This window comes from Lissotriton vulgaris, chromosome 3_1 (genome assembly GCF_964263255.1).
Source record: "Lissotriton vulgaris chromosome 3_1, aLisVul1.2, whole genome shotgun sequence".
NCBI classification, from domain to species: Eukaryota; Metazoa; Chordata; class Amphibia; order Caudata; family Salamandridae; genus Lissotriton; species Lissotriton vulgaris.
Genome location: NC_141689.1, coordinates 1909214076 through 1909358254, shown reverse-complemented (window position 1 = coordinate 1909358254; position 144179 = coordinate 1909214076).

Sequence of the window (144179 nt, the reverse complement as noted above, 5' to 3'; positions counted from 1 at the left end):
AAGATGTGCGTGTAATACTTCCCACCCCAAAATACATATTGCATTCGAAATGGCGTATTTGACATACATGAAAATATAGGTACTGTACGTCTTTAAGCATAGAAATCATTAAAAAATTATAGCATATGTAATCAGTTGAACAATTTTTGCGAAAAAATTACACATGAAATGTCTCTTAATACAGAAAGGAAGGGCGAGACTATTTCATCACATATAAATGCATTTGCAGTAAAACGTGCTAGAGGCTGAGGTAAAGTTATTTTGTCTCTAGATTTACTAAAAATAGAAGTTCTGTTCTTTATGAATAGTTCTACTTTAAGCAAAGGTATTTGTGCCTGGAAAAAAAGGTAAATATTTTGGAAAATGTTCAATTTAAAAAATGTTCATGGTGAACGGGGGAATAGAGTTCCAACGCTTTTCAGTAGTTTTTGTTGATCAAAACTGAAGGCCGAATTCAGAGTTCATGGGAACGCTGTGCGCTGGAATGCTTTTCCAATAAATCATTGTTGTTGTTCAGGGGAGAACATCATATCGGACAGGCTCCTAAAGAATAGGTCTACATATTCAGGTGACAGTTCGACCAAATTTGATAATGCTGTAATTTGGCAGGTGTGAGAATGATTGCTATCATCGATGTCTGGATCAGCAATGCTCACAGAAGGCCGTACCTGGGTGATGTTGCTTTCATGTATCGCTTCACTGCCGACACCTAGTCGTAGCACAGGAGTCTCAACGAATGCCGTCATCAGGATTGGTAGCCGCTGGGGACAACACGATGCGTGAGCCTTTACCGGACTTAGAAAAGTATCGATATCCATTGGTACTGCTGATGGTAGTGCAAGACAGGTGTCTAACACGCATTCTTCTCCGCATAGCATACTTCGAAGCACAGGTAAGATGCAGGTCTGCCATATAGGTGTGAATGAAAGAAACCAGGTCATGTTCAGATCTCTCAGCCTGGCCAATCCAAGGACTCTAGTTATGCGGTCCCGGTAGCGTACTGCTAGGATCGTTTCTTCCATCCTTGCCGGAGTCATGTCTGTGTTTTGGCTTGCCATATCGGAGCAGGAGGGTCAAAAATAAAATGCCGCTACAAGTCCCAAAGTTAGGGGTATGCCGCCAAAGACTGAATGGACAAAATTGGGAATATTGCCCAGAATTGCTTTGAATGGTGTTAACAGTCCCGAAAAAAGCGTCCTAAATATGTTTGAGATACCTTCGGCATCCAACATATTTAGAATTTGGCTAAGCATTTCTGTGAAATGCACAGGGCAATTTGTTGATAAAAGGTCATGTATCTCCGATGCTGTCCTTGCAACTTGGAGATCATAAGTCTCTTTTGATGACGTGATGGGCACTGTTATCTGTAAAAGCACAGACTTCATTCTGCTTAAAGTATCAACTCGTATAGAAGAGACATTCAAAGGAGGCCAAATCGGCGTCTCGGAATCTCCAGGGCTGTTTGGAAACAATGCTTTCATACAGCAAGTGACCATGGAAGTTACGCTTACGAGATATGCTTTCCCTGGTACCAAGCCACAACAGCTGTGATCCGTTATTAGAATGTAAGTCCCGTTAGAAACCTGCCTAAAGAGGGGCTCTATCTGCGTTGCAGGTGTGACATGTTGGTGGCATGAAAGGTTGTTTGAAGTTCCTTCACAGGCCCCGTATAAATTAATACCCTGGCACAAAAGTATACCGCTTAGTCAATGTTTGCAATTTTCACCACTAAGAAATACATTTTTGTTGCTGTCACTTTAGCATGTGTGTGTATATGGTAATTTCCATGCTGACTTAATGTACCCTTTACCCAATCGTTCATACTGGCCAGTCGGTATATACTCAAGGCAATTTTTAAATTGGAAAGTTGTTATCGGAATTGTGATAATCCCGTGTATTATCCATTCAATGACAGGTCTTTCTGACATTGTCAATGATAATCTCTCAAGTTTTTCGATGCTCAGGATTGTATAGTCTGCTCCTTTCTGTGCCAAGCTGATTTGTTTATCAGTAAGGTTAAAGATGGAAAACAATGACGTTGTGTTGATTAAACGCCATGGCATATAGCCTGAACGAAGATTTTGCAGCGTCCAGCCTAGCTGTACAATAGAACGCAATTGCGACTGGCCATGCTGTAACATTAGCAAGTCTTTATCTATTATATCGATGGCAGATGATACAATACTGTCCAGTGAGTATATTCTGGAGGACAGAGTCATTAACCCATTGTCTGCAACATAAAGTGATTTTTCCAAATTAATACGATTAATTTCTCGTATTTTTTCTGCTGTTTCAATTTGTGTTACTTTCCATGCCTCGTTGTATGCCGCATATAACCTTGCCGCTATGAAACGTTTCTGACGCTCTTTGCGTGGTCCCATAATGAAATCGCGCAAATCAGCACCATCTTTAAGTAAAGATAAGTGTTGCTTAATTTCTGCCAGTGTGGATGATTCTAGCCATTCAAGGCACAGTTTCCCTACACTGTATGTTGTTACTATCTCTGGATGTTGTCTCTGGGAGTATCTAGGGTCTGGTCTGGTCATTTTTAACCCCTGTGTTTTATTCAGGAATCTATCTTGACTGTTATTTGTGTCAGTAGGCCAGATTAACCACTTTTTCCAATCAGGATGTGTTCTGTTTAGATGTAAAATTTTAGATACGTCTATTTCAACTTCTGTTGTTGCATTATCAGGTATTGGCTTTGGAATAGACGGTTTGTTAAGGTCTTTAATCTTAGCTAGGCCAAGACAGGTTGTTTGGTGAATTGTGTCATTTAAGAACATTATTTGTTCTGGGATCATGCAGGCTCTAAATAATGCTTCTAGGTCTTGTACCTGCCAATCTTTCGTACCCCAGATGGTTTTTGTTTCAATGCTGTTTTTCCAGAAATCAAAACTAAGCATGGGCGAATTTTGCGAATCTCGCGTTCGCGAATTTTGCGGATTTGCGAACTCGCAATCCGCAAAATTCGCGAATTCTCGCGAATTTGCGGATTTTTTTTTTTGTGTTTGCGCGGGTTTCTGCCAGTTCGCGAGGGTTTTGTACAATGTCGCAAATTGCGAACTTACCTGTCGGGTCGCAAGTTTCGCGAACTTGTTGTTTCTACGTGACCAGCCTGTTTGGGACACTCTTCTTCATCACTGCCACTCTCTGTCACCACTGCCACTCTCTGACTACTCATGCCACCCTCTGGCCCACCCATGCCACCCTCTGTTTCATCACAGCACCCTCTGGTTGTCCAGTCAGTGTACATTATTGTGGCAACGCAAGCACACCTTCCCTGCCTCAAGTGACCTGAATTAATTTGGGGCTGATTAATGTGTCACAGAATATTTTTTTAGCTGGCACCTGCTTCCTTAGTGCTTCCTGATTAGTGATCTTTTGCACTTGCTAAGTGCTTTCATTGTTGCAAAATTAGTTACAACACCTGCCCTGCCCCAACTGACAATAATGAATTAGGGGCTGATTAATGGATTTGAACTTCCAGCCTGGCTCCTGCTTGTCTCCCTTAGCTGTAATTCAGGACCTTTGTGGCATATGTGTAACTATTCTGAGGTTCAGAGCAGGGTCACATAATAGTTTCAACTGGCAACTGAACTCTGGAGGGGCCCCTCAGGAAGCACTACAGGAAATGGCTACTAATGATGAGCCTGAACTTTTGAACCTGGTAAGTAGTTTCAGTTTTGCTAAGATCGTATTTCTGCAATTTTGCACTTATTCGCGGGGCGCGAACTCACGCCAACAGTGCGAGCAAAATCCGCTGCTCGCGGATTTGCGGATTTTGCGGGAGATTCGCAAATCTCGCGGATTGCGAATTTACCGAAAATCCGCAAAATCCGCGAGCGAAACGGATTTTCCGCCCATGCTTAATCAAAACCAAATGTCATCATTTTTTCATAAAATGCTTCTGAATATATCAATTTAGTACTTGTCAGCATTGTTTTCAACTCTGTTTTATCCAACAGTTTATAATAAAACGTTTCTGCATCACTTGTGTTAAACCCTGAGAAGTACTGGAATTTCTCATAGAATGTTTTTGAACTACTTTTAGGAGGAGTAGCACAATGTTCCCATTGGTTATATTTAAAAATATTTCTAGGTTGTGCAGATTTATGTAAGTAGTGGTCTGCGTAATGTGAAAAGCAGTACATCTGTTCATAATTAGACGAACCTTGTAAATAATCATGTTCTGTAAATCTTGCTGACAACACTAAATCCGACATCATATTATTTATAGTTTCAAAATCCCAATCATCAGAGAATGTACTCTGTTTTACAAAGTCACTTAATGAAACCTTGAACTGGTGAGGATATTTCAAGATCTCGACCGGGCCATATACTTCATAGTCAGTCTTGTCCCACACTACCCCGCCGGGTATTGGAATGGCTGTGACATTTACTGATGATAGTCCTCTTTTCTTGACGTGAGATGATTTGTGTGGTTTCAGGACTAAGTTGATGTTCTGACTTACTGTGTCCATTGAACTGTAATAAACTTTCCTAAAATTGAAACCAATATTAGGCCTAGTAGGAGTATAAGTACCCCTGATATAATCCAATGCTCAAACAGTGGTGCATTCAGAAATGCTTCCTTTAGTTGATGAAAGAGTTCTGTTGCCTTTTCTTTAAGAGTCTTTGTTTCTGGCGTCACTTCAGGGTCGTTTTGATTTTCAGAAAAGGTATCGAAGTTGATGAAGTAGCCAGAGGCAGTTCTGTCAATTGTTGGAATTGTTTTCTAAATTTGTCTTTCGTTAGCACATTCTGATGCCACATCATTGTAGACTGGTGTTATATGATGAACTGTTTCAATCTGTGTTTCAAGAGGCACGAGTTCCATGGCATTATTGCATAGTCCCTCTCTGTGCACTGCAGGTTTATCAAATGTGATTAGTCTTTCAGTTTGAACCTCTTGGATTGTTGCAAATTTGGGTATTCTGTTATTTCTTGGGAGTCCACTTGGCCTACTGTTGATTATAGGCCACATGATTGTGGTTTTACCAGGTCGATTGATACAACTCGGTTCTCCTTTTTACCAGCAAGAGGCGGTAGCACTACTGATCTTGTTCCGTTGATTGCCAAGACAGGTACTGCTTTTCTGTAACAAGTCCCAAATTCCTTCTTCACCGCTATTTTCTCTCTGACTAGATCCCCAATCTTTGGAATCCAGACAGGTCTTGCTGGGACTGGTGGTGTGTCTTCAGTGGTAGTTGGCTGTTGCTTTATTTTTATGTTGCTTAAGGATTTTCTTGTTTCATTCAAGTCCTGTAAAACAGCCAAACGATCTTTGATGTCAAAGTCTTTATTCTTATCTTTTACCACTGAAGCCTGACTATCAAGATCCTGAATATGCATTCTAGTTCCTGAACAATAGTTCGTACGGGCTGAAACCTTTTAGAGAATTTCTTGGCAAATTATTTAGACTAAGTTGGACACTTATTAAATGTTTGACCCACCCATCACCCAAACCTAATACCTTCGCCGTTATCGATTGTTTTATGTGTCGGTTTTTTCTTTCCACTACACTGTTCCCCTCAGGGTGAAATGGACAAGAGAATCGCATCCCAACGCCCATACTGGCCATGGCCTCCTTATAAGCTCAAGAGCTGAAAGCAGGACCCTGGTCAGAATGGAACATGGCAATTGCGTATGTGCCGATAAAGACTCGCAGATCTTTTATAACAGTTTTGGCGTCAGCCGAGCGCTGGGGCCACATTTTTTAAGTGAATGTAGTCTTAAACAATTAATAGGACCGTGGATTGCATATAGACAGCATTACGCTACCTACATACCAGGCCATGGCATTACTCCGCTTGACTCGCTGCTGCGATCTCTGTCGCAGTCCGGACAGTGCTTTACATATTTATAGTGGTGCAGGCTCATCTCTGGCCACCAGTATACTGATTGTAACTCAGTCAGCGATTCCTTCATCTGTTTGTGCCTTGGACCTTCACCCATGTGTGCGTCTGCTATTAATAACTTTCTCCGGTTCGTGTTTGGAATTACCCTATCCCCCACTCCAGGGATTCGAGCAAAAGGAACGGAGTTTGCATCAATTACGTATGCATAATTGAGTGGATAGTTCACGGGTAGTGCTGCACAGTCGCTTTTTAAGGACGTTTTTACTGCCAGCATGGTTTCCCCGTCTATATATTTTTCTGAACGCTTTTTTGTGGCTACGGAAGCCGGTTTAGTTGCTTCCGCTGTGGCTGTAATAGCCAATGAATTCCCTGCAACGTGAACGCCATCACGTTGATGACTCAGAGTGTGTATCACGTGAGTCTTTTGTAGTTCTTTCTGTGAAAGAACTACCTGTTTCCAAAGCATTTTATGCTTGATTGTGGCACCTGTGTCATCTTTGTAATCATCTTGAATCCAGCTCCGCAACTCATTATTGTGAGAGTTAATGCAAAAATGCGAATCGCACACGATTAATGTTGGGAATTCACGTTCTGCATTTTCCAGCGCCATCTTTAAAGATCTGATTTCAGCTCGCTGAGCCGAACATTTTCTCAGTGATTCAGTTTTTGTTATTTTCGGTCTGAATTTACCGCAGAGGCAGCGACCTTTAACAATCGCACAGGCTGCATCGTAGGATGTTTTTTCTACAGTGTAGTGCTGTACAAATCTGTCTGTGTAGATTATACAGGAGTGTTGTTGTAGAGTAAGAATTTCGATTGGCAGAGGATATTCTTTTTCATAAGTTAAATCATTCAGTTTTTTCATGTGCGGGGCGAAATAGTATTTCACGTCTTCCGCAGCAAGAGAATTTTCCCACTGTATCCATTTCGGATCCAGTGACACTGTAGGCAGGTTTACTGGGCTGAATAGTGCCTCGAAGGTGGATTCTGCTGTGAGAACAGTGATCCTTTTGCCTTGTGCTAGTTCTCGTTCGTTAGCTATTGCAGTTTGCACTACTTTCACAGTATTTTCTGTGAGACTGAATGTTTTTTCTGCTTGTGTGTACAAGTGAGATTTGTAAGCTATTGGTACAGTTTCTCCCTCATTAGAGGTCAGGTACTTGAATCCGCATCTTCCTGGGATGACTCGGATTACAAGGTTGCGTGTATAGTCACGTGTATCTAATTTTATTTTTGCTAACATGTCTGTTTGCAATGATCTCAAAATTTCTATGTGTTTTTGAGTCCAGTTGATTGGTTTAAAATCAGGTTTAATTAGTTCGTAGAGAGGTTTAACCCTCTTCGCATAATTTAGAATGTAAGTTCTTCCGAAATTCAGGAAGCCTAGAATTGATTGTAAGTTCTTCAGCGTTTTTGGTGCTTGGAGTACAGCGCACTTCTCTAAGAAGTTGTCTGCTAGGCTTTTTCCTTCACTTGATAATTCGTATCCTAAAAATAAGACTGTCAGATAGGCAATTCTTGACTTTTTAAAGTTGAATTTGTAACCCTCTGCAGCGAACCCAAGTATTATGGTGTTCACCCTTTTCAAGTGAGTCTCCAAGTCGTCGTCTGTTAGATAGATGTCATCGACGTAAGATAATGCCTCATCATCATATATTTGTAGTAACTCTGTTACTCTGGCTGAGAATAGTCCTGGGCTGTTCTTGAATCCCTGTGGCAGCCTACAGAAATTTTTCTGTGACCCTATTACTGAGAAAGCGGTCAAGTACCTGCTTTCTGGTGCAATATTTTGACAAAAGAACCCATTAGATATGTCTAATGTCGTTTTATATTTTTTGCAAACTATTTTATTTGTTAGTGCAGCACTATGCGAATTTTGTACTGCAAATGTTTTGCAACATGAGTTAAGGTGTCTGTAGTCTAAGACTAGACGATATGAATCGTCCGGTTTGGGGACAGGAAACAAAGGATTGTTCATTTGAGAGGTGCATGTTTCAATCACCCCCTGGTATTCAAGTTAATCTAAAATCTCCCTGACCTGTTTTTTAGCTTCTTGCTTAATTGGATACTGCCTTTGTGCAGTCGGTTGATTTTTTAACTGGATTTTGTGAGGAGGAGAGTCCTCATCCCATCCTACATGATTTTTATATAATGCTGGTGCCTGGGCTACTGCCCATTTCCTTGCATATATATATTTAGTGTGAATCGGAATGTGATTCGAGAAGGCAGGCATAATCATTTCTTCGCCACGAGGGCACTCCCTGACAAACTCCGGGGGCCAATCTTTTTCAGCTAACAGGATGTCATAGCCTTTTGAGAGTTTATCCCAAAATAGACCCCTTATTTTCCTAGTCTTATCTCCCTCTATATGCAATGTTATTTCGTATATCTTATGAGGCTCGCTAACTCTGGTGTCGGCAGTTTCTACTTGAATGTATTCATTCGTATCCACTGTCTCCAGATGACTCATCAGGATCTTGTGAGCTATGGTGATTTCTGCTGTACTGTCTAGCATTGTCTGTGCCTACTCCCCATTTTTCAGCGGTGTTATCAGTATTCTCGGCATGTACGATTACTCTAATACTGGCTACCTTCTTTCTTGGAAACTGTGATTTATTACTTTGAGCAGGTTCCTTGTCTTTGGACTTGGTGTGCTCTCCTGGGTCTGACCGTCCTCTTCTTTCCGATTTCTGTGAAAAAGATCGAGAGGGACGTGTATCAATACTTTGATATCTATCAGGCTTCTTCAAGTTATCCCTATTTCTAAGGTTATATCTTTTCTCAGAGGGCTCCCACTGGGGAGATTGGTGTTCTCGAGTCGGAGTTCTTTCCCTCCGTCGAGGAGACCTTCCTCTGGACTGGAAAACTTTTTCCTTGGGAGTGGATTGTTTATTTCCATCCCAGTTCTTTTTAGGAGTGTTTGAATTATTTTTAATAAATCATTTTTCAGGATTTTTGAGTAGTTGGGGTTTTACTGGTTTCCCACCCAAGCTGTCTCTACCTAATTCTTCATAACATTTTTCTATAATTCTGGCAAGCTCAATTGGTTGATCTGTTATATCTGTTTCCTTCAATTTCTGGCGGATCGCCACAGATGCTGCTTCTCCTTTTATATTGGCTAGTAATATAGCCGAGACCTGCTTGAAGTCTTTCAGTAATTTCATACCAAGAGTTAAAGCAGGTTCTGGACCGTATTCATTCTGAATCTGTTTTAGCACATCTGGTATTACCGCATTGACGGAACACCATGTGTTTTTGTGTAAATGGAAGCAAAAACTGTACCCCAAGTGTCACAGTCCTCCACATGTGGTGCGACCCCCATTGGAAGGCAGATGGTCAGAATATTGTGTTTCTCAATAGGGGTAGTATTCGGAAATACTGCCTCTATTTGAGTAATTTTCTGCGCTGATCAGAAAGGAATATGTTCCCGTTTTATAGGTGTTTTACCAAGACATGATTGTATGCTCTGTGGTGTAATTTTATTTGTGTTCCCCTGATGAGGGGTCAGCCGTGGGGCATTAACAGCTGTTTGGACTGTTGCAGTCCGCATTACATATTGGACTAATTGTCTATGTATTTTAATTAATGTTTTTAGCTGTGCCAAAATTTCTGCTTTAGACATTTTTTCAATGTCCAGGTGTGGTGTGTAGCTGGCTAGAACCGGCCACGTTGCTCCTGGTCTACCTAGTGGACCGAGCCTGGTAATATGATCATTGTGTTTTAGGCCGCCTTTAAACCAGAGCAGATGCTCTTGGTATTTTAATGGGATTTCAATTTCCTCGAAAGGAGCGTACTCATCCGGTGGATCCTCTATTTTGTAATAGTGGAACTCGTGTGTTGCAGCGTTTGCCGCTGGAAATTTTATCCAAGAATAGAATACCTCTGTCTGCCGATATTCGTGTGCCTCTATCACGAAGACGACTGTGCCACCTTGTGTGGTCAGTCCATTTTCTAGAAGTTTTAACGTTATAGTTTTTCTTATGTTGACCGGGATGATAATCGCAAACGGTTCATTAATTCCTGTTTCATCGGGACCCTGCTGAGTCGCATTTACTGCGGCATCAGCGGTTCCGTTGTTCCTGCCTTCTCCTGGCATTTTACTGTCAGGAAGGTCTTTTGTTGCAGATCAGGTTTCAAGGAGGACAAAGATTAGGTGCACAATATTTTGGAACACTGTATCCTTCAACGTTGAATAAACCAGAGCTTTACATAGGAATCTCTTCCTACTAAGTTCGGGCCCATTTTAGCCTTTCACCCACTCCAGACGTCTATTGGAGTATTTACGGGAGAAAGGGTCTGTGTGAAAAAGCACGACTGAGTTACTCTAACGTCTTGCGTTAGTTTTATCGCCTTACCAAATGTTGGGCGCCATATAGTGTAGTTCCTATTTTCCCTATAGGCCCTGCGCATTGGAATAACATAAACAGCAGTGTAGACGTAAAAGTGCGGTCTTCCAGGTCTCTACTGACTATGTTACACTTAATTGGGTTTGTACCAACTAGCTCAGAGGTCACTGGAAACTTTCTTGACTGAATAGGAAGTGATCAGCTTCCCTGGCTCAGACAAGAAGGGATTCAGTTTTCCAACAACCGCATAAACATGACAACTTTGCACCTTAGAATAAGAGTCAATCTCTAGAGTCGTGTGAAACAATAGACAGCTATTTCACTCAGTCAGTTGTGCAAGAATTACTTTCACCAGGATGCAGAGAATAGAGAGACGGGCGTTTTCAATAAAAAGGTATTATTTATAGAACAGTCTTTCTTCTCATGCAAGAGAAATGATTTGCCACAATTGCAAGACTTGTTATTATAAAAAGTGCGTACAGTAAAAGGAGTATTGCGAAATAATACTGTAAAAGCATTGATATGGTTTCTTAGCCATATGATAGTTAAAATTAGTAAAATATATACATTCATATATACATTTAGCTAACGTGCTCAACTGGTGCTTCTAACTACGCCTACCCCAGTGTACCTGACCTAAGCCTAATACTTGGGAGGGAGTAAGTAAGTAGCAATTTAAGTTAAGTTGGTTTTGCCAAGGGTTTGCTTCAAGAATTCTCTCTAAGGGTTTAGTCAACACTGTACCTCTGGAATAGAATGTTGGAGGTCTGGTATCTCCCCTCAGGACTCGATATTCCAGTCACCCGCAAGGGTAGGCTGGAAACGCCGGAGCTGGATTTTCTCGGCAGGAGAAAAGAAAGCGTCTCTCTCAGCGTGTGAAGGAGGAGGAGGGGCAGCGTCCGTGGGCTTCTCGCATCTGCTGGGCTCTGCAAGGGACAGCTGTTCTGCTCCTGTATTCACCACCACTGCTGTGTTTGCTTAAGGCAACGTTGGTATTATTTATACCTGAAAGGTGCTGAGTTTGACGTAAGTTTTTGGACATAAGACGTCAATAAAGATGTCACTAAGAACTGGTCGTTCTTACAGTGCTCATTAGAGTTCTATTACTAATGAAAACAAAGCAGGCGGGGCTTTCCCAGGTTGCTGGGGGTTTTATCTGTTGAAAGAACTTGGTGTGTAATCTAGGAATCTAAGATAGTGGCTTCTGCTGTGTCATATACTGTAATGAGCTGCAGAGACGAGTTTCTGAAATATGGCTCTGATCGTTTATGCCATTATAGGGGTATGGATTGATTATAGCCGTATAGGGGCATAAGGTCACAATATTGATCGGGGTCCTAGATAGAACACGACAACAGAATCCCACCTCGGGATACAGCTATAACTAAGTGGTAATCCTGCCCTATCTGTGTTACACTAACAGGTTATTGTGTTTTACTTTCTCATATTCCTCTTCCATACATGTACGTTGCTTTGTCCCTACAACTAGGGCTCAATTTGTAAAAATTAAGGGCCCAAACAAAACTTTGAGAACCCTTCTAATTACTGGGACTGCTGAATATCAAGGCCGCCTAGACTTCATTCCACCTAATGCCTCTGAATACTGATACAGCGCGGGCTCACCAGCTCATTTTACCATACTCCCCTGGGCCCATATAAACATACACACGTTGAATAGGTAATCCTGCGCTGATCAGGATTTAATTAACCTTTTAGGACCTATAACACTGACTTACCAATCCTAGTCACTGGTACCTAGAGTCCTAAGGGATCAAGGGAGTTAGCAAATAGGCAGTAAATAAAAATTTGCATTCATAAAAAAATTACAGACTCTGGAAAGGTTTAAACACTTTATCTATGTAAATTCTTAAATGTCATAGTCCATACCAATTCAATTATAGCTCATTAAATTAGGAAGAAAATAATCAAAGCATTATGGCGTGAAAATATTTCGAGACTTTCTTTAAGCATTGAAACACAGGAAGGGTAAGAAAAAGAAACAGACATACCCACACAAATTTATATTGACCTAGAATGGTGTGAAAACCAACCCTGGCCACGGGCTGGCACAAACAGGTGCCAACAGGACAGGACGGGTGCAGACCAGAATCCGGACAAGCACGGAACAAATTGGATCAGGACAGGACCACCGCAGATCAGGACCGGCACCCACAGCTAAAGTGCAACACTAGCGTCACACCCCCCTCTGCAGCTAACAGTCGGACCACGATTGGGTTATCAAACTCCTTCCCAGAACCCCGATTGGGTTATCGAATCTTCTGACAGAGTGCTCCCCCAGCACCTCTGCTCTCGATCGCCTATTGAGTGCTTTGGGTCAGTGACAGGTCAGCTATTCGGACAAGTCAGACAAACTAACTGGCTAAGCCTACCTTAGTTATACTATTTTTCAGAGTAGTGTACCACCCCCTAATGTTGCAATTCATGTATTCCCTCAATGTTATTGGTCAAAAGGCGAGGAGAGGTCATCAGACCATACTAGTTATGACATCATTTCATTCAAATATTCAAATCAATGTTCCCTCCCATATTTTATTTTCCCATGCACTTTTATTCCACCCAACAATGGATGTTTCAATAACAAATACAATGTATACGAAGATTTGTAAGTTGTCTTCCTTTCTGAGGGTCAATAGTTCATTTTCCCAGGTGCATCGCAGGCAAGACTGTCACTGGCATGGATTCAATGCCATGGCTTGTGGACTCGGGAGAATTCAGCACATGTGCGTTGGGAGTCTCAAAATGGAGTTCAGCAATGACACATCAGGCCCAAATATGAACTGGTAGCAAAGTCAAAGAGAAACAGTTTTAGAACAAAGAATAAATGAATGCACTGTATACCACTTATCTCTACTCTATTCTCATTACTTTATTTTAACTATAGCGGTAGTGATTAGGCAGAACAAACAAGGTTTAGTACAAGCAGCAGTGCAAGCATCAGCATGTGAAACATAGAGCAGCCATCTTTAATTCTAGTGCGCAGAAGCAACGTTTTCCCACTAAAGCAGAGAGTACGTCATGTCATGTGAGTGTGACAGACTCATGTGCAGAAAGGTTCCCACATTTCGGCGGCCATATTAGATCACTCGAGTTAATGTTAGTAAAAGCACATTGACAAGCTGCCCCAGCTTACTAGAAATGTCGTGTAGTGCATTATTAATAAGACAAAACATGTTTATTAATGCCATATATATCACTTCGAGAGGATTGAATCTGAGCAAGTCTCTTTACGTGCGAAACCTTGCTCCATCAATTCCACCACCCTTCTTGTCCTGTTTCTTTATCTTACACTTGCAGGGTTTTTCCTCCCTTCATTCTCCCGTTGTCGCTGTTGTCCTATCTTTCTCTGTCCCTTTCTGCCCTTCTCGTTTTGCCCTTCTTATTCTTGGCGTGGGCCAAAGTGTGGTGATGACCAATACGTATCTTTCACCAAAAATTAATGCTATTAACAAGCAGCCACACCCACCAGCACAAATTGAACAAGCTGTAAAAAAATGTGAACAAAGACGTTCCGAAAATGACTGATACCATATTTCAGGTCATATCCAAAAGCATCCTAGTTAAAATTGCCTGGTAAAGCACGTATTTTTTTCCACTTTCAGATAAAGTGTAATATCCAACTGCTGAAGGAAGTGCCGTTCGCATACTGATGGTACTGGCTGAGTGAGTATAAACCCCTCAAATCGCAAACTATGTTTTTCCTCACGGAGAGTAATTAAGATTCTTAAATTCCCGTAGGATGTTAAACGTCAATTAATCAGAATTCATAGAAACATACAAAAACAGAAAGCACACGTGCTTAGGAGAGCTAAAACGATAAAGAACCATGTTATCATTCGTTGAAATGAAGGTGAGCTAGAAGTGAACCACAGAAAGTATACTGGTAGGAGAAACGACATTGTCATTATGTTTACAGTTCTTCCCCTGCCTGCAGGGAGGCAGATGGAAAACGTAGTTAATTATATATAAACTACACGAAGTGCTTGAGGATAATTGTGATGGATGGAAACATAAAAGAAATCGTGATTTTGAATGGTAAATAAGGAATCATTTGCTGAAACCTCAAAACATGTTATTGAAGAATTGGAATTTTTTTGAGGGATCGGTTTCAAGTGATGCACACAGAAGGAGATTCAAGCAATAGAGAAAACATATATATGAAACATAATTTAATGATGACATCACATAAATACAAAAGAAGCGTTATTGAAATTGTGGTACACAGTTACATTAACATTGTAATTTGTCTGCAAAACAGTGTGCATTGACTAGTGAAAGAATTCCGGTAAAAATACAACTACAAACTCACTTGAAGAATGTTATTAAATTTGGTAAGGAGGTCTCAACAACAGTCATCTTTTTAACCACAGCTTGATGCACCAGAGGAGCATCCCAATGATGTTTCATAATAAGAAGGGAAAATGAACATGAACATTTGGACTACTGGGAGAAAATGTTTAATAAGTAGCAAACACACACAGCTATATAAATACTTTCAAATACTTGCTCCCGAAACTCGGAGAGAACTGTTTCATGTGTACTTGATGGTGCACAGGCATGTTACTAGGAGGGAGTGACTAGTCAGGAGAAGCAACAAGGGTAATTTTTAATATGATATGCCACACATGGCAAATAGTACATGACTGGAAAATCAGCCCTTTCAAAACTGTGCAAATTAGCCCCACAGTGCAGGAGGCCGTAACTAGAATTTGGTCCAACCAGGCATGTTTCAGGCTACCAGTTAAATGCTATAGTGGAATGATGATACTCATCTTTATTGGGCAAGCAAATATTATGGTAGACTATGCAATTATTGCTCCTTACACAAAATTTGACCATCACTCATCTTAATGTAAGTTCATTGTATCCAAGATCGTCTTCACAGTCATTCTTATCCAGTTTTAGCGCAGTGTATTCTAAATGAAAGAGAAACAACGTAAGAACAATAAAGAAAGTGCCAAATTAAAGACTGTGGGGCTTATTTATCAGCCCTTGCGTCACTTTTGCGCCACCGGTGCGTCACTTTTTGTGACGTCCCAGCAGGGTAAAAAATGCGCCATGTTACATTATACTTACAAAGTGACGCATCTAGGTAGATGCGTCACTTTGCAAACCCCTGCGCCACATTATACCTGCGCCGGGTATAATATATGCAGGGGGGGCATTCTGACGCATGTTAGCCTCATAGAAGTGACGCAGTGAAATCTATGAGGTTTCACTGTGTTACTTCTAGGAAGAAAATGCGTCAATATCTTACGCCTGCCTCACAGCAGGCTGAAGACTGATGCAGGCACATTTCACATGGGACTTGCCCATGTATAATGACCCATTGCTGGAGTTGTGTCACTTTTATGACACACTCCAGCAATGCGCCATTTTTGTGCCTACAGATACGTCAGAAATACTGACGAATCTGTAACTCTTTGCGACATGATGCGTCATACTGTAAATTTGATGCATCCAGGATGTCGCAAGGAGGGCGCAATGAAAAGTGAAGCATCACCGTTTCACTCAACGATGTGTTACTTTTCATAAATGAGGCCCTGTATGTTTTTAACAGGCACCTTTTAGATTAACGACTATCAAGTGACAATATATGCCTGTACCTGTCTCAAATCCAGGACTCCCGTAGTTATCAATGTAACTAATACTATATAATACTATGGTCTGACCAGGAATTTGGTGGTGCAGGGGCTTTCTTAAAAAAGAGTAGACCCATCATTTAGAATGTAAACAGTGTGGTGAAGATGAACAGAACGTATACAGGGAATCAATTAACGTTTTGGAGGCCAGCATCCAGTATGTGGGATAAAGGTTTTGTCTTATAGTGATTGCTGATAGTACACAAAGTGAAAAAAATATATAATTAAATATTCTCAATCAGGAATATCAGTAACCTGCGATTCAGTAAGTTAAAACAAAGCATTATTTTCAAATTCAATTAATTATAGAGGTCATAATTATTAGAACTCGATCTGGGGGTTGCCTACCCCCGAGTAGTGTAGCCTTCGACACTATGATGAGGGATATCCAGGTGACGGTGACCTACTGGTCGGGTGCCGTTGTATTTGTTAGTCAAGATTGCTTAATATTAAAGCGCCAACAAGACACCCTCTAGGCTGTAACCGCGTGGCCCCAATTTCCGTAAGTTGTAAACCTCTCGACAGTCAGAGAGGTAGTGTGGTGTGGATGACATATACTATCCAGAATGGGAAGTGAGTGTGAAGGCGTTTATTGACTTTTTGGCTCTGCAATTCCTCAAATATGAGGCTTGGAATGCAGCATGTAGCTCATCATATATATTTAACTTTGATGAATATTTAGAAAACCCTTACACTCACTGGATGACGTCATCAATAATGTCATTTGAGATGTCATCAGTGATGTCACTGTACATGTCATGAGTTATGTAATATGTGAGGTCATACGCAGTGTATTGAAGGAGTGTAAGTTATAGTTAGCTTAGGTAACTATAAATGCTGCGTTTCCTTTTTTTACATTTTTTTATTGAGATCCTTCAAACTTTCAAATTCATCCGTTTAACACAGTGCCATTTAGTAGTTTCGCACCACTACTCAATAAATACGGCATACATATTCAGTAATAAAAGGAATATACAAACAGAGTAAAAGCCAGACTAGCGTTGCGTTAAGAATCTTAAGAGACCAGATTCAGTACAAATGTTCTCATTAAGAGCGATTAAAGTGTCTATAATGCTTAAAGTGCAGACCGGGATAGAATGTACAAATATGCAAACAGGTCGAACCTTAAATTATATCTCATCGTAACAGCAATGCGTTCAAATAGACAATAGGAGCCTTCCTAAATTAGAAAAATCATAAATAATGTGAAATAAAAATTTGGTCTAACCTTAGTATTTAATCGAAGTATCATTCCCATTCATTTTTCAAATTTCTTAATCCCATCGTTTTGCAGTGCATATAACCGTTCACTGTTTCTGACCTGCTTCATTTTCTGAGCCCATTCACACATTGTTGGAACCTGACGTGATTGCCATTTTTGAAGCAGCAGAAACCTGGCAATGTCATTGCAAAATATATTAATTTCACCCATTTATCAGATAGACGAAGAGAAGAATCATATCCCAAAAGTTTCAGCCAGCTATATGGCCGGGATGCCCGTCACCCCCTCCCAACACAATCCCCAAGGATAGGAAGTCGGACGCAGTTCTGAACTTTTGGAAGGCGGGAGGGAGTCACCCTCCCGGCCGTATTTATTAAAATATGAAACAAAATTTAAAACATTAAATAAAAAGTTTCATAATCATGTACAATTTTCATTTATTACATTTCGATGAAGACATGTTCTTTGGCTAACCTTAACAAATCTCTAATACAAAGGTTTCCTAGCCGAGTCTAACATCCTGCAAATGCATACATTCTAAATTAAAATTGTACATCCTAGCATTAAGGGCCAAGGGCAAGGTCTTAACCGGTGTCAGATCCCTACTACCAAAAACTCTCGCCCTCATGGTGTGAGTGGCGGCCGCGCAGAGGACTGAACCCCCCTTGCCAACTCTAATTTCACTTGTCTTGTCGGGGGCCCCCCTTTCCGCTCGACGCCATCTTAAAGGTTGTCCGAGCACCCGTGTGAGGTATCTGTATGAAGGACAGCGTGGACTCCCCCCCCACCCCCACACTCTCTATCACATCCGCCGTCACGGATATCCGGGCCCCGGGAAATTCGTAGGAGGGGCATATAGCCGCCTCCTCCCCTGGAAGGGGCCTATGGCCGTCTCCCCTTAGGCGACCCATCCTTAGTGGGTGCCGCCTCCCAGTGGGAGGGGCCAATGGCCGCCTCCCCCCGGGCGCTCCCATCCATAGTGGGTGGCGCCCCCCTCTAGGGACCTTAAAATTACTGCTCACCGATCATGACCTTACCGCCCAACCAAAAAATAAATACGACATTTGTTCACCTACTAAGGAAGAAAATATCAGCCTGTCCAATTGTATCCTGCTGTTTACTCCTAGAAGAAAAAACAGTATCCTACAGACAGAAATCACATCCTTAATCTAGACGTTCATTTTTCTTCTATACGGAGGGAAAAAGATGTTATCAGAGCAAAACTTTATTGCAAAACCAAACATTGCCATAAGGGGCTGGTGGGTGGGTCAAAATCGCTCCTTGTTCCGTCGAGGGCTCACGAGCAATGAGTGGGTGCAGCCTTCCAAGCACAGGAACAAGAGGACGCTTCTTCGGATTCCCGCTCTATTTATTCTTCTTCGGGAGGGCGTGTACCCTCCCCCGGTACGCCTACTGGGCGTGGCCATCAGTGTAGGTGTCTAGGACAACCCCTCTTGGGCGGGAAAAAGGCGTGCCCCGGCTACGCCGCTTCGGGCATACCAGCCGAGAAACGCCTCCCGCTCAAAATGGTTTCCCGGGAGGATCGGGGCACCCAACCATACGTTCGGGGGGACCGAGTGGTCGCCCCTTTCCATATGGCCGGGATGCCCGTCACCCCCTCCCAACACAATCCCCAAGGATGGGAAGTCGGACGCAGTTCTGAACTTTTGGAAGGCGGGAGGGAGTCACCCTCCCGGCCGTATTTATTAAAATATGAAACAAAATTTAAAACATTAAATAAAAAGTTTCATAATCATGTACAATTTTCATTTATTACATTTCGATGAAGACATGTTCTTTGGCTAACCTTAACAAATCTCTAATACAAAGGTTTCCTAGCCGAGTCTAACATCCTGCAAATGCATACATTCTAAATTAAAATTGTACATCCTAGCATTAAGGGCCAACGGCAAGGTCTTAACCGGTGTCAGATCCCTACTACCAAAAACTCTCGCCCTCACGGTGTGAGTGGCGGCCACGCAGAGCACTGTACCCCCCTTGCCAACTCTAATTTCCCTTGTCTTGTCGGGGCCCCCCTTTCCGCTCGACGCCATCTTAAAGGTCGTCCGAGCACCTGTGTGAGGTATCTGTAGGAAGGACAGCGTGGACTCCCCCCCCACCCCCACACTCTCTATCACATCTGCCGTCGCGGATATCCGGGCCCCGGGAAATTCGTAGGAGGGGCATATAGCCGCCTCCTCCCCTGGAAGGGGCCTATGGCCGTCTCCCCTTAGGTGACCCATCCTTAGTGAGTGCCGCCTCCCAGTGGGAGGGGCCAATGGCCGCCTCCCCCCGGGCGCTCCCATCCATAGTGGGTGGCGCCCCCCTCTAGGGACCTTGAAATTACTGCTCACCGATCATGACCTTACCGCCACAGGCCGGATAGTTGACCGGCTATCCGGCCCCCCCCAACTCCTCCTAAAGGTCATGCTTCCTCAAACCCCTTAGCCATGCTATGAAGTCTCCTATGAGTAAAACATTCCCCTCCCGGGACAGGTGAACCCCATCATTCAGATACATGTGATCACCCCGAATACACCCATGAGGAATGCTATGCAACTGCGCAGAGCGAAACAATCTACCAATTTTGTTGTTAACCTTCTTCACCGAATGGTTCAGTGCTGCCACTGAAAGGCCCCCCCGCCATACCTTTCTGGGAATCATGTGGGACCAGGCAATCGTGCACCCCGGGATTCTTTTTGCCAACCAGCTAACGGCAGACAAAACTTGCTCGAGTAATACTCGTCTACCCAGTGTCACCAAGTCATTGCCCCCTAGGTGTACTATGACTACAGATGGCGGTGACCTCTGCCGCCCTAAGAGACCCTCAACAAAAGATTCGAATTGGTCAATACAGAGCCCGCCCCTTCCGTGGAAGGCCACTCTGTACCCGTATTCCCCAGCTACGCGAGTCGCGTCACCTGCTTTGAATACGTCCCCGGCCCGCCTCACGTATGAGTGGCCCACGACCCAAACCACTCTCTCCTCAGACGGTGATCCATGACCGCTGATCCCCTGGTACTGGGTCGACTGCAAATTCCGCCCCGCATGACATGCTCGCGAAACTGTAAATCAAACAGAAGACAAGAAGCGTGAGTGCATGTCACTTGACTTCACAACATGTGCAATCGCACATACCTTTTAAAACAATTCGATGACCATCGTCCCAACTGTTTCACTTCTTCTGCACTCTGACCCCTGGCTGTAGCCTCAGTAGCAGCCCCTATCCTAAAGGAGTGGGTCCCGAAATCGCACGGGTCCATGCCCGCCGCAGCGATTGTCAGTGCTAGCACCCTCTGGAACTGAAACCTCGTCAGTGGGGTGCCATCGATGTGCCTCAGCAAACTTCCCCCCCATGTATCCGCCATCCGTGCCAAGTATTCCTCTATACACATTATCGGGCACGTGGGGGACCCTCGCATGCGCTGGACAACAACACTGTTTCCCATAGCTCCCTGGTCAGTCTTGGACCTAGCTATCGTGACTACCATCGAATCACCCCTAATTAGGATGTGATCCCTGCACAAGCCTCCCTCCACATCTTTCTTATTCCTTGCGACCAGTTCGCTCACCCGCATAGCCCCATGGAACGCTAATGCGAAAGCTGCCCGGAACAGAACTGCTTCGAATTGGGAGGAGCATGTCGTGACTAGTTTCGCCATGAGTAGGGACAACCTTTCTAAGCCAATCAGGCGCCTCTCGTCTTGCTTACGACCCTCGAGGCGCTGCCACCCGCAAAGGGCTTTTTTCGCCAAAAAGGAACCTGTTGGGTCTTTGATGCCATGCACCTGCGCCATGAATGAGATGTCCGCCCTGTGTCTATTGGCCGTTGCCGCTGATCAGCCTTCCCTGTGCAGTGCTACCAGGAACCCTAGGAAGGAATCCTCCTGACCCCAGTTCTGATTCCCTGTCGGACCCAAAAATGCACAATAGGAATGAAACGCTCCTTCGTATGCCTTCCTCGTCCTGGGGGCTAAGCTTGCTGCCACGAGGTCTTGTAATCCGGGGCACCGATTAGCCAGAGTGCTTCGGGGAATGGTGCCGCCGCTAGGTCCGCTGTAGGTAGATAACCCCTGAACGCCTGCATATGTGAACAAGAGAGTGCATCAGCCGCATGATTCAGTACACCCGGCACATGTTTCGCCCTGAACTGTACATTCAGTCTCATGCAAAGCAGCACAACTTCCTTCAACAATCTCAAGATCCATTTGCAGCGTGCTGCCTGATTGTTAATGCATTCAACAACAGTCATATTATCAGACCAAAATACCACAGAGCGGTCTCTGAACTCGTCCAGCCATGCCATCAGAGCAACAAAAATAGGGAATAGCTCAAGGAACCCTATGTTACCTGTGAGACCGCTGGTGTGCCACCACGTCGGCCATGTTTGCGCCGACCATCGATTACCAAAGATGGCGCCAAATCCTTCGCTCCCCGCTGAGTCAGTCCACAAACCCAGCTCGTCCGAAGACGCTGGCCGCTTGTTCCATACTACTCGATCGTTGAAGTCCGCCAGAAATGCCAACCAAATGCGCATATCCTGGCGAACCTCTGCAGACAGTCTCGTGCGGTGGTGTCCTTCCTTGAGACCAACCATAGCTTGTGCAATAGAGCGTGAAAAAGGGCGGGCCATTGGTATCACTCTCAAGGCAAAGTTAAGCTGACCCACTGCTTGCTGTAACTGGTGCAGGGTCACTTTCTCCTTACTAAGGCAAAGTTCCAGGGAAGCCCTAAATTTAGCTACCTTTCCCACTGGCAAACGGAAACATCCCTCCGCAGAATCGAGCTCAATTCCCAGAAACTCCAGTGAAGTAGATGGTCCAACCGTCTTACCTGGTGCCAATGGCACTCCAAACTCCCTCATGAGGATGCAAAAGTCCTGTAGCGCCTGCGCACATTTCGTGTCGCCGGCTGCTCCCAAGAACAGAAAGTCATCTAGGTAATGCATAACATGCCTATGCCCTGTGGCCTCGGTGAATGCCCACTCTAAAAAACAGCTGAATTTTTCAAAATAGGCACAGGAAATGGAGCAACCCATCGGCATGCATTTATCCATGTAATAACGTCCTTGGAACGCAAAGCCTAGCAAATGCTGATCCTGTGGGTGTACCGGGAGCAACCGGAACGCTGATTCGATATCTGATTTCGCCATCAGCGCCCCGGGGCCCAGGCGGTTTAACATGGTGTCGGCATCATCGAATGATGCGCACCGCACCGAACAAACTTCTGGGTCAATAGCATCGTTTACCGAGAAACCCCTTGGAGCAGACAGATTATGGATCAGCCTAAACTCCCCCGGGTCCTTCTTGGGGACCACCCCTAATGGGGAACAGATGAAATCCGCCACTGGCGGGCGCTGAAAAGGCCCAGCCACTCGGCCTAGGCTCACTTCTTTAGCAATTTTCCTCTCTACCACACCTGGATTATGCTGTGCCGAAAGCTGGTTTTTACAAAAAGGTTCCCCACGAAAATCCCCCACCGGGATGTGGAAGCCATATAAGAATCCCTTCCGCAACACCCCAGCAGAGACATAATCAGGGTATTTGTTTAACCAAGGAGTCATAGCCATGAGATCAACAGGAGTAGGCAATTGTACACAACAATCAACATCAGTCTTGCTTGGACCCTCCTTTACCTCCCGCCCCGCTATTTTTCGATCTGCATGAACTCTCCGGGTGTGAGGAATTCCCGCAACCCGCACACACATGCTTGAACCTACATGTACCTTGCGGTCTGTTACAGTTGCCTCTATTGAAGCCCCAACAGACCCCCCGCTTTCCACCATTCCCGCCGGTTTTCGGCTGGTGATCACCACCGGTGCCTGCTCGAAAGGGCACCGCGGGCTTTTGGCGGGAAACCCCGACCCATTCCCACCTGGCGAGGATGTCCCTGCCGTCCCAGGCAGGAGCTGCTTATGCCAAGAAATTGAGTCGAGGCAATCCCATGTCAGAGAGGAATCATTCTCTTTCGCTTTACGGAATTTCATGTCGTAACCTTTCCATTCGTCCCCCTCATACATTTCGTAAAAATCCATTATACGTGCCAGATAACAAGACAGTTCGGTCAATACCTCGGGCTTACGTTCACCAATAATCGCAGTAAACATTGCAAAGGCCTTCGCCCAATTCGTTATCGTCTCCTCCACCCTGAACTCCGCCATCTTGGCGCGCCAGACGCTCGGGTGCCACAAATCTTTCTGTGTTATAGCATATTCCATCTCGCGATGGTCAGTCAACAACAAAAACATATTGACATACTTGCCTGCCCATATCAATTCTTTCGTGGCCATCGGGATATGCTGAACCACCCTCTCCCGCCTTGAGGGTAATGAGCCTTCCCCCGCCACTGGCAAAGCGAGCTTACCCGGTTCGGTCGTTGTTCCCGCCGTTTTCTCGAGACCAGCTGCCGGTTATTCTGGTGTCACCTGTGGGGAAACAAGAGGGAGATTCGCATTCGCGGCATCTCGCGACTGCCGCAACTGCTGGATTAGTAATTTGGCCTCCTCGGCCGTGTCTCCGGGCGACGTAGCACCCCCTGCCTTCTTATTGAGCCATGTGGCCAACTGGGTGGCCAATTCAGGAGGCATATCCTCATCGTTAGCGGGCGTAATCACAACCGGAATCGGTTGACCCGCATCTGGGGTTGGTACTGGGTCATCAGCTGGTGTGACCGGGGGCACCTCAGGGACTGGAACCTCCCCTGCAACCGCCCTCCTCTTGACCCGTTTCCCTCTACCCTCGGGGACGACTCCCGGCAATGCCGGGCCTATTACCTTCTTCGGGTTACCAGGCTTGTTCATCGCGGCCAGTTGCTTTTTGACGCCTGCCAAATCACGACCAAGCGCTGGGACTTGTCCGATGTTTCGTTCCATTCTCGCCATTCTGTTCACCAACATGCAAAGCATCTGGTCTGTCTCGGAACCCTTTCCTGCCTTCTTGCCAGACATGGTTTCGATTATCCACTCCGAGTCGATCAACACGGTCCTGGATCCTTCGCTGTAAAGTCACTGAAAGAGAAACACAAGAATTACAAGTTCTCAAAATCGCTCCTTGTTCCGTCGAGGGCTCACGAGCAACGAGTGGGTGCGGCCTTCCAAGCACAGGAACAAGAGGACGCTTCTTCGGATTCCCGCTCTATTTTTTCTTCTTCGGGAGGGCATGTACCCTCACCCGGTACGCCTACTGGGCGTGGCCATCGGTGTAGGTGTCTAGGACAACCCCTCTTGGGCGGGAAAAAGGCGCGCCCCGGCTACGCCGCTTCGGGCATACCAGACGAGACACGCCTCCCGCCCAAAATGGTTTCCCGGGAGGATCGGGGCACCCAACCATACGTTCGGGGGGACCGAGTGGTCGCCCCTTTCCATTGGAGTCCAGTTTAATTAGACATTCGGTCTCCAAGTGCCAGAAAATATAATTCCAAAATCCGTAGACCAGTGGACACTGAGTGATAATATGCGTCCTGTTAGCTGTCGACTTATTTAAGCAGCGGAAGCACTGGCTAAACTGATTAGGGTAAATCTGGGATAGGAACTAAGGGGTTCTGCATAGCAGTCATTTGCTAAAAAATAACACCCGCGCCAATTAGCTACGCGTAGCACACTAAATTTGAGTTTATTAACCTCGGTCCGCATTCTCGCTGTTAACTCCAACCCTTCATGTTTTTCCCATTTTGTCATTGCTTTCTGAGGGAGGTCCGGGTCTTTTGTGGAAGCAAACGTTTTTTCAATTCCCTGGGTCTCCTATCCACCCCCGTTTCAAACAGCACGAGCACCAGATGTTTACACCCGTTAATCAGCAACAGTTCCAAATTACTAAGAAATGTATATAATGTTCTGTAGGACCCAAGAAGGAGGAAATCAATTTGAATGAAATCATGCATTTCAGAGATATTGTGCCACCTATCCATCACAATAAAGTCAGAATTTTCCCAAAATCCAGCCTTGGCCCATTTTGAAATTATTTCAAATGAATCTTTAGGTTTAAATCTGTTTTATTGATGTTATCAACAAAAAAATTATCTCGCTTAAAAAGAAGTGCCAGGTCATGGGCTACACAGAGCACGGGCAGTTAACTTACTAGAGAGTCAAACCAGGAATGAAGAAGAACAAAAGAAGGACATTTTCATCCCCACCTCCCTCTGCCCCCACCCCCACCCCCGTTCACTGCAATTCAGAAGTCGTATTTTGGGTTCATGGTGGTTCATTGTTGCTTTGTGTCTTGGTGAACAGTAGTGTCGGTTGTAGGGAGGCGCAGGAGACGCAGATACCTGGGGCATGTAAGTTCTCGCTACTCTGGAGTGAGTAGGGTTAAGAATGGTTGCCAGAGGTCTCCAAAGGTCGAGCCCTTCCCTGCCAGTGTAAAGGTTATCTTCTCCATCCCCAGTATGGGCCATAAGCATTGGAGTTAGCCCGTGTGGGGGGGGGAATACAGGAATTTTCCATTGGATTAAAATGTTTTGAGTAGCTATTCCTAAGGCTATTGTTATCTGGTGACCTCTTCAGGACTTGAGGGGATATGTGAGGGGATTTGGTACCCCAAGAAGTGTGTATGCTGGTAATCTTGGTAGTTCAGTGTTGAGGTATTTGTCAACTTTGTCTAAAAGCTGAGACCAATACTGTTGTATGTGTTCACAATCCCACAGAAGGTGGACCAATGTTCCGGTTTTCCCAGACCCTCTCCAACAATCTGGACTTTGTTTGGGGTCGGCTCTGTGGATGCGCTCTGGAGTGTAGTACCTGTAGGTAACTATTTTGGTTAGTGTTTCAGTCAGTCCCATGTTACTTGCCATGTGTCTTTCCCTGTAGTACACACCCTCCCATTCTTTACTACTAAGTTCACAACCCAAATCTTTCTACCAGTATGTACGGCTTGCATTGTATGCATGCGTATGTCAAGTGAGCAACATCTTATATAGGTCCGAGATTAATTTCTCATCTGATGACCTTGTTAAAAGCCATCTCTCAAAAGGTGTGAGGTGTCTCTGTGCTTGCAGCCTATTGTTGGTATATAATGCCCAATGTCTAAGTTGCAGGTAATGCAGCCTTTCTGACTCAGGGATTCCATAGTCAGATCTAATCTGCAGGAAAGTAAGCACTCCCTGTTCGTCAAAGAGATGTCGCAAGGCGCAACACTCCGTAGCACGCCAATGTGTGAAGGCAGTCTCACCCATCCCTGGACTAAATTCTGGGTTTTCGAAGAGCGGGGTGAGGGAAGATGGGAGATGGGAAAATAGTTAGCTCATATTTTGTGTTAGTCTGATCCCACGTTGTTAGTGTTGTTCATGTTTTATGGGAAGCGTATAGATTGGGGGGGTCTATGTGGTTTCTTCAAGAAGGGGATCTTCCTAAGTGACGTGCTCGCCACAGCCCGGTCCTGGAATAGTCAGTGTTTCTTTGACTCGGTGCAGTTCCATTCCACCAGATGCGGTAATTGCGCAGCGTTGTAATAGAGTTGGAGTTCGGGGATCCCCAGCCCACCTTTACTGGGTGAGAGAGTGCTAATGAGTTTCTTCTTTTGTGGTTTGCGGCCCTGCCATATAAAGAGGGAGAGCTCTGACTGTACTTGGTTCAACCATCATGCTGGGGGTTGCAAAGGGAGCGTCTGAAATACGTATTAGATCTTTAGTAAAATGGTCATTTTGATAGCGGCTGTCCTCCCTAGCCATGAAATAGGGTAATGCTTCCACCGCTGCAGGTCTGTGAGAATTTGGGTGTACAGCTTTGCATAATTGACTGACGCTGTGGTTTGTAGAGTGGGTGCTAATTGAATTCCCAGGTATGGGACCATGCATGTGGTGACAATGAAAGGTTAAGTGCGACTTTTTTCTCAATATTAACCATGAACCCCGAGGCTTTTGCCAAAGAGTCTAGCTCTGCCAGAGAAGCTCCCAAGGCCGTAGCAGGCTCTGAGAAAGTCACCAGTACATGGTCCGCGTATAGGCTTATGGTGTGTACATCTCCCTGGAATCGGATTCTAGTGATATGTGGGTGCTCTCTAACTCTCTGGGCCATCGGCTCCATGTACAGTGCACGGAGCAGAGGTGACAGGAGGCAGCCCTACCTTGTGCCTCTTCCTATGGGGGATGGGGTTGATGTATGCCCATTAACTATAAGCAATGCCGTCAGAGAATAATAGCAGTTTAAAAACTGCGTCCTCATTTTCCCACACAGTCCAACGCTAGTCAGTACCTGCTCTAGGTAAGTCCAGTAGACCCCATTGAAGACCTTTTCTGCATCAATGGTGAGAAGCATGAAGTCTCCCGGAATACGTGACGCTTTCTCTATAATGTGTAAGACCCTCCTGGTGTTGTCGCTGGTCTGTCGTTGGGGGATAAATCCCACCTGATCAGGGTCAATCATTCCTGGCATGTACATAGCCAGCCTACGTGCTAAGATCCCCATGTATATGTATAGTTTCAATTCAATGTTCAGGAGAGATATGGGGCGGTATGCACCGCAGCTGGCCTTATCTTTCTCTGGCTTCGGGATAACCTATATTGCGACCTCAAGAATGGACTTTGGGATCCCCCTGCTGTCGCAAAAGTATTATAGAGCCTAGTTAATAGTATTGTCAGTACAGGACAGAATTGTTTATAAAAGGCCGCTGTGTAGCCATGCGCCCCAAGAGATATGGCTAATTTAAGTATTGATATGGCCGCTATAACTTCTTCTACTCTTATGTCTCCCTCTAGTTGCTCCGATTGTTCCGGGGTTAGTGTGGGAAAGTGTGTCTCAGTTAGGTAAGCATCTCCATCTGTGTCCTCCAACCTCTGCCCCGCATATAGTTGGGTATAAAAGTCCCGAAAGGTCTTGGCTATTGTTGCGTCTTCTGTTACTAGTCTTCCCGTTGGGTCTCGTATCTCCTGTACCCCCTGCAATTGTCACATCTTGCGTAATGTGGGTACTAACAGACGCCAAATGTAGTGTTTGATTTGTGCACAACCTTGTTTTTTACGGCAAAATTTGCTACTTTTAATACATTTACGGGTGCTGCTGAGGTGACGCCTCAGTTGTATTCGTTCATCTACTTTGTTCAACTGATTGAGCTCTGCTTCTAGTTTATCTTTGGTATTACACCAGATAATGAAAATGTCATCGATAAATCTTACTATCATTTTAGTACTGGATTGCCAAATAGGTTTACTTAGTATGTTCTCTTCCTCATATGCCTTCTTAAAGATATTAGCATATATGGGTGCTGCCGAATTGCCCATAGAAGTTCCCACCAGCTGTTGTTACCAATCTAGTTTGGATTTGAAGTAGCTGTGGTACAGTGTAAAAATCAAGAGTTCCATCAAGAACATTTGCATAGATCTATCCAATAGTGTTCCAAGTATAGCCTGTTCCATGGCTTCAATGCCTGCTGCATGAGGTATTGATGTATATAACGATTTTTTATCTGCTGTACATAGTATTAGATGTTCTTCCGGATTCACTGCAATAGCTTGGAGTTTGTTTAAAAAGTCTGTAGTATCCTTAATGTATGTATACATCTCCTTCACTGTAGGCTGCATGTATTTATCTAAGAATTGGCGTATGGGTTTGTGTAAACTTCCTATAGTTGAAACAATAGGTCTTAATGGTGGATCATGTAAATTCTTATGCACTTTAGGTGTCATATAGAAATTCGGGCTTTTCGGATGCTTTTTTATGTGAAATTGCTTGGTTTTGTCTTTGATTACTCCGTTGTCATGGGCAATTTTTATAATGTTTTCAAGTGTTTTCTGATATTCGTTAGTAGGATTTCCATCCAATTTCAGATACGTGGTTGAATCAGACAGGTGTTCCATTATTTTCTTTTCGTACATGTTAGTGTTCATTATCACCAAACCTCCACCCTTATCAGCCTTCATGCAAATTATTTGATCATTATTGGCCAGTTTTTTCAGTATTCCTAGATCTTTTTGTGTCACGTTCTTTATGCCTGTTTTATTGCAGTTGATTTTATACAAATCTTGTTACCAGATTTTCAAATAGATCCAGTGTTTTGTGGCTTATGGGAGCTTGGTATGCACTGCTAGTTTTTAATCCCATAAGTTCATCTTCTTGTTTAGTTTCTTGCTGTGGTAGTATATTATCAAAAAAGTTTCTCAAACGTAATTTTCTCATGAATATGAAGAAACTGGTTTCCAATTCAAGTGTGTTAGTATTTGTTGTGGGGACTAACGATGTCCCTTTTTGTAGTACCTCCAACTCTTTATCAGATAGCTTATAGTCAGAAATGTTAATAACTAGTTTGGTTAGGTTTTCTTTTTCAATTTCCCTGCAACGCTCCTTGTACTGGGTCCTTCTTTTTCTTTGTCCCCTCCTCGGTCTCCTACTGGTTGGTATCCTACTTCTAAAAAAGGCACATTGGTTGTAGTTGTTTCTGTGGAAGTTGATGTATGATCACTGACCGGAGTTTCGCGCTGAATTTGAGTTTTGCTCATTTGCGTTCTGTTTGATTGATCACTTCCTGATGATGATGTATCAGTGTGACTGGTATAAGGTCGGTTCCTTCGTCGTTGGGCATACATCTCAGCCCATGTGTACACCTCTCCTAACTTGTAGTCAAGCGTGTCATGCTTGAATTTCCTGATTTTTTCTTCATTAATCTCTTGAGTGTGTTTTTGTATTTGTTCTTTAAGTTATTCCAATCTTTTAGTTAATTCCTCCTCTGATAACATGGCAGATAATTCTTCTGTGGTGTCCTCGATTTCTTTGTTAAGTTCACTTAAGATATTTGATAACTCTTCTATTATTAATAGAATCAAGTCTAGCGAACATTTATTTAAGATCGCGTACCATTTATCTTAACATTTTCTTGAGTTTTTACATAGTGACGGCTTTAAGGCAATGCGTAGACCCCATGGTATTCATGGAGCTTTATGGTATTTAATAAGTGTAGATGCATGAAGTTTCTGATTTACTTGCCTTTTAGTTAGGTATAGCAATTGTTTAATGTTTTGTTCCTTTATGCTGGTTATTGTAGATTGTGCTAGTTCTTCTTGTATTAAAGAATAGATTGTTGATGCCTCCTGATCTTCATATGTAAAAGTATCAGCTTTAGCTGATGTACTCCTACTTATTTCCTCGTATTGCATGTTGAATCCTTTTTGGTGCTGTTTTCAAATGGCGTGCATCTAAATACTTGGACCGATATTGTATATCAAATGTAGTGTTTGATTTGTGCACAACCTTGTTTTTTACGGCAAAATTTGCTACTTTTAATAAATTTACGGGTGCTGCTGAGGTGACGCCTCGTGTCCAGGGCGTCTCATGAACTTAATTAGATATGTGGTTCCAGCTAACAGTTGGTCCCATCCCTCCGCGCACACCTCCTTGTACCTGGGTGTGATTCCCAAGGACTCCACAACGAATGTTATTTCAATTTAGTTCAATTTTTATTTAATCAAATATATTCTTAGGATTTTATGTTTGTTTCACATAATTTTATCCATATTGATACATCGGGCGTTAATTTCTCCTATACATTTCGGGCATAGTGCCCTTCTTCAGGGAACATTACTAGGGGAGAAGACAAAATAAAGGTCTATTATAATCTCAAGGGTAGCGTGTGTGACGTTCTACAACATATATACATTTTCAGCAGGTAATGACCAGTATTATTCCTATGGTACTAAAGTCGGTTCGTTAATGCTATGATTAACATCATAACTAAGATAGAAGTTTAGAAAACTTACATGCCAGACTTCTAGATGTTACGGGTATGTAGGTAGTAACATAACTGCAAATAGAAAATATGACGAGCGTATCAGACAATTGCTGACATTCTTAGAAATGGATATCAAACTGGCTAATAAATATATTCATGGAACACTTACTCGTGAGACGTACGAGTCTCTTCTGTAGTTTCTCTGCCTGAGTACACGCTGGTAGTTGTTACCTCGGGAGCTACTCGCTCATGTTTATGAGTATAAGTCACAATGTTAGGCGCCGTGGTTGGGCGTCCACATTAGACGTAATTAGTAACAAAAATAGAAGACGGACTGTTGTCATGTTTCAACGGAAGTGGATTCCGTGAAGATAAACAAAGAAGTAAATTAGACAGTCGAACTGTAACAAAAAATGGTTTTCGGGAAATACAATCCTTTTATCTAAAAGCTGAAAAAATCTCTATATAAACATCTTTATCAGGGACAAGCACATTAAATCTTGCTATACTTCAGTGCATGTTATTTCATTCACAAGTAACACAAAAATGCAATCCTTTCATTCAGCCCATGGGGCTTTATCGAGTTCATTCTGTATATCCAGAAGTTTTTTCTTCTCAACAAGTGTTTATTTATGTCTAGTCCTTCTTTTTGGATCGCTGTTTCCAAAATGATGAATTTAAGTTGGGGGATATTATGGTGTGCTTCTGCAAAATGAACTGCTACGGTAGATTTTAAATTCTTAGTTCGTATATTTGACTTATGTTCGTTCAGTCTTGTTTTGATTTTCCTTTTGGTTTTTCCAATATATACTTTCCCACATGGGCATTTCAATAAGTATATCACATGAGTGGAGTCACAGGTTGCATTTACTTTCAGTTTTATGTCTTGGCCTTTCATGGGATGAGAAATCACTGTTTCCCTAATGATATTATTGCAATTTCCACAGTGCATGCAGGGGCGAGTTCCTTTATAAGTAACCATTTCATCTGTAGTTGTTTTGAGTATCTCACCCAAATTTTTTCCTCTTGTGTAGGCAAACAATGGTGGCTTGATGAAAGATGTTTTAAAATCAGGTTCTATTTCAATGATTGGCCAGTGTTTTGTTATGATTTTTTTTAATTATGTACTGGCAGTTGAACATTTTTATACTAGTACCATTCTATTTTCTTCAGATTTTTTGGCTTTAGTTAACAGGTCAGTTCTCGGGATGAGATTCACTCGTTCCTTAGCTTTTTTGATAATCGTTTCTGGATATCCCTGTTCTGGAAATGTCTTTGCCATTTCTTCTATTCTTAATGTGGTCTTTTCACAGTTGGGAGTGATCCTTTTAACTCTCATCATTTGCGATGTAGGGAGGTTTTGTTTGAGGGCCAACTGATGGAAGCTATTATAATGCAGTGTGTTATTTTTATCCGTGTTTTTCCTGTAAATATCAGTTTCTAGACCTTTCTCTGTCCGTGTAATTTCCACATCAAGGAATGTAATTTTATGATCAGAGATCTCCCATGTTAGTTGTATTCGTTCATCTACTTTGTTCAACTGATTGAGTTCTGCTTCTAGTTTATCTTTGGTATTACACCAGATAATGAAAATGTCATCAATAAATCTTACTATCATTTTGGCATTGGATTGCCAAATAGGTTTACTTAGTATGTTCTCTTCCTCATATGCCTTCATAAAGATATTAGCATATATGGGTGCTGCCGAATTGCCCATAGAAGTTCCCACCAGCTGTTGGTACCAATCTAGTTTGTATTTGAAGTAGCTGTGGTACAGTGTAAACATCAAGACTTCCATAAATAACATTTGCATAGATCTATCCAATTGTCTTCCAAGTATAGCCTGTTCCATGGCTTCAATGCCTGCTGCATGAGGTATTGATGTATATAAAGATTTTACATCTGCTGTACATAGTATTAGCTGTTCTTCCGGATTCACTGTAATAGTTTGGAGTTTGTTTAAAAAGTCTGTAGTATCCTTAATGTATGTATACATCTCCTTCACTGTAGGCTGCATGTATTTATCTAAGAATTGGCCTATGGGTTCGTGTAAACTTCCTATAGTTGAAACAATAGGTCTTAATGGTGGATAATGTAAATTCTTATGCACTTTAGGTGTCATATAGAAATTCTGGCTTTTTGGATTTTTTTATGAGAAATTGCTTGGTTTTGTCTTTGATTACTCCGTTGTCATGGGCAATCTTTATAATGTTTTCAAGAGTTTTCTGATATTCGTTAGTAGGATTTCCATCCAATTTCAGATACGTGGTTGAATCAGACAGGTGTTCCATTACTTTCTTTTCGTACATGTTAGTGTTCATTATCACCAAACCTCCACCCTTATCAGCCTTCATGCAAATTATTTGATCATTGTTGGCCAGTTTTTTCAGTATTCCTAGATCTTTTTGTGTCATGTTCTTTATGCCTGTTTTATTGCAGTTGATTTTATACAAATCTTGTTTCACCAGATTTTCAAATAGATCCAGTGTTTTGTGGTTTATGGGAGCTTGGTGTGCACTGCTAGTTTTTAATCCCATAAGTTCATCTTCTTGTTTAGTTTCTTGCTGTGGTAGTATATTATCAAAAAAGTTTCTCAAACATAATTTTCTCATGAATTTGAAGAAACTGGTTTCCAATTCAAGTGTGTGAATATTTGTTGTGGGGACAAACAATGTCCCTTTTTGTAGTACCTCCAATTCTTTATCAGATAGCTCATAGTCAGAAATGTTAATAACTAGTTTGGTTGGGTTTTCTTTTTCAATTTCCCTGCAACGCTCTTTGTACTGGGTCCTTCTTTTTCTTTGTCCCCTCCTGGGTCTTCTATTGGTTGGTCTCCAACTTCTAAAAAAGGCACATTGGTTGTAGTTGTTTCTGTGGAAGTTGATGCATGATCACTGATCGGAGTTTTGCGCTGAATTTGAGTTTTGCTCATTTGCGTTCTGTTTGATTGATCACTTCCTGATGATGATGTATCAGGGTGACTGGTATAAGGTCGGTTCCTTCGTCATTGGGCATACATCTCAGCCCATGTGTACACCTCTCCTAACTTGTAGTCAAGCGAGTCACACTTGAATTTCCTGATTTTTCTTTCGTTAATCTCTCGAGTGTGTTTTTGTATTTGTTCTTTAAGTTCTTCCAATGTTTTAGTTAATTCCTCCTCTGATAACATGGTAGATAATTCTTCTGTGGTGTCCTCGATTTCTTTGTTAAGTTCACTTAAGATATTTGATAACTCTTCTATTATTAATAGAATCAAGTGTAGCGAACATTTATTTAAGATCGCGTACCATTTATCTTGAAATTTTCTTAAGTTTTTACATAGTGACGGCTTTAAGGCAATGCGTAGACCCCTTGGTATTCGTTGAGCTTTATGGTATTTAATAAGTGTAGATGCATGAAGTTTCTGATTTACTTGCCTTTTAGTTAGGTATAGCAATTGTTTAATGTCTTGTTCCTTTGTGCGGGTTGTTGTAGATCATGCTAGTTCTTCTTGTATTAAAGAATAGATTTTTGATGCCTCCTGATCCCCATATGTAAAAGTATCAGCTTTAGCTTCTGTACTCCTACCTATTTCCTCGTATTGCATGTTTAATCCTTTCTGGTGCTGTTTTCAAATGGCGTGCAACTAAATACTTGGACCGATATTGTATATCAAATGTAGTGTTTGATTTGTGCACAACCTTGTTTTTTACGGCAAAATTTGCTACTTTTAATAAATTTACGGGTGCTGCTGATGTGACGCCACGCGTCCAGGACGTCTCATGAACTTAATTAGATATGTGGTTCCCGCTAACAGTTCCTCCCATCCCTCCGCCCACACCTCCTTGTACCTGGGTGTGATTCCCAAGGACCCCACAACGAATGTTATTTCAATTTAGTTCAATTTTTATTTCATCAATTATATTCTTAGGATTTTATGTTTGTTTCACACAATTTTATCAATATTGATACATCTGGCATTAATTTCTCCTATGCATTTCAGGCATAGTGCCCTTCTTTAGGGAACACTACTAGGGGAGAAGAAGAAATAAAGGTCTAATATAATCTCAAGGGTAGCGTGTGTGACGTTCTACAACATATATACATTTTCAGCAGGTAATGACCAGTATTATTCCTATGGTGCTAAAGTCGGTTCGTTAATGCTATGATTAACATCATAACTAAAATAGAAGTTTAGAAAACTTACATGCCAGACTTCTAGATGTTACGGGTATGTAGGTAGTAACATAACTGCAAATAGAAAATATGACGAGCGTATCAGATAATTGCTGACGTTCTTAGAAATGAATATCAAACTGGCTATTAAATATATTCATGGAACACTTACTCGTGAGACATTTGAGTCTCTTCTGTAGTTTCTCTGCCTGAGTACACGCTGGTAGTTGTTACCTCGCGAGCTACTCGCTCATGTTTATGAGTATAAGTCGCAATGTTAGGCGCCATGGTTGGGCGTCCCCATTAGACGTAATTAGTAACAAAAATAGAAGACGGACTATTGTCATGTTTCAACGGACTAACAGACGCCCACATCTATCCCTCAACATAAAATGAGTGGCGCAGGTGCAGCGCTGTGTACTCTGCCCTGTCTCGGTCTGTAGCCGCTAATTGTGTTCGGACTGCTGTCAAATGGCGCTAGATTCCGGATGCCCCTGTCCACTGGTGCATTTGTTCTAGTTCCCTTGTTTTCTGTGTAAAATCGTCTCTCTTTCATCTATGCTCAGGATTATCTGCCGCCGGCTATTAGTTTGCCCCTGACCACAGACTTAAGGGTTTCCATATGGGTGGCATGAGTGTGTCCGGGATGTCATTGTGTGATAGAAAGTCATCAATAGCACGATGTACTTGCTCAACCACGTTAGGGCACTGCAAGAGGGTGTCTCAGAGACGCCACTGCCAGGTGGGCCGTTGAGTAGGAGGAAGGCCTAGTGTGGCCCCTACTGATAGGGGTAGAGGAAAAGGCCACAAAAAAGGAAAGGGAACAAAGACAATTACAGAATAACAAAAAGAAGAGTTGGAAGAATTAACAGAACATTTGTATCTGAGACTTTGCAGCCCATGGAGAACAAATCAATTGTAAATTTGTCATCAAGTACTTTTACACCTGAAAAGGAATTGCTATTGAAACTGGGCTTCTCATTTTCCCCCCCGCACATATGAAGTATGTGGGCATGAGAGTATATTTATTTCTCGACATAAGAAAGTTGAAGTTAATGAAACTATATAAAATATCAAAGATTCTATCCTAATGATGCATGAATTGGAATAGAATGATTCTGAGGTTGTCCCCAGGGACATCGGCGAGACATTATTGCCTAGATGCATCATTGAAAATTTGCATTTGCAAACGGTGCGAATCGCAAAATTCGTCCGTTTGCGAACGCAATTTTTGCTTTTGGAATGCATCATTCAATTAAATTTTTTGCATTTTTAGGAATCGCAATATTAATTGCGATTTCTTAAAAAAATCGCAAAAATTGCGATTCTGTTGAAAATTGCGAAAAAATGCAATGCATCAAAAATCGCAATTAGCGATTTTTTAAAAAATCGCAAATAGGAATTCCTAAATTTAGAAGAAGTTCAACCTGGTGCTAATTTTACTAAGTACTTGCACTGCAGCTGTCAATCATCTGTGCTGCATATAAGGACCTCATAGACCTTGAGTTAGCCTTTCAGGAGGGCAGCACTTTTCTTTTTGGCTCGCAGGCAGAGGCTGAGAGTAGCTGTAGGATGGAGGAGAAGGCTAATACAGGAGAGAATCTTTAGAGTGAGCATAACCTTACTGGGCCAGACTAAAGCAGAGATATTTACTAAGTATAGGCTGAATGGCACTTTAATATTAGATTTAATTCAGGAATTGGACCCAATTTTGCAGAGGCAAACACGGAGGACACAAGCCATACCAACCCATGTGCAGGTATTGTGTTCATTGCACCTCCTTGCATCCGGGTCATTTCAGGGGGTAATAGCCATTGCTGGTGGTGTCTCCCAGAGTTCACTTTCCAGATTTTTTTATGCCTTTCTAAATGCCATGTTACAAAGAATAAGGTATCATATAAAATTCCCTACCACACAACAGGAGTTAATGAAGACCAAGCTGGATTTCTACAACATGGCTCAATTTCCGCATGTCATTGGCTGTGTAGATGGCACACATGTCCCCATTTGCCCACCCTCTGAAAATGGGTATATTCTCCGCAACAGAAAATTCTTCCATTCCCTTAATATACAAGCAGTCTGTAATTCAAAAACCATTATCACAGACCTAGTTGCAAGTTAACCAGGAAGTGCCCATGACTCCTACATTTTTAGGCATAGTGCCATTCATGCTAGACTGCTTGCTGGTCAATTTGGAGATGGATACCTGCTAGGTAAATGTCTCATTCTACTAAACATAGTTTCCCTTTATCTTCACAAATTTGTTATTCACAATTTACATTTTACATTGTTTTATATTGCAGGAGATAGTGCCTATGCAGTAAGGTCTTATATCTTAACACCATACCTAAATCCAACTACAAGGAAAGAGCAGCACTACAAACAGGCTCACATATCAACCAGGAATGTGATAGAGAGGACCTTTGGAGTAATGAAATCACACTTTAGAATACTTCATAAAACTGGTGGAGCATTGCAATATTAACCAGACTTTTGCTGTAAAATAGTAGCAGCATGTGCAATGCTGCACAATCTAGTAACTGAGAGAGGCATAGAACTTGATGAGGAAGATGTTTTACCGCCAAATGACAATCAGCCTCCTCAACCACAAGCAAGAGCACATGGACCAGAGGCAGCAGAGGGGAGAAGGAGAAGGGCAGAGATCACACAGCATTACTTCTAAATGAGGTAAGAAAGACTGTGATAAAATCTTGTTCTTGCAAGCAATGTAAATTTTATTTCAAAATGAAACTGAAATGGATTTACTTCATGGTGTTTCACTGTATCCAAAACTTAAATGTGGTCTTTAAATCAGACATGTACAAATTATAAGTATTGAACCTTAAACAACTTTGACTGTATGAATACCATTTAAGTGGCATCACAGACAATATCATTTCTTATGGCCACGCACTCCTAATGCCTTCCCTGTACTTTTCCCACTGAGCATGGTGATATTACTGGCATCATTTAGCTTCCTATTACTTCGCCGTGTGCCACTTAAATAATGCTGTGATGTGCCACTCACAGCACTGCCGGTACCACTATCCCCATTGGTATTTGTTTTTTTGGGGATGCATTAGACTGGGAAATTCCTGATGGCTCAAAGGTAGTCCCCACTCCCTTTTGAATATGTTGAAATGTTTTCATCAAGAGTACCCGGGTTGAAAGGGTCTGTTTGCTGAGGGTACGTGTACAATTTGAAAGGTGAGTCATTTCCCTGTTATGAGCCTGCATGTTGGTCTGTAGTCGTACATGCCTTTTTCCACTTATATTTTGCTGTTTTTGCATCATTGTGCACATGGTCTCCAAGGAATTGGCAATGCGGTCAAGCTTCAATGCAGATGTTTCATGGCCTTTCCTCATTACATTGATCATTTTATTCATACTGGTAGATAATGTACCCATTTGTTTGCTGATATGTCCCAGTTTCCCTTTAATAATTCGAATGTCTTTGCCTTGCAGGTGCTGTACCTTTAGTATTTTGTCCTCAACAAGATTGCCAGTGATGTGACCCTCTCCAAAATGACTGCTTTCTCTCACATTCTCTCGGCGCAAAGAAAACTGCTGAAGTCTCCTTCGCCTACTCAGCCTTGTATTTGTGACTGTAGGAGTGCTTTGAGGTTGACTTTCTGGGACATTGCCATTCTGCTCAGTTTCAGAATCTGTTTGGAGCAGTTGTCACACTCTCTGTCTTTCCCCTGGTTGTGAATTGGCTGCTGATGTACTGGGCGCATTTCCCAACTGTGTTTCTTAAACTTCTTGGTTGTGGAAATCCCTCAAATCCTGCTCAATTATGTCTTGCAGTGCCTCTATGGTTTAAAAAATGCAAACATGATGTTAATTAAACTTTGCACTTTCCTTTCATTATGTAATAAAATGTAATGATGTTCTGAATCAATTGATTGCAGTCTCATTCATAATAGTTCATCATAGCAATGAAGTTACAATTATAAATTATTGTTTGTGTGCATGATGCACTCCTACAAACTACAACTCCCATAATGCACTGCTTTCAGTTAACTAACATTACATGGCTGTTGCTGGTAACACACACAGATCATTTCATACACAACATAATTACAATGCTGATAAATCCTTCAACTTTCACATCAGTCTTTAAATTAATGGGCTTCATTCTGACATTCAAAAGCACATACAATTCACTTACCTTCAGAAGGAGTGGGAATTTCTGATGTATCAATGTCTATTACTCCGATTACAGCCTCAGTCAACAGTGTGCCTTCCACCAAGTCTTCTAGGGGAGTGTTGGGTTTATCCCTGGGTGTGCCACCTCCAGTAAGCTTTGCTGATTTGATCCTCTTTGCTAGCTTATCTTTTGCACGGCTGCGCAGGTCATACCATCTTTTTTGTAAATTGTTTATGTCGCGATGTGCCACTCCAACTGCATTGACCTTTGCTTGTATGGCAATCCATAGGTTCCTTTTCACAGCCTCAGGGACCTTCAGAGAAAGCTTACCAAAAAAGCTGTTCCTGTCTTGCAGTCACCTCCTCAATGAGTATTTCCAACTTTTGATCAGAAAACTTAATTTTCCTTTTCCTGGCAGGCCCCTCTTCAACAGGATTCTCATTTTCCAATTTTGAGACAAATTGTCAGGCACAGACTGCAGCAGCAACCTCCAGGGAAAGCTCACTCAACAAACTGCCAAACCACACCTTCAAAAAAGGGAGCAGCTGCGCCTAATTGCTGTACTGGCTTTCAGGCAGTTGAATCAATGAGATTCATCTTGTGTGTAAATTCGCAATTTGCGAATTCGCAAACTGCGATTTCTCAATTAAGAATTCGCATTTTTAATGCGATTCGGTAAAAATTGCGATGTTTACCGAATCGCAATAAAATTGAGAAATTGATGATGCATTGCCATTTGAGAGTCCTTATTTGCGATTCCTTATTTTTCGCAAATAAGGAATCGCAAATGAAAACGTTGATGCATCTACCCATATGTATTTTCGGGTTTGTATCAGATAGATCAAGAAGTAGTGGTCTCAAACCCAGTTCTAAATTTATCTCAAATGTCCCGCATGATATATTGAGGCTTTCAAAAGAGTTATGGTGCAAGAATTGCAAAAATCACGCAGTTATTATGCTAACAATGTAAGAGATATTCTAACTAGTCAACAGAGAAAGGCTCTTATCAGTTTGACCGCTGATTCTACCATGGTCATAAAATCCTCTGATAAAGTGGATCATGTAAATTCTAATGCACTTTAGGTGTCATATAGAAATTCTGGCTTTTTGGATGTTTTTTTATGAGAAATTGCTTGGTTTTGTCTTTGATTACTCCGTTGTCATGGGCATTTTTTATAATGTTTTCAAGAGTATTCTGATATTCGTTAGTAGGATTTCCATCCAATTTCAGATATGTGGTTGAATCAGACAGGTGTTCCATTACTTTCTTTTCGTACATGTTGGTGTTCATTATCACCAAACCTCCACCCTTATCAGCCTTCATGCAAATTATTTGATCATTGTTGGCCAGTTTTTTCAGTATTCCTAGATCTTTTTGTGTCACGTTCTTTATGCCTGTTTTATTGCATTTGATTTTATACAAATCTTGTTTAACCAGATTTTCAAATAGATCCAGTGTTTTGTGGCTTATGGGAGCTTGGTATGCACTGCTAGTTTTTAATCCCATAAGTTCATCTTCTTGTTTAGTTTCTTGCTGTGGTAGTAAATTATCAAAAAAGTTTCTCAAACGTAATTTTCTCATGAATTTGAAGACACTGGTTTCCAATTCAAGTGTGTTAGTATTTGTTGTGGGGACCAACGATGTCCCTTTTTGTAGTACCTCCAATTCTTCATCAGATAGCTTATAGTCAGAAATATTAATAACTAGTTTGGTTATGTTTTCTTTTTCAATTTCCCTGCAACGCTCCTTGTACTGGGTCCTTCTTTTTCTTTGTCCCCTCCTGGGTCTCCTATTGGTTGGTCTCCTACTTCTAAAAAAGGCACATTGGTTATAGTTGTTTCTGTGGAAGTTGATGGATGATCACTGACCTGAGTTTTGCGCTGAATTTGAGTTTTGCTCATTTGCGTTCTGTTTGATTGATCACTTCCTGATGATGATGTATCAGTGTGACTGGTATAAGGTCAGTTCCTTCGTCGTTGAGCATACATCTCAGCCTATGTGTATACCTCTCCTAACTTGTAGTCAAGCGTGTCACGCTTGAATTTCCTGATTTTTCTTTCATTAGTCTCTTGAGTGTGTTTTTGTATTTGTTCTTTAAGTTCTTCCGATGTTTTAGTTAATTCCTCCTCTGAAAACATGGTAGATAATTCTTCTATGGTGTCCTCGATTTCTTTGTTAAGTTCACTTAAGATATTTGATAACTCTTCTATTATTAATAGAATCAAGTCTAGCGAACATTTACGTAAGATCGCGTACCATTTATCTTGAAGTTTTTACATAGTGACGGTTTTAAGGCAATGCGTAGACCCCTTTGTATTCATTGAGCTTTATGGTATTTGATAAGTGTAGATGCATGAAGTTTCTGATTTACTTGCCTTTTAGTTAGGTATAGCAATTGTTTTGTTACTTTGTGCGGGTTGTTGTAGATTGTGCTAGTTCTTCTTGTATTAAAGAATAGATTTTTGATACCTCCTGATCCCCATATGTAAAAATATCAGCTTTAGCTTCTGTACTCCTACTTATTTCCTCGTATTGCACGTTGAATCCTTTTTGGTGCTGTTTTCAAATGGCGTGCAACTAAAAATTCGGACCGATATTGTATATCAAATGTAGTGTTTGATTTGTGCACAACCTTGTTTTTTACGGCGAAATTTGCTACTTTTAATAAATTTATGGGTGCTGCTGAGGTGACGCCTCGCGTCCAGGGCGTCTCATGAACTTAATTAGATATGTGGTTCCAGCAAACAGTTGGTCCCATCCCTCCGCGCACCTGGGTGTGATTCCCAAGGACTCCACAACGAATGGTATTTCAATGTTGTTCAATTTTTATTTCATCAATTATATTCTTAGGATTTTATGTTTGTTTCACACAATTTTATCCATATTGATACATCTGGCGTTAATTTCTCCTATGCATTTCGGGCATAGTGCCCTTCTTCAGGGAACATTACTAGGGGAGAAGACAAAATAAAGGTCTATTATAATCTCAAGGGTAGCGTGTGTGACGTTCTACAACATATATACATTTTCAGCAGGTAATGACCAGTATTATTCCTATGGTACTAAAGTCGGTTCGGTAATGCTATGATTAACATCATAACTAAAATAGAAGTTTAGAAAACTTACATGCCAGACTTCTAGATGTTACGGGTATCTAGGTAGTAACATAACTGCAAATAGAAAATATGACGAGTGTATCAGACAATTGCTGATGTTCTTAGAAATGGATATCAAACTGGCTATTAAATATATTCATGGAACACTTACTCGTGAGACGTACAAGTCTCTTCTGTAGTTTCTCTGCCTGAGTACACGCTGGTAGTTGTTACCTCGCGAGCTACTCGCTCATGTTTATGAGTATAAGTTGCAATGTTAGACACCCACATCTATCCCCCAACATAAAATGAGTGGCGCAGGTGCGGCGCTGTGTACTCTGCCCTGTCTCGGTCTGTAGCCGCTAATTGTGTTCGGAATGCGGTCAAATTGAGCCAGATTCTGGATGCCCCTGTTCGCTGGTACATTTGTTCTAGTTCCCTTGTTTTCTGTGTAAGGTTGTCTCTCTTTCATCTATGCTCAGCATTATCTGCCGCCGGCTATTAGTTTGCCCCTAACCGCGGACTTAAGGGTTTCCATATGGGTGGCATGAGTGTGTCCGGGATGTCATTGTGTGATAGAAAGTCATCAATAGCACGATGTACTTGCTCAATCACGTTAGGGCACTGCAAGAGGCTGTCTCGGAGACGCCACTGCCACATGGCCATTGAGTAGGAGGAAGGCCTAGTGTGGCCCCTACTGGAGCATGGTCCGAAAGTTATGCTACTAGGATTTGGACATCTGAAGTGAGGTCGTGGATCGGCAGATAATCAAGTCTGGCATTGGTTTTGTGAGCGTTTGAGAAGAATGAGTATTCTCTGAGGTGGGGCTGGTGACACCGCCATAGATCCGCCAAGCCTAATTCCTTCAGTCTGTCCAGTCCGGGTGAGGAAAGTGCGCCTGTCTGCCATGTCTAGGGAGTTGTTGGTTGTTGAATACAAAGTTAAGGTCACCCCACAGGAGTATCTTGCGTTCAACGGTTGCAGTGGTCTCCGTAAGTGCGTTGTGGACGAAGCTCTCCTGGCCCTCATTTGCAGCGTACAAAGACCTGTTAACTAACATGTGTCCCCCAATCATAAACTGATAGAACAGTAGTCTCCCCTTGATTTCTGCCACCTTCTGCAACACCCTCCCCTGGAAGGCCCAGAAGACTAAGATTGCCACTCATGCTGCTTTGGAGGGACTGGACGAAAATAATTGTGTGGGGAACATACGGGATTTAAGTCAGTGACAGTTGCGTGAAAGCAGGTTTGTCTCCTATAACAGGCATATATCATCTCTGGTACTCTCCAGATATGAGAGAATCGCCCTGCACTTGTTCGGGTTGTTAAGGCCTCTCATATTCAGTGTCAGGATCTTGAGGTTAGTGAGGGGCATCTGAAGGTCTTGGAACAGAGAGTATAGTTAGGAACCCAGGATGGGCCAGTGTGTTCGGACAAGTACGTGAGCTCGAGGTGAAACCTGCATCTTTTTCCAAGGCCCTTGTGTTTTGGAAAGCAGTGATCGGGGAACCACAGTAAAAAAAAAAACCCTTATGAACTAACCTAACAAACTGCTGTCTAGGTGATGAAAGTTCAAGAAACAGTCCTTCATCCAAGGACGATCGGTTGCAAGTCTTTACAGGGTCCATAGTGTTGCCAAGGTTTGCCCCTTCGCCCCACGACCGCCCATCCCAATGCTACAAGAAAAGGAAAAAGTATACATCCCATGTTATGCTCACAACTTTTGTGTCTTTGCCAATGCCTCCAGCAGGGACTCTAGTGCTGCCTGTTGCCCCTTCGTGATCTCTGCGGGATCAGGTCACTTCAGATGTCTTCCGCGGCCCTGTTCTTGCCATCGGGGGCGAGTTCCCAGCTCCAGAGGTGGGACTGCGACTCCAGTCGTCTTCTTTGGGACGGCAACACCTAGCAGTCAGCTTGCTTCCGAGAGGGATCTCAGTTGGTGGAGCTTGCCATTCAGACGGATGATGAGCCGAAACAGATGGCCCCAGGAGTATGAGATTTTGCGCTGGTGTATATGCATAGTGATGGGCCTAAAGGCTTCACGTTTCTGCAGAGTGAGCATGGCAAGTTCCTGGTATAGCATTGGAGTCTGATCTCTGAATGTGACCCGGTGCATGAATCTGGCCTTACTGAGAATCTCTTCTTTCGTATGGAAGTCCTGTACACAGAACAGTAGGTCCGCAGGTGGTACTTTATCGGAGCAGGATGACCTCACCCTATGTGCTCTGATCCGTGTTGGGTAGATTGCCAAGAATGTGATTGAAGAGGTCTCTTGCATAGGCAAATATGTCCCCCGCTTCCTCATTGGCTCTCACCCCCCTGATCCTAATGTTATGTCTGAGGGAGCAGTTTTCTAGATCTTCGAGATGAGCCTGGAGTTCCACCTGTTGATCATGGAGGCGGATGACCTCCTGTTGTAAGGCCGCCATTTCAGTTTCACTGCTATCTCCCTTATCTACCAGTGTGACGACGCTCTCCCCTATTTCATCCACATCTCTTCTGATGTCTTTGATTTCGGACGTGAGTTCACACTTGACTGTTCGCACATCTTCATGGAGAGTCGTGAAGAGTGACACAAGGAAGGCGTGAGTCACTGGTTCCTCCTTGGTGCTTTCCACCTGCGTTTGGTTAAGGTCACCCATGTGTGGCTGTTCCAGTGTATTTTCACCCTAGGGGCATGAAAAAAGATCCTTCAATGTTTTGTCTTTCTTACCCCGGGTAGATGTCATAGTCTCGTTCCCAGCAGGTTGGAGTATCCTCAATATAGGCAGGAGCAGCGCAATCCTTAGAGGTTGAACGCCCCAGCTGAGTCAAGAGTCCCGGGAGTCCCTCAGAGTTTCTTCTAGAAGAATCCGGCGTGTGGCTATCGGCCTTTGCTCCTCTGAGGGTCAGAGGCCTCAACTCCCAACTTCCAGGGGAAGCTTAGAATCCCTGTATGTTCTACGTCAATGGTGGTTTGTGGCAGGCAGTGTTTGGGTAGGAGCTAACCCTGAAAGGTGAAGTTTTTTGCTAATTTCGTAAAGATTCATCAAGTGTCGCCAAAGTCATTGGCAAAACAAAAAATGCTTTTCCTGTAGAAACTAGGTCCTAACTATACCTACCTACTGGCGACCACTAGTAGGTAATAAACACACATACACACACACAACCACGAACACACACACACACACACACACATATATATATATATATATATATATATATATATATATATATATATATATATATATATATATATATATCGAAAGTTGCTGTTCTCTACGCCTTATGTCCTGCCTCGCTGCCTCGTGGTTCCAGTGCCAGCGATGTTGGCAGCTGCCATCTACATTTTTTTAACCGCATCGCTGCGGCGGCTTTTCCCGCTGTGTGCGGCAAAATTCAAAGAGCCATGTTACATGACGAGCTCAGCTCGTCATCAGCACACGACCACCGTGGCTGATGACGAGCTCAGCTCGTCATGAGCAGGGAAGGGGTTAACCCCTTTAGTGCTAAGGCATTATTAGTGGTCTCATATAATTTCCATTGAAATCAATGGAAAGTCCATGACGAGCTGAGCTCGTCATGAGCATGGAAGGGGTTAAACTAATTTCAGTTCCAATCCAAGAACCACGAAAAACTACAATTATTGGAGAAATTGGCCAAACGAGAACTGCATAAGTGTTGGGAAGTTACTTCCCTAACTAATTGTATAGAAGTGTGTTGGGTTCCAAGAGGTTTGAGAATTTCAATTATACCCACCTATGAAAATCCCAATCCTGAGCTCCTCAGCCAGAGAAATATGCTCAAATTGATTTAAAAGAAAATATCTAATTCTGGTGAGGCAAGAGCTGGCCAAACACAAAGGAGAAAGCACAGTGATAGAATTTCTTAAAGCCTTGAAAAGATGCTTAAAATTATATGTGGACGCATTAAAGGCCAAGCAACAACACAAATTCTTACATGATAAACAATGATTACGCAGGAGAATGGATTTTGAATTATGCCAAGCAGTTTGATTCAGCCCAGAAAGACGTACAAGTCACCAATGAACAAAAACAACAAGAGCTTTTATCACCAGGTTCCAGCTCTGATTTGAGTTTAGATGCTGAAGTACTAAATCCAACAGTCCCTTTAGGTGTACGACCCTTGAACTTTGCTTGCAAATTTCAATTACTGAAACAGAAGCGAGAACAGGCATCACAAGTTCAAATTCCTGTGAAAAGATAGGGGGAGAGGAAAAGGCCACAAAAAAGGAAAGGGAACAAAGACAAATACAGAATAACAAAAAGAAGAGTTGGAAGAATTAACAGAACATTTGTATCTGAGACTTTGCAGCCCATGGAGAACAAATCAATTGTAAATTTGTCATCAAGTACTTTTACACCTGAAAAGGAATTGCTATTGAAACTGGCTTTCTCCTTTCCCCCCCCACAGATATGAACTATGTGGACATGAGAGTATATTTACTTCTCGACATAAGAAAGTTGAAGTTAATGACTCTATATAAAATATCAATTGGACAAAAGAAACAAATTACAAATCATACACCTTTTGATGTCTCATCTGAGTTTTTCTTACAGGATATGGATTCTATCCTAATGATGCATGAATTGGAATAGAATGATTCTGAGGTTGTCCCCAGGGACATCGGCGAGACATTATGTATTTTCGGGTTTGTATCAGATAGATCAAGAAGTAGTGGTCTCAAACCCAGTTCTAAATTTATCCCAAATTTCCTGCATGATATATTGAGGCTTCCAACACAATTATGGTGCAAGAATTGCAAAAATGACGCAGTTATTATGCTAACAATGTAAGAGATAATCTAACTAGTCAACAGAGAAAGGCTCTTATCAGTTTGACCGCTGATTCTACCATGGTCATAAAATCCTCTGCTAAAGGAGATAATATAGTTCTAAAGGAAATCAGTGACTATAGAAGTGAGGCCTTAAGAAAATTGGGTGATGTTAATTGCTAGGAAGAAATTGGATGGGACATCTATAAATCCTCTATAACAAAATACCATGACATGCTAAAATGTTAATGGAGCATAAGTCTTTTGAATGAAAATGAATATGTTTTCCTTATACCAAAAATCCCCTGATAATTTGCTTGTACCTCTTACCTAAGATCCATAAGCACCCCACAAGATAACTGGGGAGGCCCATTGTATCTTCAAAGGGCAGCCTTTTAGAGAATACTCCGTTTTTTCTTGACCTTTTCCTGGCACCTTTTGTAACTAATCTAAGATCGTACTGCTGTGACAGCACTGATTTCTTATGAAGGATGCATGATGTAAAATGGGAAAACACCTATATGATGCTAGCATTGGATGTATGCTCATTGTGTACATTTACAGATCAGGCAAATGCTGTGAGTGCATTTATGCATTTCTTTCAAGGTAGACCTATTTCAATGTTAGATCATACTAATATGTTACAATCTATGATGTTATATTGTTCAGAGTAGAATATCTTTCTATTTGAAAAAAATCTATACCAACAAAAATCTGGGACAGCCATGAGTACTTGCTTCACCCCCTGGTGGGAGGAGCAGGTGGTATGGGTTGAACATAATGAAAAATTCACTGAACACATACTAATTTGGATCAGGTACATTGATGACCTGTTTTTAAGCTGGGATGGACCTGAAACTTTGGAACTCAAATTTATTGATGTACTGGCAAAAAATGACTTAAACTCAGTTTTACTCATAAAATTATTAGAACATATTGTGAATTCTTAGATGTTGCCATCAGGATAAAAGATAACAAATTGGTCACTTCACTATTCAGAAAAGAAACAGCTGGAAATACTATTCTACATTCTAGCAGCCATCATCCTACCCCATTGGTTCATAGTATCCCATCTGTCAAATCTTTAAGGGCACAAAGAAACTGCAGCAATGGGGTTGGTTATATTAAAGAGCAAGATGATATAACACACAGATTCAGACAACTAGGCTACTCTGATAAAATGCTGATACAGGCAAAACAAAAAATCCTAGGTGTAAAACAAGATGATGTTCTCTTTAACAACAATAGGTCAAAGGACAACAGACGGAACAATATTATTCCCAGATTGATCACTACCTTTAACAAAAGGTCCAATCCTTTTAAGAAAATCTTAAAATGCCACAGGGGGCCTGTTGAAAGCGGATCCAGTAATAGGTGAGATTGTGTGAAATTCTCCTCTTGTCTAATACAAAAAAACGAGGTGATCGCCCAAACGTCCTCCTGGTTAGGAAAACAAGGTTTTTTCACATGTAGTGCCTGTGAAGCATGTAAAAACAGACATAGTTGTAAGAACTATACTTGATATAATGGAAAGACCAAACAAATCTGTAAGTTCATTTTGTGTACTATGAATTTCATCATATATCTTGGAGTTTCCATGTGGCCTGAGATATGTTGGTAGTACTAAGCTACAATTGAAAATGCAAGTACTCCATCTACGTGCGATAACCTGTTGGGATTTTAATTATCCCATGGCAAGACATTTTAATTCAACACACAATAGCAACTGTAACCTGTTGCGTTTCGTTGGGAGGGAGAGAGTCATGAAACATATCAGAGGAGGGGACAGAGAAAAGCAATTGCGGATTTTAGAATCATGATATGTAATTGATCTTAATACCAGGATACCCAACAGCTTGAATAGTGGAGAAGAGTTGGCCACACATACTAGAATCTAATGAAATTGTTCTAGTGAACATCAGTCACTATCCAATATACAATTCAATTTCCCATTCCACTGTATGTATTTTAAATGATTGATTTTTCTTCACTATTGGATTGCATCGTCACAACCCCTTTTTTATTATCATTATTTTTAAAGATGTGGTACTAGATGACTACTCCTGGGTATGCTTGTCATTTCTCTAATGAGATAGTCATATGGTATACCTGTCTGGAAAGCAGTAAGCTTGAGCAGGCAGGGATAGGGGCACTGGCACAAAATCATATTTCGTATATCAACAATTATTAATCTATATATCACATATTTATTCCAATTAAATAGTATTTCTTTTGCTTTTGCGAATCAAAGTAGGGACTATGATAGATGTCCTAACTTAGGGGCTCATTAGGATGGTGGACGGACCTGCGTCCGTCCGCCATCCCCGAGGTGGAGGGACCGTCCTGAGGGGCAGCGGCGGTCCCTCCGGTGCAATTAGGATGTGTCCGCCACCCTGACGGTCCCATCCTGTATCTTTAACCTTGCGGCGGGTGCTGCTTGAAGCAGCACCCACCGCAAGGTTAAAAATGCATGTTTTACATTTACATGTACAAAGCGGCAAGCACTGCGCAGTGCCTGCCGCTTTGTGCATGTAAATGCTGGGGGTTACCATAGGTACCCCCATGTGCACCCCCAACCCCCTTCACCCTGGGGGCCCGGAAGGGGCCCCCAGAAGCAAAGTTCCACATGCTTTTCCACGGCGGAAAATCCGCTGTGGAAAAGCATGTTCCAACACACATCCTAATTTGGCTGACGGTGTCTTGCAGACACCCCCAACAAATAGCGCCCAACAACCCGTGGATCAGCGGCGGACAGACCTGCAGTCCACCGCTGTTCCCACGACCATCCCACCGCCATCCTAATCTGGCGGTGGGTGTTTCCTGTGGCCGCGGCTGTGAATCCGCATCCTCGGGGCCGGCGGTGGCTTCCGCCGGGCCGGAGGATGCGGATTCACTGCCATCCTAATGAGGCCCTTAGTTGGAAAAGCAATAATGAATACATTATGAATTCATTATGAGCATATACGTTATATTTTTTGTGATAGTTGAGAGTCATTATGCTTCTCATTGAGACAAGTAACCATCTTTCTCTTCCCTCTGTCATCTTACTTTCCCCCGTTTTTTTGTGTATAAAATCTTTACATACATTTTCACTGATATAAGTGCACAAGAGGTGTACTTTAACCACCCATTTAAAACAATTTGAAATCTATTACTCAAAATAATGGCATGGTTTTGATGATTTTGAATATCAATCTTTATTGACTACATAACAAATAAGGGATGACACAGCAACTGTTTCAGAATATACAAATATTCCTTAAATATAAAGGAGTGTAAATGTTGTCAAATTATCGAGTAGTCTGTGAAATGAACTGACATAGATAATTGTATTTTGCACAATCATGCCGATAATCCAAAATCAAAAGGAAAAAGAAAAAAAGAAAAGAAATGTCAAGTGTTTCATCTATGTCTTTTTACCCAAAAATGTATTTCTTTTGTGAGTGGATCGCATTGCTTAACTTGACAAAGGCTTTGGTAGAAACGTTTTACATAGTAACTGGAATTGCTACCATCAGGTCTGCCGCTTTCATGGTTCTTGGAATTTGCTTTAAAAACAAAAAATAACAATAATATGTAATAGTGTATACAAATGATGTAATAATGAATTAATGATTTTCAACACGACATATACTATGCGACATATGCTATGCATTCATGCAGGTATGAATTTATAACAAACAAAGAATGTAAAGCAAAAAATATATACACATACATATAGATATCTTCGTTAAGTATATCGTTTATGTTCATGACCATGTGACACATGAGGTCACTGTTTGGGGCGTGTATTTGCACAAACACTTATTTAAAGCAATGAAAATTTTAAATGGATTGACAGCGTGATCAAGGGCTCGTGTAGCCAGAAACGCGTAGCTGTTTCCCTGTGCTAAATAAAGTTTTGCACCTGATTCTGTGGTCCGTCTCCTCTCTCGCTGGTGTTGCTGTGTTACTTGCCGAAGGTGTTGTGGAGCTATTCTGTGAATATATATATATATATATATATATATATATATATATATATATATATATATATATATATATATATATATATATATATATATATATTACCTACTGGCTATCGCCAGTAGGTATATATAGTTAGGATTTTTTCCCTATGGCATTTTTGAAAATTCTATGTCTAATAACTTTGGCGTTTGTGGACGGAATCGGCTGAAATTTTCATGAAAATGGCACATTTTGTTTCTGAGCAGCCCTTGAAAATTTGGGGGGGTTTTGTCGAGGGGGGGCCGAGAAAAAAGGGGGGTCCCAAAACACGTTTTTCCCATGTTAATTTCCATAGGGCGGTTGGACTCACTTTTAGCTCGAACGGCTGAATGGATTTGCACGAAACTTGGCAAAATTGTAGGGACTGTTAGCCCGATGTGCCTTTGCTAGGTCTCAATATATGTGCTCCAGTAGTTTTTGAGAAATTAACGTTCAAAACAAGATATATATCTGTAACAGCGCTCTGGGCAGCGATCCGGTCCGCTTACTTTTCGCGAAACGGAACTTTGCGCGCAGAAAGCTGATTGGCTCTCCGGTGTCTGTCAACATTCTAAACAGTCCGGAGCGGCCGCCATCTTATCTCTCGGTAGGATCGAGAGAGAAGAAGAGGTGAAAAACGAAGGGGGAATTTATTGAAAGGGGGCAACGTATACCCCTCTTGACCCCCTAGGAATGTTGTTGGGGTTATTAAAGGGTCCCGTGGGGAAAATAAAAAAAAAATGATTTTTCACGGTAGAAGCGCTTCACGGGCCGCGAACTGGGCCGCAAACTGGTAGCGAAACGGGACTTCGCCATTTTGTGCTTCGTTAATTAAATTACTAGGTATAAGGGGGTGCGGGAGACGTATCCTAATCCCCTATGTTTCCTGAGGGTGGCTGAGGAGGCTCATATATGTTGATACATCTCTTCCAGCGGCTGTGCGTGAGCTTTTTTTTTTTTTGCTGCGTGACAGTCCGGAGCGGCCGCCATCTTATCTCTCGGTAGGATCGAGAGAGAAGAAGAGGTGAAAAACGAAGGGGGAATTTAATGAAAGGGGGCAAGGTATCCCCCTCTTGACCCCCTAGGAATGTTGTTGGGGTTATTAAAGGGTCCCGTGGGGAAAATAAAAAAAAAATGATTTTTCACGGTAGAAGCGCTTCACGGGCCGCGAACTGGGCCGCAAACTGGTAGCGAAACGGGAATTCGCCATTTTGTGCTTCGTTAATTAAATTACTAGGTATAAGGGGGTGCGGGAGACGTATCCTAATCACCTATGTTTCCTGAGGGTGGCTGAGGAGGCTCATATATGTTGATACATCTCTTCCAGCGGCTGCGCCATCTTGCCTTTTTTCCAATGCCACAATTTTGTCGTGCACGGCAGCCATTTTAGATGCCAGGCTGGTCCCAGGCTATCACCTACCCCTGCGGATGTAGTTTATGGCCCCAGCTGTAGAGAATTCAGACATGCCAACCCTCCCGATTCAGGCGTGAGACTACTGATTTCAGTGCTAGTCTCCCGCCTCCCGATTTCTGCAAGCAAAAACCCGGGGGCATATTACGAACAACTAGCGATAATTTTTGTCTCTAACTTGTTTAGAGACAAAAATTATCGCCGCACATCGGCGATTTTTATCGCAGATAAACTTTGCTATTATCGCAGAAAAGTCAGCGATATTCATGTATTATCGAGCAAATGCTCTTAGCCATGTTATCCACCTCCCATTGGATAACATGGCTAAGAACTGCTCAGGGCAGGTGTTAGATTTTGGAGATATTCGCGCTTAGCGCGAATATCTCCAAAAGTTGGTAATAGGAGATAGCGATGGTTAGGGACTGTTTCCAGTCGCTAACATCTTGGCACCCCCACTTTGCATGTCATTATATATGCATATATATATGATATGCAAAGCGGGGCCCAAGATGGTCGCTATCACCTTTTAGCTGTCACTAACTGGTGTTAGCGACAGCTTGGTAATAGGGAGATAATTTTATCTCTTTTTTTTTGGCTTTTAAAGTCCAAAAAGCGCAAATAAACCCCCTTGATAATATGCCCCATGATTTCTCGGGAGTTTCAGCTGACAGGGCTTGGTATTGTGTTACGTGCTAATTCTTCCAGGAAACGTCAGAGGGTCGATGCAGGGGTTCTAGAAGAGGTGATAAACCATTTAAGCCTCATGAACAAGCGCATGGTCTTTTAAAGATTTGTGAAGTAGTCGGGGCGGCGGTGTGTGTGTGCCCTCTTTCAGGAGCGGGCGGGGGGGCACTGCCAGCAACTTGCCAGGTCAGGTAGTGTTCAACACGTGCATCACCCTTTCTCTGCCTGCTATTGCGCTCCATGCTTCGGAAAGGTAAGAAAAAGAACGTGCATTTGAGTTTGAAATGTCCGATCCTGCAGCAGCACACTTCCAAAGCCCACACATGACAGTAACCCGATTCAAGGCCCCATTCACCCGTTTTTAAAAAAATAGATAACACTCCAACAAAGTAAGATTATAAAACTTTATTAACTTTTAACTATAATGAACGGAACAAAAACTGTAAAAACATTTAAACATTTTTCACCCAAAAAAGCAACAATGGTCAGAAGCTGTCTTTTGTGCGAATAGTCCCAAGGCAGCACAACGTGCAGAGTTCTGGACGGCACCCAGGTGATGTCGCCTGGGTGCCGCACTGGTTTTGGGATCCTACAATGCTGCTCCGAAAATTGGCGTGGGGCGTCCCGGGTGGTGCGGGGGGAGGCCTCGTCAGTAGCGGTCTGTTGTGCGAATAGTCCCAAGGCAGCAGAACGCGCTGAGATGTTGATGGCACCCAGGTGATGTCCAGTAAACTGCCGCACTGGTTTTGGTATCCTACAATGCTGCTCCGAAAATTGGCGTGCGGCGGCCCGGGGGGGGGGGGGGCGTGGGGGAGGCGGCGTGAACAGGCCTCCCCAGGTGGCGGCCATCCAGCTGAGTTGCGCCCGCTCTTGCGGCTACAGCGTCTCGCTCACCATGTTGTTGAGTTGCTCCCACTCTTGCAGTGCAGCGATAGGCGGCTGCAACATGACTCTTAAAATGGCGGACGGCTCTTCGGTTTTGGGCCTGGTCCACTGAAATGGCCCTGGGACACCTTGGAACTCGGACGCTTGCCTGCTAGGGCTTGGGCTCCATTCTCGAAAAGCGTCCCCTCAGCCGTGAAGATTCTACAAAAGTCTTGGGGGCCCCCGACTCCCGCAGGCTTCCGGTGGGGAGCGGCTGCCATGATTGCTCGTGGAATGACCACGACGGAGCCACGAGATGGTGGTGCTCTCATGCTGACGCCAGCTTCAGTCTGAATGATCCAGAAACAAGGTGGGGCTTTCATCGTTTGGGAAAAAAAATGTTCTAAACCAATGAAAAGTGTTATTTTTAGGTCATATGACCAAACCTTCCATCTTTAGGAAACCAAAAGTAAAATGAACCAAATAAAAGTTTTATAAACAAGTCACATGACCTGTTCTGCGGCATAGGGCTACAAAAAGCGTAGAAAATCCGTTGGCACGTGAGGCGGCGTCAGTAGCGGACCGATGTGCGAATAGGCCGAAGGCAGCACAACGCGTCGAGATCCGGATGGCACCGAGGTGGTGTCCAGCAAATTGCCGCACTGGTGTGGCCATCCTACAATGCTGCGCCGAAAGACGGCGTGTCCAGCTGAGTTGCGGTCACTCTTGCGGTACAGTGACTCGAACGCGCCGAGATCCGGATGGCACCGAGGTGGTGTCCAGCAAATTGCCGCACTGGTGTGGCCATCCTACAATGCTGCGCCGAAAGACGGCGTGTCCAGCTGAGTTGCGGTCACTCTTGCGGTACAGTGACTCGAACGCGCCGAGATCCGGATGGCACCGGGGTGGTGTCCAGCAAATTGCCGCACTGGTGTGGCCATCCTACAATGCTGCGCCGAAAGACGGCGTGTCCAGCTGAGTTGCGGTCACTCTTGCGGTACAGTGAGTCGAACGCGCCGAGATCCGGATGGCACCGAGGTTGTGTCCAGCATTTTGCCGCACTGGTGTGGCCATCCTACAATGCTGCGCCGAAAGTCGGCGTGGGGTGCCCCGTTGGCTTATGAGGTGATGTCAGTAGTGGACCGATGTGTGAATAGGTCGGAACCAGCACAAGGCGCCAAGATCCGAATGGCAAGTCCTGGATGTTGAGTGCCTCAGTTGAGATTTCTGAGCAGTGCTTGTAAGATTGTCTGAAGCTTATTTGCACCTGCTGCAGCTTCACTATTGCCCTTGTGTGGCCAAAGGTCGCACATGACATAGGCGGCCGTTTCCCGAGGTCCGGCGGAACTTTTTTCCTTTTCCTTTCTGCTTCTTTTCCTACAATCCGTTTCATCTGAAGACACGACCAGGTCCCTGAATGTGTGCAGGGGGACGCTATTGATTGAATGAAAATGGCGGCTTGACACAAAGCTGACTCAAGCGTTGCTGTTGATGCTATACAGACAAAAATTGGTTTTCAGTTTGTACATTCTTCAGGATTTTTTTTTCTATCCAAGTCTGATTGAGAGTTTGTAGAAAAATGGCTTCAGATTTTCCACATACTACTCTTCAACATTCTTCCTAAATGTAACAATGTGAAACTCACTAGGAGAACGGCTGTTTCTGTTTCCTTTCAAAATGCTGCCAACAATATTTTCTGAATGGAAGACACCATCTTGTAGCATAAAGGGCCGAAAGGGGTTCTGGTCTGGCCGATGGTTGGTGGAGACATTTTGACTATATCTTGGACCTGCCCGGCCTCGCACAAAATGGCGCCGGTATAAATGGGACTCGTAACTCCTTGCCCGCAAATGTATATCTAGAAAATGTTATTGTAAGTGGCCCTGTCGTATTTTAATTACAAAATGTACGTCCACCGATTCCGCAACTGTTAGACACCTTTGTTCTTGCAACCTAATGGCCCGCTCGTTACGTTCCTCTTCAGTGTAAATGTCTCCTCATCATATACGATTTCAGTTTGCTCCGTGGCCGGCCCACGTGGTTATAGGCCCGTATTTGTATACTGACATTTTCACAATAAAGGTTTTTAAAACAAAACACGGTAGTAGTATTTACATTGGTAAAGTTTTTACTTTTAGTCACTGTTTTCGAATCAGTAAAAGGCAAGTGAAATAAAGCAGTCCAATTACATGACGGATAAAAGGTATAATATGTAGGAACGCAGTAAAGATAAATGGTCAAGGGCAGTTGTGTTTTTCATTTCTGCAACATAAAGTGATCGATAAGAATCTGATAATCAGGCGTATCGGCGACTAAGACAGCAGGCCGAGTCTCTTTTACTCAACGGCTCCGTCATGGAATGAAGAAACGACCTTTTTCTCGAAAAAGGAATATATTTTACTTGCAGGACAGTTGTAACTTTTCCGGGAAAGTACATTAGCCTGGAATATTGTAACATATATGTTTTAAAAAAAATAATGTTCGAAAACAAGAAAAAGTGTAATTTTTAGGTCATATGACCAAGCTTTTCATCATTAAAATAACAAAAGTAAAAAGAACCAATGAAAAGTTTTATTAACAAGTCACATGACCTGTTATGCTTACGTTACGCGCTGCGCGCCGCGCCTCGGATCACTTCCGGGTGCGCTAACGCGGCGTGTCATATAACGCATTACGCGACAACGTAGGTCAAGAATATAGTCAAAATGTCTCCACCAACCAGCGTTCGGAACACAACCCCTTTCAGCAGTCCACAAAGTTCTGTTAAATGACAACAGAGGGGACAGGCAAGAAGAACCATCAGTCAAAGAGGGGAGGGCAAGTTCTTCTCTTCCGGGTCATGTTGGGGCGCTACCGGAACAGATCGAACTGGTAGTCTACAGTGTTTCTGGATGTTTCAGACTAAAACTGGCGTCAGCATGAGAGCACTACCATCTCGTAGCTCCGTCGTGGCTATTCCACGAGCAATTATGGCAGCCGCTCCCCACCAGAAGCCTGCGGGAGTCGGAGGCCCCCAAGACTTTTGTAGAATCTTCACGGCTGAGGGGACGCTTTTCAAGAATGGGACCCAAGCCCTATCAGGGAAGCGTCCGAGTTCAAAGGTGTCCCAGGGCCATTTTAGTGGACCAGGCCCAAAACCGAAGAGCCGTCCGCCATTTTGAGAGTCCTGTGGCAGCCGCCTATCGCTGCACCGCAAGAGCGGGAGCAACTCAACTACATGATGAGCGAGACGCTGTAGTCGCAAGAGCGGGCGGTAAACAGCTGAATGGCGGAAGAGGCACAGTGTAGCAAAAGCGGGCGGAATGGCAACTGAAACGGTAAAGGGGCGCCCCACTACAGCGTGTCTTCAGGTCAAACGGATTGTGGGACAAGGTCCAGAATTGAAGAGTCATCAAAAGGCAAAAAGTTCCGCCAGACCCCGGGAGCCGGCCGCTTATGTCGGGGGCGATCTCAGGCTACACCAGTGCTATAAGACTTGGGGAGGGTGTCGGAGCCAAGCGTCTTCTCCGAGTCCATGGCCATCTCACCGCCCCTCAGGGGCCTCCGTCAAGCTGTTTAGGAAGGTAACATATCACATTGTTTTCTAATGCAGTCAGGTCCACAAACGACACTCACTTACTTTGAGAATAGTGAAGCTGCAGTAGGTGGAAATAAGCTTCAGACAGTGTTACAAGCACTGCTCAGAACTCTTAACTATGGCACCCAACATCCAGAACTTATGCCATTTGAGAATGGCAGTGACATTGAAGAAACTCAGGGACCCAAACCATTAACGTACTTTCACGTATGAAAAACTTACTTGGGGAGGGGGCAGGAGCGAAGCGCCCCCTCCCAGTCCGCGCCACCACACCGTATGTTGAAAATCTGAAGCCATCGTTCTACAAAGTCAACCAACCTTGGATTGAAAAATCTAGAAAAATGTACAAACTGAAAACCAGTTTTGGTCTGCATAGCATCAGTAGCAACGCTTGCTATCAGAGTGCATGAGTTTCATGCTCGATCGATTGAGCTAGCCGGATCGGGCAATAAAAAGTATAAAGTAGTTATGTAAATAGTTATTTAATAAAATGTTTTACCCTGTTTCTTTGCTGGTGTGTTGTCTATATTTTTAATATTTGCATAGGGTTTGTCGTTATTTTGGGCGGGGTGGGTGACGGAGTCGAGCTGTCTTGCAGCCCTCATGGTGTGGAGCTCAGTTCATCTCACTATTTTCGTATTTCTCATGAAGGGTTGTTCCTAATATTTCTATTTTAGCGAGGTCAAAAAGAGATCCAATTAGTGGCCTACTGATTTTGCTCGATTACTTTTATTTTTTTACACGATTTTTCACTATCTGCAAAAACTAAACAGAGTATTGCGACTTTGTGCTTGTTTGTAAATAGAGAATGATCCAAAGAGAACCAATTCTAAAACAGTAAATGCTTGGATAACAATCAATCAAATGGAGAGACAAGCAGGCACGACGGATTACAACGGGGGCAAAGGCCTGCGTTAACTACTGTTCAGTATCTGCAAAGAGAGAGTACTACTAAGAGAAAAGAGGGGGGGGGGCAGCGTTCAAAGCACATCAGCGTGCATAAATACGAAAATGTTTTTATCTATCACGTACTTGACATTTTAAAGCTTTTCATATTTGCTATTAAAAAACCAATGAAATTCACAGAAAAAACCATAGGTTATAGTGGATATATAGTTAGGAATTTGCACTTACAAAACCTTGAAAATTCAATGAAAAAACCATTGGTTTTAGGCCATATATAGTTAGGGATTTGCATTTACAAAACCTTATTTTACTCGCATAAAACCATTGAAATTCCATATATAGTTATAAGCGCTAACTATATATCGCGCACCCGCAATCCACTGCTGATGATGTCACATATTACATCATTCATGACATGGTTAGTGACATCACGGATGACATCAATGATGACATCTCAAATGACATCACTGATGACATCACTGAAAACATCTCATTTGACATGACTGATAACATCACTGATGATATCATTCATGTGATAATACCATGAACCTCTTCAGACTCTAATATAACCTTAGATACAATCAGTGTAAACAGACAGTCACAGACTGTCACTCATCCATGGAGTTACTCACACACCTAGTCAGTTATGCCAAAAATCAATCACACCTCCATTTTCTCAACTATACAGTTATACACACCTTACTTATTCAAACATATACTAACACATATTTACTTTACTCTCTTATACAATCTCTGATACATGTTCTCAATGATCCATACAGCCACTCACACATTCACTGGCTCTTATGCACAGTTATTTATAGATGTCAACTCTCACATGTACCGTGTTTTACATATGTACTTAATTTGACATGTAGCACTGAGATATCCATTCACTCACTAATACACTCATGCACAGTCAACCGCCCATACAGCTGTTTCCACATACACTTTTGAATCCATACGTATAGTGAATCAACTACTCACACATCTATGTACAGTCACACACCTCCCAGCCACCCATACACACACACTCAGTTTCCCATACAAATACTTGGACAACCAATGAATAACCCATACAGTTACTCATATAGCTACTGATCAACACATGCAGCAGTTTACAGAACAACAGACATAATGATGCACAAATTAAAACAGTTTAGTCACTAACCCATGCACTCAGTGAGACACATTTAATCACTCACTCATACAGTCAGTCATGCACCTACTAAATCCTTCATCCAGACACTTATACATCCACTCATTCTTCAATATGTAAGACATATTTTAACTTTACAGAAACATACAGTCACTGGATGTTGTCATCAGTGATGTCATCAGTGATGTCATTTGAGATGTCATCAGTGATGTCATCAGTGATGTCACTAACCATGTCATGAATGATGTAATATGTGACATCATCAGCAGTGGATTGCGGGTGCGCGATATATAGTTAGCGCTTATAACTATATATGGAATTTCAATGGTTTTATGCGAGTAAAATAAGGTTTTGTAAATGCAAATCCCTAACTATATATGGCCTAAAACCAATGGTTTTTTCATTGAATTTTCAAGGTTTTGTAAGTGCAAATTCCTAACTATATATCCACTATAACCTATGGTTTTTTCTGTGAATATATATATATATATATATATATATATATATATATATATATATATATATATATATATATATATATATATATATATATTCACTAAAAAAACATAGGTTTCAAACCAGTTATAGTTAGCTGAACATTTTACTCATACAAAACCATTGAAATTCCCACGTTATAGTTAGTTGGACTCACTATAAGTCGGGCACGCAATCCCCCAAGAGATGGTGCTTCCACCTCCAACGGAGCATCTACATTGTCTGTGAGAGGAACAACAACAACTCTAATCCCCAACGTACAGCCGGTGTTTGCAGATTTGAAAATACACTGCAAGCAGTGTGATCAACTGCTCTGCTATGGGGAGCAGAGCATTGAACTAATTGCTCCACCCAGCCCTAATTTTTCCCCTTTTTTTTGCTCCTGTTGAGCAGTTTTGTATTTCCTGGTTTTGTTTTTGTCCTGAAAAAAAATCCAATTTTTTTAAATCGTTCCTAAAAAGTAGAATTTTTTTTTTTTTAAAAAGAAGAAAAAAAGTTATTTTTAGAACTACCGCCAATTCTCAAAAAAGCTCTATATTCCTTATCTATTGTGTCATTCTTTTTTTCAATGAATGTGTACTGCATAATTGAATGGATAACATGACTGAATGAAGGGGAGAAAGTGACTGAGAGAACAAATGACAGAAGGGGAGTGAGGGAAGGTGAGTTGTGAACGGGACTGAGTCGAAGTGGAGTGAACGAAGGAGAGTGACAGGGAGTGAGGGAAGGGAATGAGTAAAGGTGAAGAAAGGGGATTGATATTGAGGGAAGGAGGGGGAGGGAGGATAAAGTAATGGGAGTGAGAGTAAGGCAAGGGGAGTGAGGGAGAAGGAAGGGGGAGTGAGTGAGGGTGAGTTGATGACAGTGAGGGATGGATGGTGAGTGAGGGTGAGTGAAGGGAAGTGAGAGAGTGAGGGGACAGAGGGTGTGAGGGTAAGACAGAGGGAGTGGGGGAAGAGGAGTGAGGAAGTGAGAGGACAGAGGGAGTGAGAGAAGGAGTGAGTGAAGTGGAGTATGGTGAGAGAGGAAAGGAGAATGAGTAACAAAGCTAAAGAAGGGAAGAGAGGGGAACGGAAGTGAAGCAGGGGGATTGAAAGAAGTTGAGTGTGGAAGAGGTAAGAGAGGGGAAGGGGAGTGAACATGGGAGATGAGAATAAGTGAGGGAAGCGGAGTAAGGGAACGGGGGTGAGGGAGGGTGAGAGAAGAGCAGTGAGGTTGAGGAAAAAAATGATGAGAAACTAAATTTTGTTTGTCAAACTTACCTTATAAGTAATGTAAACTTAATTACATATTTTTACTAAATTTAATATCTGTGTAAGAGAAAAAAAAGAAGTTATGATATTTATAATATATATTTCAAAATACAAGATACAAGGCAGGAGATTAAAAGTCATAAAAGGGTACTAAGAGATAAAGTAGGAGTGAAGGAAACAGAAAGGGAAACAAAGGAACGGTGAAGGACAGATAGAGGGAAAGAGAAATAGAGGGAGAGCAAATGACTGAGAAGATAATGAGGCAGTTAGATTGAGTGACACAGAGGGAATGAGGGAGATAGAAATGAAGCGAAGGTGAGTAAGGGACTAAAGAATGTGAGTTAGCAAAACTAAATGAGGAAAGGGGAGTAAGGGAAGGGGAGTGAGTGAGAGGGAAGGGGGAGTGAGTGAGGGTGAGTTCACGCCAGTGAGGGATGGAAGGTGAGTGAGGGTGAGTGAAGGGGAGTTAGAGAGTGAGGGGACAGAGGGAGTTAATGTTAATGTTAATGTTAATATGGATTTGTTAAGTGCTCGTACGCCCGGGGGCTTCATGGCGCTGTAGGAAGGAGTGAGGGTGTGAGGGTAATAGAGAGGGAGTGAGGGAAGAGGAGTGAGGAAGTGAGAGGACAGAGAGAGTGAGAGAAGGATTGAGTAAAGTGGAGTAAGGTGAGTGAGGGAAGGGGAATTACTGAGGGAACAAAGGAAGGAAAGAAGGGGAAGGGGAGTGAAGCAGAGAGACTGGGTAAAGGTGAGTGGGGGAGGAGAGTGAGGGGAAGGGGAGTTAAGGATGGAGAATGAGGATAAGTGAGGGAAGTGGAGTAAGGGAACGGGCGTGAGGGAGGGTGAGAGAAGGCCAGTGAGGTTGAGGAAAGAGGGGTGATAGAGGGTAGTTAAAGGCGAGTGAGCGTAAGACAAGGGGAGTGAGGGAGTGAGAAGATAGAGGGAGTGAAGAAAGGAGTGACAGAAGGGGACTGAGTGAGGGAGCAAAGAAAGGTATCTCTATACCAGCATTTAATCAAAGCATGAGAAACAATATAAAAAAAGAGTACCCTATAAGCAAAGAGATGCAAACTGTGAGGACACACAGGTGACATTATAGAAAAAGGTGCAAATGTAATTCTTTAATTTACACAGACACTCAATGTGATCCTAGTTATAAATGTTAAAAACAATCATTTTACCTAAAAACATGTACCACAATAAATCAATTAAAAGACAGAGCACAGCCCATATCAATAAGCACTACATTACAGTGCAGAAACCAGACTCATTTCCAAAATACATTTCCAATATGCACCATTCATTTTTTACCAGCATTACAAAAAACGAGTCACCATGCAAGAATAAAGAAGCTCAATATGCTTGTTAATCTTCCCCATAGTGCATACAGCACTTAATCTATATTAAAGTAATCATTACTCACCTTTAAAAATGCTTTTGAAGATTTAGAACAGTGTCAGTCACACACACCAGATTTTCTTTAGCAGAATCTCTGAAATGCACCTCAGACACTGCAACCACAAATGGCCCCGATTCCCTCTTACTTTTCACACATATGCCTGTGCATAACCAATCAAATTTCTTCCCACACAAATTCAAAACCAAACTAACATTTTAATTGGTTCTACATTTCAACACTTTTAAACTCACATAATATTCACCCATCCCCCCCACTGCTCTTTCTGCCTGTTACCATGGTAACACTCCACACATCACCTAACTGAGCACACAGGTGAAAGGTTCATCATACTATGTTGCAAATGAACTCAGCAAGGGTGTTTGACTTCTCAATATACCAGCTTATCCTGTGCAAGGTTTCTTTCAATGACTTTTTCTCAACCATTAGAATTACTTCTTTCAAAAAACAGAAGCATGCACCCGAATTTTCATTGTTGAATTTTCAGAAAACACCAATCATTTCTTTTTCTTCAAGTGCACTGAATCTCATTGACATTTTTTCTAAACTCCTACTTTTCAAACTGCCCATCTGAGTACAACAAAATCTCCCTTCAAGATGCCTAAAGTCTGGATTGTGGGACACAGCTATATTTACTGGAGTGAAAGGTATGCAGCAAACAGAGGTATTCCCAACCTTGATTTACCAATGTGGATATTATGTGGATTGGCCATTGAGATGTCACCAATTGATACCATTGGTAAAACCTTTTTGCATCTCCCACACCCTGACCTCATAATTGTGCACTGTGGTGGAAATGATCTAGGCACATTGACTGGGGTAGGTCTGGAAATGCTTTTAAAGGAAACCTTTGGGCAATTGACGTCACCTTTTCCTCAAACTGCCTTTGTGTATTCCAATATATGCCAAAGACAGCAATGGAACTGGTCCATCCAATTTTGTCCGCAGATTGAGAAAGCAAGGTAACATGTCGATAAATCTGTTTCTGCTTTCCTCAAAGACTATGGTATGGGTTCCATATACCACAATAACTTGCGTTACAACATGCAAGGTATCTATAGAGGAGACGGTGTACATTTCTCAGATGAGGGTAACAGAGTCTTCCTCTTGAATTTTAGACTCTGCGTCGGTACCTACTTGTAGGTACTTAAATCACCCAGATAACACAACAGCTCTTTTCAGAGCTACCCTACCTCTAAGCACTCTAATTTCCTTTTTTACTCTTATTTTTTTCACTGTTTTCCCCGTGGTACGCTCAGGGTATGCGTACATGTAAGCGTACATGTAATCGCGCCCTGAGCATACTCCGCGAAATTTTCAAAAATAAATAAATCGTTTTTTTGCCCTTCCGGGTCCTCCTAGGCCCTCCTGAGAATAACTAGGGGGTCAGGGGATCTCTACCCTGCCCCCTTTTAAAGTTTTCTCCTTTTGTTTTTCACCTCTACCGAGACACAAGATGGCGGACTCTCCGGAACATTTGGAATGCTCACAGACAACCGAGAGCCAATTAGCTTTCCGCTCGCGCACTTCCGTGGGGCGCCGGGTGCGCTTACCGGTACACGTACCCAAAGCGCTCAAAGCGCGCATATAGATAGATACATTTTTTTGAAGATACTTTTCATAAAAACCACTGGAGCGATTTTCACCAAATATGGAAAAGGCCCTACTGCATACCAGTCCCTACCCTTTTGCCAAGTTTGGTCTACTTCTGTTCAGCGGTTCGAGCTGTAGCCATGTCTAATCGTCCTATGGAAATTAACATGGGGAAAATACGTTTTGGGACCCCCTTTTTACTCGGCCCCCGCTTCACGAATCCCCCAACACTTTCAGGGAAGGAGCAGAGCTTAACAGGCCATCTTTTTTGAGAAATTCACAAAGATTCATCAACCAGCGCCTAAGTTATTCCCAATAGAATATTGTGGATTTACTATGGAAACTAGGTCCTAACTATAACTACCTACTGGCGACCGCCAGTAGGCAATATATATATATATATATTCACTGAAAAAAACATAGGTTTCACACCAGTTAAAGTTAGGAATTAGCATTTAAAAAACCTATTAAATTCACTGAAAAAAACATAGGTTTCACACCAGTTATAGTTAGCTGGAAATTTGACTGACATAAAACCATTGAAATTCCCAAGTTATAGTTAGTTGGACTCACTATAACTTGCGCGCCTGCAATGCACTGCTGATGACGTCACATATTACATCACTCATGACATGGTCATTGACCTCACTCATGACATCATTGATGACACCATCCAGTGAATGTGTGTCTTTCTGAAAAACATATATGTTTTATACATGTATTTGTAAAGGACGATGGAAGAATAAATGGTTAAATAAGTGTGTAAATGGATGTTTGTTTTTATAAGAATTGATTGGTTAACTGCCTCATTAAGTGTATCTTAGTGAATACATATATTAGCAAGTCAATTTTAAATATTGAAATGTATGTATCAGTGTTTCACTTTGTGTATAAGTGGCTGTATGGGTTGGTGACTGACTCACTGTTTGTATGTGTTTTGAAGACAGCATATGTACAAAACTGTATGGATGGATGAGTGTGTATATGTGTATGTTAGTGAGTAAACGACTGTCTCACTATTGTCTTTTTCAGTAACGACATATGTTTTAATCTAGTATATGTGAGTATTGATTTATATAAGTGAGTATATGCAAGACCACTGACTCATTGTCAGTGAAATTGCTCTACCAGCCTCGCAGCTCCACCATTATGTGAGGTGCCCCTGCCCCTGCACTCTTCAGTGTTGGTGATCGAGGCCCTCCTCCACCCGCAGGTTTCCCTGCGCCTCATCCCTGGTGGTCCAGTGGACCTCTGTCTCCTTTCTTTCTTTCTGCTCCTTCACTCGTTTTTCTCCCCTTTCTATCTTTCACCTTTCTGCACATCTGCTCTTTTGCGCCTTATTTCTGCCCATTCTCCCTTTCTCTCCCTCTGCTCCTTCACTCGTTTTCACTCGTTTTTTCCCCTTTCTATCTTTCACCTTTCTGCACCTCTGCTCTTTTGTGCCTTATTTCTGCCCATTTTCCCTTTCTCTCCCTCTGCTCCTTCACTTGTTTTCACTCGTTTTTTTACCCTTTCAATCTTTCACCTTTCTGCTCTTTTCTGCAACTCTGCTCTTTTGTGCCTTATTTCTGCTTATTTTCCCTTTTTTCTTTATCCCTTCTTTCCTCCCTTTACCTTTCCCCGCCCCTGCTGTCCCCGCGGCCCCTCCCCCCCCAGCACGACCGGCCCAATCCAGCTCCCCTCCCCGCCTCCCAGCTGTCCAGCCCTCCCCGACCCCTACTTAATGGCGGTCACTGCGGGGACAGGCGAGCAAGACCACTTACTCATTGTCAGTAAAATTGCTCTCCCACCCTCGCAGCTCCACCATTAAGTGAGGTGCCCCTGCACTCTTCAGTGTTGGTGATCGAGGCCATCCCCCACCCGCAGGTTTCCCTGCGCCTCATCCCTGGTGGTCCAGTGGACCTCTGTCTCCTTTCTTTCTTTCTGCTCCTTCACTCGTTTTTCTCCCCTTTCTATCTTTCACCTTTCTGCACCTCTGCTCTTTTGCGCCTTATTTCTGCCCATTCTCCCTTTCTCTCCCTCTGCTCCTTCACTCGTTTTCACTCGTTTTTTCCCCTTTCTATCTTTCACCTTTCTGCACCTCTGCTCTTTTGTGCCTTATTTCTGCCCATTTTCCCTTACTCTCCCTCTGCTCCTTCACTCGTTTTCACTCGTTTTTTCCCCTTTCTATCTTTCACCTTTCTGCTCTTTTCTGCATCTCTGCTCTTTTGTGCCTTATTTCTGCTTATTTTCCCTTTTTTCTTTACCCCTTCTTTCCTGCTTTTCCTTTACCTTTCCCCGCCGCTGCTGCCCCCGCGGCCCCTCCCCCCCCAGCACGACCGGCCCAATCCAGCTCCCCTCCCCGCCTCCCAGCTGTCCAGCCCTCCCCGACACCTACTTAATGGCGGCCACTGCGCGGCCGGCTGCGGGCGCGCCGCTGGTGCACCGAAGGCGCGTCAAAGGCAAGCACGTCTGCGCCCGTCTGCGACCCGTCCGCAACCAGCACCAGGAACCCTGGACCTCCGCCCGCCAACGTTACGACCCAGCAGCACTCCACGCACTCAACCCAGGCTGCAACAACAACTGCAAGCTAGCATCACCAGCCAACACCCATGGACCCTTCAGCTGTCACCGCTGCCGGCACACCTGCAGCACCGCCAGGAACACGGATTCAGCACAACCCGCCCACAAGAACACAACCGAACCGAAGACCCTGCAATGCATCCTCCTCAACGTCCGATCCCTCCACAAACATGCAACAGAAATCTGGGACCTCCTCGACAGCACCACCCCAGACGTAGCATTCTTCACCGAAACCTGGACCAACACCACCTCGGGACCGGACATCGCCATAGCCTTCCCCCAAGGATACAAGATCTCCAGGAAGGACCGCCCCATCCACCCAGGAGGAGGAATCGCCATCGTCCACAAATCCAGCCTCCGCCTGAGCACACTCCCTGACGAGTCCACAGAACTGATGGAACACCTTCACTTCAAGATACTGGCCAGCCCCACCGCCGCCCTCCGAGGAACCCTCATCTACCGACCCCCTGGACCCCGGGGACCCTTCGCCAACTCCATCACGGACATTATCTCCCCGCAGGCCATCGCATCCACCAACTACACCCTGCTGGGAGACCTCAACTTCCACCTCGACAATCAACTGGACCCCAACACCGCATCCCTCCTGGACAACCTCCACAACATTGGACTCCGCCAGATCGTGACCGAGCCCACGCACTCAGCAGGACACACCCTCGACCCCCTCTTCACTACAGGAAACTCCATCACCTTCAGCCACATCACCAAACTCCCATGGACCGACCATCGTTGCGTCCACTTCACCTTCAGAACACCCACCATCCACAGACACCAGCACCTGCTTCCACAAAGAAACTGGACCAAAATCACCGATGACCAGCTCACCTCCTCACTCAACAACTCCACCCAAACCATCGCAGAAAACGACGACCCCAACACCGCAGCCCGAACCCTGCATAGATGGATCTCGGACAGCACCAACACCATAGCCCCCCTCAAGAAAAACAATACCCGTGCCAAGAAAGCCAGATGGTTTACCACCGAACTTCGAGAGTCCAGGCGCACATGCCGCCGCTTTGAAAAGGCCTGGAGAAACACCAAATCCACAGAAGCCCACAACTTCAGAGCCGCCACCAACGCCCACCATCAACTCATCAGAGAAACGAGGAAAAAAGCGATTGAAGACAGAATCTCCACCCACGCACACAACAGCAAGGAACTCTTCAGCATCATCAAGGAGTTCGCCCAACCCACCAGCGAGTCTACCGACATCCCTCCCTCACAAGACCTCTGCGACAAACTCAGCATCTTTTTCCACCACAAAATCAAGAGCATCTATGACAACTTCGACGAAGACAACCAACACACTGAACCCTCACCAACCACCCCCGACACCCGGAAACCAGCGATTGATGATTGGACAGCCCTCACCACCGAAGACACACTGAAGACAATGAAGTCAATCCACTCAGGGGCCCCCACGGACCCCTGCCCCTACCACATCTTCAACAGAGCCACCATCGCACCCATGCTCCGCCAAACCATCAACCGCTCCCTGGCGACCGCCTCGTTCCCCGACGACTGGAAACACGCTGAGGACAAGCCCCTCCTAAAGAAACCCTCAGCGGACCCCACCGACCTCAAAAACTACAGACCCATCTCCCTGCTCCTGTTCCCAGCGAAAGTCATCGAGAAAGCCATCAACAGCCAACTCGCCACATTCATTGAAGAACACAACATCCTCGACTCCTCCCAATCCGGCTTCAGAAAAAACCACAGTACAGAAACCGCCCTCCTCGCCGCAACAGACGACATCCGCACCTTGCTGGACAAAGGAGAAACAGTAGCCCTCATCCTCCTCGACCTATCAGCGGCGTTCGACACAGTCTCCCACCGCACCCTAATACGCAGACTCTATGATGCAGGAATCTAGGACAAGGCGCTCGACTGGATCTGCTCCTTCCTCTCCGGCAGGACGCAGTGGGTCAGACTCCCCCCTTTCCTCTCGGACCCCACACCGATTACCTGCGGAGTCCCCCAGGGCTCCTCCCTCAGCCCGATGCTCTTCAACGTCTACATGGCTCCACTTGCCCCCATCGTCAGAACCTACGGACTCAACATTGTGTCATATGCAGACGACACCCAGCTCAACCTCTCCCTATCCAACGAGCCCAACACCGCCAGACGCAACTTTCCAGAAGGCATGGAAGCCGTCGCCAAATGGATGAAAAACAGCTGCCTTCAACTAAACACCAACAAAACAGGAGTACTCATCATGGGCCCAAACCCCGACGCCTGGAGCGACACCTGGTGGCCCACCGCCCTCGGAAACCCGCCAACCCCCACAGACCACGCACGCAACCTGGGAATCATCCTGGACTCCGAGCTGAAAATGGACCGCCAGATCAACTCTGTCTCATCTTCCTGCTTCCACACCCTCCGCCTCCTTCGTAAGACCTTCAAATGGATCCCCCTCGAACACCGAAAGACAGTCACTCACGCCCTGGTCACCAGCAGACTCGACTACGGCAACGCACTCTACGCCGGAATAAACAAAAACCTCATCCGCAAGCTACAGAACATCCAGAACGCCGCCGCAAGACTGGTCCTCAACCTGCCAAAACACTGCCACATCTCCCAGCACCTGCGCACACTCCACTGGCTCCCAGTCGAGGCGAGAATCACCTTTAAGATGCTCACCCACGCACACAAGGCCCTCCACGGCACCGGACCAGCATACCTGAACAGCCGACTCAAATTCCACGCACCCCAAAGGACCCTACGATCAGCCCAGCTTTTTTACGCCGTGGTCCCCCGCACCAGAAAGACCAGATCGGGAGGCCGCTCCTTCTCCTTCCTCGCGGCCAAAGCATGGAACGCCCTTCCGCTCCACCTCAGACAGACAACATCGCTCCCCATCTTCGCAAGAAACCTCGAAACCTGGCTCTTCGACAGACCCCCTCCTTGATGGAATGGAACCTGCACCCCCCCACCCCCCCACCCCTAGCGCCTTGAGACCCTTACGGTGAGTAGTCGCGCTTTAACAAACTCCTGATTGATTGATTGGTTGAGTATATGTGAGAGTGAGAGATTGTAAGAGTTCCTGTTTAAATAAGTATGTGTTTCTATAAGTGATTGTTTAAGAGAGTAAGTATGTGTAAGTTTCCTTAGAAGTAAAGTGGTAGTGTGTGTATTGCTGTATATGCAAATAAATGGATGTTCAATAGTTTTTTTGCATGTGTGAATATGTGTATGAGTAACTTTTGGATGACTGTCGGTGTGTAACAGGATGTATAGGTGTATCACTACATATAATGAGTGAGTCTATGTATGAGTGACTATATAGAACTGTTGGTGAATGAGTGGATGTGTATATAGATGGTGGAATTACTGAATTGTGTGTTGTAACTGGTATGGGTATCTCCATTTTTTTTGAAAATGTTAAATACTATTTTTGAATATGTGTTTCAAGGCTTACATTACACTGAAAGGAGGTCTGTCACTCTGTCACAAGGATGGTGATGTCATGAGTGATGTCACTGACCATGTCATGAGTGATGTAATATGTGACATCATCAGCAGTGCATTGCAGGCGCGCAAGTTATAGTGAGTCCAACTAACTATAACGTGGGAATTTCAATGGTTTTATGTCAGTAAAATTTCCAGCTAACTATAACTGGTGTGAAACCTATGGTTTTTTCAGTGAATTTAATAGGATTTTTAAACGCTAATTCCTAACTATAACTAGTGTGAAACCTATGGTTTTTTCAGTGAATTTCATAGGTTTTTTAAATGCTAATTCCTTTCTATATCGAGTTTCTAACCTATTTTTTTTTTTTAATTTGCTGTTTTGTGTAAGTATTAATTTTTAAGTTTTTTTTTTTTTATCATTTTTTCCTGGGGCGCTCTGGGTGCGCGCTCCGGTAAGCTCTCCGGAAAGCGCACTCAGAGCGCTACTTTCATTCATGAAAAAAATATGAATGAAAAGTTAATAATAACGCAAAACATTTCGTACCATACAAATAAAAGCAGTTTTTTTTATAAGGAAAGGAAAATGATTTTGCATTTCCGTGAAACTATCAAGACGCCACTTCGGCGCGCCGCGTAAGCGCCCCCGGAAGCGCCTATGTTCGCGCCGCGTATGCGCCCCGGAAGCGCCTACGTTCGCGCCGCGTATGCGCCGCGGAAGCGCCTACTTTCGCGCCGCGTATGCGCCCCGGAAGCGCCTACTTTCGTGCCGCGTGTGCGCACCCGGAAGCGCTCCGGTGCGCGCAGCGTCAGCGCGTCAAGTCATGTGACCTTAAAATAACACTTTTCATTGGTTGCTAACAGTTTTTTTTACAAAGAATGAAATCTCCACCCATTTCCTTCACTTCTTCTTTCACTTTTGTGACTGAAAGACCTGTTTTTTGCTCCTGGATCTTTCTTGGTTTACCATGGCTGCCAGAGAATCCAGCAGTGATGAAGAGCCTGAATTCATCAATGAAGAGCCTCCTCAGCCAAAGGTGAAGGAGCATTTTATTTGGAAATATTTTAAAATACCACCTAACCAAAAAAAGGTGAATGCTCCAAAAGTGGAGTGCAGGATCTGCAAACAAGTCCTGTCATGGGGTGACCCCAAAAAACAAATACTCTTTTGGGAACTTCACAATGATACGTCATGTGGAGAGGAGGCACCCCCAGAATTTTGCCCGGGAAAGTGTCAGGGCTCTGGCACAAGAGGTTCCCAGTGATGGGGCCTCTACATCCACCGGAGGAGCAACTACTTCTGGGAGGGGGCAATCGCAGGAGCTTGTGCCAAATGTTCAACCTGCTTTTAACAATGCTGTCTTGAGATGCAGATACTGCAATCAACTCCTTACCTATGGTGAGCAAAGTGTACTGCTCATGGTTCGAGCATTGGAGAACCATCACTGCCGTTCCCAGCCCTAATTTTTTTTGTTTTTTTTGCTCTTGTGGAGCAGTTTCCATTCCCTGTTTTTGTTTCTGTTCTTAAAAAAAAGAAGAAAAAAAAAGTTATTTTCAGAACTACCTCCAATTCTCATCAAAGAGCTATATTCTTAAAAAAATGAAAAAGAGTAAGTGAAACGGAGTGCATTGATAATGGAAAGGAAAATGAGTAAGAAAGAACAGAAAGGTATGAGAGGAGAAAGGAAGTGAAGTAGGGGGACTGAAAGAAGGTGAGTGTTGGGAAAGAAAGTAAGGAGAAGAAAAGTGAATATGGGGAATGTGGATATTCAAAGAAAATGTTGAAAAGGAACGGGGGTGTGGAAGGGTAAGAAAAGATGCATTGCTGGAGTTGAAGACTGAAGGCTTCATTTATGAAGCCATGCGTCACTTTAACGCCACCAGAGCGTCACTTTTTGTGACGCATCAGTCCAGTAAAAAATGCACCTTATTCAGCCATATTTACAAAGTGGCGCATCTAGGTAGATGCGTCACTTTGTAAGCCCCTGCGCCACATTATTCCTACATCAGGTGTAATGTATGCAAAAGGGACGTATTGACGCAAGAAAGGGTCGTAGAGGTGACACAGTGAAATCTATGAGATATCACTGCGTCACTTTTATGACGCTGTTGCGTCCAAATCTTATGCCTGTTTCACAGCAGGCGTGCAGGCCCTTTAACATGGGGCTTGGCCCCATGTGAAAGGATACATTGCTGGAGTTGCTTCATTTTTGAGACACACTCCAGCAATGCATCACTTTTGCGCTTACAGATACGTCTAAAATACTGACGTATCTGTAAGAACTTCCAACATAATACGTCATAAATTTAATATGACGCATGAGTAGAAGACTAAAGGCCTCATTTATGAGGCCATGCGTCACTTTAACGCCACCGGTGCGTCACTTTTTGTGACGCACCAGTGCTGTAAATAATGCACCTTATTCAGTCATATTTACAAAGTGACGCATCTAGGTAGATGTGTCACTTTGTTAGCCCCTGCGCCACATTATACCTACGTCAGGTGTAATGTATGCAAAAGGGACGTATTGACGCAAGAAAGGGTCGTAGAAGTGACGCAGTGAAATCTATGACGTATCACTGCGTCACTTTTATGACGCTGTTGCGTCCAAATCTTACGCCTGTTTCACAGCAGGCATGCAGGCCCTTTCACATGGGGCTGAAAGGATACATTGCTGGAGTTGCTTAATTTTTGAGACACACTCCAGCAATGCATCACTTTTGCGCTAACGGATACGTCTAAAATACTGACGTATCTATAAGAACTTCCAACATAATATGTCTTAAATTTTATATGACGCATGAGTAGAAGACTGAAGGACTCATTTATGAGGCCATGCGTCACTTTAACGCCACAAGAGCGTCACTTTTTGTGACGTACCAGTGCTGTAAAAAATGCACCTTATTCAGTCATATTTACAAAGTGACGCATCTAGGTAGTTGCGTCACTTTGTAAGCCCCTGCACCACATTATTCCGACGTCAGGTGTAATGTATGCAAAAGGGACGTATTGACGCAAGAAAGGGTCTTAGAGGTGACACAGTGAATAAACTGGGGGCCTCATTTATGAAAAGTGACGCATCGCTGCGTGAAAACAGCGATGCGTCACTTTTCAGTGCGCACTCCTTACGACATTCCTGATGCGTCATATTTAATGTATGACGAATCATGTCGCAAGGAGTTACAGATTCGTCAGTATTTCTGACGTATCTGTAAGCGCAAAAGTGACGCATTGCTGGAGTGTGTCACAAAAGTGATGCAACTCCAGTAATGCGTCCTTTCACATGGGGAAAGCCCCATGTGAAAGGGCTTGCGTCAGTCTTACGCCTGCTGTGAGGCAGGCGCAACATTTTGACGCAACAGCGTCCTAAAAGTGACGCAGTTAAATCTCATAGATTTCACTGCGTCACTATTACGAGGCTTTTTGCGGGGGAACGCCCCCTCTGCATACATTATACCTGACACAGGTATAATGTGGCGCAGGGGTTTAAAAAGTGACGCATTTACCTAGATGCGTCACTTTTTAAATATGGCGCAACGAGGCACATTTTTTACACTGCTGGTGCGTCACAAAAAGTGACACACCGGCGGCGCAAAACTGTCGCAAGGCCTTCATAAATAAGACCCTGCATTTTTACTCATGCTTCGCTCCCCGGTGCGCTCCCCGGTGCGCGTACCGGGCGCTCCCTCCCACGCAAATCGAAAAAATGTTTTAAATGCCCCGCAGGACCCTATTTTAGCCCCCACATCAAACCTAGGGGGTCGGGGGGGTCTACCCTGCCCCCTTATAGTCATTTCCCCCTTTTTTTTATGCCACCTCTTGTGTCTCGATCCTACCGAGACACAAGATGGCGGCCACTCCGGACTGTTTCGAATGTTTACAGACACCCGTGAACCAATCACCTTTCCGTGCGCAAGTCGCGTAACACGTCCGGTGCGCTCCCCGGTACGCGTACTGGGGCGCACCTATAGATATATATATATATTTTTAACCTAAATTACTCAAAATCCACTGAAGCACATATCTTGAGACATAGCAAAGGCACATCGGGCTACTGGTCCCTACAATTTTGCCAAGTTTGGTGAAAATCCATTCAGCCGTTCGGGCTAAAAGTGAGGTTGACCGCCCTATGGAAATTAACATGGGGAAAACGCGTTTTGGGACCCCCCTTTTATCTCTGCCCCCGCTTGTCGCATCCCCCCAAACTTTCAGGGAAGGACCGGAGCTCGGCGAGGCCATTTTGAGGAAATTTTCAGGTAGATTCGTCAACCGGCGCCAAAGTTATTCCAAATAGAATTTTGAGATTTAACATTGAAAAAAATCCTAACTATAACTACCTACTGGCGATATATATATATATATATATATATATATATATATATATATATATATATATATATATATATATATATATATATATTCACTGAAAAAAAACATAGGTTTCAGAGACGTTATGGTTAGAAATTAGCATTTAAAAAACCTTTAAAAAAACATAGGTTTCAGGGGTGTTATAGTTAGCTGTCCATTTCACTCCTACAAAACCATAGAAATTCCTCTGTTATAGTTAGTTGTGCTAACTATAACTGACATCATCCAGGGAATGTGGTTTAGTTTGAAATTTAAATATTTATTTTATATATATATATATTTATATATATATATATACCAATCTGTATTGAAGATTGAGTGGATTTATAACTGTCTGGATGGAGGATTTAGTAGCTGTCTGACTGTCTGTTTAAGTGAGTAATTAAAAGTGTCTCACTTAATACATGGATTATTAACTAAACTGTGTGAATGTGTGCATCACTCTCTCTGTTGTTGTAAAACATGCTGCATCAGTTTGTCACTAACTACATGAGTGTGTATATTAGTTATTGATTAGTTTGGTGAGTATTTGTATGGGACACTGAGTATGTGGGTGGTTGGATGGGATGTGTGTAAATCTACCTATGATATGTGAATGGTTGATCGACTAGGTGTATAGGTTTAAGAGTGCACGTGGAAACAGTTGTGTGACTGAGTGTATTTATTTGTGTGTTGGTGAGCGAATATATGTTTTAGTTGTGCATCTTCAACAAAGTAAACAAATAAAAGGCAGTGTATGTGAGAGTTGGTGTATATAAATAAGTAAGAGTCAGTGATTGTGAGAGTAACTAAATGAATGAGTGTATAATTGTAATGGTGATTTTTTTACATATGAACTGTGAGTTACTATATGTTTGAATAAATGAGGTGTTGTTGGATGATTGTGTAAGTGAGTCAATGTAAGTGTGAATAATTTTTTTCATGAGTGAGTAGGATAACTGCATAACCGACTAAGATGATGGCTGATGTGTGAATATCTATATATGTGTATAAGTGCATTCTGATATTGTTCTAATAATTAGTGACTGAATGTATAAATGATTCTGTTGTTGAATGGGTAGTTGTGTGTGTAGGCTTAGGAATCAGTGAGTGGGTATGTAGTAACTGGTAGTGTTCTGTCTATGGTTTCAAATATAGTACTCTGTATTTTACAGTGAGAGATGAAAGGTTAAACTAGTGAATGATGAGGTGTATTAGATCATCACGTGGATGATGTCATCAAGTGATGTCATCAGTGATGTAATTTGAGATGTCATCATTGATGTCTTCACTGTTGTCACTGACCATGTCATGAATGATGCAGTATGTGACATCATCAGCAGTGCATTGTGGGTGTGCGAGTTATAGTTAGCAGAACTAATTATAACAGAGGAATTTCTATGGTTTTGTATGAATGAAATGGCCAGCTAACTATAACACCCCTGAAACCTATGTTTATTTCTGTGAATTTCTAAGGTTTTTTAAATGCTAATTTCTAACTATAACATCTCTGAAACCTATGGTTTTTTCAGTGAATTTCAAAGCTTTTCAAATGCTAATTTCTAACTATAACGTCTCTGACACCTATGTTTTTTTTCAGTGAATTTCAAAGGTTTTTTAAATGCTAATTTTTAAGTGTGATAGTAGCTATACCTATTTTTGGGTACTGATTTTGTACAGTTATTCAAACTGAAATATTGATTAATTTTTTTGCTTTCATTTTTTATTCTAATATATTTATATTATTTTCTTTGAAAAAAATAAAAATTCCCCAATTTTTTTTCGTAGTTGCGCACTCAAAGGGTGGGTGCGTGGATTCCAGCCACCATTCTAGAAAAGTTGGGAAGGATCCACGTACGTTGTGTGACGGCTGCTTGTTTTTCAGTTACATCAAATAAACTTCATATTACATGATGTGCGTGATTGGTATGCGACCAGTCCGTGACTCATGCTCCCGCGCATTCACGACACATGCGCATTATGGTACGAGACGCTTGCGCAGTGTCGGGTCCCACGTGACGTCATATACGTGCTGGGGAGCGCTGGGTGCACGACTCCCGCAAAAAAAATTATGTTACAAAGTGATATGTATGTGTCTTTAATATACATATTAGGGCAAGAGATTGTCTAAAATATTCATAAAAATAATATATTTGTACTTATAAAAAATGTATATTATTTTTAAATATTTTTTCGCGAAGTCTTGTTCATGCATCGTGAGCGCAGAGAACCAGGTCAGTAGAGCTGCTGTAGAGCCAGAGAAACCGGGTCAGCAGAGCCATTGTAGAACCGGAGACCGTGGTCAGCAGAGCTGCTCTAGAGCCAGAGACCCAGGTCAGCAGAGCTGCTCTAGAGACCAAGAACCAGGTCCGCAGAGCTGCTGTAGAGCAAGAGAAACCAGGTCAGCAGAGCTGCTTTAGAGGGAGAGAGCCAGTTCAGCTGAACTGATTTAGAGCCAGAGAACCAGGTCAGCAGAGCTGCCCCAGAGCCAGATAATCAGGTCAGCAGAGCTGCTTTAGAGCCATGGAAACAGGTCAGTAGAGCTGCTCTAGAGGCAGAGAACCAGTTCAGCAGAACTGCTTTAGAGTCAGAGAACCAGGTCAGCAGAGCTTCTTAGAGGGAGAGAACCAGGTCAGCAGAGCTGTTTTAGAGCCAGAGAACCAGGTCAGCAGAGCTGCTCTAGAGCTAGAGCACCAGGTCAGCAGAGCTGATCTAGAGCCATAGAACCAGGTCAGCTGAGCTGCTTTAGAGCCAGAGAACCAGGTCAGCAGAGCTGCTCTAGAGCATAAGAACCAGGTCAGCAGAACTGATTTAGAGGGAGAGAACCAGGTCAGCAGAGCAGCCTTATGTCCTGAGAACCAGGTCAGCAGAGCTGCTCTAGAGCCAGAGAAAACAGGTTAGCAAGGCTGCTTTAGAGGGGGAGAGAACCAGGTCAGCAGAGCTGCTTTAGAGTCAGGGAACTAGGTCACCAGAGCTGCTCTAGAGCCAGAGAACTAGGTCAGCAGAGCTGCTTTAGAGCCATAGAACCAGGTCAGCAGAGCTGCTCAAGAGGCAGAGAACCAGGTCAGCAGAGCTGCTCTAGAGCCAGAGAACCAGGTCAGCAGAGCTGCTGTAGAGCCATAGAACCAGGACAGCAGAGCTGCTTTAGAGCCAGAGAACCAGGTCAGCGGAGAAGCTCTAGAGCCAAGGAACCAGGCCAGCAGAGCTGCTCTAGAACCAGAGAACCAGGTCAGCAGAGCTGCTGTAGAGCCAGAGAAAGCAGGTCAGTAGAGCTGCTTTAGGGCGGGAGAACCAGGTCAGCAGAGCTGCTTTAGAGGGAGAGAACCAGGTCAGCAGAGCTGCTTTAGAGCCAAGGGACCAAGCCAGCAGAGCTGCTTTAGAGCCATAGAACCGGGTCATCAGAGCTGCTTTAGAGCAAAAGAACTCGGTCAGCAGAGCTGCTCTAGAGCCTAAGAACTAGGTCAGCAGAGCTGCTCTAAAGGCAGAGAACCAGTTCAGCAGAGCTGCTTTAGAGCTAGAGAACCAGGACAGCAGAGCTGCTTTAGAGCCAGAGAACCAGGTCAGCAGAGCTGCTTTAGATCCAGAGAACCAGGTCAGCAGAGCTGCTCTAGAGCCAGAGAACCAAGTCAGCAGAGCTGCGTTAGAGCCATGGAACCCGGTCAGCAGAGCTGCTTTAGAGCCAGAGAACCAGGTCAGTAGAGCTGCTCTAGAGCATAAGAACCAGGTCAGCAGAGCTGCTCTAGAGCCAGAGAGCCAAGTCAGCAGAGCTGCTGTAGAGCCAGAGAAATTAGGTCAGTATTGCTGCTTTAGAGGTAGAGAACCAGGTCAGCAGAGCTACTCTAAGCCAGATAACCATGTCAGCAGAACTGCTTTAGAGCCATAGAACCAGGTCAGCAGAGCTGCTTTAGAGCCAGAGAACCAGGTCAGCAGAGCTGTTATAGAGCCAGAGAACCAGATCAGCAGAGCTGCTCTGTAGCATAAGAACTAGGCCTGCAGAGCTGCTCTAGAGCCAGAGAACCAGGTCAGTAGAGCTGCTTTAGAACTAAAGAACCAGGTCAGCAGAGCTGCTTTAGAGCCAGAGAACCAGGTCAGCAGTGCTGCTCTAGCTTACACTGAGTGACTGACACTGACTGGCTGACACTGACTAATTGAAACTGACTGACACTGATTGACTGACACTGACTGACACTGATTGACTGACACTGACTGTCTGACATTGATTGACTGACACTGACTGACTGACACTGACTGACTGACACTGACTGACACTGATTGACTGACACTGACTGACACTGATTGACTGACACTGATTGACTGACACTGATTGACTGACACTGACTGATACTGACTGACTGACTGACACTGACTGACTGATACTGACTGACTGACACTGACTGACAGACACTGACTGACACACTGACTACTCTCTACTACTCACTCTCTACTACTCACTCTCTACCAATCACTATCTACTACTCACTCTCTACTACTACTGTCTACTACTCCCTCTCTACTGCTCACTCTCTTCTACTCTCTACTATTCACTCTCTACAACTCACTCTCTACTACTCTCTCTCTACTACTCTCTACTAGTCAAGTCAAATCACTTTATTCAATTAATTAAAATCATAAAAGTATGCTATACATATACAAAACATTAAAAATATTTTTTAAAATATGTTATACGATGTAAAACACAGTACAAAGGACATTGAAAATCGTTAACAATCAATTCCATTTTTAAAGCCAATAATCAATATACATAAACTTATATTGAGAGGATTCACTTTCTTGTGCAGCATCCTGTCTAACCCTCCTGCTTCTAACAGACGCAGCAAGGAAGCTGGCAACACTAAACATGGTTTGGGGGGATTCCAACAGTTGTAAAAACAGTAAAGCAGGTTTACACTGAATAAAATTCATCTTTTTCAATATTGGGAAAATAAACCTTTTCCTAGCCTCGTAGTACAAAGGACAAAAAAACATAAAATGCAAGGTGTCTTGGGGAGAAAAATCATCACATTTGCACGGAGCAGCGTCCTCGAGCCTACTCCAGCCCTGCAAATCCCATAATACCATATGTATTTGGTTGAACCAAAATTTTGTCAATAGCCATCTATGAAAAGAATTAGTCACAATGGACAAATAAGGAGGCATCGCTAATGACAAAATAACCAAGAGGTGGCCCCTGACCGATGGTTTACATAATTCTACTGCTTCCCACTCTGTCTCACTTAGCTTAGTAAAATTGGTTTTTACCCACTCTAAATCAGCCTTACATAAAGATTCTGGATTGGAAAAAATCTCAGGGCGCCCCATATTCACAGCTGACGTTTTTATATAGGACAACCACTGGATTTCCTTCATGTTATCTAAATTAATACAATCGTTTAGAATATTGTGGTTTAGGGAAAGATTTGAATTCAACCAAATTTTGATCCATAACAGGATAGGGGCTATTTTAATTATATCTGATATATATCCTATCCCCAACTCAAGATGGACAGAGTGGGTAGCTGTGGATTGTGGAAGGCCTAGAAGGGACCGTAAAAATTTGTTTTCTTCTGTTTGAATGGGGTCGGGTTTGGTAAACCCCCATATTGCTGCCCCACACCCTGCGATTGATATGGTCTTGGCTTTATAAATTGCCAGGATCGCCTCATAGAGTTTCCCCCCAATCTTTTAGCGAATCCTAACACTGCAGCAGAAGAACTTCTCACTGCATTTACCTTTATTGAAAGCTGTGGGGACCATGTTCCCCTATCATCAAAAACTACTCCCAAATAGGTAAATACTTTCACTCTGGTGATTTCTTCACTGCCACAGTAAAAGGTCTTAACATTGTTTTATGAGGCACCTAATGACATGACATGCGATTTGCCATTATTTACCACCAGATCCAGGCTTTTCATAAAATCCCCAAAAGAGTCCAACAATCTTTGTAGGCCCAGCGGGGTCCTTGCTAATAAGACAGCATCGTCGGCATAGAGGAGCACCGGGATTGGTGTTCCTCCCATGCGCGGGACGTCAAGGGTGGCTGTTAACAAATTTGCCCCCAACGAGTTCACATACAGCGTAAACAACATGGGGGCCAGGATACATCCCTGACGCACCCCTCTACCGGACATAAAACTTGATGTACATTTCCCCTCATTCGTCATCCTAATTGAGGCATTTAAGTCTTCATGCTCAGTCAAAAAATACACAAGGGACCGATCAAGGCCCATCTCCAGGAGCATTGTCCACAGCCTTGATCTATTAACTAGATCAAAGGCCGTGGACAGGTCCATAAAGCCCAGGAAAATAGAGCCCCTTGCCACCTTCCTGTATTTAGCTATAATTAGGTGTAAGTTCAGACATTGGTCCTCCGTGCTCCTCCCAGCTCTAAAGCCATACTGGGCGTCGAACAGTATGTTGTTCTCCGAAGCCCAACCTGTTATCTTTGCTAGAATGACCCTCCCTAAGATTTTAATGGAGGAGTCTAGCAAAGATATAGGCCTATAGCATCTGGGGTCCCCCCTTTGACCCTTCTTAAACACGGGAATTATTATCGAACGATACCATGACTTAGGGAATCCTACACTGGCCGAGGTATTGAAGACATTGGTCAAAATATTTGCCCAGTACGTAGGGTTTTCCTTGTACATATCTGAGGGTACCCCATCCAGGCCTGGTGCCTTTCGCCCTGCTGTGCCCTCAATTGCTTTGACAACTTCAGCTATGTTAAACCTTACTGGTATAACAGGAGGTTCAGAGGCTGGGGCCACAAAAGTTTCCAGCTCTAGATGACTTCCATAGATTTTTTCAAAGTGGCTCAACCAGTCCGCCTCTGCAATATTTAGTTCTAAGACAGTATTTTGTTTACAGGAAAACAAGGGGGTATTAATAATAGACCAAAACCTGGCACTATCTTTTAGGGTTGCTTTATCCATAAGCTCAGCCCATGCATCGTGTTTAATTTCGTTTTCCGTGCCTGAACTACTCTTGAGTACTCCCTCCTAAGCTGGGCAACCAGAACTTTATTCCTATGTTGATCGTGAAGAGCCTTTTTAAGAAGGTTATGGGCTTTAGTACATTTATAGTCAAACCAGCCAATTACCGGTTTATTTTTAGCTGCTCGGCAATTGGACGTAAGTTCTTTTGCCACTTGGGAGCAAATAACTTCATATGAGGTTATTACATCCTCCCCGTTAGAGAGAGGATCTCCACAGATGTTTAGTTCCTGGGCAGCCTTAGCTGTAATGGTATGGAAAAAATCCTCTGGCACAACCTTACTCCAGTTTATCCTCCTCCCCTGATCTTTGGCTTTAACCTCAACTACAGCCTGTGGCAGCACAGTTTTATTTAATAGAAAAAAACCATTTACTAACTCAATCACCACAGGATTGTGGTCACTAAAAGAAGAAGATATAGCATTATAATAGATTACGTATTTTAAAAGTCCTGACGAGAGAAATATGTAGTCAATTATTGTTTCACAATCCCTACCTATATACGTGGCAACACGGGTACTTTTATCAAAAAACCCTGCTTCAAACAAATCATAATTTTTATTTTTTTTATTTTTTGTCCTCATTAGCCATAAAGTCGATCCAACTATGCTCTTATCCTCTTATCCTCTCAGACACGAGGACCGACCCCCCCATAGCACCTAGGAGCCCAATGCTGAGCTCCAGGTGCCCAGAGAGCCGGCCTCCGCGCTTCCAGCAGAGCTTGAATAGACATACTCCCTTCAGACCAGTTCGGCCAGTTGTCCAGTTACTGTACGATACCACCCTTTTTGGACAGAGAGATTTTAGGCCTAATCATCGGACCCGGGGAAAGAAAAAACCCAAAAAAAACCAAAAAAAACCCGGGTTGGCTAACTATCCCTCCTCCAATTGATCAAAAGGTGCCAAAATTTAAGAGATCGAGGGCTGCATGTTCTAGATGGGTCCAGCTTCGAAGTTGCATATAATGAAGACAGCCACTCTGCATGTGTTGGGGGATTTATGTTAATCCAATTTTTACAGATTTCTCTTCTAGCCAGTAAGATGAAATAAAACTAAAAATCTCTCTCTGATCCCTTGATGTTGTGATTTAATCCGAAAATGATCAAAGACCATGACCGTGGGATAGTACTAAGAATAGATTCGAGTGTTGTTCTAACTTCGTGCCAAAAAGTGGCAATGCTCGGACATTCACAAAACATATGCAGATCTGACGCTGCTGGTAAAGAGCATTTACTGCATCACTTCCCTGTTTGGAATTTCGACAGCTCAAAATGCTGCGGGGATGTGAAATCTGGTCCATCTTTATAATTTAATTGACAGTTCTGACTACATAAATGCACATTAAAATCGCCCAACAAGATATATTGGCAAAAAGTGGTTTGCTTTACCTTATAGGTATTTAAAAAATCTGTCAACCAAACTAAATGCTCATTTGGGAAATCCCCTTGCTGCGAATTATAGCAGTTCACTAGAATTAATTTGGTATTATTAGCCAGGCTTAATTCCAGAATAAGAAAATTATGGGAAGCACAATCTACCCTTTTAACTCTCCCCCTTACATTCACAGAGACAAATAGCACAAGGCCCCCTCTATCTCTCCCTGCTGACGATCTCAACGCAGGGACAAAATGCGATGTGAAGCCATCCATCCAAAAATCACAGTCCTTGTCCCATGTCTCTTGGAGAGCAACAATATCATGTTGTTTAACACAGTTTAACCAGTTGCTATCATCTCTCTTGGAACGCAGCCCAGCAACGTTCCAACTTAACATCTTAACCCCTCCGATGCTGGTGACGGAACCATTCCGTCATCAGACACGGTTGAGCTGTGCTGATGACGGAATGGTTCCGTCACGACCACACCCATTATCATTGGGGCCCAGCACAGGGGGAAAATAGCAATAGCAGCGATGAGGTTAACCTTTTCCCCCACAGCGTTGCACACAGTTGCGGGATTACAGTATGTATTGTGAGAAATCAATGTAGTATGTTCAGGTTCCAAGGGAACCAGATCTAGGGGGGTCTCATCTCCCGGACCATCGCAAACCTCCCGTCAATCGCACATATCCAAGCCAGAGAGTGCATCAAATCTGTTGTGTGTGACAATATTAGGCCCATATTTAAAAAAATTCTCTCCACCGGATCCCTGCAATAAGCCTGGCGTCTGAGACTCGACAGGTGTATATAGTCTCAGTCAAGCACTATGTGGGGGGGGCTCTAGTTAGGTGATTATAGAAGAGGGCGCACGCAAATACTATTGCCATCGTACCTCATAGAGGCTGCCCTTAACAAAACTGTAGCCACATGTTGTGGGTGTCTAAAATTTACAATTATACAGTCCCCGCTACACGTCTTTCTAGAGGGGCCAATCCAGTTTGCCCTTCTAGTTGATATAATTTCAGAAGCAAATTTTATGGGGGAACCACACCTCATATTCAACCACAACACAGTTTTATTTTCTCTACTACTCCCTCTCTACTACTCTCTACTACTCACTCTACTACTCTCTACTACTCTACTACGCACTCCCTACTACTCTCTACTACTCTCTCTCTACTTTTCACTCTCTACTACTCACTCTACTACCCTCTCCTACTCACTCTCTACTACTCTCTCTCTACTACTCACTCTCTATTATCCACTCTCTACGACTCACTCTCTACTACTCACTTTCTACTACTAGCTCTCTACTACTCTCTACTACTCACAATACTACTCAATCTCTACTACTCACCCTCTACTACTCACTCTCTACTACTTACTCTCTTTTACTAACTCTCTACTACTCTCTCTCTACTACTCTATCTACTACTCACTCTCACTCTCTACTACTCACTCTCTCACTCTCTACTACTCTACTACTCTCTACTACTCTACTACTCTCTACTACTCACTCTCTACTACTCTACTACTCTCTCTCTACTACTCACTCTCTACTACTCTCTACTACTCACTCTATTATTCTCTCTCTACTACTCACTCTCTACTACTCACTCTCTACTACTCTCTCTACTACTCTCTACTACACACTCTCTACTATTCACTCCACTACTCACTCTCTACTACTCTCTATTACTTACTCTCTACTACTCTCTCTCTAATACTCTGTACTACTCTCTCTCTGCTACTCACTCTCTACTACTCACTCTCTACTACTCACCCTCTACTATTCACTCTCTACTACTCACTCTCTACTACTTACTCTCTTCTGCTCACCCTACTACTCACTCTCTACTACTCTCTCTCTGCTACTCACTCTCTATTACTCACTTTCTACTATTCTCTACTACTCACTCTCTACTACTCACTCCCTACTAGTATCTACTACTCACCCTACTACTCACTCTATTACTCACTCTATACTACTTTCTACTACTCTCTCTCTCTACTACTCTCTCTCTACTGCTCACTATTTACTACTCTCTACTACTCACTCTCTACTACCCACTCTCTACTACTCTCTACTACTCACTCTACTACTCTCTACTCATGCCCTACTACTCTCTACTTGTCTCTCTCTACTTTTCACTCTCTACTACTCACTCTACTACCCTCTACTACTCACGCTCTACTATTCTCTCTCTACTACTCACTCTCTACTATCCACTCTCTACTACTCACTCTCTACTACTCACTCTCTACTATTCGCTCTCTACTACTCTCTACTACTTGAAGCTTCCTTGGCACATTGTGAGGATTTGGCCTCGTTCTTTGTTGAAAAGGTGGAGGCTATTTACAGGTCATTCTCTCAGTCTCCCATCAGTGAGAATATTATCGCACCAATGGTCCCTAAACCACTGTTAATCATTCCCAGTCCCACTCTAGAGGAGTTCAAAGCCTTGACGATAAAAGTAAAATCCGGTTCACCGGATGACCCTATGAGACCCACTCAATTTCGGGAGCTCGCCGAGTGCTGTTACCCGGCCATGCATAGTCTTATCGATCTCTCCTTTAACACCGGCAGTGTTCCCACTGCATGGAAGCAGGCTACTATCATCCCTATTCTTAAAAAGCCCTCCCTTGACCCTACAAAATTAGAACACTATCGGCCTATCTCCCTTCTCCCTTGGCTAGCTAAATTAGCAGTAGCGCATGCTAATCACACTCTATCATCTCACCTGCAGGAAGCTAACATACTGGACAACTCTCAGAATGGGTTCCGAGAGGGCCACAGTACCGAGACCGCTCTCTTGGTTGTGGTGGAGCACATCAGGAAGATGCTGGACCAGGGTCAGATGGCGGCACTGATCCTATTGGATCTCAGTGCCGCCTTCGACACGGTTTCCCATCAGATCCTTATGCATCGTCTTGTGGAAGCAGGAGTTGGAGAGGTAGCACTTGAGTGGTTCCGATCCTTTCTCACGGATCGAACCTTCAAAGTATCTACACCACCCTATGTCTCTGCCCCTCGCCCCATTCGTCAGGGTGTCCCGCAGGGTTCGGCCCTCAGCCCTACCCTATTTAATTTGTATGTTCAGCCGCTGGCGGAGGTAGCCCACAGTTATGGTCTCACCATGGTGTCATACGCCGATGACACGCAGCTGGCGGTGGCACTTAATGGTGATTCCAAAATGGATGCCCCTACCTTTCAGTCAGCTCTTAAAGCTGTGGCAGGCTGGATGGCGAATAATCGACTCCAACTCAATGCCTCTAAGACCGAGGTCATCATTTTTGGTAGGGAAAGTGGGCTATGGGGAGACCAATGGTGGCCATCCGAGTTGGGCCCTGTTCCCACTCCCGTAGCTGAAGTTAGAAATCTCGGGGTGTGGCTCGACGACAAACTTTCCTTCACTCCCCACACTAAACGTGTAGCTGGTACATGTTTTGGTGCCCTGCAGTGCCTCCGACCTATCTTCAAATTTTTTGATGCGGACACCAGACAGATCATAGTCCAAGCTTTGGTTCCCTCCAGATTGGACTATGCCAGCTCTCTGTTTTTGGGCGTGAATCAGGCAGAACTAGCTCGCCTTCTGCGGGTTCAAAATGCGGCGGCCAGGATGCTGGTCGGCCTTCCGAAGTTCGTCTCTGCTCGTCGAACCATTCAAGATCTCCACTGGTTACCTGTAGGTCAAAGAATTAAGTTTAAAGCTCTCTGCTTAACCTTTAAAATTCTTAAGTTAGCCTCCCCTCCTATCCTCTCGCAGACAATCCTTCACTATGCCCCTTCCAGAGCCCTTCGATCCTCAGGGTTAAATCTAGCCATTGTTCCACGTTTTAAAAAAGCTAGAATGGGTGGACGTTCTTTTTCAGTGTTGGCGGCAGCTCTCTGGAACTCTTTGCCTGCCCCACTCCGTTCCATCCCTGACCTGCTCCCTTTTAGGAAGGCATTAAAAACCTTCCTATTTTCCGCAGTTTAGTCCCATTCCTGTCTGGTTACCTCTGCTGTGTTGTGTTCCACCATCTCCTAAAGCGCCGGGACGCCTCTTGGCTGCGGCATCTGCGCGCTATATAAAATAAAATAACATAACATAACATAACATAACTACTCCCTCTACTACTCACTCTCTACTACTCTCTACTACTCTCTCTGCTACTCACTCTCTACTACTCTCTACTACTCACTCTCTACTTCTCACCCTTTACTACTCACTCTCTACTACTTACTCTCTTCTACTCACTCTCTACTACTCACTGTACTACTCACTCTCTACGACTCTCTCTCTGCTACTCACTCTCTACTACTCACTTTCTACTACTCTACTACTCTCTACTGCTCTACTATTCTCTCTTACTCACTCTCTACTACTATACTACTCTCTCTCTCTACTACTCACTCTCTACTACTCTCTCTCTACTACTCTCTCTCTACTACTCTCTACTACTCACTCTCTACTACTCACTCTACTACTCACTCTCTACTACTCTCTACTACTCACTCTCTAGTACTCTCTACTACTCACTCTCTACTACTCTCTCTCTACTACTCTCTACTACTCACTCTCTACTACTCACTCTACTACTCACTCTCTACTACTCACTCTCTACTACTTACTCTCTACTACTCTCTCTACTACTCTGTACTACTCACTCTACTACTCACTCTCTACTACTCTCTCTCTGCTACTCACTCTCTACTACTCACTCTCTACTACTCACTCTCTACTACTCACCCTCTACTACTCACTCTCTACTACTTACACTCTTCTACTCACTCTACTACTCACTCTCTACTACTCTCTCTCTGCTACTCACTCTCTACTACCCACTCCCTACTAGTATCTACTACTCACCCTAATACTCACTCTACTACTCACCCTCTACTACTCTCTCTCTGCTATTCACTCTCTACTACTCACTTTCTACTATTCTCTACTACTCACTCTCTACTACTCTTTCTCTGCTACTCACTCTCTACTACTCACTCTCTACTACTCTACTACTCTCTACTACTCTACTACTGTCTACTACTCACTCTAGCACTCTCCCTCTACTTCTCTCTCTCTACTACTCACTCGCTACTACTTTCTACTACTCACTCTCTAGTACTCACTCTCTACTACTCACTCTACTACTCACTCTCTACTACTCACTCTCTACTACTCTCTACTACTTATCTCTACTACTCTCTCTCTACTACTCTGTACTACTCACTCTACTACTCACTCTCTACTACTCTCTACTACTCTCTCTCTCTGCTACTCACTCTCTACTACTCACTCTCTACTACTCACTCTCTACTACTCACCCTCTACTACTCACTCTCTACTACTTACTCTCTTCTACTCACTCTACTACTCACTCTCTACTACTCTCTACTACTCTCTCTCTCTCTGCTACTCACTCTCTACTACACACTTTGTACTATTCACTACTACTCACTCCCTACTAGTATCTACTACTCACCCTACTACTCACTCTACTACTCAGTCTCTACTACTCTCCACTTCTCTCCACTACTTTCTCTCTTCTACTCACTCTCTACTACTCACTTTCTACTTTTCTATACTACTCACTCTCTACTACTCACTCCCTACTAGTCTCTACTACTCACCGTACTGCTCACTCTACTACTCACTCTCTACTACTCTCTACTACTCACTCTCTACTGCTCACTCCCTACTACTCACTCTTTACTACTCACTCTACTACTCTCTACTACTCACTCTCTGCTACTCTTTCTACTACTCTCTTCTACTCTCTACTACTCACTCTCTACTCTCTAATACTCACTCTCTACCTCTCTCTCTACTACTCTCTACCTCTCTACCTCTACCTCTCTCTACATGCACACATATGCACATATATATGCATATATATGCATATGCATTTATAAATAAATATGTATGTGTATATATATATATATATAAATACATATATAAATATATATATAATCTGCATATCTATATAAAAACAAATATAAATGCATGCATACATATACATATACATATATGCTTCGCCAAAACTCCCCGGTCTCCCAGGAAAACGGGCCGCACTCGTCTCAGGTTGTATTCAATATATTTATCTAAGCTTTTCTTCAATGAGCATCATTTGTTTGTTAATCTGAAAATAGACCCTGGTTATATACATGAAAGTTTGAAAAACACTAATAAAAGCAAATCTAAAAAGCCACCTAATTGCAAACAGAATTGTTTTAACTTAAACGGGGGTGAGACCTGTTGCATTTTCAACGCTTGTTTACTTTGGTTCTGTCAAGAAGGCATTCAAATGTGTCACACATTTGCCATAAATTCTGAATGTTAGCCCTCTAGTTGCTCATTAGATCACTGTAGTAAAGCTACTGCTCACCAGGGAAGTCTGCTGCTGGTATTCAATGTGCATGTTTCAGTCTGGATGTCAGAATTTTTTTATGAAATAGAAGGGGATTTGAGAAGTCACTCAAAATGTGCCCTAATTATTCTTTCATTACTAATCATACTTTCTATGGCAAAACGAACCCCCTAATTTTGTTCCTTTTTAAATTAAATGTTTTAAGAGTTACCACTTTAATCCAATCAAGATGGCTTCAGGTGTCAAATACGATTGTCTTAAGTAGAACTGTTAGTGCTCTAGTTGTTCTTTAGAACACTCTGGGAAGCTGCAGAATATATCCTCACATGAATGAGAAAGATAATGTGAATTTACAGAAAATATGCTCTCAGTTTAGCTTATAAGTCACCTTCCAAACCTCTGTGGAAAAGCATGAGAAAATAGTTTTCTCTCAAAAATGATTCATGATATCCCAGCAAAAGGCTTTTTCACATTGTAAATCCCCTTATAACACATCACAATTCCTAAAATGAGTATGGTACCATCAACAAATGATATATAATGTAACTAAAGTCTTAAAATCTTCTTTTAACTGCAAAGCTTTTTAATGATATGTAACTCCATTTGACTCAAGAAATGAATGAAGTGCTGACAGACAATCAGATCTCAAGATGAGATGTGTGGCTAGGCTCCGCTCAGATATATATGTATTTTATTCCTTTAATATCTAACAAACTACTGAATGGAGTTACACCACTTAAGCAAAAGGCACGACTCTGAACCAAGGTCTACCTCTCTGCCAAAGTTGGTGTAATTCCTTTCAGCAGTTCGGGCTGTAGCTGTGATTAACAGTCCCTATGGAAAATTGCATGGGGAAAATAAGTTTTGGGACCCCATTTTTTCTCTGTCCCGGCTTGACGAATCCCCCCAAGACTTTCAGGATAGGAGCGGACCGGAGCGGGCCAAAAGTTCTGAAACTTTCGAGATGATTTGTCAACCGGCACCAAAGTTATTCCAAATAAAAGGTTGCAGGTTACCTATGGAAAATAGGTCCTAATTATAACTACCAACTGGCGACCGCCAGTAGGTATTATATATATATATAGACAGTATTGATGTTTTTCATGATATGGTTACAAATGATTTGATGAAATGAAACCACACTGTGCATAAAAATAGAAAAGAACAAACTCTGTTTTTTAAAAAACGTGCATATAATGAGTTGGTAAAAAAGCTTGAGATAAATCAGGACATCATCAATAAAAAATCAGATAAGGGGGGTAATCTGGTTTTGTGGCCTAGAAAAGATTATGTTACAGAAGCTCAAAGGCAACTTAACGATGTAAACTGTTACACAAAATCCAGTAGCAAAGAATATGAGAAAGCCAAAATAACATTGCAAAAACATCTTGCATTATGGAAAAGACAGGGCCTTATTTCTAATGAGGAATATAAGTTTATGTACAAAGAGTTTCCGGTACTACCTGTTTTATACTTGATTCCAAAGCTACACAAAAATGTTTTTCCTATACCTGGAAGACCGATCATTTCGGCAATTAATAGTTTGGGGGAGAATGTCGGCCAATACATTGATTATTTTTTGCAGAGCTTGGTAAAGAATTTGCCAAGCTATGTAAAGGATACCGGCGATTTCTTACAAAAGATTGACAAGTTAAAATGGACGAGTGATCTATATTTAACTTCTCTCGATATAGAATCTCTATATACGAGTATAGATCACTTGCAAGGAATGAGAGCGGTCAAACATTTTTTGGACAACAGGGTTAGTGCACTTTATGAACTCAACAAGATGATTCTAGAGCTCATAAATTGGTGCCTGAACCATATTTTTTTCCTTTTTGCTAAGGATATTTTTAGACAGGTGATGGGTGTGGCGATGGGGGCCTGTTTCTCCCCCAGCTATGAATGCTTGCATGTTGGCTGATGGGAGGAACAGGTCCTCAAAACCACTCATCAGGGGCTCTATGAATCCCATGTTGTAACTTATTTAAGGTACATAGACAATGTTTTTATATTGTGGAGAGGAAGTGAAGAAGAGGCGCACAACTTTGTAGATGAGAAGATAAAAACTCTCTACATCTTAAATTCCCTTCTCACATCCACAAAAATCAAATGGAGTTTTTAGATGTAAAGCTTTATGTCAGCAATGAAAAAATCGAAAGCACCTTATATAGGAAACCTGCCTCTGGTAATATTACTTTGTATGCAACAAGTTCTCACCCTAAACACCTCAGTGCCAGCATTCCATATGGAGAAATTATAAGATTGAAAGTATTTGTAGCAATGAGGTGGATTTTTCTAACTGTCAGTCTGATCTGGTTGATAGATTAAAAGCCAGAGGGTACTCCAATGAAATAATTACGAATGCTATAGAGAAAGCTAACTCAAGATCTAGGACAAGCCTCTTTGATCATAAAAAAATGAGGAAATAAAAGAGCCTCTATCAGTAGTAGAATACAAAAATATGAATACCCCCGACTGATTACTAGTTACAATAGGGAAGAGCGCAAAGTAAGATCTATCATTAATAAACACTGGCCAATAGTGCTTACTGACAATATTCTCCGAGGAAGAACAGCTGATACTCCTGTCATAACATTCAGATGAGCTAGCACTCTGGGCACCAGTTTGGATAAGGTCTCACCAGAATGTGAAAAGGTTACTTCATGACTACAACCAGCCAAAGGATTTAGAAAATGCACATCATGAAGTGCATGAACATTTGGATGTAACATGACTGAATATTCTACCCCTTTTAGTGAAATCCCTCCCTCTATCCAAGGTTCCAATAACTGCAAAACTGAATATGCTGTATATGTCCTGACGTGCACCTGTGGTCTTAACTACGTTGGTAGTACGAAGCTGCAGGTGCACGTAAGGATATTGCAGCATATCAGAGCCATTCTCCACAGCGATCCAGCTTATCCTGTGGCTCGACATTTTATGCGAACTCATGCCAATGATATGAGTTGCCTTTCCTATTATGTTATCGGTGCTGTCGCTAAATCAAGAAGGGGAGGTAATAGAGAGCGTGTGTGAGGCAAATATTTCCAACATAATGGATGCCCCAGGGTATTAGTAATATCCCTCCCCCCTTTGGTCACGCCAGCAAGAATTTCCCTACCTCTTCTTTCTCAAGAAACAGTACAGCAACCCCCCTTTTTTGGCTTGACTCTCTAGTACTCGGTACGGACACTAAGCTGTTACTGGACCTTCCACCATCTTGAGTGGTAAATAGTGTCCCCTCGCCTCCCCCTTTTTGAAACCTACTCGTGCACGGTGCAAACCGTGGGAGCTATCATTTGGTGGGTGAGTCTGTTCAAATCCCCCAAAAAACTTGAGCCTACACCTCTGCGGTGGCCCATACCCGGTCCAAAGCCGAATCCAGTATTGGACCTGCTCTTATCTCTCCTAAGGGCTGTTTCCAAAGTGAACCACCCTTACTTCCTCTCTTTTCTTTCCCTACCTTCTGTGAAGGACCCCACCACACCGGGACCATTCCTATCAGACCCCACCATCATGGAGGGGCAGGGACTGAGTTTCGGTGAGGAGGATGCAGCAGCCATAATGAGGACACCTTCTCTTTTTGGCATCGATATCGAACCAGGAACGAGTAGCAGCACCCCTGAATGGCAATCCCTGTCAGACCTCAAACGGGAATGGATTAGGGTAACTATCCATGGAGCCATGATGGCACAATACTTTAAAGCTAAGATTGCACCCAACGGATTGATAGTTAAAAATTTCCCGAGAATATTCTGGGAGGACGGACAATTTAAGGTGGAATGGTCACAGGTTTCGTGGAAATGCACCCACGACCTCCTCATCCTTATAGTTAACACGGCAAAACGACTTGCCGATGCTCTGCTGGTTAAAATACAAGCAGCAGAGGCTGCCTTGAAGACCTCTGTACAGAATCCGGGCTTTAAAACAAAACTTGCCGAGATTAACAAAGAGATGGCAGAACATAAGGAATATCTTATGAACCAAAAGGTAGCCAAATTACAAAAGGACATTAAAAAATTCTCTAAAGAAAAAGTCTACCCCTATTTAAGGGATGACTATGTTCCCCCTGGTACTAGCTATAGTTCAGACTCCAGCACGACTTCTTCAAGGAGGGGCTCAAATAGTGGCTCAGATAGCAGCGAGGACAACAACCCTGCACAGATGCCCCCCAGGGCGAAAAGAGGTAGGGGACGGGGACAGCACAACTTCCCTAATTACCAAAATCAGGGGCAACCTATATGCCCCCCACTCTGGCAGTACCCACAATTCCCCCACTTCCAACCACCTTTCGGCCCACAATACCCTGCATTCTATCCGCCCCAAAACCCATCACACCCTCCTTTTTTAGGCAGAGATTGGGGCAGAGGGTGAGGGCGAAAAAGAGGCAACACAGCAGAGAAAAGGGTCCAATGGGAGGACACACGCCCCCAAGGGATGGACACGAGGAGCACGAGCCGGTCAGGACAACAGTGAGTCTGGTAGTCAACCTATCAGATCGCCACCTTACCCAAAGAGAGGAAGAAGTCCTACAAAAGGGCTTGGGCTTCGTCCCAACACCTAGGATCGACCAGTTCCAACAAACGAGAGAACTCAAAGCCTTTTTCAGAAAAATAAGGTTAAAAGCATTCTTTGAGGGAGAACCCAGTGAACCCACAGAAGATTCTGGACTCCATAATCCCTCCACTTTTACACCTCATAACGGTATGGTTCCTAACCAAGTGCTGACGTTTGAACAGGCAGTACTGAAAGACATCAACAAGCTTGACCGACTGACCCCACATTCCAACATCTCCAAGAATGAGTTGGCAATACTGAAGTCACTAGCAGATGATTCCTCAATCACAATTAAACAGGCTGACAAAGGGGGAGCCACAGTGCTGATGAACACTGTGGATTATGAGTTGGAATGCACAAGACAGCTGAGTGACCAGAGATACTATACTCCAATCACTGATGACCCAACCACTCGCTTACAGACCAAGATCACAAGCCTGGTATCCGGTGCTGAATGTGATCAGTGGATCAGTAAGAAGGAGGCAGAATTTCTCATGAAAAAGGACCCCAGGGTACCATATTTCTACATTCTACCTAAGATCCATAAAGCCACCAGACCAGTACCAGGGAGGCCAATTTTTTCTGGGATTGACTCTGTGCTAGAGCCCCTGTCACAGTTTTGCGACCACTTCCTGCAACCCCTGGTGAAAAGCATCCCTTCCTACATTCAGGACACAACAGATGTTCTTAGAATATTGGACACAGTCCAGGATACAGGAGAGATTGACCTTCTAATTACCCTGGATGTCGAAGCACTCTATACGAACATCCCCCAGAGGGCAACTCTCGAGGTAATTGAGGAAAGACTTGGACAGGAATTGTGGAGCTCCAACACTCCCCAGACCTTCATCATGGAGTGCGCCACACTAGCCCTGAACGAAAATTATTTTGAATACAGAGGCAAATTCTACCATCAAACCCAGGGGACCTCTATGGGCAGTACCTTCGCCCCCTCGGTGGCCTGTTTATACATGGCCAAATTTGAAGAGACTCACATACACCATGAGTCCAATCCCTTCCGCAATAACATCAGAATGTGGAAACGCTTCATAGACGACATCCTTATTCTATGGAGCGGTCCACCAACCTCTTATGAAGGTTTCTTGATTTGGGTTAACACTCTTAACCCTCACCTTCATTTCACCATGACAGCCTCACCCCATGAAATCGCTTTCCTTGACCTAACGATCAAATTGGAAGCAGGTTCCATAAAGACAACCATGTACCGTAAACCTACAGATCGTAACAGCCTCCTGCACTACACGAGTCACCATCCAAGGGCCCTACGTACCAATCTGCCCTTTGGCCAATTCTTACGAATCAGGCGGAACTGCAGCGCTGTGGCTGATTACAAGAAAGAATCTGCTCTTCTCTCTAGGAACCTTCTGGATAGGGGTTACCCCAAGAGTGATGTTCGCAAGGCACGAAAACGTGCCAGAAACAATAATAGAGAAGCCCTGCTGGAACGGCAGGAGAGGGCCCCTATTGAAAACCAACCAATCACATGTGTGACTACATTTACCCCCCTGTCCAATAAAATCAGGAACACGATTAAGCATCACTGGGGCATACTCAACACAGGTGACATGTCGCTAGAGGAACCGAGATTTGCCTTTAAAAGGTCACAAAACCTAAAAGATATCTTGATTAGCACCAGGCCTAAACACACAAGGAAAGAAAGCCAAAGAACTCTATGGAATCTACCCCCAGTGATGGGCCACTACCCCTGTGGCATGTGTGGAGTCTGTAGATACACCCTGACTCTCAAAACTATACAACTTTCTGACACCTTCAAATGGGAAATAAGGCAACACACGAATTGCAACACATCCCACTGCATATACCTGCTATTATGCCCATGTAACCTGCAGTACATAGGGATGACAACACGCCCAATTAAGACTCGAATCATAGAACATCGCAGTGATTTCCGCTGCAGAAAGACCCACACCAAAATGTGCAAACATTATGTGGAAGCAAACCATGATGAGAATTCAATGAAGTGGGTAGTTCTGGAGTCCAGTCCCAACTGCCCCACAAAAGTACTTTTCAATAAGGAACAGAGATGGGTGCATCGGTTGTCATCTGACCAACATGGTCTCAATGAGGACATTCCCTGGCATTCATTATGAACCCCCACATTTATAATGTCTACCCATGAGATATAGTGACCTGACACATTCCCACGCCACGAGATCTGACATTGACATAGAACATAGACTATATACCACTTCCGGGCTATTCCCTACCCTGGAAGTGCCACCACTGACCGTAGGACACTCACTAACACCTACACATGGTTACCTTGATCCCACTAAATACAGAGCACACGACGTCGCTGCGGGTGTTGGTCAGGACGAGGGTTGTGGATGGGCGCCGGCCGCTTTTGACTACAACGGCCTGCTGGGATACAGTGCCCACACCCTCCTCCATAGGACTTACAGGACCTCCAGTCCAACTTCATTGACACATCTGACTCAGCACATGGACTGAGACAGTATTTACAGTAAGGTGGCACATTTCCATCAAACCTCAGAAGAACTTCTAAGAAATCTGCATTACTGTTGCCCGCTAGCATTCATATAATAAAATAATAGCGTCGGGAAGAACCCAAATAATAGGATATATTGTAGCTGTCAAGGTGACCCCAGGACCACGCTTCTGTTCTTCTCCCACGCACGCGACGTCCGACGAACTTAAAGCCCTGAAGAAGTCCCAGCTTGGGACGAAACGCGTCAGCTGTTTATGTTTGACTAAATGTTTTGAAAATAAAGGATTTGAAGAAGAACTCCAACATCTTCAAGATATATCATTATTATTACAACTGTTACAATATTTGTGGTGCACCTTTGCGGCTGTTTGTATTATAAAAAATTCCCTAGGGAAAAGGCACAGTGATGATGGGTGCCATTCAGTGTGCACACAGTCCCCTTGTTTGAACTTAAGGGTTTAAATATTGCATGGGGGATAGATGGTCAGGTGCTTAGTCTAGAAAGGGTCCATCATCTTTGCAGTTTCCCACTAAATACAGAGACCTGATGCTATTACCAGCATATTGTGGCACAGTGAGGCTAGTCCTTTACACCAGGGCGACCAGTGGGCGAGATCACCTCTCAATAGCAACCTATATGTCAATAGTAACCTATATCCGGCTACACTGGCAACTCCAAGGGACCCCTTCCATCATGGCCGCCATCAACAATAAGGCTTTTACATTGGTTTCCACTACCCGTGAGTCAAACCTGCAAATCGGTTTATTTCGGATCCGCCGGACCCGTCGGTCTACCACACTGTACGGAGGTCCAAAGCGACCGAAGTAGTTGAGGCTCGGTTATATATTTTCAAACGGGGCGATTTACCAGGGTTATAGCCTTTCCCGCAGTATCTACACCATTATAAGATGGCCGCCACGCTCTCGGGAACATACACGTGACCTTGGGCAGGGGGCGGTTACACAACGCGTCACGCTATCCCGCCGGTGTTGTTGAAATAATCCCCGCCGCCGAGCTCAAACATCTACTCGAGCTCGGCGGGGATGGGTAGGTCACTACACCCGGACACAGCAGACTTCAGGTGAGTGCGTTTAGCGCGTGGCAGACGGGGTGAGCAATTAGCGCTAAGACAGGTTGTGAGCCTTTGATATGCAGGGATGAATTGTACTTTACTTTACCGCGTTCTTACTTATCCCTACTCCAGCCACACCTTGGGCTCAGCGCTGTAGTTCAGCCCTGCCGAATACTCATGTGGCCTCTAGGATATGATCATTAGGTGAGTAGGGGAATTTAAACATGCTCATTTTAATGGTTATGAAGATCACAGTGGAAGTGTGCTGTTATGCCTTTTGAACTACCTAGTGGTGTCTGCACTGAAAACCCTGCCTAATACCTGACACGCTACAGGCAGGCATTGAGATTTATACTGCTGCATTTTTAACTTTGTATATTTACACTCTTGTTTTTAAACCTTCACCCTCACTGTCCACAGTCTGAGTCACAGTTCTAGTTATTGCGTGTGCTCCACAGTTTTACATTGCACGCTCAATACACTTGGCATGCGGTGGATGAGTAAATTCACTTTAAACACCACCAGCATGTTAGTATATGTTCTTCCTGGCAATATTGTGACTGGCAATTTTTGGTTTAATTACTGTTTCCTTATCCTTTCTCTAGACATAGGCATAGGAGGATCCACTAAGGTAACATTACAACACATTTGACACGAGCATGTTGTTGTCTTCACTTTGGTCCTGAAGAATCGCGGTAAATATACCATTAGCGAGAAACATGTTGACCACATGCACCACTAGTATCTTCTAGGGTCACACAACATAATAGGTTGACACCTAGGGAACTAGCTTCACCTTTTAACCGTAGCTAGGGGACCCCCAGAATAAAATCCATTCCGGTACCCCTTGTTACATTTTAGCCACCTTACCATAGGTATACACCTCCCTGCCCACATACCCCCACTTCACCTATAGGCAGTTGGAAAAAAGATCTCCGCCAAAGAGCCCCTCTCTGAGGTGTGCCCGTCGGGGATTGCACCGCCTCCCCGACGAGGAGCAACCGCCGATGATGAAGCATGACACTCCTCGGGGTGTGTGAGGCAAATATTTCCAACATAATGGATGCCCCAGGGTATTAGTAATATCCCTCCCCCCTTTGGTCACGCCAGCAAGAATTTCCCTACCTCTTCTTTCTCGAGGAACAGTACAGCAACCCCCCTTTTTTGGCTTGACTCTCAGGTAATAGAGAGCGCCAGTTAAGGCAATTAGAGACCAAATTCATCTTAGAGTTCGACTGTAAATGACCTAATGGTTTAAATACAACAGATGACATGCATAATTTTTTGTAGTTATGAGAGAGGGAATTAAAACTTATGAGTACCAATATCTCTAGTGTATATAAATATGCCAGCATCCTGTAAATATAGATAAATTATGATGAATTTCGATTTCCTTACCTTTCCCTCATGATTTGATTTTAGTAGAATAAGATTCTTTTTAATGCAGGTAATACTTTTCTAATATGTATTTTTAATAGTATTTTTGCCCTTGTTGACATTTTACTATTATGTAGATTTTAGATAACTGTTGCATTAATGAATTACTTTATCAGATCAATTGTTTGTATATATTTATATGTTATTTATGTGAGCACTTTATACTTGCACTTTGCACATTCAGCATTGTTTTGCACAAGAATTGAAAAAGAAAAAAAGGAAAAATTATGTTGCACATATACAGTTAAACACATGATTGTATTTATCCAGTGATATATCAGCAGAGATGAGTACATTTAGAAAGCGTATGATGGATTTATCCAGATATATATGTTATAAAATAATTGTCAAAAATAGTGAAAAATAACATTTTGCACATATTTATTTATATTTTAATATATTTATGTGCTTGAATTATTCTGACATATTTATAATGATATAGTATGCTTGAGGACTTAGTTATAATAGAAACGAGTCACTTAAATGTAGTCTGTCTTTTGTATTCAGGATCACGTGACCTGTGACGGTGAACAAGGGGTGTGTTTATTTTAAAGTTTAAATATCACGATAACATGTACACACATTGCACGTGAACAAGGGCTTTCTCCGCTTGAAACGCGTAGTGCAGGGTCCAATAGATAAATAATTTTTGCCTTGAGTACTGCGGGGTCTGCGCCTCCTTCTTCGCCGTACCACCGCTGTGTGGGATTCGGAAGTGGCTGGAGTTAAAGTGTGGATATATATATATATATATATCTATACTACTATTATAAAGAGAGAACTGTGTCCTTTGAGCCAGGTAAACTCGAAAAGTACACCACCAATCCAAACACCCAATACATCTTTGAAAACGTCAGGGCAAGCAGAAGGACATAAGCTATATAATCCAAAAATATATAAGTTAGAAGGGAAAAGTAATTTTTAAGCAAAGGTAGTCCCTTAGAAATAGCGCCTTCTAACGACGTGTGTGCTGATGCATGCTGACATCACGGGGGAGCGGGGAAGCCGGAAGCAACACCCTGCGAGGAGCGGACAGGAGAAAGGAAGCAACACCCTCCAAGGTCCGGAGCGCGTAGATGAGCGTCGACATGCCCAGGAGAGCGCGGAGTAAGAGCGGACAGGAGCGTCGGCAGCAGCGGCCAGGACCAAGAAAACGAGAGCGGAGAAACAGCGGACACGAGCGTGGAAGGAAGCGGCCAGGACCAACAAAACGGGAGCAAGGAAACACTGTAAGTACGCTCTGCTGCTCCCGGCCGCTCTGCTGCGCCTCTCCTGCTGCGATGCTGCCCCCAGCCCCCTTCCGCCCCGGACAACGCCGGGGCGGGCTGCTAGTATATATATATATATATATGCAAAACCATTCAACAAAGGAGTTTTCAAGAAAAAGCCAGTGCTCCATGCTGTAGCTGAGTGAGCTTCTTTTCTTCGATAAAGTGATTGATTTTGCATTTATCTGCTTGTGGGCTTGTGGGGCTGGGCACTCCACCCGTCTTGGGCTTGAGGACATTTACGAGCAGCTTGTTTCTAATATACATATATATTATACCTGGCATCATTGGTGTGTGTCTCCCTTCCATTTTGTAGGATTGCCTCCTCTGTTTGTGATATATTTTTGCTGGTTATATGCTTTGGGCACTGTCCCACTGCTATTCAGTGCCACAGTGCAAGTGCTCCCTATGTTAAATTGATGTACTAATTAGTGATTCCATGATTGGGCTTTTTTATTTACTTGTCAGACCCTTGTACAGTGCACCATGTGTGCCCAGGGCTTGTAAATCAAATGCTGCTGGTGAGCTTGCAGCACTGGTTGTGCCACGCACAGAAGCAGCTTGTAAAGTGTGTCTCTGGCCTGCCATTACAAGGCCTGTGTGCAGTTTGTGACTGCCATGTCAACTTGGCAAGTGCACCCACTTGCCAGTCCCTAAACCTTCCCTTTTCTTCATATCAGACACCCCTATGATAGACCCAAGGGCAGGGTGCATTGTAATTATAAGGTAGGACATGCCCTGGTGTTTGTTGCATGTCCTAATAGTGAATTACATCCATTTTCATTTTTCACATTTGCAAGGCAACTGGTCTCCATACGCCAGAATGGGCAGTTAGATTATTACATCTTATAATCCTAACTGACTCAGGGAACATGATAGAAATTCGAATTTAGTATGCCTGAACTCAGAATGATAAAATACATCTTTTAGTAAAGTGGGTTTTACATTCTGTGTTTGAAAATACCACTTTTAAAAAGTAGGGATTTTCTTGTCTAATTATCCAGGCCTGCCTCTGCTAGGTTGTGTATTCCTTGTCTGGAGTTTGTGTGACAGTGCTGGGGGATTCCAGGAGACAGAATGAGTCAGCCCAGTGGTAAATAGGGAGATTTGCATCTAGATGGGAGAGAGTAGTTGCATCTGGGACCTCCCCTCCACAATGCTGGCTCCACCCCTGGGGTGCGGCTAATGTCTCTGCCCTGCACTGTGAAAGAAGGGAAGGAATCATGTCAACAAAGTGCTCCAGGGCCGTGCTTTCCCTCCACAATGCTGGCTCCACCTCTTGCGGGGAGTCTGATGTTTCTGCCTTGCACTGTGAAAGGAAAGAAGAAGTCATGTAAACAGAGGGCTCCAGAATTGGTTTGGACTGGGCAAAGGTCCCTCTGCCTTCAGAGAACAAAGAGAAAAGTAGTATAAATATTGGGACCCAGACCCAAGAACTTTAGATCACTTCTGGGAACAAGACAAACCTTTTGCCAAGGAGAAGAACCAAGGAAGCTGCAGGTGTTTGGACCGCCCCTCTGCCAGTGTGCTGTTTGCTGGGTTGGCCTGCAGTGGTTTCTTTATTGCCAAGGAAAAGGAGAAGGGACTTTTTATGGACTTGCAGAATATTACTCCTGGACTTGAATTTGTGCTTGCCTCCTGCTGAAGTCTCAGGGACAAAAGACTTCACCTCCAGCTCCCCACTGAAATTCCTTGCTGGGAAATCTATCTGCAGAAGCCTGCGTGTCGCTCGGAGCTGGAAGCGCAATGCAATGAGAAGATGCTTGTCGCCACCACAGCTGTAGTGGTCGCATCGCCAGAGAATCGTGCCGCCGCTGCATCTCCCAGGAAGCGTGTCTTTGTCGAAGCTGTCTGCTGTCGCATTCCCGGAGAAGAGTTACGCCATCGAGAGGGGCGCCATCGCATCGCTGGAGAAGCATGTCACAGGGCCTGTCGCGGCTCGAAAGTACAGAGTCGTCGCAAGGCTGCCAAGGCATAAATACATCATCATCGCATCAAAGGCGCCATCTTCTTGCATCGCACCAGGCCACAGGCCAAGAACCTACGCATCACTCCCGCACCAGTTAGGATCACGACGCAATCCCCTACTCTGCGCAAGCATTGAGGCGCGACCCATCGTATCCCTGGAGCACAGAACCAACGCATCTCCCTTTGCAAGCCTTTTGTTTATTTTGCGTTACGCATCCAGGTACTTTTGCGAGAACTGTGTCGCATTTATCACCAACTTGAACTAAGCAACTTTTACCATCCTTAAGTCAATCTTAAGTACAGTATTGAGGATTTTTATTGTTTGTGGTCTTGTGTTAAGTCTATATAAAGAAAACTTTTTTTTATAAAACCTGTATTGTGTCCATCTGTAGTGTTTTCACTGTATTACTCTGTGTATTCACAAATGCTTAACATACTGCTCTGCGATAAGCCTGTCTGCTCTTGCCAAGCTACCAAGGGGGTGAGCAGGAGTTATGTAGGAAAGTAATACTCTTATCCTGACTTAGAAGCAAGGGTCCCAATTTGGACAAAGGTGAATACCATTGCCAACTAGAGACCCCCAGATCTAACATTTTATATTTATATATCACCTTGAACAATCACTTTCAAATCTCAACCAAACGATACGAAGCAGCCACAAATGCAGGATCGTTGCTAATTTGTTCGTTTATTTGCCTTCAGTCATTATGCATTTCGGCTGCATAGCGTCATGTGGTTCATTTCACGTTCCACAATTCATGAATAGCGAAACAAGACTTTACAAACAAGAAATTAATAGCGGTGCTCAGCAATGATAATTTCTCATTAACCTCAATACTTTCAGGAGGATATACCCTTTTAATATATATAATGTACTTCCAACATATAGATTTTGAATACATTGTGTGAACTATTTAGGTAAAGTCATTCTAAATTAGTGCCACTGGGGGCGTGGCCAAGATGGCGGGCTGATAGGACACTCTTGCCATGAGCTCCCGAGCCCCTGGAAAACCTGCACCTTTCTACACCGCTGATCTTCCCCGGATCGAGCGGAAAACGCACCCAGTACTCCCCGTGGTGGTGTGGAGCAGTCCGCAGCCCTCAGTTACCTTGCAGCGGCGGCGGAGCCGCTTGAACACGAGCCGGGGCGAGGGCCGCCGGAGGACTTGCCGGAAGACACGCGGACCCCTCGATCGCGAGGCCTCAGTAACCCAACGAAGGGAGCCAGTAGCACGGAGTGGGCCGACAGATTGCGAGCGACTCGACACCGCGGCTGTCCCCTTTGTGATCTGGGACGACCCTCCTCGGCGGAGCGGAGCTTCATTGGCGGTGGGAGCGGAGGCAGAGCCAACAGGAAGTAACTACGCAAGCCCGGGGATCAGGTAGGCCACGAGGCCTGCACCACGTGGCCCGGCCCGGAGCCCCCCCTTTAACCGCTGCTAGGCGCTGCCAGGCCCTCCGGCGCCCACGGTCGCCGGCTCCAACTGCCGCACAATCTGCAAGACCAGCCCCCGGCTGTGTGTTAATCGAGTGGACCGGTGTGGTAGGACTGCTGCGGCCCCGAGACCGGGCCTACCCGGAATCATCGGGTGTTGGTTCTGGGGCGATCACTGGAAGGACTGTCCGGCAGGGCCCTCTGTGCACCGGTAGGCCCCGACCTCCGCTTAGGGCAGCACGATACATAATCCGGGAGTCGAGACTACGCCACTCCGGCGCTGGGTTCCCGGGCCGGAGCAGACGGCCATTTTGGACGGGAGCGGAGCGGCTGCATCCACCTTCATTCAAGGCGTGTGGGGGCGCCTCACCGGGAGTGGTCCCACATCGGCGCGAACAGTGTGAATTGCCACCCACTACTGGATCGCTGCCCCAGCCTCCTCACCACGGCACGCGGGCTTTTGTGATCCCCACCCCTCCGCGATGTCGAATGCCAGGGGGCAGAAGAAGGGCGACCAGACTTTGCCGGACATGCTGGGGAGAGGCGCCCCGAGGCAAGACAGGAACCAGCCCGCTCCGAGCCCCCCGACTACTTCACGGGGCGCAGAAGGCGGGGAACCCCCGGTGACTAGATTGTTCCTGGAGTCCCTGTTCAGCTCCTTGAGGGAGGACTTTCAGGCCTTGAAGCAGGAGGTGGCCGGGGAGATACGGGAGGTCCGGAGAGAGGTGGACTCCCTAGGTGAACGAGTGAACGCGGTGGAGGCGGCTGGCCACTCCAGGGACGAGGAAATCGCCCACCTGCAACAGGAGGTCCTGAGGCTGAGGGACCAGCAGATCGATTTACAAGCCCACGCCGAAGACCTTGAAAACAGGTCCAGACGGAACAACATTAGGGTCCGAGGAGTTCCATCCAACGAGGAGGGGAAGACACGGCCGCCTACTTAGGAGCCCTGTTCCTCGAAATTCTGGGAGAGTCCGAAGACTTCCCAATTCGGATCGACAGAGCGCACAGAGTTGGCCGGCCTCGCAGGACCTCGGCGCCCCCTCCGGACATTTTAGCTTTCTTGCCAGATTTCCCCTTGAAGGAGCGGATTCTTCGTGAGGCATGGCGGCAACAGCCTTTCGCTTCAGAGATCACCCGGTGGCGCTCTACCAGGACCTGTCCGCAATAACACTGCAGAAGCGGAAGGCCTTTAAAATTGCTACGGACTTCTTGAGGGAGCATGGCACACAGTACTCGTGGGGGCATCCCTTCCGCCTCATCTTTCGCTGGAATGGAACTTTGCATCAGCTCCGGTCCCTCCAGGATGTATGCGGGGTGCTGGGAATCACTGCATCGGACACGGACACTCCGGCGCCTCGTCGCAGGCGGAGCACGAGAGATGGATGGCAACTGGTCGGGGAACGGCGATCCCCGCCACCCGCGAGACCTGACTCGCCAACAATTCGGGCAGAAATGTCTAGCGCCATACAGGAGGCCTCCAGGACTACGGCGAATGGCGATGTGGCCTTGACGGCCTGAACTTGCTCCGGGGGGAGTCTGCAGTAGCCTATCTTCATCGCAGGTGTGGGGATTCCGGGGGTGGGGGTGGCGGGGGTGTTGGAGGTGGTGGCTGGACGTCCACTTGAACGACTTTCCACGGCCTTGTCAGCTGAGGACCGGACTGGGACAATGAAGTATTTTGACTGGTTTGGGGGGAGGGGGGTGGGCGGGGGAGTTGAACGGGCAAGTTTGGAGTTTGGGGGTTCACTGGGAGGCGGGGGAGGAGGGGGGAGTGCGGGGTTCCAGGGAGGGGGGGCTCACATTGTTGGGGGTTCAGGAGTTCGGGGACTGTACTGTGCTACGGGGTGGTTTGTTTTCACTGTGTGCTGGGGTCGCTCGTTGCTGCCTCTGAGTTTAGTCTGGTGGGCCTTGCCCGCCTTGATGAGCGTTTTCTGGTATCCCCCTCACTGATGGCCCTTAAGATTGTTACCTTGAATGTGAAGGGGCTGAATAACCCGGTTAAACGAAGGGCTGTACTGTCCCTCCTGGAGGACTCACAGGCGGACATCTGTCTTCTGCAGGAGACCCATCTGCTAGCTAGAGATTGCCACAGGCTACGGACCCCAAAGTTCCCCACGCAGCTTTTCTCTTCCTGCACATCCAAGACGGCAGGGGTAGCGCTCATGATATCTAGGAGGTTCAAAGGGGAGGTCATACAGAAGGTAGCGGAACGGAAGGGGAGGCTCTTAGCGTATAGAATCAAGGCAGGGGGTCTGGTGTTCACTATAGGCTCCATATATAGCCCCAATGGTCATCAGGATCAGTTTCTACACAGGGCACTGGAAGACGTAACGTCCACTCCTGACAGACACATCGTGATTGGGGGGGACTTGAACATGGTCTTTGATGGTCCCTGGACATGTCAGTGCAAAGGCGCCCACAATCGGGAGAGCTCTCGGGCTCGGTTCGAACCCGTTTGGAGGAGCTTGATATGCACGACATGTGGCGCCGCCTCCACCCCGCGACCCGCGCATATTCCTATTATTCCCACGCCCACAAATCCTATGCAAGGTTGGATCATCTCTTGGTGACGGGCCCAATGTACGAACTGGCCTCGGGCGCCGACATAGGGGTCCTGTCCTCTCAGATCATGCCCCGGTGGAGGGCACTTTCCAATTGCCTCCGGTGTCTCCCTCGCGAGGGGTCTGGCGCCTCAGGGACACTCTGCTGCACAAGCAATCGGTGGTGAAACAGGTCCGAAAGTCCATAGAGGAATACAAGAGTATTAATGATAACGACGACACCACCCGCGCGACGCAATGGGCCGCCTTGAAGGCTGTGCTCCGTGGCGAGTTTATTGCCATCTCCTCGGCGGAGAATAAAGATCGCCAGCTTAAAAAGGACGAACTTACGCGTCAGGTGAGGGAGCTAGAACAGGTGCATCAACGGACGGGAGCCCCTCGTGTCAGGAGGCAACTCAAGGCCGCCAGGAAACTCCTGTCCGCGCTTGATATGGACAGAGCATAGTACGCAGTACTTCGCCTGAAACATAAGTACTACACGGGCGGCGACAGGTGTGGGCGGCTTCTGGCGCTTAAACTCCGTGTGCAGCACCAGCAGCATCGGGTGAAGGAACTAGCGGTCCCCACTGGAGGGACAGTTACGGAGGATGGCCAGATCGCGGACGTTTTCCGTGGTTACTATGCTGACCTCTGCGCCGGCGTTCCCCCCTCAGCGCGAGCCGAGGCAGACTATCTGGAATCGGTGTCGCTCCCGTCCCTCACGCCGGACCAGGCCCAATATCTTGAGTGGGAATTTCGGATTGAGGAGGTGGTCACGGCTATCTCCTGACTTAAAAACGGGAAAGCCCCGGGGCCCGACGGTTTTATCCCTCTCTTTTATAAGTCCTTTTGCCGGGACCTCGCACCACTTTTGACGCGCCTGTTTAACTCGTTCTTTGAGCCGGGCGCTATCCCTCAGGAGTTCCTCCAGGCTACGGTGTCGGTGATCCCAAAACCGGGCAAGGACCGGACTGCATGCGGGTCCTACAGACCGATTTCACTTTTGAATACTGACCTGAAGATTTTCACCAGTATTCTAGCGGCACGTCTGGCCAGAATCCCAACGTCACAGGTGTCCGTATGGGGGAGTTCCATCACACCCTTAGTCTCTACGCGGACGACGTAATATTGACGCTCGACGACCCTAGGAGGTCATTGCCTGCTTGCATTACTGAATTGGAAACCTTTGCGACTGTAGCGGGTTTCAAGGTAAACCTTGGGAAGTCGGCAGCCCTTGACATTTCGCTGTCCGGCGCCACCAGAGCTGACTTACAGAGGCTCTTTCCGCTGAGCTGGTCTAGGGATCAGGTACCCTATTTGGGGATTCTCCTAGCACCCTCTCTTCCTGCTATGGTTACGGCCAACTTTACGGCTTTAAGTAAAAAGATCAAGGAGGAACTGGCCCGTCGGGACAAGGGCACGTTGTCGTTGCTGGGCAGGGTGGCAGCGGTGAAAATGACCCTTCTGCCGAAAGTCCTGTACCTCTTTCGGGCTCTCCCGTTGCAACCCCCCAAGGGATGGCTTGGACAGATTCAGTCTGATATCACGCGCTTTGTGTGACAGGGTCGTAAACCTAGGCACAAGAGAACCATAGCCACACTAGCGCCTGAGTCTGGTGGCCTTGGAATACCGGACCTGCACAAGTATTTTCAAGCTGCTCAACTGCGCTACTTAGTGGAATGGAGCCGGTGGGAATCGGACAAACATTGGTTGTTTCAGGACCAGGCGGTGGCGGACAGGACGCTGCAGGCGGTACCCTTCCTGCGGAGGGCCCACCGCCCCCCCAACCTCTATGCGTCCTTCGTAACACGGGTCCCGCTCCGAGTATGGGACTCCGTGTCCACCAGGCACGACCTCGCCACCTCTCCTTCTCCTTTCACGCCAATAGTTGGTAACCCGGACTTTAGCCCAGGTATGGAACCGGGAGCCTTTGAGCTCTGGCGAGCGGCCCGTTGCTCCGCCCTATTCCACATGTATGGCCCATAGGGTGCGGTCTCCTTCCAGGATCTACGGCGGGACTACGGTCTACCCGAGACAGAGCGCATGAGATATATGCAGGCGCGCCACTGGGCGCAACAGCCGCAGGTGCGAGCATCGGCGGACCGGAAACTCACGGCATATGAGCGTTGGCTGGTAACTCGCACATCGGACGCCAAGCTCATATCCGACCTTTATAAGTTGTTGCAACCTCCCCCTTTCACATCTACAACCCTGGGAGAGAGCGGTGGGAACGGGAGTTGGGGCGAGCGTTGAGCCATACTGACTGGGACCACATTTCCTACCGGGCGCGACACTCTGCCTACCACACTGGGCTCACGGAGACTTACACAAAAATTTTGACTTATTGGTATCGCACCCCTGAGAAACTACATGAAATGAACCACTCAATACCCAAGACTTGCTGGCGTAACTGCGGTCAGACTGGCACACTCACTCATATACTATGGGACTGTCCCCTGCTGACTCCTTACTGGGAGGAGGTGCTGACTGAGATTGACCAATGCTTTGAGATTGAACTACCCCGCTTTCCCGCCTATGTTCTACTGGGCTTGCCAAATGGTTTAATGTACCCACTAAGATCTAAGACGGGTAGGCAGATAGCGATCGCCCTAGGATCGGCAATACAGAATATACTCATTCATTGGCGCACTACCACACCTCCTACTGTTGTTCGCTGGCTACATAGATTGTGGCATGTCCTAGGCACGGAAAAGATGTCCCTGGTGGTGGCGGGGGAGGTGGACACATTTGAGGAGCTGTGGGCACCGTTTCACAGTTTGTTAAGATCGGAATTCAAGGAAATCACTTGCCCTAGATATCTCAGATTGCTACGGCTGACGCCGCCGCCGGACCCGCCCTTCTGAGCTGGCCGAGTAGTTAGCTAGTAGGGGGGATGGATATTACGCTGCCACAGTGTGATTGGGGGTTTGGGGGGGTAGTTGGTTGGGGGGTTTCTTTGTCTTTCTCCTTCCTTTTGTTTTGTCCCCGCCCACAGGTGCGCTAGCCATAAGACTCTGGTACAAACGTGCCCGTCACACTGCAAGAACTGACTTCACATATATGTTGAATCGTACACGCTGATTTGCGGGGTGCACCTGTGGTTATTTGTCTGTAATGTTGTCCTTTTTCTCTTCATATTGCAATAAACTACTTTAAACATAAATTAGTGCCACTACTTTGCTGTTGCTATACATGTCCAGTGCCCTCAGGATGCTGCTACTCTTTTACTGCAATGACACTTTATATAGTAAATTCTTACACTGCATATTTGCAATTCTACAACAATTTATATATGTACTCAATTGCACATCATTCAGTTTTGGCTGATTATTGACTGACAAGTGCCATGCCATAATTATGTACCGCACACCACGACTTTTCATTGAACTAATGGGCAAGTGCCCTTTTCCACCTGCATCCACCCTCCTGTTAATGAAGGAGCTAGAGTGACAGCAAAATGTGGTATGTTATATCTATAATAGTTGCTGACATTGTACATCATTGTCATGGCTCAATACATTTTTACAATTTCCTTACATTTCTTGAGTCAAATGGAGTTACATATAAAATATATATGTCATGAGCCTCAATTTACCACTTTTACTGCTTTCACCACTTTCTACACTTCATCATTTTAATCCTTCTGAGATTTTTGTTCATTTTGCCAATAACAACCAGGGTGCAGAAGGAAAATTCAATTAAAAATAATCACAGAAATACATAATTACCAAAAGTACTCCACTTGCGATACAAGAGATAAACTAGAACGCTATATGGAAGACGATATTGTATGTGAGTCAAACTGGATATACCAGATATTTCTTTTATTTGACCATATATTCCCTTTACCTTAATCTGTTTTACTCACTAAAGACTTGAATATAATTCTTCATCATAATTTAAACCATTTGGTATTATGCAGTCTAGCTTTATGATATATCTCATCTCCAATTCTCTTAGTAATCTAATACGGTCTCCCTCCTGTCCACTGGTGGGTACTGCATCTGTACTTGATTTGCTTCGGGACCTTCTGGTGAAACATTTCACAGTGGCGTGCCACTGGATAAGTGTGATCATTGTTGGCAATTGCCCTCATATGTTGTAGTATTCTTTTATGAACTGGTAATGTTGTGCTCCCGACATATCTTAATTTTCTAGTGCATGTTAACAAGTACACTTCGTATTCTGTTTTTCAGGTGTATGATCCCTTGATTTTTATTGCTCCTGTATCAAATGGTGTCTCATATGTTGTGGTGCAGTGGACAATAGTGCAAGCCCTACATTTTCTAAGACCCAGTTGTGGTCATAACCAACTTTGTTCTCGTCATGTCTCTGGGCTACTAAGTACCACTGGATCGTGCAAGGATGGTGCCCTCCTGTACATTATCAAGGAAACCTTATGCACCAAACTGCCCACTATGGGATCTGATCTAACTATATGCCAGTTCTTCCTCATCAGTGCTCTTAATTCGTTTTTACTGCTGTCATAAGGGGTTAAGAATCCTATTGCTGTTTCTACTTCATGTGTTTTCTTTTTTTTTGATTTGCTGAACATAATTTCTTCTTTGTTTTTTATTAGCTGCTGTGCGTGCTGACTTTACTACTGTGCCTTTGTACCCCTTTGCTCAAACATACTCTCCATTTCATCCTGACATTTTTCCAAATCAGAGCTTGTACTACAATTTCTTTTAGCATGTATCATTTCACCATGTGGTATAATTAACTTGGTGTGGGTATTGTGAAAACTAGAGGCATCAATCAATCAATCACTCAGAGATTTGTAAAGCACATAACTCACCCGTTAGGGCCTCAAGGTGTGGTGGGGATGTGTGCAGTTCTGACGGGGTCCTCTGAAGAGCCAGGTCTTGAGGTCTTTCCTGAACTGGGGCAGCATGGGGCTTTGCTGGAGGTGGAGGTGGAGGTTGTTGCAGATCTTGGCTGCGAGGTAGCAATAGGACTTACCACTCGCTCTGTTTCTGTAGAAGTGTGGGATGGTGGCCATGGCGAGGTTGGCTGAGCAGAGGTTTCTCTAGGGGGTGTGGAAGGAGAGAAGGTTGTTGAGGTATTGTGGTCTGATGTTATGGAGGGCTTTGTAGGTGTGCATGAGCAGCTTGAAAGTTATCCTTCTTTCGGCGGGGAGCCAGTGCAGATTGCGGAGGTGTTGGTTGATGTGGTAGTGCCTGGGGATGTTGAGGATTAGTCTGGCTGCGGTGTTCTGGATGGTCTGGAGCTTGCAGAGGAGTTTTTTTGTTGATTCCAGCGTAGAGGGTGTTGCCATTGTCTAGTCTGCTGGTAATGAGTGTGTGTGTGACAGTTTTCTTTGATTCGAGGGGCTGCAATTGAATGTTTTATGGAGTATGCGGAGGGTGTTGAAACAGGCTTAGAAGAGGGCGTTGGTTTGATGGTTCATAGTGAGAGATGAATCCAGTATGATGCTGAGATAACATGCATGCCTGTTGGGGTGGGTGGGTTTCCGAGGGCTAGGGGGCACCAGGTGTCTTCCCAAGCTGAGGGAGTAGAGCCTAGGATGAGAACTTGTGTTTTCTCTGAGTTCAGTTTCTGGCAGCTGGTCTTCATCCAGGTTGCAATGGCTTTTATCCCTTTTTGGAAGTTATGCCTGGTGATGTTGGGTTCTTTGGTGGGGCAGAGGATGAGCTGGGTGTCATCAGCATAGGAGATGATGTTGAGCTTGTGGTTTCTGACGATGATATCGAGGTGGGCCATGTAGATGTTGAAGAGGGTGGGGCTGAGGAAGTATCCTTGGGGTACTTCGCATATGGTCACTATTGGTTTAGAGAGGTAGGGCAGGAGTCTGCCTCTCTGTGCTCTGCCTGTGAGGAAGGAAAATAGCCAGTCTAGGGCCTTTCCTTTGATTCCGGTATCGTGGAGTCTGGTGGCTAGTGTGCAGTGGGAGACAGTGTCGAAGGCTGCAGATAGGTCCAGGAGGATGGGGGCTGCTGTTTGGTCCTGGTTGAGGAGGGCACAGAAGTTGCTGGTGGTGGCGAGGATGTCAGTCTCAGTGTTGTGGTTGCTGTGAAATCCAGCTTGAGAGAAGTCTAGAACGTTTTTGGCTTTGATGAAGGATGCTATCTGGATGTTGATGGCCTTTTTGATGACTTTGGCTGCAAACGAAAGCAGCGAGATGGGTCTGAAGTTCTTGAGGGTCTTCTGGAGGTTTCTTGAGAAGAGGGTTGACTTCGGCATCCTTCCAGTCATCGGTTAATGTGGCAGTCTCAAGGGAGAAGTATATCTTTTGATTTAGTTTGGGTGCTATGATTGTGGCTGCCCTGTGGAAGATGTGGGGTGGGCAGGGATCTTCTGAGTGGATGTTCTTCATGATCTTTACTGAGTCTTCTGTCATGAGCGAGGTACAGGTGATTAGGGTTTGTTCAGTGGCATCGCTTGGGGTGGGAGTTGAGGGGGTGGGGAGGTGTTGGTCATCAAAGTTGTCATAAAGTGTCTTGAACTTGAGGTGAAAGAAGGAGCTGAGTCTATTGCAGAGGTCTTGCGAGGGTGGGACGTCTGTTGTTTTGCTGTCTGGTTTGGCAAATTTTTGTATGATGGAAAAGAGTTCCTTGGAGTTGTGGGCATTGGAGATGCTTCTGCCTTTGAGGACGTCTTCTTTGTGGCTTTGATGAGTTGGTGGTGTGCTGTGATGGCTGATCTGTAGTCGGGGCTTGTTTCTGGGGTTTAGCTGTTCCTCCAACTTTTTTCAAGTCGTTCGCAGGAGCGCTTGGATTCTTGGAGTGCCGTTGTGATTCAGCTTGCTTTCTTGTGGTGTCACACTGTAGTCTTCCAAAGGGGGGCGAGTGTGTTGGCTCAGTTGGTGATCCATCAGTGGAAGTTGCTTGCCACGGTGTTGGCATCGGGTGTTATTGGGGGTGGAGTGCTGACGAGGGCTGATTTGAGGTGTTCTTTGGTGACTTTGTTCCAGCTTCTGCGTGGGAGGCTGCACGTATACTTGTATGCGGTGGGTTTTCTAAAGGAGAAATGGATGCAGGGGTGGTCAGTCCAGAGCGGTTCCGTGGTGTGGCTGAAGAAGGAGCTGTTTCCTCCTGTGAAGACGGGGTTGAGTGTGTGTCCTGCTGTGTGAGTGAGGATGGAGACAAGTTGCTTCACTCCTATGTTGGTGAGGTTCTCTAGGGGGCTGTGGTGTTGGGGTCATCATGGTTTTCAGGTGGAAGTTTAGGTCTACGAGTAGAATGTAGTCTGGGGAGGCGAGGGCGTTGGGCGCGATGAGGTCCACGATGAAGCTGGTGAAAGGAGTGCGGGACCAGGCGGTCGGTAAACGAGGGTGAAAGGTTGTGTTTCCTGCTGTATCTTTCCTATGTCATCTTGTTTCCAGTTTCCCATTGTGCACACACACATCAATGCCAAGAAATGTTACCATAGATGTACTTATATCATATGTGAATGATAAATTCAAATCATTGATATTTAAACTTTTTCCAAACTGTTCTGTTGAGTCAACCGATCCCTTCAACACCACAAAATCATCATCTATAAATCTGATCCAAATTATAATGTGTTCAGCCCAAATATCTTCATGCTTCCTGCAGGGCACCTGTTCCTCCCACAAGTCCACATGCAAGCATGCGTAACTCGGGGCAAACAGGTGCCCAGAGAAGTTCTGCATTTTTGTTGATACAATTCCCTTCTAAACATGAAGAATTTGCCTTCGAAACATCTTTTCGCCATAGTTAGTAACATTTCAGTAGGTTTATATAGAGTTACTGGTCTATTCTGAAGAAAATTATGCATAGCTCTTAATCCATCCACATGTGAGATACTGGTGTACAATGATGAGACATCCATAGCAATTAGCACATAATCACTCTCCACTGAGATATTGTAAATCAACCTAGGAAAATCTCCACAGTAACATATGATGGTAGGTTTCTTACATATTGCTAGTGGAAGAAATCAGTACACTTAGTATTCTCCATCATACTTCCATTGGCTAAAATTATTGGACATCCTGGTGGAGTCACTGCATTCTTATGGATTTTTGGAATTAGATAGAGAATTGGCGTTTTCGGCCTATCAATCCGTAGGAACAGATTCTCATCATGTGATAAAAAACCATCATTCATCCAGTTTAGTTTTCAAGCTCTTGTTTGTATAGTGCCTGCCCTTTAACTTGTATACTTTGATCACACCTCAGATAGCAGTCACTCTGAGTCAATTGTTTCAAAGCTTCTTGTATGTACATATCCAGCGGTCATAGTACTATGTTGCCTCCTTTGTCAGAGTTACGCACCACAATCTGTTTGTTGTTTTTTAGTTTGGCTACCATATTCTCATACTTCCACATACTAGCCATTTTTTCCTTTTTTTGTTGAATTCACTATAGTTTTTTCATTCCTTACATTATTAGATCAAGGAAGACATCAATGGAATCTTTGATGGTATTAGGCATAGTTCTTTACCAATGTCAAAAAGGGGTATGTGAAGCCCCCAATATCTTCCTATCACATTCCTGTATAATGTCCAAATTCATCATCTGAATAGTAGATTTTTCATTTTCTCTTTCCAATTCACTCCAAGGTCTCAGTATGAATAAATCAGCTATGGTCAGATTGTCCTCCATAGTTTCTGATACTTTCTCCTCATCACTGGATCTGTTGTTGGTTCTGTTTTTAAGCATGTGTACTTTTAGCAATTCTAATTATGTTACACATTTAAAGGAATCAATCCTTGTGTAGACCTAATCAAATAGATATTCTGGGCAATACAACGGTCCCAACAATAAAATATCCTCTTTTGCTTTGGTTAAAATCAAATCTGTAAGGTTCACAATAGAACTTCCTTGGTTATCTCAATTATTTTTGTCTCCATACTTTCTTGGTGGTTCTGTTTTGCTTTCCTGAGTCTTTTCTGTTGTTTCCTCCACCAGTGTCTCTTTTTGTTGGCTTTAGAGGTCTTGAATTTCTCGGTCTTAGCGTTTGCCGCCGATCTATCTTAAAAAAACGAATTCATCCTAGATTGATGTTGCTTTTGCTGTTGCATCATCAATTGGACCCTTTGCTTGACCAGCCTCATCATTATCAGTTTCTAATTCCGAGCTCATTTCTGTTTATATGTCCTCCTGATGGCTTTCATGTTCTTTTCTCTTTCCTTCCATTTGTCATTGTCTCTGGAAGCACTCAAATCATCTGCCAAATGCGAAAATGTGCCTGTTCTCGTAATCAATCCTGTCACAGGTAAACTTCTGTATCTTTCTTTGTTTTATAAAGTCCTCATGTCTTGTAAAGATGTATGCCCATTTTCTCTCAATACTTCGCTATAGCATCTTCCTGTTGCTGACAGCTGAGTGCCCAATTCAGTCTCAAGTAACTCTATTAGCTGCAGTATGCGAAGCCTATCTTTCTCTGCATATTTGATTAAAATCTGTACCTGTCTTGCCAAAGCTACCAGATCGCTGGCTGCCCATTCCTTTAGCATCTCCGGATCTGGATTTTGGAAACTGGGAGCTACCAATAATCTCATGCCTCTGGGAATTCTCGCCACATCCAGATATTTAGTTAAATAATTCATTTCCCACCACTTGGTCAGTTCATTTCGTTGAAATTTCTCCAACTTTCTCCGTTTTTCATGTATGTATGTTTCTAGTTTGGATCCTGAGCCTCCTGATGATTTGCGCACCGCATCCAACATGCTTTGTTCACTAAACTATATATATGTAGACTCTAACATGAGTTTGACCAAAGTACAATCTATATATATAAAAACGAAAGTATGTCTGTTTGTCCTTTATGCATTACTACACCATTCATCCGATCGCCATGAAACTTTGGGAAGCTGTTCAGTACACTCCCGGAACGGTTTCTGGCAAAAAAAAAAGGAAAAATGTGTTAAATATCGGCCCCCCGGCCCCACAGGGCCCTCATAATCTTTCCAATACTGAACGTTTGCAGTTTACGGTGCGACTCGCTTATGCAATGACCATCAACAAAGCACAAGGACAATCGCTGCAAGTGTGTGGACTAGATTTGAAGAATCCGTGCTTCTCACATGGACAACTGTATGTGGCCAGCTCAAGTGTCGGAAAACCTTCTGATTTATTGGTGTACCCACCAGACGGAAAAACAAAAAACACTGTGTATCTAGAAGCACTCGAATAAATAAACAGAATTAAAACAACACTTTAAAATTTTTTCCATATTCAAATGAATAAGTTTCAATAAAAATGACACAATGTAAATTGAATGTTATCATAACAAGGTTCCTTAAATGTCCTTTATTCTGAGATCGCAGCAACACGCGATGGGTAAGCTAGTGTACCATATTTATTATCATGGAACATCAGTTTACATTTTGGCATTTCTTTTATTCGTAGAAACTATTAAATTACAACACTAAGCATTTTGTTGCATACTGGAGCTGTTCTGATTTTTTTTTTGTATGCATCTAAAACAATAATGGGGTGTATTCGTGGTTTATTTGTTCCAGAGCACAGTATTGCTCATCTCACAGTTGTCTAGAGATATATATAAGAAAGTACATATTCATCAGACTAAGTATTAGTTTTATAGAAGGTTCACGGTCCATCAGTTTAGCCCAAGAATGTTTGATAATGGTCTTTTTGATGGGTTTCTTCTATTTTTCTTTTTACAGAAAGAGTTATTTTTCATTCATTGCCGTGCTCTCAGAAGACAAAGGGCTGACCCTATTAACATCCGAAGGTCTCTGCTCTTGAAATCACTTGCTTCGGGTCACAGATATGTAACCTTCAATAATTGTGGACGTATGAGCTCTCACAATTTCGGTAAGAGCTCTGTTCGCATCAAAAAAACCTCAAAGAATGCAGTATATATGTACATTTTTTGAATTATTGTGTGAAATATAAAGTGATTCGTCAAAAAATAGACTCCATATAACCTTGACTATTCGTTTGGACTGCTTAGAAATCCTATGACTATATTTTGTTGTTTAATACTTTATCGTTCACGTCGGGCAATACTGAATGGTGCGTACATGAAAGACATAATAAAAAACATAACATATGTAGGGACAATTTGGTAGTAACAGCTGTCATTATCGGAAGTACGTCTCATACATGCACAACTTGGGCCAAACAAATAAATCCTATCTTTCATATCTTTCAATAACAGTGCACGATCGTGGAGCCGTAGGACCCCTTGCAGTGAGAATGCCCACGGATGTGTCCTTATATTCGATTAGATTTGTGGAATTATTTTAAAGTGGCTCCGATTGTCTGACTGCTATCTTCCCTTTCCAATTATCGACTGAAAATCTCTACACGCGGTAATGTGCGTGGATCTTATGTGCCTGCTCGCTTTGAATAGGGAACTGAGGGGCATATTATCAAGGGGGTTTATCTCCGCTTTTTTGGCTTTAAAAGCCAAGAAAGCGGAGATAAAATTATCTCCCTATTACCAAGCTGTCGCTAACACCAGTTAGTGACAGCTAAAAGGAGATAGCGACCATCTTGGGCCCCGCTTTGCATATCAGTGATATTTATCACTAATGACATGCAAAGTGGGCGTGCCAAGATGTTAGCGACTGGAAACAGTCCCTAACATCGCTATCTCCTATTACCAACTTTTGGAGATATTCGCGCTAAGCGCAAATATCTCCAAAAGCTTACACCTGCCCTGAGCAGTTCTTAGCCATGTTATCCAATGGGAGGTGGATAACATGGCTAAGAGCATTTGCTCGATAATGCATGAATATCGCTGACTTTTCAGCGATATTCATGCATTGCGGCCGTTTTTATCGCATTTGCGATAAACCTTGCTAATAGCAAGGTTTATCTGCGATAAAAATCGCCGATGTGCGGCGATAATTTTTGTCTCTAAACAAGTTAGAGACAAAAATTATCGCTAGTTGTTGGTAATATGCCCCTGACTTCCTACAAAAATCCCACACATCTAGGGGACAGCCTTTGCTCATCCATTCCTCTTCACAGATACTCATAGGTACAGGTGAGCTTCACTCGATCTACCTCTTTGACTGTCATCCACCTGCAGAAAATAATATACTATGCACTCAAGTTAAAATACAAATAAAGAGCACAACATTCAAAACCCATATAACACTGAATTTTTTCTTACCATTACTAACTGAATTTTAATATGTGAAGCAAACTAGAGCTATACCACATATGTACATCAACACAATCCAGCACTGAACTGCCCTTTTGCGTGTGCCCAAAATATGTTATTTCATTTAATATTTATGTTTAGTTAATTATTGATCGGTTTGGTTATTTATTCGTGGTTTTGCATATCCCTAACCAGGCTCACCAAGGTGGTAAGGTCTTTACAGTTAGTAAGATAAAAACACTGCAAAGTGAATATGGTGTGGCCAGAAGCAGAGGCAGCCAACATCAATTGGTGCTTAGGCCGAGCTAACAAGAGGACCCTGGTTAAGATTTAGGGCCAGAATTATAATCTGGTGGATATCCTATATCTCGGCCAGGGGGATGGAGTAAATTATTCTGTCTCACTGACGGAGGTGCCAGCCACCAGATTTAGAAATGACCAACAAGCAAGCGGTCATTACTTAAAGCATTGGTAGGTACCGCCATCACGGTGGTTCCTGTCGACCCTTTTTGCAGTTTATTGCAGGACTCTGTCAACCTGACAGAGTCCTGCACCACACTGTTTTGTTTTTCTTTTCAAAAAGAAAGTCCAGAAGTGGGATTTTCTTTTTGAAAATAAAAAAAAGTCTCCCTCGCCATGGAAGACCTAACAGTTATGGTCAGTGAAACAGACCTCTAATTCTACCCATCTAAGTCACCATGAAGTGCTTTATGGTGATGCATGCTACTTTGCTTATGCTCCTCATCTCAATACAAAGCTAGTTAAGGGAGAGCAGGATTATTTCTTGGAATTTTAAAGGAGTAATTTATCATATAAAGAGGCAGAGAATTTTGAGCCTGATAACGAGTTTGGCGCAGCTGAGCTGGTGGAATACTGCCTCTGCTGCGCCAAACACGTGCAAGACCACCCAAAGACCACTGACCGTATTGCGAGTTGGAAATACACACCTCGAAATACGGTCAGTGGTTCTTTGATATTCAAACGGTGGTGCCTGGAAAAACATTCACTGCAATGGTAGTAGCAAAAATGTTCCAGTACGGCATGGATGTGGATGTAAATGCTGTATTGGAACTTTGTAGGTGTACAGCCCCCCTGAATGTATCCCCAGAGCGGGAGGGCCATGGGGGCACTATAGGGCCCCCTTTGTTTCTGCACTGCCAGCCTTTTCATGGTTAGGCTCTGCCATGAAAAGGCTGGTGGTCCAGTGGCCTCATAATATGCTGAACAGGACTGCGCCAGTCCCAGCTCAGCATATTGCATTGTGGCACTCCTGCTCCACTGCCAGTCAACAATTGTTCCCTGGCGCACCCGATGGTCCACCACTGCATCAATGTAAGTAGTCTTAATGTGGCGGAGGGTGGACCGCCACCACTAGCCTGGCGGTTGGAAGACTGCCAAACTCTTAATCCGGCCCTTTGTCTCATTTGGCTAAATATTCTCCTGACCTCGTTCTGCTCCAGGAAACTCACCTTTCTGAACTTGAGGCTTTAAAACTTAAATGAGATTGAGTGGGTTCTGTTTTTGTCTCTCCTTCCTTAAATAAGAAAAACTGTGTTATTCTTCTTTGTCACAAGAATTTAAAATTTGTAACTGTTTCTCAAGTATTTGATTCCGTAGGCACATGGTGTTTTGTTAAGTTAATTGTTAATGATACCCTGTTAACTATTTGTAATATTTATGGTCCTTCACAGGTTGATAATTCCTTTTGGATTAACCTTTCCCAAAAATGTGTGCAACACGCTGATGACTTTTTTTATTTTGGACTGTAATCAAGTAATGGACCCCTTTATTGTTCAGTTCAGTAATTCTTTATTGGATGATTAAAAAACATCATAAAAGTACAAATATATTTACAAGGTTAAAATATAGAATAAAATTACATCTGGGGATCATCTTGAATTACAAATTACAAACAGATTAAAATACGTACTTAAAAACCACATGATTAGTTTCTTAACCTCACAGCAAGCCTCAAAAAGTTCATAATACAACAGAGTGTCCATGGGTCATTGGCTCTTTGCAGGTAGAGTAAAGCCGTTTTGGCGTGCCCTATTGTGGCAGCCGCAGGCACCCTTCTGCACAATTGTTAATGTGAAACCTACAGGATCCGCCAATAAATGTGGTAATAGGTTTAACCTAAGGCGAGTCATTGGGAATCTGTCCTGTACATTGTATACCAAGTATGGGTATGGCTCCATGCCCTCATTTTTTATAAGACTAAGGGCACCTACAGATTGTTTGGTCATGTCCCCTACTGATCTACGCTTCGCGAGATAATCGGATAACAATCTTTTAATTTCTAGTTTACCCGAGGGTAAAATAGAGTTAGGGTTGATGAACAGATCCTTCCGGTCAATACCCTCCAGGGTGGTCTTAACATAATTCAACCACGGGATATGTAGCCCTTTGTCCCTGTGCAAGCAGTCTTTCAGGATTTGTCTACTTAGGACTGTCTCGGGATTTGACCAGATTTTCAACCATGCCATGATGGGTCTTAGCTTAATCTGATCCTCGATGAATGGGCTACCCAGTTCACTATGTACAATTGCAGCTGAGGTGCACTGAGGGACTTTCAAAATCCTTCGCATATATTTATTTTCCTCAACTTGCAGTTGCTTCACATTCACATAGCCCCACACTTCTGACCCATACATTACTCTCGCGCAACCTATCGATCTGTAAAGGTTCAGAACCTGTTCTGGGGACCAACGACCCAACCTACGTCCATAGTTTGCTATGGCACCATTTGTAGAGATTAGTTTTGAGCAACGGTCCTCCCCTAAGGATCTGAATTGCAGTGCCCCATCGAACAATAACCCTAGATAAGGAAAAGACTTCACCTTTTCTAATGTGTGGTTCCCTATCATATATGAGAACCACTTGCACGGTTTAGTACCAGCCAGCATCACAAAGGATTTGCTTAAGTTTACCGACAGGTCCAAAGGCCCCATAAACTTTACAAAACCATTGATTAAGCATTGCAGGCCCCTCGGAGTGCAAGCGAGCAGGACCGCGTCATCCGCGTATAAAAGCACCTGGATGTGACGCAGTCCTACTCTTGGGCAGTCCTAGTTTAAAGCCAGCAACTCCTGCTCTAGGTTATTAATGTAGAGCGAAAACAGGAAGGGTGCTAGAATGCAGCCCTGTCGCACTCCACTTGTACAGGGAAATAATTCCTTATTCCCCTCCTCTATGTTATAACGAACCCTAGCTGTTGTCTCCTGGTGCAGCTCACTCAAAATATTAATCAGACCTGGGTCAATTCCCATGTCCCTCATCAGGCACCATAACTTATTCCTATTTACATGATCAAAGGCTGCTACTAGATCCATAAAGCTCAGATACATAGCCTCATTAATGGCTTTGGTGTATTTAGCAACCAGCAGATAAAGATTGAAGCATTGATCGCTTGTGGACCTCCCTGCTCTAAAACCGTACTGAATGTCCGTGATTAGATGGTGTTCTTCAGTCCAGTCCATGAGCCTTTGCAAGATTACCTGACCCAAAATGTTGGCTGTGACATCAATCAGGGAGATTGGTCTATAACATTGCGGGTTGTCCCTGTTGACCTTCTTAAAGATGGGGACAATGACTGCTGCGGACCAAGAGCGGGGCAAACCATGCCGGACAGCCGTCATGCCTGGTTGAATCGATTATGTACTTGATGCTGGTGCAATCGTTGTATATTGTTCTAATCACATGTATTCATTTCAAGTTGTTAAATTTTGTCATGTCAGTTTCAACTTTATTCTGCGTGCTTGGGCAGTCACGTTTTCATTTGGGTTCTTATTTTTGCCTTCATTCACATTCTATTTGTTTTCATTTTTTTCACTTTTAAAAGAGGAGTGACACACTCCAATTTCACTTCACCCAATTTTCTGAGTTCCCTATCACTGGTTTTCTCCAATTGGTGTATGAGGCTTGCTTTTGATAATCTTTTGATAATTTTTTGATTTATTCTTTGTTTGGGCACTTTTTTGTCGACTCAGAAGTTTGGCCATTACATGATGGCCGCCACGCTTCTTCATTTCTTGTCCTATCTTGATTTCCATTGGATGAAGTTTTAATCGCACTCACGCCACAGTGGCTCCACCTGCTACCGGCGTTCCTTATTCATGAAGTTGAAGCAGTCAGATTCACATCTCTCGGTTAGTGGATTTTGTATTGGTTACACCCTTTCGTGTACATTTTAATACTTTTAATATTTTGAACATTTAGCCTTGCCATAGTTGTTACCTTGTAGGTCACGCCTTTACTTTGATGCTACTGGTGTCTCCTGCTTATGATTTCTAAGCGGTTAGACTTACGTCTTTCGGTGAGTGGATCCAGTTGAGTTTGCACACTTTCAGGTGTATGTGTACATTTCTTGAACATTTAGCCTTATTGTAGCCTCTGTTTCTTAGGTTATGCAGTTGCTTTGACGCTTGTTTATCTTGTAACCACCATTTTTGGTTGAGGTAAGAAAGGTTAAATCCTCTTGTATTTTCTGTAGGGTCGCATTGTTCACCATCAGCCAACATTACGTGTCATCTTTTCCTAGGACGCCAGGACGCCCCTTTGCTGGGGCATCTGTGCGCTCAATAAATCTGGATAACATAACATAACATAACGATACATTCATTTGGAAGTCGGTTGGTGTATTGGCCTTTCATGCGCTTGTAGACTACGTTTGTTGGTATGTTGACAGAAACTACGTTATGTTATTTTATTGACACTCGTGGTGGGGATGGTTATTAACACCCTGATGGGCACTTGGGCTTTTGTATTTTTTATTCCACTGTGTTGGTGCCTTTCACTGTTGTTTTTAAACTCCGCACTCTTTCTCAACCTTCACGCACCCATGTTGCATGACAACCCTGAACGTTCGTTCTCTCCAATGTTTTGATTAAGCCTGTTGTATTGTATATAGAGAATCCATTCTTATTATGTTTCAATACTTTGCAGATTTCCCTGATGAAGGGCTTTTCTTAACAGCCCGAAATGCATTGGAATTTCAATGACCACTTATGCCGACATGAAGAATCTTCATTTTGATTTTGTGAAAACTTTATTGCAACTATCGTGAATAAACCAATTTGCAACATTTTCTTCACTTGAAGATTGGAATATTGGATTCATTTGATTCATCGAAAAACAAAGAGGACTATGGTTAATCGCTAGATATAAAAACGAAAGTATTTCTGTCTGTCTGTTTGTCCTTTATGCATTACCACACCATTCATCCGATCGCCATGAAACTTTGGGAAGTTGTTGAGTACACTCACGCGAAGGTTTCTCTCAAACATTTTTTTTAAATCGACCCCCAGGGCCCTCATAATCTTTCGAATACTGAAATAGACAGCAAATTTGCGAGCATCGTCAACAGTTATGACCCCCAAACGGAAATCGATTGGTCAATGTCCATCAGAAGCAAGAAAGAAAAAGGTATTACGAGCTTCAGAAACAGACGAGCAACGGGAAGCAACATTAGAAGCTGTTCGAATACAAACTGCTCAAGCCCGTAATTCTCAAACGAACGAGCAACGAGAATCAAGATTGGAAGCCGATCGAGTACGCACTGCTCAAGCCCGTTCTTCTCAAACGAACAAGCATCGAGAATCAAGATTGGAAACAGATCGATTACGTACTGCTCAAGCCCGCTCAAATGAAACAGGAGAGCAACGAGAATCAAGATCGGAAAACGATCAATTACGCACTGCTAAAGCCCGCTCGAATGAAACAGGAGACCAACCAGAATCAAGATTGGAAGCCAATCGAGGACGCACTGCTCAAGCCACACTTAGAAATGTTTTCAAAAATAAAATGAATAAGTTTCAATAACAATGACACAATGTAAATGTAATGTTATCATAACAAGTTTCCTTGAATTTCCTGTCTTCTGAGATCGCAGCAACGCGCGACGGGTAAGCTAGTAGTTTATATTTTGTGATCTGTAACATTTGGCAAATGATTAGACAATTCTGTTAAAACGCCTTGAGCGACATCTTCGTAGTGCACCGTGTATCCCCAGATAGTTATCTTGGTTTTTTTCTTCATTGTGATACAGAAAGCTTGCAGGGCCTCTCACCTGGTGCACACATATTTGTTTTCATTTATGTTTCCAAATTTATTTAATTGATGACATTCTTTAAACTATCGTTGGAGCCGCGTTCGAGGGGTAGGAGACCAAATGGGTCCTGTCAAACCGTTGCCATATTGAGCTGGAAGACAACCCCCAGTACAACGCTAAGGCTCATGAGGCCATCTAGCCTAATCTGTGAAGTCTGACCATATCAACGCCAATTGGGCGCAACAGACTGATACATTGAAACACTATTAGGAACATTACACTAATAGTTGAATTTTGTATTCATTTTTATGTTTTTGTAGAGCACACTTTTACATTAACACTACATGTGAGTAAGGTGAGGGTAGTAGTGCATAACCTCATCCTGAAGAAGGGGTCCTTGTACCCCAAAACATGTTGACACACTTTTTGAGGTTGCTGTACGTAAATATACAGTAAACAAATTCACACTGCACCCTTTCAACAATACCAGCCGAGGGCTTAATACATTTTTATTTTTCCACACCCTACGAGCCAGGTATTTTTTTTTAACTATCACGTTTTCACCACCTCACCACTCACACTTAACCACTCTCCACACACCGACACATAATACAACTGAAGTGCTCCTACGCAGCCGTTAGTCATTCAATCAATCAAGGCATTTATATAGCGCACTACTCACCCGGAGGGTTTCAAGGCGCTAGGGGAGGGGGGTCCGCTACTGCTTGAACAGCCAGGTCTTGAGCTGTTTCCTGAAGGCAAGGTGGTCCTGGGTCAGGCGGAGGTGGGTCGGGAGGGAGTTCCTAGTCTTGGCGGCCAGGTAGGAGAAGGACCTTCCTCCTGTGGTGGCTCTTCGGATCCGGGGGACGGCAGCGAGGCCGTGGCTGGTCGATCGAAGCTGGCGTGTGGGAGCGTAGAAGTTGAGGCGGCTGTTGAGGTATGCTGGTCCTTGGTTGTGCAGGGCCTTGTGTGCGTGGGTGAGGAGACGGAAGGTGATTCTCTTGTTGACTGGGAGCCAGTGCAGATCTCTCAGGTGTCCGGAGATGTGGCTGCGATGGGGGATGTCCAGGATGAGTCATGCTGAGGCATTCTGGATCTGCTGGAGTCTCTTCTGGAGTTTGGTGGTGGTCCCGGCGTAGAGGGAGTTGCCGTAGTCCAGTCGGCTGGTGACGAGGGCCTCCGTGACCGTCTTCATGGTCTCTGTGGGGATCCACCGGAAGATCTTGCGTAGCATGCGCAGGATGTTGAAGTACGATGAGGAGACGGCGTTGACTTGTCTGGTCATGGAGAGGGAGGAGTCCAGGATGAAGCCCAGGTTGCGTGCGCGGTCTGTTGGTTTGGGTGCGCTGCCCAGTTCGGGGGGGCCACCAGGAGTCGTCCCAGGCGGAGAGTGAGGATCCCAGGATGAGGACTTCCGTCTTGTCCGAGTTCAGTTTCAGGCGGCTGTTCATCATCCACTTGGCTACTTCTGTCATCCCTTCGTGTAGGTTGGCTCTGGCGGTTGCGGGGTCGTTGGTGAGGGAGAGGATCAGCTGGGTGTCGTCGGCGTAGGAGATGATGTTGAGGTTGTGTTGGTGTGCGATGGCTGTGAGGGGGCTCATGTAGACGTTGAAGAGGGTTGGGCTGAGCGAGGAGCCTTGAGGAACGCCGCAGATGACTTTGGTGGCTTCTGATCTCAACGGGGGGAGGCGGACTCTCTGTGTCCTTCCGGCGAGGAACGAGATGACCCATTCCAGTGCCTTCTCCTGGATTCTGGCGTTGCTGAGGCGCTGCACTAGGGTGCGGTGGCAGACAGTGTCGAAGGCCACGGAGAGGTCTAGGAGGATGAGGGCCGCTGTTTCTCCATTGTCGAGCAGGGCTCGGATGTCATCGATGGCTGCGATCAGGGCTGTCTCGGTGCTGTGGTTGGCCTGAAAGCCAGACTGAGAGAGGTCGAGGGATCCGTTCGTCTCGAGGAAGGCGGCCAATTGCTTGTTGATGGTCTTTTCAATGACTTTTGCAGGAAACGGGAGCAGCGAGATGGGGCGGTAGTTTTTGAGGTCGGTGGGGTCGGCTGATGGCTTCTTTAGTAGGGCGCTGAGTTCGGCGTGCTTCCAGCTCTCCGGGAAGGTAGCGGTGTCAAAGGAGGTGTTAATGATGTCCCGCAGGTGGGGTGCGATGACAGCGTTGGCCTTGTTGAAGATGTGGTGGGGGCAGGGGTCGGTCGGAGATCCGGAGTGGATCGAGTTCATTGTGCGGATGGTGTCTTCGGTGCTGATCGGGGTCCAGGCACGGAGGGTGGTGGTGGGGGGCGGTGGTTCAGTCGTGGCGTGCGTTGGTTGGGTGCTGAAGCTGTTGTGTTTGTCCGCGATCTTTTTGTGGAAGTAGGAGGCCAGAGAGTTGCAGAGGTCTTGTGAAGGGGTGATGTCGTTGTTTCCGGCGTTGGGGTTGGAGAGCTCTTTGACGATGTTGAAGAGTTCCTTGCTGTTGTGTGCATTGTTGTCCAGTCGTTCCTTGAATGCAGATTTCTGGGTGGCGTGGATCAGTTGGTGGTGTTCTCGGGTGGCGAGCTTGAGGGCAGCCATGTTGTTCGGTGATGGGTCTCTGCGCCAGGCTTTCTCGAGGTCTCGGCAGTTCTTCTTGGAGCTCTTGAGTTCGTCGGTGAACCATGGGGCTTTCTTGCTGCCGGGTCTGCTAGGCGGGGTCTTCAGAGGGGCGAGGTCGTCTGCGCAGTCGCTGATCCACTTTGCGAGGTTGGTGGCTGCCTGGCTTGGGTTCGTTGTGCTGGTCGGAGGGTTCATGCTCAGGGAAGTCGTGAGCTGGTCGGCTGTGATCTTGTTCCAGCTTCTGCGTGCAACCTGTTGCTGGTGGTGGTAGATCGTGGTTCTTCTGAAGCTGAAGTGGATGCAGCTGTGGTCCGTCCAGTGGAGTCCGGTGGCGTGGCTGAAGGTGATGTCCTTGCTGGATGAGAACACAGGGTCGAGTGTGTGTCCGGCGTAGTGGGTGGGGGTGGTCACCAGCTGCTTGAGACCGAGGTTGGCGAGGTTGTCCAGCAGGGTGGTGGTGTTGCGGTCGTTGTTGTTCTCCAGGTGGAAGTTGAGGTCCCCGAGGAGGATGTAGTCAGCGGAGAGGAGGGCGTGCGGGCTGATGAAGTCGGCGATGTCTTCGCTGAATTGTGTGCGTGGTCCCGGGGGTCTGTAGATGAGGGTGCCTCTGAGGGTAGTCTTGGGGTTGATGTGGATCTGGAAGTGCAGGTGTTTGGCGGGTGCGAGGGTGTCGTCGGAGTTGGTCGTGATGCGGATGGTGTTCCTGTGGATGATGGCGATGCCTCCTCCTGTCTGGTTGCCGCCTGGGATGGCGATGTCGGGTGCTGAGGAAGCGTTCATCCAGGTTTCCGTGAGGAAGGCGATGTCTGGGGCTGTGGTGTCGAGCAGGTTCCAGAGCTCGACGGCGTGTCTGTGGATGGAGCGGGTGTTGAGCAGGATGCACTTGAGGTGGTTGCTGCTGTGGCTTGGCTTGATCGATGCAGGTGTAGTGCAGGTCCGGATGCAGGTGAACTTGCAGGAATGGCAGCAGAAGGGTCCGTGGGTGCGTCTCGGGGGGGCCCGGTAGCATCCTGGGATTCGACCGGCGTTGAGTGCGTAGAGTTCGGTGGCGTCGTAGGTCCGGCGGGCGGGTTGGGGCCTGCGGGAACCAGGGGTCCTGGCACTGGGCGCGGTCCAGGCGTGGACGGCGCTCAATCGGCGCTCCCGCTGTGCGGTCGCTCTGGGGGCATCATAAGAGAGGAGCCGGGAGGGCGGGTCAGCTGGGTGGTGGGAGCGGGTGGCCAATGGGCAGGAGGGGGGGCGGAGACGCCGGAGGGCAGTGGCGGGAAGGGAGGACCGGGGGCGGCTCAGCGGTGGCTGGGTCGTCCGGCGGCTGGGCAGGGGGCACACAGGAGGGTACAGAAGGCAAAAGGGGGGAGAGGGGAGCACAAAAGTCAGGCACACAGGGCAACAGAGACAGGCTCAAAAATGGCGAACAAGCAGGAGGAAAAGGTTAGGACAACAGGCGAGTGGCAACAGGGGAGACACGGGGGAAGCAGGCGGCGAGCTGCAAAAGTACGGACAACAGGCAAAAGTTCGGACTACAGGCGAACGGCAACAGGGGAGACACGGGGGAAACAGGCAGCGAGCAGCAAAAGTACGGACAACAGGCAAAAGTTGGGACTATAGGCGAGCGGCAACAGGGGAGACACGGGGTAAACAGGCGGCGAGCTGAAGGGCAAGGAAGGCAGCAGCAGGAGTGCGCAGTCAGCAGGGCAGGATGCTGGCAGGTAGCGGGCAGGAGCAGCGGTGTGGGGGCGACCTTGCCTGAAAAAGACTCAGTGGTAGGCTCAGTCATAGCACGCCACATTCCGTAGAGGGGTGCGATGACCCCAATGATGGTAGAATGACACCAAGGGGCCTGTTGGTGTGTGAGGGGTATTCTAACAACACGCTGTGCTCCCCACCACTGTAGGGAACAGCACCACTACCAGAGTGGATTCTATTTTGTTTAAATTGTTTAAACTAGATTCTTGAGTGCCTCACAGCTGCATTTTTTCCACTTTCTAAAAGTGACATTTCTAAAATAGGAATGTTAAATTCAAATTTAAGTTTAAAGAGGATTTACCATTACTATTCCAACGATATAAAACATGATGCAGATTCTCCTTTCTGATAAGGAATTGCAGCTTAAAAGTGTATTAAGGGATTTCCAATGCCAACCTATGAGAGAAGTCGACTTCAATTGGGTGTTTGACATGACCAGGACATGAGAAACTTAAGAGTACATATCCTACCTTTTACTTACACAGCTTACTGCCCTCAGGGCTGCCTAGGACCTACCTTAGAAAAGACATGGGTTTTCAGACGTTTGGGCAATGCAAGAACTCAACAACCCGGGCTATACGTATTTCTCTGTGCAACATCAAGTGCACGCTAAGTGGAATTTTTTTTTTGTGTCGCAGGAGCTAGCACAGTGCTGCAAAATATAAAAATAGCCAAGAGTCATGTACGATCATAACCCTCTGGTTTTAGAGGTGAATATCCAAACTAAGCCCTCCCCGGTGGCATGGTGGATGTACAATAGTGCTATGCTCAGCAATGAGGGTTTTGTTCAACATATGGAGATCTTGATGCCTAGGTTCATTAAAGAGAACATAGAGAGTGCTAACATTGACATCGTCTGGGATGCCCCCAAGGCTGGAATAAGGGGGGAAATGTCTAAGTATGGTTGGGCAATTCAGAGGAAGGAGAAGAAACTTCTACAAGAGCTGTATGGGGAATTGGCAACCGTTAAAACACCCCTGATAGAAACAATAGCTGAATGGGGAGATACGGAGACAGTACAAGGTAGAGTATTGGTTGGGAAATCAGCAATCATAGAAATTTCAGCCAAGAAATCTGCAGGGAGATTTGTGGCTTGGCGTAGCAAAGTATATCAGAGCAACAAAAGAGTGGGTCATGTATTGGCTGTACACACCAGGGAAAAGACAGTGCAGGGGGGAATTGCAGAAATTAGAGACCCGATTAACAGCCTACTCACTGAACCAGTGGCAGTTTGTTCCTCATTTTAGAGGATTTATCAGAGGCTATATACAGAGGATACTCACGCTGAGGATACAGCAATAAAAGAATAGATAACGGGCTTCTCCCGAGGACAAAGAAAGCCTAGAGACATCTATAAAGGAAGAGGAAGGAAGAAGGGCTATTGACTCAATACCAGCAGGAAAATCGCCTAGCACGCACTCAATCCCTGGTGGGTTTTAAAAAACATTTGCACTATGTCTACTTACAATTATGCGGGAGATGCTTCTAAGGGCACAATTAGAAGGGGTGGCTCCTGAATCATGGAAAATAGCTAACATAGTTATATTTCCAAAAAAGGGGAAACCCATCAACGAGCTGGGATCATATTGGCTGATCACGCTGGTCAATAGTGATAATAAAATATATGCTAAAATCCAAGTTAATAGACTGGCTACGATTATCAAGAAATTGGTCTCTCCGTTCCTACATGGATTTGTGCCGGGACGTGGCACGTTTGACAATATACGAAGGACAATCGCCCTATTCGATTCCTTAAAGGTTACCGGAGATTCTGTGGCTTTAATCTTGTTAGATGCAGAAAAAACCTTCAATAGGGTCTCCTGGCCTTTCCTGTGGGCAAATATGGAGAGGAAAGGTCTGGGCAAGGGGTGAATCAGTGCTATACAGACCATGTACAGGGAGCCCACTACCAGAGTGGCTGTGATGGATAGCATGTAGGATATAATTAAGATCTCGCTGGGCACACGACAAGGAAGTGCCTGCTCCCCCCTATAGTTTGCTCTTTATATCAATCCATTAATTAGGAAGATAGAGGGGAATGAAGGTATTCGGGTTATGCATCATAAGGGAGGGATTATAAAGATTTTAGCCTATGCAGGTGACCTGGAATTAATTACTCCAATCCCGGGGGATGCTCTCATAGATATTGAAATGGAGTAAAACTACTTTGGTGGTATCTCAGGGTACCAGCTCAATCATAGTAAAACAAAATCGTGACGAATAGCAAGGTACAATTAGATGATGATCGAGAACCCTGAATGCTAGATATCTGGGTGTGGAGGTCACTGCAAATGTAGTGAAAATCGTTTAATTAAATTTAGGACCACTACTCCGGAAATTCAAAACAGATTTTGCCTGATTTAATAATCTGACATTCATATTAATGGGTAGGAGAAATGTTGTCAAAATGGTGTTTTTACAAGAAATCTTATACCTTTTATAGCCTTCCCCGTGGAGATTGATAAGTCTTGTTTCTAAGCTCTGAATCAGCTGATTTCTCGATTCTTATGGGCCGACCAATGCCCTCGAAGAGCTCTCAAATTCATGACTCTTCCAAGAGACCGGGGAGGCTGGGCAGTCCCAAATTTCTAACTGTATTACCGGGCAGCAATGATTCAACAGTTGGCAGGACTTTTGAGATGGGACAAGGCAGAATCAGAGGAGGAGCTGACTGTCTCCATATATGAATCAATATTTGGAACGGAGGCTAGAGGCTGTTTTATGCGCCATATTGATTTTGCCTATTTCAAAGTTCTGATTCAAGGTCTTGATTGGTGCTTTTAAGGTCTGGACTGCACTTCGGAAGAAACTTGGACTTAATAGGGTCCATAGATACACCCCTTTGCTTAATGCTAACTTACTCCCAGCTATTTTTCATAATAGATGTATGAAGTATTAGGATGAGAGGGCAGCAAAGTGAAAATTTGGAACTTAGTCGAGGAGGTGGAGATATATCCTTTTGATACAATCAAAGAGAAATACGGGCTAGGGAGAAGCCATTTCTTAAGTATTTACACATAAGGGACTTCTTGGCTAAAAAATCAGGAGGGATAGTCAGCTTCTCCAGGGTCTCCCTGTTGGATATATTGCTGAGGTCCACACCTACATTGGCTACAATATATTAACTTTTAAATAAGAGGGGGACGGAGCTTGCTTGTGACCAAGAAGGCCACTTGAGCCTTTAGCTCCATGACATCGTCCAAAAACCCGGCATTTTTCCGACAGCATAGTACTCCTTATTCATCACCCTGCGAAGGCTTGCGCACCGGATCACGTTGGGACTCCAGGGGTTGCAACCCAGTTCCCTGACGATCGGGAACGACGAAGATACCGAGCTCTAAAGACAACCACCCGGCTGGGCCTGGATCCCTGTACTGGATTTGGGCGGAGCGATGAACTTTGCCGGGTGACGGCTGCTATGTAACTGGAGGCACACGGGGCATCTCTGCTGACTGGGAGACCTGCCGCGACTACTGATTTTCCGGGTAGCAGCTCACCGAAGTGTGCCTTGGGGGGCAGACAGAACCCTGAGCATTGCAAGGCTGGAAGAGCGGGGGCCTGCGATACTCTGGTGATGGCCGCATGATTCGTAGCGAGCAGGGAGTCCGGTTCAAATGCACGCAGCTCCTCCTCTGAAGGTACCTCTCTGAACTTGGCAAGCGAGAGGGGGTTGCAGGGTGTTTAGCCTGTGGCTTGTGCCCCCTGATTGTTGATGTGGTTTGGGACCCTAAAGCATCTGGGAGGTGCGCCACGCACGGGATCTGCCATCTTGAGCTCCATGGCTCGAATGTGTGCTGCCTCTCCCTGAAAAGAGACCCAGCAGGCAGGGTCGGTATTTGAAAAACTGATATCAGAAGCTATTGGGGCAGTGTAAAAGGCACCAGGAGAAGTGCAGACCGGAACACTTGTCGCTGTTTATGTTTATGTTTATGTTTGTGCCATTTTTAGAGCACGCAAAAACCCCGGGGTGTCTCAGCGTTTGAACACAGAACCATCGCTGAGGTGATAAGTTATACTGGGAAGAGCCATGTTTTTAGTTTCTTCCTGAAACTGAGGAGGGTTGGGGCGGTTTTGATATGGAGGGGCAGTGTGTTCCAAAGTTTGGATGAAGAGATAGTGAAATACCTGTCACCCCAGTTAATCTTTTTTGTTCGAGGGACTTTCAGCAGATGTGCCGAGGAGGAACGGAGTGTTCTTGAGTACTCGAGAGGGCGGAAAGCTGCTCTGAGGAACTGTGGACCCACGTTATTGACTGCCTTGTAGGTGATACACAGGGCCTTAAATATTGTCCGGCTCCTGACCAGGAGCCAGTATAGTTGACGGATGTGAGAGGAAATGGTTGTGAATTTGGGAATGTTTAAGAGGACTCTGGCCGAGGCATTCTGGACTAGTTGGAGTTGGTTAATAACTTTTTTCTGAGCGTTCAATAGAAGGGCATTACAGTAATCAGTTTTAGTAAAAACCAATGTACTGACCAAGGTTCTACCGGCCGATGATGGAAGGTACGGGAGCAATTTTTTGATTCTTTTTAGGATGTAGAAAGATGAAGTGACCACTGAATTGACGTGATGCTGAAATGTCAATTTGTCATCAAAAATGACTCCAAGGTTACGAACCTTGGTAACGGGTTTAGGGGCGTCTCCTAACTCCGATGGCCACCAGTGAGGGGACCAAATGGGGTCCAGCCTCCCGAATGTCATCACCTCTGTTTTGTCAGAGTTTAGTTTGAGACAATTAGATGACATCCAGGAGCTGATAGCCCTCATTCCCATTTGAAAGTTTGCTGCCACTGATGACCCGTTGTTGTGTACAGAAAGCACAAGTTGGGTATCATCTGCATAGGTTGTCAGGGCAATTCCATAAGATTTTATTACTCTCGCTAAGTCTGAAACATAAATGTTAAATAGTGTCGGACTTAGCGAGGAGCCCTGAGGGACACCACATGGGAGAGTGAAAGTCTGGGAAGTGAAATGGGCCATTTTGACTGTTTGGGGACGATCAGCTAGGAAGGATGCGAGGAGGTCTTTCGCTTTGTTTTTGACTCCTATAGCTGAGACACAGTCGATCAAGATGGCATGATCGATCGTGTCGAAAGCTGCAGAAAGATCCAGTAGTATCAGTACCGCGGCTCCTCCCTTGTCCAGGGTCATTCTGATTTTGTCTGCTGCTTTTAGAAGCGCGGTTTCAGTTCCATGGCCCGTCTGAAGCCGAATTGGGTCTCATCTAATAAGTTATTTTTATCTATGAAGTTAGATAATTGCAAGTTCATCGCCTTTTCAAAAATCTTTGCCTGAAAGGGAAGACAGGCGATGGGTCAGTAACTGGCAGGGAGAAGGGGATCAAGAGTGGGTTTTTTTAGGAGCGGCTTAATAATAGCCTCCTTCCAGACTGAGGGGTAAATGCCCGTTGTGAACATGGAATTGCAGATGGACGTCAAGATAGGAGAGATGGCTTCAGGGATTCGGTTAAGAATGGCTGGGGGACAAGGATCTAGAGGTGATCCGGATTTTGTACCCAGAATGAGTCGATGGACTTGTTCCTCCGTAACAGCTTCGAAGAACGGGAGGCAGGGTGTATTGTTGTTAGAAGGAGGATTGGTTGAGGTAGCGGAGGGTGCAAGGGTGAAGGCTGAGAAAATATCAGTGACTTTTTCCTTAAAAAAATTTGCGATAGAGTCGCAAAGGGATTGGGTTCCATTGAAGCGGGGGGAAGGTGGGTTGGAGAGGTGAGTGACTACCTGAAACAATTCTTTAGCTGAGTTTTTGCCTGGGGATTTGAGAGGTGTAATAGGATGATTTTTCTGTAATAATAAGATCTTTGTATATCGAGAGAGCACTTTTGTAGGTAGTTTTTTCCGATTCGTTGTAGTGGCGGCGCCAGCGTCTTTCGAGGTTTCTACACAGTTGACGCTGCAGTCGAAGAGATTCTGTGAACCAGGGGGCTGAAGGGGAAAGTCTGGTGCGATAGAAGGTTTTTGGGGGAGCTAGGGTGTGACAAGCTTTATTTAGGCTGTGGAGGTAGTTGACAGAAGCTAGAGAGGGATCCTGTTCAGTGGTAGTGATACTGTCAAGCAGCAAAGCAGAGAGGTGAGGAGGTTCGATGTTTTTCCAGTTTCTTATGGTGATAGGAGAGTAAGATGGTGGGTGAGATGGCAAAGATGTCAGTTTTAGGGAGAAACAGACTGCTGAATGGTCCGTCCATAAGAGGGGGGTCACATTTGACATCGTCATATGTGGGTTGCTGGTGAATAGCCCGTCAAGAGTATGACCGGCTTTATGGGTGGGCTGCGTAACAATTTGCTGTAGGCCGGCAGCTGCTAAATCGATGGTTAGCATCAAGGTGTCAGGGTCAGATAAGGCCTCAAGATGAAAATTAAAATCGCCCAATATGGTGAAATGTGGTGCTGGTGGGTGGGGGTACTGTATCCTTGGGAATGCAGAGTCCCGCCCCAGCGTGGCCCTGGCATAGGAGGAGCACTTGGGGCACAGTAACAACCCTCAGCTGGAAAAGGACCAACTGTAGCCCTATTATTCAGTCCTCTTTGGTGGCACCCTCATGGTGTGTGCAACGCCGTGCGGGGTGAAGGGTGTAGTTCCTGCAGTGCCACATGGAGCTGGTGAAGACCACAGGCGAAGCTTGGATGGCGACGGTGAGTTATACGGCTGGTGTTTGTGGCCAAGCTTGGGTGTAGGATGCCACACATTAGCACAACGCCCTGCACACACATCTGGCGGCGCACCTCCAACACCACTCTGCTCAGGGGGTTGACCCACAGGTAGAATATAAGTCAATAGTGACTGGGGCTGCCTGGTAAGTCACATAAGCCTTTCCTGCTGTGCTGTGTTTTAAGAATTGGAAGCCCGTTCTTGTCGTTATAACCTTAGAATCACTGGCCTTCCGGAGTCCACTCTGACCAGAAACATGGAACAGTTTATTGAGGGTCTGTTGGTCAAGCTGCTGGGAGAGGGGGCCTTCTCCACTATGTTTGTAGAGGAGAGAGCACGTCATTCCCTGGGGCCTTGCCCATTCTGGGAGCACCACCACGACCGATCATCGCAAAACTTCTTCATTGCTGAGACAGGGACACCGTTTTGAGACTGGCACGGGAAAAGCAGTCATTGGCCTATATATATCATTATTTCTGGACTTCACTCTCCGTGTACAGAAAGTTCGCCGACAGTTCGTCTCCATGAAAAAACAAATGCGAGATCTGGGCATAGACTACGCTATGTTGTACCCTGCAAAACTTTGGGTCAATAGACAGGGCCATTCTCACATCTTTACAAACCCAAAGTCATTGCAGAAGGCCCTTAAGGATTGCTCCAAGGAGCATCGCCACAACTCGGAATGGCAACTGATTGATGAGGCGACAGGGGGATCTCTGGGGGAACAGGCCTGACAAAGACGAACTGTGGCTCACTGATAAGTAGGGTTACGGGGACTAAAAGGGGAGGAAGTTGCCCTGGGAATGAGCCAGGCAATGTTGTTTGCGGACTGCTACAACCTACCCTGTATTGATTTGATAGGGGGGTAGTGTTGGCTCAACTCGAGGGGCATCTCAGACACTGGAAGGAGAGACATCGTATAAACTGTTGAAAGTCGACTGGGGAGAGGGCAAGGTGGGACGGCTGGGAACGGGTCATGTAGAGATTCATCTGGTTGGGTGCGGACACTGATCCTGATGGCACTGGGCCATGTACCTGGAAGGTGTGCTATTTAATTTTGATCCATATAATTGCTGTAGCCTTGAAGGGAACGGTATGCAAAGCAGTATTAAAGTTTGCTGACGATGCATGGGGGAAAGGGGCAATTCACTGTTTTGATTGTTCTCCTCGTGGAGACAAGCAACATCTGCCCACAAGTGAATCACACACGGGGAGGGGACAATTTCTTTGGAGGGGGTAGTGGGAGGTTGATTGGGGTGGTTTTTTGGGGGATGATTTGCCAAGTTGGTGGGGTAGGTGCGGGTGTGGGGATGATGTGTGGACGGCACAGTTTGGTTGTTTTGGAGGTTTGAAATTACAAGTTGGTCTCTGGAAGGTGTTCTTCTTGACGATTTGATGCATAGGTCAGGATGCAATATGGGCTCTAACACACATGATGGTGGGACCTAGTGAGGTTAATGTCCCAAAGACACCGGACTCCCTCTGCCCCCTCACGTGGAATGTTTGGGGGCTTAATGACCACCGTAAGTTACATAAGGTGTTGAACTACCTGAATAGGCAGAATATAGATGTAGCTTTAATTCAGGAAATGCACCTCTCACAGACTAGCGCACTAAAGCGCAGTAGAGGCCTATTGGATAATATTAATACCTCAGGTTTCACACACTCCTGAGGGGTGCTGACCAGGGTTAACCCTAAGTCAGCCTGCACACTGATGCAATTAGACTCAGACAGGGACGGTCGCTTTGTGATCTCCAGATTTCACGGGAAGGGCATCAACCTCATTATAGTGAATGTCTATGGCCCCAACTATGACTATGAATTTTACACAACACTTGCAGGTGCTGTCCATAGGTATCCAGACATGCAGTTACTTTGGGGTGGGGTTTTCAACCTGGTTAGAGACCCAGATCTGGACAGGTTAAGGGGACAATTGAGATGACCCTCTGCGGCAGCCAGGGCGTTGGAGAGCGCTATGGTGAGTATGAATCATTGCGATGTATGGCGAACATGGCATCCGGACAGGAGGGGTACACACATTACTCCGCTTATCATAACTTACATACTTGTATAGATTATTGGCTGGCATCTTCACCACTCATGGAGTGTACTCGGGAGTGCTTGGCTTTACTGCACACTCTATCGGATCACTCCCCTCTTCTGCTTGTTCTCACTGCACCATAGAAGACTATCCCACCATTAACTTGGCGGTTGCCCCTTATTCATTGTTAGACTTTATCCTTAAAGAAGAATTAGCTGAAGCTATTGAAACCTATTTTACTGTTAATGTGGGGTTGGTGGATAATTTTCAGGTCATGTGGGAGACTTTCAAAGTTTATATTTGTGGTGTTGCAATGGCCAAGCACTCCAAGGTTCTGCGCTTTATCCGACAGAGACTTGCTGCTCTGGAAAAGAAGCTGGGAACTTTGGAACAACGTCAATTAGAACATGAGGACACTAATGCAAGAGATCAAAGACTCAATGCAAGAATATCAGGAAGCAGCAGACAGTGAAATTAAGCATCTAGGCAAATATGCCACGGCGTGGGTCTATGGGGAGTGGGACAGGCCTGGTTCAGTACTTGCACAAATGCTGAAAGCTAAATGCGGCAAAACGCTGGTCACTGAGGTTAGATCTGCAGAGGGTGAGAAGTTATCTGATGAAGCGGCCATTGCGGACAGGTATAGGCAATTTTATGCGGAATTATATACATCCCGGTCTTCCGGCGTGGAGGATGAAATCCTTGATTATCTTGAACATATTAAATTACCATTTCTCACCAACACTCACCAGGAGTTTCTCATGAGACCTATAGAAAAGGACGAGATATTATTGGCCTTATCTGGCATGAAGTCTGCCAGCACTTCAGGAGCGGATGGCCTAATGGTCGGTTTCTACAAAGGCTTTATGGAGTTATTGCTCCCGCACCTCTCATAGCTTGTCGATGACATATGCGTGTCAGTCACAATGCCTCCAACGATGAGAGATACAAAAGGGGGTGGTGATGGACGGAGCATCTGAATCAACAAAACACTCACACCATGCCAAAAGATCTGGGTTTAATCCGTCACCGTTCTTTAGCCCACTCTGCCACCCCAGTTCAGACATGGCTATATGCAAATCAGTCTGACCCTGTGCCTCATGGGAACAGTCCAGCCCGAACTGCCAAGCCATGTCTTCCCTGGACCGGAAACAAGCTTCCAAGGACCGATTTCTGGCATTCCAGCCGTCTTCAGCCCGACTTGCTTGAATCCAGTGGCAAAGTGAGCAAGGGACTCACGTCTGAGCATACCCTGCCACACTTATGGCGGCCAAAAGCGGTACAAAAGGGGGTGGTGATGGACGGAGCATCTGAATCAATCAAACACTCACACCCAGTCAAAAGATCTGGGTTTAATCCATCACCGTTCTTTAGCCCACTCTGCCACCCCGGCTCAGACATGGCTATATACAAATCAGTCTGACCCTGTGCCTCATGGGAACAGTCCAGCCCGAACTGCCAAGCCATGTCTTCCCTGGACCGGAAACAAGCTTCTGCGGACCTGTTTCTGGCATTCCAGCCGTCTTCAGCCCGGCTTGCTTGAATCCAGTGGCAAAGTGAGCAAGGTACTCATGTCTGAGCATACCCTGCCACACTTATGGCTGCCAAAAGCGGTAAAAAAGGGGGTGGTGATGGACGGAGCATCTGAATCAATCAAACACTCACACCCAGTCAAAAGATCTGGGTTTAATCCATCACCGTTCTTTAGCTGACTTTGCCACCCCAGTTCAGACATGGCTATATGCAAATCAGTATGACCCTGTGCCTCATGGGAGCAGTCCAGCCCGAACTGCCAAACCATGTCTTCCCTGGACCGAAAACAAGCTTCCGAGGACCGGTTTCTGGCATTCCAGCCGTCTTCAGCCCGGCTTGCTTGAATCCAGTGGCAAAGTGACCAAGGGACTCACGTCTGAGCATACCCTGCCACACTTATGGCGGCCAAAAGCGGTACAAAAGGGGGTGGTGATGGACGGAGCATCTGAATCAATCAAACACTCACACCCAGTCAAAAGATCTGGGTTTAATCCATCACCGTTCTTTAGCCCACTCTGCCACCCCAGCTCAGACATGGCTATATGCAAATCAGTCTGACCCTGTGCCTCATGGGAACAGTCCAGCCCGAACTGCCAAGCCATGTCTTCCCTGGACCGGAAACAAGCTTCCGAGGACCGGTTTCTGGCATTCCAGCCGTCTTCAGCCTGGCTTGCTTGAATCCAGTGGCAAAGTGAGCAAGGGACTCACGTCTGAGCATAACCTGCCACACTTATGGCGGCCAAAAGCGGTACAAAAGGGGGTGGTGATGGACGGAGCATCTAAATAAATCAAACACTCACACCCAGTCAAAAGATCTGGGTTTAATCCATCACCGTTCTTTAGCTGACTTTGCCACCCCAGTTCAGACATGGCTATATGCAAATCAGTATGACCCTGTGCCTCATGGGAGCAGTCCAGCCCGAACTGCCAAACCATGTCTTCCCTGGACCGAAAACAAGCTTACGAGGACCGGTTTCTGGCATTCCAGCCGTCTTCAGCCCGGCTTGCTTGAATCCAGTGGCAAAGTGACCAAGGGACTCACGTCTGAGCATACCCTGCCACACTTATGGCGGCCAAAAGCGGTACAAAAGGGGGTGGTGATGGACGGAGCATCTGAATCAATCAAACACTCACACCCAGTCAAAAGATCTTGGTTTAATCCATCACCGTTCTTTAGCCCACTCTGCCACCCCAGTTCAGACATGGCTATATGCAAATCAGTCTGACCCTGTGCCTCATGGGAACAGTCCAGCCCGAACTGCCAAGCCATGTCTTCCCTGGACCGGAAACAAGCTTCCGAGGACCGGTTTCTGGCATTCCAGCCGTCTTCAGCCTGGCTTTCTTGAATCCAGTGGCAAAGTGAGCAAGGGACTCACGTCTGAGCATAACCTGCCACACTTATGGCGGCCAAAAGCGGTACAAAAGGGGGTGGTGATGGACGGAGCATCTGAATCAATCAAACACTCACACCCAGTCAAAAGATCTGGGTGTAATCCATCACCGTTCTTTAGCGCACTCTGCCACCCCAGTTCAGACATGGGTATATGCAAATCAGTCTGACCCTGTGCCTCATGGGAGCAGTCCAGCCCGAACTGCCAAGCCATGTCTGCCCTGGACCGGAAACAAGCTTCCGAGGACCGGTTTTTGGCATTCCAGCCGTTTTCAGCCCGGCTTGCTTGAATCCAGTGGCAAAGTGAGCAAGGGACTCAAGTCTGAGCATACCCTGCCACACTTATGGCGGCCAAAAGCGGTACAAAAGGGGGTGCTGATGGACGAAGCATCTGAATCAATCAAACACTCACACCCAGTCAAAAGATCAAGGTTTAATCCATCACCGTTCTTTAGCCCACTCTGCCACCCCAGTTCAGACATGGCTATATGCAAATCAGTCTAACCCTGTGCCTCATGGGAACAGTCCAGCCCGAACTACCAAGCCATGTCTTCCCTGGACCGGAAACAAGCTTCGGAGGACCGGTTTCTGGCATTCCAGCCGTCTTCAGCCCGGCTTGCTTGAATCCAGTGGCAAAGTGAGCAAGGGACTCGCGTCTGAGCATACCCTGCCACACATATGGCAGCCAAAAGCGGTACAACAGGGGGTGGTGATGGACGGAGCATCTGAATCACTCAAACACTCACACCCAGTCAAAAGATCTTGGTTTAATCCATCACCCTTCTTTAGCCCACTCTGCCACCCCAGTGCATGGAGTGGGGAGGGTTCCTGCAGGAAGGGTGTGAAGTCTATTGCTGTATTTACTTTTGTGGAATATATGTTAAAAATACATGAATAAAGCCCTTTATAAAAATTAAAAAAATTAAAAATACGAAGTGACTGAGGCATAATTAAAGGGGAGTAAAAGTTTTGTCAAGTAGTTTTAAATGCCAAGTCAAAGTGGCTGTAAATACAGTTGTTGGAATGGAAGGGCTAAAAACGTTTTGACAGGGTGCTTATTTGGTTGGCTCAATTTGTGCTGCAGACCCACTGGTAGCCTTTAGGTTACAGGCCCTGGGCCTATGGTATACCCCTTTACAATGGACTTAGAAGTAATATAAAATAGCAATTGTGTATATACAAATGTTATCATGTTTAGGGGAGAAGTACATGCACTTTAGCGCTTATCAGCAGAGGTGAAGTGTTCATAGTACTAAGGTCAACAAAACGATACAGCACAAAGAGGGGGTAAGCAGGCAAAAGGTTTGGTGAAAGACCACCCGCAGGATGACAGGTCTAACAAGTGTTCTCCCAGCTGAAAGTGGGGAAATCTACACAACCTCTAGGGAGGTCTCTTTACTAAGGTGGTAAAACCTGAATAAACCATCGTCATTGGCGTGGTCTACCCCTGGTCTGTGTTCCATCCGGAAGCCCATAGCCTGCAGGGAAATGGATCGCCTAAACAGTTTTGGATTCTTAATTCTCATTGCATGTGCCACCGGTGTGGCCTGTGGTCAGTTCAAATCAAGAAGTAAGTGCAAAACAGGTATGGTCTCAACGTCTTCAGTGTCCAGACCACAGCAAAAGTTTCTCTTTCTACAGCACTCCATATTTGTTCCCTTGGGACTATCATCCTAGAGATCACGGCTACAAGTTGGTCCAGGTCCTCTTCATTGAGCTGTAATGAAACTATCCCTATGCCATGTTCTGGGGCATCTGTTTAAACAATAAACTCCTACGAGACGTTAGGGGCCCGAAAACAGGATCTGTGCATATGGCCTGCTGCAAAAAGCCAAGGGTTTTTGGCATGCTTCTCTTCTAATCAAATTTCTGGGCTACGTATTAGAAATCCGCTCTGTCAAGGGGCAAAATTGGTGCCATATCCCTAGAAAAACCACTGTTGTACCCAGTGAGGCTTAGGAATCCTTTTACCTCAGTCTGGGTTTCATGGGGTTCCCAGTCTATGATAATCTTCATCTTAGCATGGAGGAGCTGCACCTTACCCCTGCCCACCAGGTGTCCCAAGTAAAGCATGGACCCCTACCCTATCTGCCATTTACTGGCCTTGATAGTCAGAGATATCTGTTGCGAGGCCTGAAACACCTACTATAGACAGTTTGTCATCTAGATAGGCAGCTGAGAAGTCCTCCATAACAGCAATGACCTGGTTCACCAACCCCTGGAAGGTGGCAGGAGCATTTATGAGTCTAAAAGGCATCGCACAAAATTGGTAGTAAATCTCTGGAATGGAGACTGTTAACCTCTCTTTGGCACTTTTGTTAGGATGATCTGCCAGTACCATGATGTATGATCAAAGGTACTAAAGTACTGGGCAACTTTTAACCATTCATTCAGCTCATCTGCACAGGGAATGTGATGAGCATCTGTCTTTGTCATTGAGGTTAGCCCCCTATACTCCACACAGAACCTCAATTCAGGTGTGATGCCTGGTCGGGCAGATTTTGGTACCAGAATCACAGGTCGGAACTAGGGGCTACTGGAGGGGTCTATAATCCCCAGTTCTAGCATTTTAGAGACTGCAATCTTAATGCTGGCCCTCACCTTATCCGACAACTTGTAAGATGTATTCTTAACATGGAGGTTGTCCACTGTGTCTACTTAATGACTGTATAGGTGGATAGCCTCAGGAATAAGGGAGAACAGAGAAGATCGCTTGGAGGCAGTCTATCTGCTATTCAGGAGTTAGACTGGGGGAAAGGATGACTCCCTCCACAGACCCACCTTTCTCCTTGGAGTATAAGAGGGCAGGGAAAGGTTCACTCTCCTCATCCTCTTCTCCATCTGTCGCCCACAGCATGGTGAGCTCAGATCTCTCAAAGTGGGGTTTGACATAATCTATATGGAGCATCCTGTGGGGTTGCCTGGGGATCTTGAGATCCAGGTCGGTAGCCTCACCCTTTCTCTCAATCATCTCATAGGGCCCAGTCCAATGGTCCTCGAGGGCCCTGGGCGCCACCGGTTCCATCACCGACACTTTCTGTTCAGAAGTCAATTCTACAGTGGTAGAATGATGCTCATACTACTGCTTGATTACCTCCTGGCTGTTGTCAAAATCTTGCTTCCACAACTTAAGCTTTTGATGACTGAAGGCCAGCATGTAGCTCACTGCATCCTGGGGAATGTTCCTGGGAGCTTGCTCCCATCCTTCCTTGACAAAACTCAGAGGTCCTCTTACAGGGTGCCCATACAGAAACTCAAAGGGTCCAAAGCTCACTTCCTTTTTTGGTATGTTCCTGTAGGCAAACAACAGGCATGGCAAGAGGATGTTTCCTCAGGGCCACAGGTTGGCCTCCAATCATGCCCTTCAGGGTCTTATTGAATTTCATTACAAGTCCGGAGTCTACATTGTGCATTTACCCTTTAATGCAGTCACAAGCAGCCACACTACATCACAGATAAAACAATTCTAAAATGGAATGAACATAGGCTACAAAATGAAAAAAAGATTAAAGAATGAACCATCGCACTTGTGGTTGCTTTGAATTTGTCAAACGATATCAAAAGCTAGTTAGGTGCTAAATGAGTTCCTCCTTCTGAGTCTTGGAGGCTAAATGATACACATGGTAGCGTTATTCCAGTCGGGAAAGGCGTCCTCAGATGCACACAACACGAGATTTCCTTTTTACTTTGTAAAGTTTTATTGAAACATTTAATTTAATTGATTTTCATCGTTATTTTTCACAATGTCATTATTGTTCAAATATCCAAATTATACTTGGCCCAATGCATTTCCGGCATTATGCCCTTCGTCAGGGGAATTAATTCGCTGTCAAGAAAAATAAACACAACTGTCATATATTCATAAACATATCTACACATGGTTTAATGCTAAAACTGAAATTAATTTGCGAGAAACCTTATATCCCTTCTGAATCACTTTGAATCGTGGTGCAAGAAGCTTCATGGCACGTACAAAAGTGTACCGAATCACTAGTACCCTTTTGTGAAT